This window comes from Physella acuta, unplaced genomic scaffold (assembly GCF_028476545.2).
Source record: "Physella acuta isolate Inbredline_101_S28 unplaced genomic scaffold, ASM2847654v3 ptg000738l, whole genome shotgun sequence".
NCBI lineage: Eukaryota > Metazoa > Mollusca > Gastropoda > Physidae > Physella > Physella acuta.
Window position 1 is genome coordinate 685,875 of NW_026732256.1, and position 144,179 is coordinate 830,053.

Sequence of the window (144,179 nt, forward strand, 5' to 3'; positions counted from 1 at the left end):
TCCAAAAATCAAGCTAGCTGCTGTCAATATCTTAAGTACATTTAAAGTGGTATTCGGTTTAATATGTGGTTGTGTGTAGATAACAACGACATGCCTCTACAGTTAAGTCGATACCCGCTAATTACGTTATTCAACCAAAACATATTTCCATTGACTTCATCCTGTAGTGTAAACTTGTGTTTTATTTTACAGGTCCTTGTAATATTAAAACAACGATATAGTTGAAGTTTTGTCCTGAATTTTGAAATTAATCTCTATTATTTATTTTGTATTCCGTTTTTTTTTCAATTGGGTAGGCATATTATCCTTCTATGTTTTAGATAATAATGCCGGTGAGTCGATCTATTTTTAGAAAGCTTGTTTTAATAAGAGGATGAGTAGGTGTAAACCATATGTACCTTAAATGGTTCGGCAGTGTAGCAGTGCTAAACATAAATCTGGATATGAAGATAGGGCATTACTAAAATGAGACTCTAGAGTATAGGTATGAAGATAGGGCATTACTAAAATGAGACTCTAGGTATGAAGATTGGGCATTACTAAATTGAGACATTATATGTATGAACTTAGGAAACTACTAAAATATGAAATTGTAGAATACATAAGAAGACTGGACATTAATAACATAGTTAACAATGATAATGACATAAAAAATGTAGATTAGCTTAAAGATACAAAATGTATACGTAAGATTGTGATTTATAAAAGTAGAGTACTGTTCTATTATTATTTATTCAAATCTGTTACAAAATTGCTCTAAACGTAATTAAAACAACATCGGCCTTACTGTATTATATTTGTTTCTATTTGGTTGCAAATATGGCTAAAACTTTAATAAAAAGTTGCTGGGATTTTTTTTAATTGACTTAAAATTGCAGTAAAAGACTGGTAGAAATGTTTTTATTTTATTTTAATAAATTGACTTTTTTTTTCTGATATTGCTACATTATGATACAGTTTCTGCTACAATCCTCAGGGGCTACAACAGTGCAGACTACCCCCACAACCCAGCGTGCTACAACCAGGGTGACACCCAAGCCACATAAACCACACAAGCCACAGCCGCACTTTAAATTCAACCTCTTTAAATATCGCTCCCGTGAACAGGGATGTTAAAAACATCATTTGGTCGCTCTGTATATAAAATAATAACTTCCTTTAAAGAAAGCTTATAGAAGTATAATAGTAATTATCACATATTTCACATTTTTAAACAAAATCTTACCTACATGTTAGTTGTTAAAGTATTGAGACTAGAATTAATATTTTGCGTGTTAACAAATAGCATAGTGTTATAACATAGTGCTATTTTAACGCAGAGGGTAGACACAGATAGCTTACATAATATACATCTAGTTAAGCAGCTAAAAATTGCTGTCTTTTCATCGACTGTATTCAGAGTTTCTTCCAGGCATCTCTCCGCTTCACCCCCGAAGAAAGTCTACCGCCCCCCCCCCCCCGAACGAGATGGAATTTATATAGTAAACATACTTTTACTAGTGTCCCCCCCCCCCCGAAAAATGTCTACTGCCCCCCCCCCCCCGAAAATTTCAAGTGCCCCCCCCCCCCCCCCCCCCCGCGGAGAAAAAAGTCTGGAAGAAACACTGACTGTATTATGTACCAGTGTCTTTAGACGTTGAAATATGTCGTCACTTCAATTGCTACTCCAATAATGATTGCTTCTAACCCGTCTAGCTTTGTGTTTAACAAAAAAAAAACATGTTACTATTTTGCTTCTGGGTGTTTTCTACATAAGTAAACAGTAGCAAGGATCGTCTCATGGGGGGACAAACTTTCGATTTGCACCCCCCCCCCTCCTCCTCAAACTTTTGATTTGCACCCCCCCCACCCTCAAACTTGTGATTTGCACCCCCCCTCAAACTTTTGATTTGCACCCCCCTCAAACCTTTGATTTGCACCCCCCCTCATACTTTATATATATACCGAGGGGTCTATGGGGGGGGGTGTTATGACCCCCCCTAACCCCCCCTGCCTACGCCACTGTAAGTAAAGCTTATTTAAAAAAGAAACAACTCCACCTGTTGGTTACTAACATATGCTCAGAATTTCAATGTTTTATTGTAAACGGTAATTATATTTTTTTTTTCTCTGAGACGATTGGGACTAGAATGACTAGACGTTGAGGTCATAACATTTGCATAACAAGATATGTCTAAATAAATGTTTGAGTCAATGAGGTTCGAGGCTTTAAAAATTCCTTCTCAATACTAAATGTAGATACCAACAACAATTTTAATTTGAAAATCCTATACCAAACCTCATGAAAAAAAAAACTGAGGCTAATAAACTAATAACTAAACCTGCTCTATTTATTCCGGTCACGTGACTCTGGCCAACCAACCCGGACAGGCCAATTCACTTCTGATCTGAACGGTCTGTAGCTGTCTGACTTTGACTTGACTTAGTCCTCTTTGCTCTGTATGAAACATAGGACCCCAACCATTTCCTTCCAATTCTTCCGATCCCCGGCTATTAATTTTGCAATTTTCCCCTAGACATCCCTATTGGCTTCAGTTCTTGGAGAAGAACCGAACTATTATTAAACCTGTTTTTAAAGCCTCAAGATCAGAAACAGATGGGTCCCTTTACTCTTCGCTAAAAATATTATTTCATTTATTTAAAAAAACTGCGTCTGGGTTTTTAAGACTTTAATTTATTGAATTGAAGATTGATTAAAAATCTCACTTTAGATTATGACCACCACAAAATATAGTTTTCAACTACAAAATGTACCGTGCACTATTTACTTGTATTATAACAAGTATATGCTACTAACACGCAGGAATTCTTTAGCATCTTAATTTACTTTTCTTTCAAATTGCAACCAATCTTATTATACATTTTCTAAAGTCGTTGGGAGTTCCTGGTTGTTTTATTAATAAGTTTGTATAAGAGGATTATAAAAAAATGTAAAGTTTCCCCTTCCAAACCTCATGGTTTCTGGGGCAAGTGAAGTAGAGTTCGCCTGTTTCTGTGACCTAGGCATATGAAGGGATAGTGTGGTCAGCACAAAGCGTAGACGCATGTACTTATCCTAACATTCTTTAGTCAGGTACACATCAGAGCCGGGTGAATGGGGGACGGTGTATTGCCTTGAACCCGGATTCGAACTCGCGGCTTACGGTTAGCAATCTATCTCTCTACTGCCAAACCACTCCGTCCCTTTATTTATTATATCAGACGAACTTCAAAGTGGTCTTTAACTTAGCAATCACACGGTCCACGTTTTCTCTGAGTGGCTTGGCTTTAGTGGTTCTTCCAGACTTTTTTCTCCGGGGGGAGAGGGCATTTGAAATTTTCCGGGGTGGCGGACACGGTTAAAGCTATATATTTTCTATATAAATTCCATTTATAGTTGGGGGGGGGGGGGCGATGAACTTTTTTTTTGGAGGGGGGGGGGCGGAGCGAAAAGATGTCTGGAAAAAAACTCTGCTTGGCTTGGGGATTAAAGTCTAGAACGCGTCTGGTGGTAAAACGTGCTCTTCTAAGACGTTCGGTATTTTTCAGCGTCAAGTCACACGAACCCGTTTTGGCCTGTTCCTTGTCTGAAGATTCACGCTATTTGTTACGTAGAGTCAGCCATGTCAATAATGTAATCATTTGGGAGTCAGAAGATTTGTACAGTCTCTTTCAGGCATCTGATCAAGGGAGGGCACTGCCACGAGTAATGCACATCCAGCCTCTCTACTTGAGGAAACAAATAAAATAGAACCTATATTATTTTTTTCTAGGTAATATACATATATATATATATATATATATATATATATATATATATATATATATATATATATATATATATATATATATATATATATATATATATATATATATATACATATATATATACATATATATATATACATATATATATACATATATACATATATACATATATACATATATACATATATATATATATATATATGTACATATATACATATATACATATATATATATATATATATATATATATATATATATATATATATATATATATATATATATATATATATATATATATATATACATATATATATATACATACATACATACATACATACATACATACATACATACATACATACATATATACATATATACATATATATATATATATATATATATATATATATATATATATATATATATATATATATATATATATATATATACATATATACATATATATATACATATATATATACATATATACATATATACATACATACATATATACATATATATATATATATATATATATATATATATATATATATATATATATAACGTTTGTGCGTACTTGCGTGCGTGCGTGCGTGATTGTGTATGTGTCTGTGTTTCAGTGTGCGAGCAAAAGGTTCAAACCCACACCCCACCCCATCGTCGTGTGACAAAGTCCTACTGTTTGTAGAAATAATATTTAAACACTTTTTTAATATCTGTTTTAATTAATTTGGTTGTTTATAATAAATATTCTTAATTAGATTGTATGTAAATCTATGATTTTATTTGCTAAAGAATGGAGAACACAAAGTAAAGCGAATTAACTTATTTAAATACATTAAGCTCTGCGAAAGATAATAAATATTCTCTTTACACACTCATGAAAATCCTTGTCCTGCGCAATAAAAAGTAGACCCTGTTATCTTGTTTGCCTAGACTGTATATTTGCATATACATTAAGCATACGCCTAATTAAATTAAAGTGACAAAGCATTTTACATTTTCTAATTAAGTAATCTTTTAAAAGCACACAGCTATCTAGTCTCGTATTAATGCTACTTCTGGTAATTTCGTTGACCTAGTTCCTTCCACAACATTGCTCTCTGATACACAACAGAAGCAACATTACACAACAAGGTAAGTATTATTTGCTCTGAGTTACATGTTTTTTTTAACTATTTGAAAAATATATATTCCATAGATCTAGATTGTATTTTAAAGAGCATTATTTTGCCATAGTAAATCAAACTATTTAGATCTAATATCGAAGAAATTCTTTCGCAATTTAGTTTTATCGAAGTTGCAAACGCAGCAAATGGATTGAATGTTTGTTCCGAGATTACGTCATGCTGAATGTTATTCATTTTTCACTTAGTACAAACAACAAAAATTTGTAATTACATGATATGATTGTCAATTCCTTGTTTTTCCTATTCTTCCTTATAGTTTTAAGAAAAGCCTTTATTAAACAGCAAAAAATAAAATAAACATTGAGTATCCAAGTCTCTGTCTACCTACATCAACCACGGCCATCTGATATATATTTAAGTCTACTAGATTTTGTTACTTTATATTTGATCAAATCTTTGTTGTAAACTTAAAATAAATTTTCCCTGTTGTGTAGGTACCAAAAGTGTTGATAATACAATAGTTTTAGATGGTTGAGTATTTTAAAACCGACAAATAAACCTTTTATAGTCGAAAATACGTAAGCCGAATTGGGAAAACAAGACGCTATAAATAGATGGGGATTTTTTTTACGCCTGAATTCCCGTTATTGATGTAACTAAGGGCGTAGTAATCTATCTGTGGCAATAGAACGTGTAGCGATCTATGTATCCTATATTAGTATATTCTATCCTTACACTGAACAAGGCAGTAAATCAAAATAAATATCTTTCTTTTCTTTTTTATGGTTTAAAATACTTGATTTTAGTTTTTATGTTGGAAAGAGTAGGCGTACTACTACCCTATATTAAAAACAAAGGAATGTAGGTCACGCTGACTCAAGAACTAATAATAGTAACAGTTGTTGGCACATTATTCATGTGTACCGAAATAAATGTTTCAAGACACTGTAACAAACTGGAAGCCCCCCCCCCACCCCGTCGCAGAGGCATAACGATGGGGGGTGGGGCAGGGGGGGGGGACATATGTCCCCGGGCGCCGACCATAGGCGGCGCCAAAATGGGTTATAAAAACAAATTAAAATGTCAGTTTAGCTGCATTTTTGCAGTTTGAGGGGGGGAGTGCAAATCGGAAGTTTGAGGGGGGGGGGGTGCAAATTGAAAATTTTCTCCCGAGGGGGCGCCAAATTGAAAGTTTGTCCCCGGGCGCCGGTTAGGGTCGCTACGCCTCTGCCCCGTCGCAACCAGTCTCACAGATCGTTTCGTTCAGGGGTAATGCTGCTCCCCCCCTCTACCCCATAACAGATAAACCAACTCACCCCCCCCCCCCCTCAACCGACGAAATACATTTTAAAAATATGTCATCATCATCATCATTCCTTTGTGGCCCCTGGGGAGCAAAGGGCTGCAACCACACATCTCCATCTTCATTGGCCGGCCCACCCGCCTTTTTCCCTGGGGATTCTAGTCTAAAGCATGCCTTGCGATGTTTTCTTTTTCTTTTCTTAACGTGTGTCCGTTCCATCCCCATTTACGGGCCTTAATATCTTTCTCTATTGGCTGTTGCATTAAAATTAGCCACAGGTCTTTGTTTGATATTTTGTCTGGCCATCTTATTTTAAGTATATGTCGTAAGCATTTGTTTACGAATGCCTGTGGCCTATCACTATTTAAAAAATATGTAATTTTATGTATTTATAGATATATTTATACAGAAAATAAATTATTGAACTAGTGACCGCCCCCCTCCCCCATTAAAAGTTTCAGTTGCCGTCACCGTCCTCCCCCCCCCCCCCCCCCCCTCACTAAAAAAAGTAAAAAGTCTGAAAGAAAACTGCACAAACACACACACAAACACACACTATCACCACCACCTACGTCCAATTCTTAAAATTTCAAATTTTAATGACACTGTTTTCCTGTTTCATCTGTAATGTGACTAAAACCTAATATAAAATACAAACAATATTTATGTTCAAGGCTAGTTTGAATTAATTGTAAACATTCCAATATGTTTATATCCTCAGCCAAGAAAGTCACGTGACAACCATATCGATACCATGCCTAATGCTAGAGCTGGGATGTTTTTCTCTGACGACCAAGCTGGCGCTCATTGTATGAATCCATTCGATAACCCATGTTCTGATGGTACCATAGATGAAATGGGACGCAACCGCGGAAATATTTCCGTAATAGGTTTTACGCAATTAGATCCCTTGTATGCTGGACATTCAACGCAAACTAGAGTAAAAGGAGATGATGTGGATGAAGATGAATTTAGAGATGAGGTGGAAGAGACAGCCAATGGTGGACTGACTAAACATCAGGCTGAATGTACAACACGTAACATGAAAGGTGAAGGTCGAAGATTGACCCCTCAAAACTTCGCGGAAGAGAATGTCCAGAATAAGCTTCCGATGACAAAATTCGATAGGATTGCCTTGTCAAGAGAAGCGAGGAAAAATCTAGGTAAGTGGTCAGGTGTTTGTTATACACTAATGCAACTGACATAAAGTAATACTAAACACAAACTTTTTAATTAAGATGCCTTAAGTATAAGTTATTTAAGTCTTCTTGTTATATTTGTGTATTGTTAGGTTTAGGAGCTAGCACTATTGAGGAGGTTTTCTTTTCATTAAAATAAATGTGAAGATAAGAATTTGAACTATAATTTCATTTTAAGGTTCAAATTCAGTGCATCATTTCCCCTTCCAGACTTAGTTTTATTTCAATAACTAACACAGCTTCGTTATTTTCTTTGTAGACTTATTTGTGTTAGAAAATAAATCTTTATAGTTTAATGAAGAGAACACAATATTTTTTTTTTTTACTTTCGATGTCTTAATGTACCTGTTTTACTGCGCTATCGTCAATGCTTTAGGTCTGTCGGTCTTTCTTATGTAAATGTTCGGTGCTAAAATCATCAAGTTAGTACCAGCTGGAGGAAATATTCTGCTGTAGATGTTACGCTCTTGTGTCGTTAAGTTGTCGAGGGTCTTAACACAGTGTTGGTTAAGTGCCACGGGTTCAGATCATTGTTTCGTCCACTTGGTGGTGTAAGTTGTAAACTACTTAATTTGGATTAGTTTAATGGTTAATTTTGTGTTTTTTTCTGTTGTTTATATCATATACTAATTTTTTATACTTTTTTTGTTTCAATATTTAAGGTTCAAACAGGAAACTAAAATTATAAGAAGAAAATACTTCAATTTCAATCAATTTTGCTTAAATCATCATCTTTTCCTGTGCCCAAGATACTTAGAGCAGATGAAGTAGTGTCATCTGTTTCAACTACCTTGGCATACTAGGGGACGGCGTGGCCTAAGCGGTAGAGCGCTAGGCTGCTAACCTAGTTCGCGTCGCGCTCTAGAACGTCCATTAGTCCACATTGATCTCATGGGTATCTGCTAGCCAAAGTAAAGGAGGCTGGGCAAAATGCTGACCACAACTACCCTTCATGTGACATGTTAACTCTACTTCATCTGCCCAATGGATCAATACTTCTAAAGAAGATGCTATCCATTTTTTTTTACTACGGTATGCTGTGGTCAGCAGTATGCCCAGCCACCTTTGTTTCTTCTCAGTGACTCAGGTACCCATCAGAGCTAGGTAAACTATAGTCACGAATCTCAACTGAGATCCGAACTTGATGCATCCGAGCCAGCAGACCCCATTATGTTTATGTATCAATCAATTATTCATTGCAACACTTGAGCAGTTTATGATTAGTGTGTAATGAACTTGTTTTTATTTTACCCCAGGGTGTTATGAAACTGAGATAAACTTTGGCCTTGAGTCGCATTTACAAGAATATTATGATAACTGCAGCAAACACCCCGACCACAAGAACTTTGTTCCAGTGAAGCAGTTTTCTAAGTGGCACCTGCCCACCGGCTACCAACATGACGAATTCTTCCAGCTCTTGAAATGCCTAAGTAACCTAACGTTACGTGTAGAGGTATCCCACGTGAGCGCTTCACGTCCGAGCGAGTTAGAAGGGGAGATATACCCGTCATACGCCGCAGAAACCGAAACGGGAAATCATTTCGTGAGGTACGGAACTGGACGGATTCTGAGAGTTACGAGGAACAATAAAAAAGATCCTCTCTGTTATTGCAGTGATTGTAAGAAATCGGGAGATCCCGAAAAAACATGGTGGAGCATCGAAGTCGCAACCGCCAGACACGTGGTCTTTGATGATATAGAGGCGGAAAATACAGTATGCAGATGGGGTTTTGATGAAGAATTTTGTAAATTTGTAGATTTTAATATTAATTCGGTTATCGTATCCCCCGATATTTCAGCGGATTGGGCTATATTACGTTTTGTTACCCATAACGGTCCCATTGTTCACGAAATTAAAGAAAACTTGAAAAATTACACGCGACTGTGTAGAGAATTAAATGAAGCGAGTTTAAAGTCTCCGAAGAAACGCAAGTTGGTAGCGATAGTTTCTCACCCACACGGCTGCTGTAAGCAAATCACGACGGGGGTGTGGACTAGCAAGGACCATCAGGGAGGGGTGGACGCTAGGCTGTTCTACACGACCAACACCTGCACGGGCAGCAGTGGGGCGCCGGTGTACGTCCTGGGGCAGGAGGGGCGTCTGGGGTGGTACAGCCACATCCACAGCGGCACCAAATTAAGGGACTCGAAAAGGTCTCGGCAGAAAAATACAAAAGAGTCCATCAATTTTAGCAGGATGGTGGGTCCTTTAAATTAATAAGGCTTTGGTATGATGGGTCATATCTAATTAATTAGTCTTCTAATGCCGCTGTGGTTATTTCGTTAATTTAGTACACGCCTAATTGCGCGCGGGGTTGGTATGTTTAAAATACTACCAACCCCAACAGTGTCACCTGCAAGGAATATTTCGTTTCGGTTTTATTTTTCTACATTTATTGCATAAATAAATACTGTTTGAATGATCCTTTTTTGTTCTAATATACAAACTGCATACATAATAATATAATACAATTAGAATGCATAAATTATGTAGTGTTTAAAAAAAAAATTAAAATGCTTAGAATGTTACAACCTTAGATACCCTTGGGCGCATTCGAAATTGTTTTGTTGTATTGCTGAGAAAGTCACTTTTGTTATTAACGTTTGATAAACAGTTGAGGAACAGTTTGTAAAAAATTGCTAGGATCAATTGACTTATATAATATTTTCCCCAGTGTGATCTTTCCGTGGTAGATAGGGGGAGGGGGGGGGGCGTTCAGGTCTATATTGATCTAGATAGAGTACGCCCATATCTTTAAGGCCCATATTGATCTAGATAGAGTGCGCCCATAAGTTTACCATTAAGCTTAAATCTGCTTGTGTACAATAAATAACAAAGGCACTTCTTTGTGTGCCTACTTTTTTATAGCTTTCAATATTGGGTCACTAGCTTCAATTTTGTATTAGTTTTGTATATTTTATTAGAACTTTTCTATGGTATGTGATGTTTACTTTGGTTGTTCTTTATTTCATACGAATTTTTTTGAAAATGTTCTATATTTACTTAGAAATGTTCTATGGTTGATGTGTATTTAATTAGAAATTTTCTACGGTTGAGGTATATTTAATTAGAAATTTTTTATGGTTGATGTGTATTTAATTAGAAATTTTATATGGTTGATGTATATTTAATTAGAAATTTTCTATGGTTGATATGTATTTAATCAGAATATTTTTACTTCCTTATATTACCTTATATAACTTATACATTTTATTTCCTTTTGACGATGTCTAATGTTGTTGTTTTTAACTTACACCATATTACTTAATTGTAATGCTTGTATATGGATTTATTACAAGACAAAAGATAAACATAAATAGAGAGTGGAATATAATTAAAAATTTTAATTAATAAATTTTAAAGTCATAAATAAACATTCAATGAATAACAAAGGCAATTATTTAACGTAACATGTTCAAGAGACTGAAAAACAATGTTTTGGTATTAGATTAATATTTATGTTTTTATATTTTTATTTTATACCAGTTTCAAACATTGTATTGTAAATTGGTAAAACAATTGTATAGAAATAAAGATTATCCACTCCCCTATAGTTTTAGTAACGTATTTCCATCGTTAAAGTAACACTGACATTATATTTCCTGGTATTTCATGGTATTGGGCATATCTTGACCTAGTAGGGCCTACTTGAGTATCTTACATTATATTTCTTTACACGTAACGTGCCCATCTTGACCTAGTACTTGAGCATCTTCAAGAACTTAGAGCTGTGTACTTCACCCAGCTACACTAGCAGTGGTTGTCTGCTCTGGTAAACAACACACTAACTCTTCTCCACCTACATCATACCTCTATTTAAACATTTTTTATCTATTTAATATTTTGTTCTTTAAAAAAAAAGCTTACTTTAAAAAAACTGATGTTTGCAAAGAAAACAAACGTTACTTTTAAAAAAAGAGAACCCTGTATTTGATCAATGCTTTTAAACAAATTCTGCTTCACCTTTTCTTTGGCTTTTTTTTCTTTAATGAAATTTACAGCAACTACCGAGTTTCTCATTCACATTTAAGTGCATAAAAATGATGTATAGTCAATTTCAAAGAATCGTGATTATTACTGACCGAAAAATCGATTAAAAATTGGTTTCAAAGAATTAAACATTTCTAATCCCATGACTAAGGAAGAACTGAAGATGTGACCTGGAAGAATCGATACACCTGGGTCAGTTAGAGAGACTTGCACAGGTCAGAGATGCCTGGCAAGCTCTTGTCAGCAGCCTATGTCCCAGCTAACCTAGCCTAACTCTCGACTCTTTTACCAGATAAACCTGCCTAATCCCATGTAGGTGTTTACAGATAAACCTGCCTAATCCCATGTAGGTGTTTACAGATAAACCTGCCTAATCCCATGTAGGTGTTTACAGATAAACCGGCCTAATCCCATGTAGGTGTGTACAGATAAACCTGCCTAATCCCATGTAGGTGTGTACAGATAAACCTGCCTAATCCCATGTAGGTGTTTACAGATAAACCTGCCTAATCCCATGTAGGTGTTTACAGATAAACCTCCTAAATCCCATACACATGTTGACATATTAACCTCTCTAATCCCCTACCGTGTGTTGACAGATACCCCACCCCTTATCCTATACACATGTTGACAGATTAACCTCACTAATCCTGGGCCGTGTTCAAAGATAAAACTCTAAAATCCCTTACCTGGTATTTACAGCCTATACATAGCTGCCAGTAGCTGCGTGAAATTTTAAAAAGTTGTCGCTTCCATTAAATTGTAATTTATTAATTATTTATTTTTAAATTACTCTAGGTTTATGTCAAATTAAGCAGTAAATCAAAGAATAATAATAATGTTATAATAATACTAATAATCACCACAGCTGTTGGTACTAAAAAGAACCAGATTTACTGTCCTAAAGTCAACATACTCAACAAAGTCCACTACCATGTCAACACATAGCGTCTAAAAAAGCTTTAAAAATAAAATATCTCTTCGATACCAGTGTTACATTTGAGTACATTGAGTAAAAAAATGGCAATACATTGAATAAGTGGAATAATCATTTTTAATTAGTAAAGTAATGATTTAAAATTGTATCAAATTCATCATTGAAGCTCACAAATACAAAAAAAAAGCAAAATATGTTTAATTGGAATTATAGTTTAGACATAAATTGTAAATTACGTGTGTCTAGTAATACTTGTATCATATACTGATAACATTTTTAGAAGAAGTTACACAGTTATATTGGCGCCTAAGGGATATCAAATCCCCACATAAATTGATAAACATGTATAAAAATAGTTGTTGTTTTTTGTATTATTATTTTTATAATGATATGACAAAATACCATACAGTCCGCGAATCACAGCGAATACAGAATTAGCAAGTATTACTTTGAGCAGGGAAAAGTTATATTTTGTTGTGACATGAATGAATGGCTCTGTTGAACATGAAATCGCGTCGCGAGAAATTTAAAACCCATCTATTTGAACATAGAACAAGTCATATCAAACCATCTTTCACCGGTATTATTACGCTATTGAAAACATGCCAATTCATTTCTTCATATTCCTGTTTACAAACCCAACCCCTAAATCATTTAATTCCCTCTCAATAATTTAACCTGTATTCACACACTAAGGACAGTTTCCACCTACTATTTAGTGTACCCAATCCATTGTGCTACGACAATACAATTTAACTTTACCTTCGTGTGGATCTAGTTCTTGTAGCTTTACATTTAAACACGGAGACATCATTTTATTGCATGGCTTGCTAAGGTTTCTTTTATATTTTTTTGTGGACGATAATTAAAACCTTTGGTGGGGGGAGAGGGTGGAAAGGGGAGTGACTATGGAAAAATATATTTTCTATACACATTTTAAAATTCACTGCATTTTAACTTTCAGTTTCGTCCGGCGGTACGAATACATGCTTGTAAGAAACACATACAGCCGACATTTTTGAAATGCAATAATAATGTGTCTAGCCTAAGGCTTCGTAAAAAAAACCACTCATTTGTAATGTATTAATAATGTAAGTGTATAGCCTAAGGCTTCCGAAAAAACATTCATTTAATCCTTAATCATTGTCATAGTCATCAGATGTATTAGATAGAGATTGTTGAGTCATGTGATAAGAATAAGCGCAAAAGCATTGGTTGAAACTGCTCTAACAAGGAAACCACGTGACAAGAGAAAAGGAGAAAGGCTAAAGCTAATGAGTTGAAGGAGAAAGGCCTTTCATTCTAACACACATACGCTCAAACATGCATACACACACTTTATCATATAATCACACAGACAAACTTTCACTAGTTGATTTCCCCGCGACAATGAGAGACGAATAAAGGTGATGAAAGCCTAATATAAAAAAAAATAGTTTTATACGACACTTCTACTAATTGTTGATAAGTGAAGCCCTCTAATTAAAAAAAAAAGTACATTTTATATTATAAACACCACTTTGATATTGAGAGTTGAATTATTTCAAACAATCTCAAAATTAACCCACCCACAAAGATAACATCGATGTACATTAGGTGCCCTCCTCATTATTTACACGTAAAAATACGCTGCATAGGTAACAGATGTAGATTGCACATGAATGACATGACGCGGGTGAGTCAAGTTAACAACTTGTATTTGTCTACCTCTTCTCTGAAGGTGTTCAGTTTGATTTGAAGCTGTTCTAGAGTTCTTTTCATTTCAAATATTTCGTTCTCTCCGCATCGTTCGAGCATTATCTAAAATACAACATTTGTAAAACGTGTTAGATTATTACATTTTATATATCTATAAATATCTAATGTATGTATGTGTATTTGTGTGTATGTGCTTGCTTGTATGTGTGTGCGTGTATGTGTTTGTATATGTACATGTGTGTGTGTGTTTGCGTGAGTGCGAGCGTGCGAGCGTGTACATGTGCGTGTATATGCATGTGCATATTTATGTGTTATATATATATATATATATATATATATATATATATATATATATATATATATATATATATATATATATATATATATATATATATATATATATGTGTGTGTGTGTGTGTCTGTGTGTTTGTGTGTGTGTGATGTGATGTGTCCTTGTGCTGCATGTGTGTCTCTGTGCTTGCTAATGCATGCGTGTGTGCGTGGTGAAGTACGTATACATAAGCTTACAGACACCGAGAAATACAGAGCAGATACACAGTTCTACATACAGACTGATACCCAACCAGCGAAGAAGAAGAAAAAAATCAATGCAAAAATCTACTCGCGCTTATTGATCAAACCTTAGCGGCCCTGGCCAGATCAAACACAGACAGTTAATCTATAAACATATTCGTTTTCCTGTTGGCTATTGATTTTTCCGCTCGTTTGTCTCAACATAGACGGAGGAAGCCTTGAATGTTCTATTATTGTAATGCTTTCCTTATGAATCATTCAGCTCATGTTGTTGTTTTTTTTTTTAAAAAGAAGTCAATATCGTAATACAGAAAGATAGGACAATCTTTCGAGTTTTTTTCTTAGATGAATGTTGTGGGAAAAGAAATATTGCATTGCGCATTACGTGATTGTAACTTTTATCTTTTAATTCTTGAGATAAGAATGGAATAATTCTAAAATGTAAATTAGTGTAATCTCTTCGGGGATATAGGCGGCGTTTTCAGTGGCGTATACAGGATTTTGTAATAGAAAGGCTAATATATATATATATATATATATATATATATATATATATATATATATATATATATATATATATATATATATATATATATATATATATATATATATATATATATATATATATATATATATATATATATATATATATATATATATATATATATATATATATATATATATACATATATATACATATATATATATATATATATATATATATATATATATATATATATATATATATATATATATATATATATAATAACTTCATGAACTAAAATTGTGATTTAAAACCGTTTAACAATTTTCGCAAATTTGTCATTAACTATTTATTAAAACCTGTAAATGTTTTTGGTTCATATTGGGTATACGACCCTCCCACCCCCACTCCCTCCAACCCACACACACCCTACGTGACTTCGCCACTGGGAGTTTGTTCTCTATTGTTTATCTGTGTCGTGAGGAATAGAACCGTAATCTTTGTCAGTGTTTTTTAAAGCCTCAGAGGATATAATTAGCTTTTAATTAAAATATACATCAAAGGTCTAGAATGCGGTGTTGTTGTAGGGTCCGCAATTTATGGTTTCGTATAAAAAGTAAATTAGTTTCAGTAAACTGTGTACTGTATATTGTGTACTTGTGTAGTTGTTACTCACTACACAGAACATGTGTTATGTGATACTAACCCACATTGTGTACATGTGTTATGTAATACTAACCCACATTGTGTACATGTGTTATGTAATACTAACCCACATTGTGTACATGTGTTGTGTAATACTAACCCACATTGTGTACATGTGTTATGTAATACTAACCCACATTGTGTACATGTGTTGTGTAATACTAACCCACATTGTGTACATGTGTTGTGTAATACTAACCCACATTGTGTACATGTGTTGTGTAATACTAACCCACATTGTGTACATGTGTTGTGTAATACTAACCCACATTGTGTACATGTGTTGTGTAATACTAACCCACATTGTTTACATGTGCTACTCACTACAAGTGTGTTGTGTTATATTAACCCACATTGTGCTACCGACTACACAAAAAGTGTGTTGTGAAATACTATCCACACATTGTGTACGTGTGTTATGTAATACCAATATTACTTATAACCCACAATAGGTGCATGTGTTACTCACTTCACATATCCTGTGTTGTGTTATACTAAACCCCATTATGTACGTGTGTTACTCACTACACATGTGTTGTGTTATACTAACCCACATCGTGTTCATGACGCTGGTGAGCTCGTGTGCCATCTTATCTAGCTGACCTACTGTGACGTCATCTACACACCGGCACTGTGCCGCTACACACTGGGATGAATGCTTGACGTGCGTGTTCAGATGTGTCGCCTCTGTCATTGAAACTCGTACCACGTACAGATCCGCATAGAATATTTTTTAATTGGGTCCCGGAACAATAAACCTACTTGATCAATACAGAAAACAATTTAAAAACAATTTAAAACAAGCTGACGAAATAGATTAGTAATTAAAGAAACTATTCAAAAATAAATAGCTTGTTTCTGAAACACAGATTTGAGTAGCTATTGTAGTTGATATCAGAGGCGTAGCGAGGGGGGAGTGCGGACCGCACCGGGTGACACCATTTAGGGGGTGACACCAAGGTAAAAAAAAATAGCAAAATATATAGAGAAAAGTGATAAATAAAGGTTTAAGAGGTGCTAATCGAAAAAGTTTAAGGGGGGGGGGGGTGTGAATCGAAAGTTTGAGGGGGTGGGGGGGGGCAAATCGAAAGTTTGAGGGGGGGGTGGTGCAAATCGAAAATTGAAAGTTTGTCCCCGGGAGGTGTCGCTACCCTCTGGGGGGGGGGGGGGGGTGACACCATTAAGTGCCGCACCGGGTGACACCCGACCTCGCTACGCCACTGGTTGATATCACTTAGAGTTTTCCGTGTGCGCCCCCCCCTCCCCCGTTTATAAAATATAGTAGCGTTTGATATATGATTACATAGCCAAGCAGAGTAGGATTTTTAAGTGCTGCTGTATCTGATTTGGATTAGGGCTCTTGAGATCTACGAACACAAAGTTCTGCATTATAACTATAACATGATATGCATGCCCTTTTGAAATGGTTTAAATTGGACCTGCGGATTCGCCCCCTCCCCCCTTCCCCTCCCATTCTATCAAGATTGAGAACTGTGATAGGGTTTAAGAAAACACTTTGGGAGTTTCTTAAATTGTCTCCCTTTACACCCAAAGACCGTCAATGCCTTAGTGTTAGGTTTATGTTATTGTTAAATATTTGGGCTAAGGCAAACGTTCAAGTTTTATGTTGATTTAGCGATTTGCGTGATAGAAACAAGATATTATTCCACTGTAGGGGACATAACCTCCCCAATCAGAGGACATAAACCTCCCCAATCAGGGGATATAACCTCCCCGGTCAGGGGACATAAAACTCCCAGATCAGGGGACATGACCTCCCCGGTCAGGGGACATAAACCACCCCGGTCGACTACTAATTGACTATGTTCATACTCAGTGTTTCTTTTAGACATTTTTCCCGGGGAGGGGGGGGGGCGGACTAAATTCTCCTATATATTTTCTATTTAAATTCCATTTTGTTCCGGTGGGGGACTCCGAGGAGATGTCTGGAAGAAACTGTGTTCATAGTAAGGAATAAGGTTAGGGCTAATGAGCTGTATATCAGTGAGAAAGTGATAGGTATGCTTATAACATTTATTCTCGGGGGGGGGGGGGGGTATAAAACCTAAGTAATATTGTAAACACATGCGTGGCTGGATATGCACATGCATAGGCACGACAAGCCAACAAATGCATATATATTTATTAGAGGAAGTAGTTCATATTACTATGTAAATATCTGCATGTCGTTGTTGTTGAAAATCACACACTACGATTGCTAGGCTAATAACGACCAAATAGCAACACAAATAATTACTCCTACTAATAACGTATGAATGCTTTAGACAAAAATAATAAATTATGTGCTGTATATATCATAATATGTACGCTAGTAGTGTAACTATTGGCGTGGTGATAATTACATTAAACTCACAATTAAACATAACTTTTTAGTCTGCTATAATTACTGCGATCTTTCAACATTTAAAACGTTACCTCTTTAGGCTGAAGAAATCACCTATAACTGCTATCAGTCAGTCAGTCAACTCTTCATCCTGAAGTATTCACGAATGTAGTTGGACACTGAACCCCGTAACTCCTTAATCCTGAAGTAAGCACGAATTTAGCTGAAAACAGCTACCTTTTAATCCAAAAGAATTCACGAATTTAGCGGACAATGAAAACGAGATCTCTTAATTCTGCCGCAGTTATTACCATTAGTCTAAAGGCAGGAGTAGCCACAAGATCCTGTGGTAGGGATTATTTCCTTCTGACAGTGAATAAATAACCTCTTAATCGAGGCATTCACGAGCACCAGCTGATAGCCAACAGTAGCCTCTTAATCCTGTAGTAATCACGATATCCTGCAGACAGAGAATAATCACCAATTAAATCACAATATCCTGCAGACAGTGAAGCAATCCCCAATTAATCACAATATCCTGCAGACAGCGAAGCAATCCCCAATTAATATGGACTTCCTGCACAGTGAAACAATCCCCAATTAATCACAATATCCTGCAGACAGTGAAACAAATTAATCCCCGACTTCCTTCAATCATCCCATCACAACTTAATCCTGCAAGTAATTGCGGCTACCCGCCGTCCATCAGACGTAGACCGCACGCACAGACAGCCGAGTGTTGAAGGCTGGGCCGGGCTCGCGGTCCGGACACAGCATTACAAACATAAGTATCGATTGTTACGTCACTGTCATGCGCTATACGTCTGGACCTACATCTCTATCCAGCGCGTGTAGTGTTCGGGACTTCCCTGATGTATAGTGTTTGTGTCGTGTAATCTAATGTAAATAAAACATTTTTGCCACGGTGTAATTAAATGTAAATAATGCACTATTTGGTTGTGTAATCATATGTAAGCAGCAATGAAGGGTCATGTTTGTAACACAAACATTTATAATGTTTTTCATAATTTGTCTAATTAGCACTTCAATCAGAATGATAGACCTGCTTAGATTTCAAACCACATTTTAAACGGAATGTATGAACCGCTTTTATCAACATGCCTACTCCAAAGTTTCTTTTCAGGCATCTCTTCGGTTGGGGTGGGGGGAGCCTCCATCCTATCCCGAAAGGCAGTTCCATCTCCCGTCCCCCCTTCTTTCCCCCGTACAAAATAGAAAAAAAAAATATATTGTATTCCCAACCCCCCCCTACCCCCGAGAAAAATATCTAGAAGAAACTCTTATTTTTTCAGACAACCCCATACACACGCATATATACATAGGCCTTATATATATATATATATATATATATATATATATATATATATATATATATATATATATATATATATATATATATATATATATATATATATATATATATAGCTTACTGAGTTTATCATACTTTTATGACAGACTTATCATCAACCATCATTCTTCTGTCAGCCCTAGCCCTGATATGCCTATCAACTTTCCCCCACAAGGTCGGCTTGCTGAAGACAAGAGTTAAGGTTTTCTTTGTTCGGGTACAGTTTGTTGTTTTTTATTCGCAGTGTGAGCCGTGATACTGGAGGTCAAAGGTTCAGGGCTTCACGTGTTTTCCAGTGTTGAGTAACATCGAGCAATATTCCGTGTTGTGAGTTTAAGTGCGGTATTTTTTTTTTTAATGTTTAGAGATTTTTCTTGAAGCAAGGGAGATAAGTGGCGTCTCTCGTGTGGTAGCCCGCGTAAATATTTACTAGGGGATATCACTCTGTCGCAGCATAATTAACTCCCTTTTGTTTATTTTTTTTTACAAATAATTATGGCAATCATTGACAAACACTTGAAGCATGTACAAACCTAGAAATTATCTAAATCCACGTATGTTAAAACCTTCGCAAAATTAGCTTCTATTTGATTTGGTAATACTTTTCTTAATACTAATTATGCACCGACCACACCCTCTCTCCTTATATACACCATCCGTGTTCGCGTGCTTAGGGTTCGAAAACGTGTGGCTCTAAGGTCGTAGCTGGGATCTTTGAACAAATAGCTTCTACTCTTTACGTCCCAAACATGAGCCTCAAGCTAATTAAAAGAGGTGGAGAAATATACACTTCTTATATTTTCTTTACTAGTTTATATCAAATTAATGACAACGAGCTGACCCGCTGCGTATCATACGCCGCTATTTAATTGTTTTTTTAATTTCTACTTTTCATAATTTGTGAATTCGACAGTACAAATGCTGCCACTGAAAATATTTGTTTTAAAACACTATCAGTAGGTCGTTAAGGACGATACTACCCCCACCCTCATTTGCCCCAACCCCAACCCTACCCTACACCCCCCCCCCGTGAAAGCAGCCTTTTCTTAGTTACCTCCCCTAAGTTTAAAATAGTTTCACACTAAATTATCTGCCCCTAATAGCTGACACTAACCCGCTCTACGATTGTAAACATATAGCGTGAACCACAGCTCACCAGATTTCCTAGAGAGGAAGAGAGGGGACTGCAAGGCGCGCTGACAGCTCACCAGACCATGTAGGGGTGGGGTGGTAAGGAGCGCGCTTACAGCTTGTTTCCCAGAAGAGAATTTATATATATAAGAGCCGACCCGCGGCATATCTTACGCCGCTATTTAGTTGTTGTTTTTGCTACTTTTCAGTAATTCATAATTTGTGAATTCGACAGTACCAAAGCTGCCACCGAAAATATGTGCTTTAAAACACTAACCCCCCTCCTCCCCCCTCCCCCCCCCCCCCCCCCCCCCGTGAAAGCAGCCTCCTATTAGTTACCTCCTCTAATTTTAAATCGTTTCAAACTAAATTATCTGCCCCTAGTAGCCGTCACCAAACCCGTCTCTATGATTGTAAAAATGTAAACATTTGGAGTGAACTACAACTCATCAGCCCATAAAGGGGTGGGGGGGGGGGGGGTAGCGATAGAGAGGAAGAGAGGGGACGAGAGGGGACTGCAAAGGCGCGCTTGCAGCTTGTTTTCTAACGGCTCCCAGAAGAGAATTTTATATATAGATAGATAGATAATACTTATTTTAATGTGTTGCATTATACATGATTTACTAAATACTATTTATAAGTTCTACATTCACTAACCATAATATTTATATTATATCATCTTACACTAGCTACTTACATTAATCGAGCAACCTAATGGACGAACACGCCTAGCATATAAACCACATATTCACGAACTGCCAAGCATGTTTTACTGCTGTATGTGTAAGGTTATGTATTCAAATACGTGGCTCCCGTTATGTAATAAAAACCTACCATAAACGCCCTGTGCTAACAGATCATAAAAAACGTGTTTGAATACCTGCACAAATGGTGATAAAAGGTCCATGCGTTCATCAAAAGACCATAAAACTAAACACGTTCCCCGCGTTCACAACTAGATAACAATCAGAACATGTAGGAGAGCCACGGGCTTGCTTGTAGAGGCGGGTTTATTGGATGGCTGGGTAAAGTTGTTTGCTTGCATGGAGGGAGGGGGGGGGGGGGGGGGGCAGAGTTGACACATGCACAGTAATCGTTGTAAGTGTACACAGACGCACATAAACACACAGATACACGTAAAATACAAGTGATCTACATATATTGTACGCATATATATATATATATATATATATATATATATATATATATATATATATATATATATATATATATACATATATACATATATATATATATATATATATATATATATATATATATATATATATATATATATATATATATATATATATATATATACACGTACACGTACACGTAAACGTACACGTACACGTACACGTACACGTACACGTACACGCACACGCACACGCACACGCACACGCACACGCACACGCACACGCACACGCACACGCACACGCACACGTACACGTACACGTACACGCACACGTACCTGTACGCACAAGCTTTCATAAACACATTGGTATGCACAGTATACACATGTGTAACACGAAAATCGATCTCGGCTAAATCGTTGCTTCATTTTAAAATATAAAATTCTGAAAGATACCCTGCTTCCCCTTGAAAATGGCTTGGGTAACTAAAAATCTAGGGGGCGCAACCAGCAATTTGTATCCATAATTATGCGTCATTTATTTCCCGCTTACCTCCCTTGCGTGACTACTACAATCTTCTTGCGGAAAATCTTCATTTAGAAAGTGAACAGTTGCTAAACTTAAACAATCAATAATCAGAAAAAGTAGAATGCTTTTCATTTTCTCTTTAATGTAGTTGTATTAAAAAAAAGTAATTTTTAATCGGAAAAAAATAGCAAACCGCATGTCAGTAACTCAAAAAGCCGTCCAGTGATCAACAGCATGCCAACCAGTAGTGCTCCTTTCAGACTTTTTTCTCCGGGGGGGGGGGGGGGACGACTAACATACGTCCGCCCCTTGAAAGTTTCAGATTCTTCCCCTTCCCCACTCGGAGAAAAAAAGTCTGAAAGAAACACTGACAATCAGTTAACACACAACATAGCACTCACCTAGTAACCCCACTTGACTTAATTAATACTTAATTTGTATTATGTATACGTTGTCTTATATTTAGCCTAAATTTTGTCCATAAATATAATCAAACTCAAACAGTAAATTTTTTTGTGTTGATTTTAACTTACATGACCCCCCTCCCCCTCCCCCCCCCCGTGGTACTTGAAATCAGAACACCTCCATGTAAAACAACATCACACTTCATTTCAGCCTACCCGTCCACCTGCCCAAATCGTTAGTCCAATGCTTTTAAAAAAAATGTTAAATATAAGTTATTCTTGTCCGAAACAACGCCAGTTAATCTTAATATTTATCACAATTATTTTATTAACGTTCTCTAAAATGCGAAACTACGCTGGTGTAGAGTGGCGAGTTTTATACGGGAGTTTTATCGGAAACCACCGAAGCTTCTAACCAATCAATGTTATCGATTTGCGTCGCCCAGTTATAAATATACGTGGTTTTCCCAAGCAATGTAGTCGTGTGAATCATAAGCATGTGATGTTTGTTTATAAATATGTTCGGCGATTTTTTACTTAAATACATTGGTTAAAATGACGATGCAAAGAAGAAAAGATAATATTATGATTTTTTTTAAAGATAAAAATCTGTATTAGGCGTCGTCACAATCACCTGTGAAAAGGGGGTGGAGAGGGGTCAAATTGTGTTATATGTAACAAACTGTGTTTTATCTCTTATTTTTTGTTTTACAAATAATGTTTGTGAAAAGTGTAATTAAAATATTAGGACCTATACCATACCAACTCTTTTTAAACCGTGTTCAGTAGGTTTAACTGTTATTTTAGGAAACAAACATCGATGTTTTAAAAAAAAAACTGCAACTTTTGGTTGGGATGGTAGTAGTTTGAGGTGTGACTTTAATAAGGGTAAACTGAAAAATAATTGTATATATATATATATATATATATATATATATATATATATATATATATTTATTTATTTATTTATATGAGTATGTTGTGTTTGTGTATGTGTATGTGTGTATCAGTAGAAAGTCTTACTAAATTTTAAGTTAAACTTTAATTTTTTTCATTGCAAAGTGTATCCATCATAAGGCACCAAACCGCACAAACTCACTTCTGGCCTGAAATTATCGAGTTTTATAATAACCCATTTATGCTCGCTGAAAATTATGAATGTGTACCTTCTATTCTTGAAGTCTGTCGCAAGAATATGAAACAAGAAAACTTGATATGTGTAATGGTTTTCCTAGTTAGCTTTATTCGTATGCTTTTTTGCATATGTATTATTAAATTCGAATTAATTAATTGTTATACCCTATTAATTTGCCAGGATCCTTTTTAAATACAAATTTAGAGAAAAAATATTCGTTTTTATTTGCTAAGTACCAAACTATTTAAATTAGCTTTATCGTTAACAATATTCGACTATTTAAAGAAGAGCAATAAGTTATATAAATGTTTTAAACCTTTGCCTATTTTTCATAAATTTTATGTGGATTTTTTTTTTTTGGCGATCGGATAAACAGTGTCGAGTCTCATTCGAATCTTATTTTTTATATACCATATATATAGAAAAATCGCACCCTTCCGGGGCGTCACCCTTACGAAATTAAAAAAAAAAGATTTTTTGCAGAAACCTCCCATGAGTGTTCATATCAACTACACAATGTTCGGCGGCGATCATTTTAATAGTGTCAAACCGCAACCGACTTTTATTTAGTATACCATATATAGAAAAGTAAAAAAAATTGCGAATTTGATTTTTTTGTGTGTTTATTTTTCAGAAACCTCGCCAGGAGTATTCTTAACAGTTTCACAAAGTTTCATGGTGACCGGATCAAAGGTGAAGTAATCCATAAAGGACAGACACACAGACACACACAGACACACACAGACACACAAACATTGCTTCATATATATATATATATATATATATATATATATATATATATATATATATATATATATATATATATATATAAGATAGAAGATAGAAAATCATACAGTGGCGTAGCTAGGATTTTCGAGCCCCTATGCAAAAATTGGTGTTAGTGGACCCCTCAGAGTCGTAGGGACCCTTCCCGGAGACCGGGGACAAACTTTCGATATGCACCCCCCCCCCCCCCCGTCATACTTTTGATTTGCACCCCCCCCCCCCTCAAACTTTAGAAAAAGGGCCTATATTTGCCTTGGGTCCCTATGCCTTTCTTACGCTAGCTTTACGGTAGCTACGCCACTGAAATCATAGTTATTAATTATAAGTTCATTTTTAATAATGGCGATTACACATTTTTGCGCCCCCCCCCCCCCACCTTTTTTTGGATAGCGCCCTAGGCGACCGCCTAGTTCGCCTTTTAGATAGCGCCGGCACTGCTTTTGTAATGCATCTGGCAATCTAGCCCCAGATTTCTTAAAACCTGAACCGCACCTAGAGTCTAGATCTAATTTCTTTTTAAAATGAAATTGAAATAGTACCTATTAGGCAACCCCTAATCATTTTGTTGACTATTATGGAAATAAATTTAGTTCATTTGCGCAGACTGTAACAACCTTCGACATTAGTGGACTAACCAGGATTTTAAAATCTAGGCCTAGATATCGAGTCTATATATCTTTCACATTTGTGATCCTATTTGTAATACCAATGTCCGATAACAGACTCTTCCAAAAAATAGACCTGCTGGGTTTTTCATATAGTGAAATGTGGGGCTAAAAACACAACTCACAATAAATTGTGTTTGTTATATTTGACCGTGACTGAACAAGATAAAACATATATGTATGAACAACTTATTGAACCAGTAATTATAAATGCATTTATTCTGTTTTTGTAATTGAGATCAATGAAAAATGTGTTATTTACCTCCCCTATCTACACCTTCACAAATCGCCACAGAAAGCCAGCCCCCACCCCTCCCCCACTGAAACTAACGTCACACCTCAGTCTACAACCTCCCTGAAAATTTTTATTTATTTTAAATATCAACTTTATTCTAAAATATTTACTGAGATATCAGGCCTATGCCTAAATTATTCAGTTTCTAATACAATTTGCAAAAACAGCTTTCTAAAACGAGAATTAACGGCTGAAATTCAGGTCCTTGTTTTTCTTCATACTTAGTGGATTGGAAGGGATCCCCTCTGACAGAATCAACTTGTTGTGAACCATTGAGGCCATTTACTCCGATTTCAGCCTGCTTTTCATTTTAGATTTGCTTCCATAGCCTTTGTCCAACCAAGAACAAACTACAAGGCAGCAGTTGTCTCTCCTAGAAGAGTGGCTCTCCCCAGCTAACGAGCTTCATCTGCCCGAAACCTTTTCGTTTACCAACCATGAGCTTAACCGACTCGACCACGCCGACCCCTAATTTAAAAATGCAACCGTGTGAGACAGAAAGTTACAACAGCGTAATCAAAACACAAAACTTTATTGACTGAAATCAATACACAATGAGTACTGATGCCTTTATTTATACCATCTTCACCTAATAACACATTTTTTAGCCGCAGTTTCACGAGGTTATGGTGTAAAGAGTATGGCAAAGGCGAGGGTTGCCTTCTGCATCTGGAAAAACTGGAGTGAAAAACAAATCCCATTTTATGGAGGAATTAAAAACCCTGTAGTAGCACCTTTCTGGTGTCCCTCAATCAATAACATGGATTGATAAAGGTTCATAGGAGAGGTTAAAAACCAACCCCTTCCCCACCAACCCCACTGTCACTAGTAACATAGTCATTTAAACCCTGGTCTACATTCTTTGTTGAAAGTATTTCGCAATGTTGTATGACGCAGTGGCGTCGCGAGGCGGAGGCGAGGGGTGCGGACAGCACCGGATGACACAATTTAGGGGTGACACCAAGACAAAACAATTGCAAAAAAAATAGATGAAAAATTGTTTTTGCAAGTTAATTAATGATTAATTAGAGTCTTGCAAATACAAATTGACAAACCCCAACAAGGATGGGGAGGTGACACCATGACGTAAACCTGCTAACTATAGAGAAAGCTATGCAAAATCCAACTGTGTTAATAAACTACTATAGATAAACATCGTTACTGCTAAAAGCTATCACCCAAGGGTGACACCAACTGCACAATTTTCAGAGGAAACGATATTTGTCAAATGTTTTCAGTTACTGGTAATTAAAGTAAATCAAAGACCAGTTTGGAGTGTAACCATATCTAATAATTTATTATGAAAACGTTGCTTAATAGGTGTATATATATATATATATATATATATATATATATATATATATATATATATATATAAATATATATATATATATATATATATATATATATATATATATATATATATATATGTATATATATATATACATATATATATATATATATATATATATGTATATATATATATATATATATATATATATATATATATATATATATATATATATATGTATAAATATATGTATATATATATATATATATATATATATATATATATATATATATATATATATATATATATATATATGTATAAATATATGTATATATATATATATATATATATATATATATATATATATATATATATATATATATATATATATATATATATAGCATATACTTTTTTAATTTGGTCGGGGGTGACACCATGAGGTTTTGCACCGGGTGACACCCGACCTAGCAACGCCACTGGTTTGACGCAAGAGCTTATCACTTGCTTTTAAAAGAAACAAGATAAATTCAGGGCCTACAAGTACAAAATAACTGTTGGTTTCAGGTTTCTTTCAGGAACATAGCTAAGAAATATAGATTTTTTAAAATATTTCTCACTGGCTTTTCAGCATTTCACTATATCAAGTAAGTAATATTTCTAGTGTGTGAGTTCTATCTTCTTTTCACTTTTATTTACTATTACTTTGACGGGCTTAGACATTGTCTACTGTTAGGTGTAACCTAGAGCTAATACTCTCATTAAATATTTTAATACATATTTTTAATACATTTTAAAATTGAGACTAATCTATATTCTTTATGTGTTTTAAAATTTCAAGATATACAAGTTCAACAATGCCAAGCCTATACACAATTACAATATTTCTGACATGTGTGTGCCTATTTCCTAACATGGCAGGTAAGTAACTAACTATAGATAATGACTAGCATCTTACAGAGAACTAGATCTACATCTGTCTAGAGTCTACTTACTTGTTCTTTACAAGACGACATTAATTGTTCCTTAATGATAAGCTTGCATAGATTTAATAATAATTAATTCATTTTTAGAATAATAACGATTAGTTTGATACTTCTATCTGCTAAATTAATGAAAACGTTGTTTTCTATAAAAACGGTCCACTGTAAATGGAATGGGTTGAAGTAAGAGTTATAATATGAGAGGGAATAGGTGGAGTCAGAAAATGTGACACACTTAATTAAGTACTTAAGACTATTATTTTATTACCCTTTACTGTTCAAATAAAAACAAAAACATTCTAACTTAAGTTTCAGCTGCACTAAAGGCCCTCAACTGTAAACAACCCACTGTATACAACAGAATAGCCTCTATAAAATGTTCATCAGAAACTGTAGACAAAATGAAGGATTGTAAATTTTACATTAACACTACTGTAAGTTTCAGTGTGGGTAAGTTTTTTTTAAATAATTTATTTATTGGTAATTTAGCTTTGTATTTCCATTGATTATGGTTTAGTCTAGAAAATGCACAAAGTTCACGATTATAACATTGAACCTAGCTTTTGTAGTAATTAATTTTTATTATCTTGTAGGACCTTGTTGTTATTGAGAATGCTACTGAAATCCACTCGACTCCTGTGAATGGATTTTTGCAGAACAACTGCAGCCTCCAAATTCCACTTTTGAATCTAGGCCCTGGTCAGCACCAGATTTCAGCCAGAATGACCCTTGATACAGCAGCGGGAGAAATGGTGGTCATCAGCCCGTCTGTTGAGATTAAGCTAAATTGTGAGTGGACACAAATCACAATTTATACCTATTTTTGTTAGTTTTTTTTAAGCAAAAAACGTTCATGCCTACGTGTATTTCACTGTTTATTTTTTCTAATTAGAAATTATTATGTTTTATAAATTGTAATTAGTCCTGTAGGGAATGCTTAACCAGTAGAACACAGTTGCCATGGCAACTGTTTTGAGGACTGTTTTTAGATTTAATGTCTGTTGTCTAGAGTAATCATTTGGGAATGTAATGGTGCATGATCCTTGAACAAGAAACACATTTTCTTTTTATCTTTAATTTAATACTATTTCTGTACAAATATTTAAAAGAACTGAATTTTAAAAATAAATTATCTGCTGAACAAGGGTCAAATTTTCTATTTGTTTTGATTTTTTATCATTATGTGGCTACTAATTAAAGAAATTTTAGTATCTAATAGAAAAAAAATATGTTTCATGATTTTTCGTTTTATTTCCAGCTTTACTAGAAAACGTTCGTGTCTCTTCGTTATCTGATCTTTACATTGGGACAGGCAGGGTTGAGATACTTACATGCAAGGCTGATATGGTATATTTAAATATCAGCTGTGATTTTAATATCACACTAGAGGTATGTCGATATATTTTAGGTAATGTTTGGTTACAGTATTAGTTGAATTTTCATACTTTATCTAACACTTAACACTGAAAGGGTCATTTGGGCATCAACTATGACATTTTTGTAATCCTGTGCAATAATTCCACATTGAAAATGCCATTTGTGGGGGTTGAACTTTAGCTCCGCTATCAAGCTCATATAAGTTTCGCTGTGAGAGTTCCACTACCACACTTACTCATTCCAATCCACATTGGGACAAACGATAATACATTGACAAATGCCTAGTGTTCTCAACTTTAGGGTTTTTTGTTCAACTACTGGGTCCACCAATTCATGATACAATTAGAATTAGTGTTGACATCACATGCAGTGCCTCTCTAATTCACCTCCTAGCCTGAACTCCATGACATCCATCCCACAGCAATCAGTTTCTACCACAAAACTTCATTATCTTTTATCTGCGTCATCATTCCATGCACTCATTATATCTTTTCCACCAACAATCAAAATACCCTTGATAAAACGTACATCATAACACCCATTCTCTGTTGATTTTTTAATTTCTCGTATACACGAAATATAGAGAAAGTCTTGTGATCGTGCAAGAAAAAAAATTGAGATTTTTGCAAATCCCGATGTTTTACAGATCCCTGAGTCGGAAAAACATCGTTGAGCAATCTTGTCCGTGTGTCTCTGTGTGTGTATGTGTGTCTTTGTGTGTGTGTGTGTGTGTGTGTGTGTGTGTGTGTGTGTGTGTGTGTGTGTGTGTGTGTAGATCCGTATCAACTTTTGAGCGATTTCCGATAACCGAAAGTGGAACTTTTTCTACTTTAATATTTTTCAAAAGCCTATAACTTGAGTACTATTTCAGATAGATAAATGACATTTTATTGCACACGTAAGTAAAAGATCTAATTTGCTGTCTTCTACCAAATTTGAAGTAATTTCGGTTGAACGCAAGTAGTAATTTTCGCTATTTCCGATTTCTCAAAAAACGCATGTAAATTAATAAATTACTAATAATATTCCACACTATTATGCATATTTTATTTGGCGTTCACTTGGTGTGTAGTTCTTTTTTTTAAGAGATGTTATTCTATTTTAAAAGGTTTAAGTATTTGAAATGGATTAAAAATCATGTCTACATCCAGAGTTGCCATCCCGCGTTGTTTCATATAAGAATATTCGAGAAAGATTAGGGGAGATCAATCCATTTTTTTTTTAATTTGAGAAATTCTCCTAAAGTGTCTATTTCATTCCTCCATCTTCTCGTCTCCATTCATTTTTTTTTTCTTTACCTCCCTTGCTTTTTTTTGTTTTTACTTTCTCGTATATACGAAGTAGGCCTATAGAGAAAGTTTTCTAATCATGCAGAAAAAAAAATCGAGATTTTTTTTTTTTACAAATCTCGACGTTTTACACCTCACTGATACGGAAAAATATAATTTTGCAATCTTTTCTGTATGTCTGTGTGTCTGTCTGTGTGTCTGTCTGTGTGTGTGTCTGTCTGTGTGTGTAAACACGATAACTTGAGTACCGTTACAGCTAGGTTGATGAAATTTCATATATAAGTATTTTATCAAAATCGTAGATCTTGATCAACTTTTGAGCGATTTCCAATAAACGGAAGTGGTACTTTTTCTACTTTGAATTTTTCGAAAGCCTATAACTTAAGTACTATTTCAGATAGATAAATAGTTTCACATGTAAGTAAAAGATCTAATTCTCTGCCTTCTGTCAAATTTTGAGCAATTTCCGTTGACCGGAAGTACTAATTTACGCTATTTCCGATTTCTCAAAAAACGCATGTAAATTTATAAAGTACTAATAAATTTGCGCACTATTATGCACATTTTGTTTTGGCGTTCGCTTGGTGCGCAATTTTTTTTTCTATGAGATTCTATTCTATTTTTAAATGTTTAAGTAATTAAAATATGATGGCATATGGTGGACAGCACAATGTCCATACGCCATCACTTTCTCTAGCATTAGTTAGGTACCCATCAGAGCTGTGCAGACTTTTGACAACCTACAAATTCAATTCTTAGTTCCAAATTTAAGACAATCATGTTAGCAGTCCAGTGCTCTTCCAGCCAACCTTGTCGTCCCAAAAAATCACCTTAGTTCTACCAAGGCCTTACTTCTGAAGTATCTGAGTAGAACTGCACAATTTCCTATAACATAATGCATATTCTATCTTAACTCAATAATCTCAACTTTAATGTTATTATATATTGCTCGTAAAGATTTTGTTAAAATTTCATGTCAAATAAAAATCTTCGTAGGGTGTTGAGATGCATGCTCCAGGTAGTGTGTCCTACTATAGTGAAGCAGAACAATACCACACAATCGTCTATCACGATATCTGCATTCTGACTATACCATACGAAAACTTAACTGCAGGACGGTATTCGTATTTTTTAACCATGAAACTCATGAACGGCTCAGATGTCATTCAGGTTAAAAACAGCTCATTTGGAGGTGTAACATATAGTAGGTATTTAGTTAATTTAAAAATAACTACCATGACATATGGACCATTAGCTTTTATGTTAGATATCAAAAGTACTCCGCGCTAATTTACTGTATTGGTGCAATTTTAATTTGCACATTGTAGTTATGTATCTTTGGGTAACAATTAGAAAAAGGTCAAGTTAAAAATTAGTATAGGAAGCCATTGGTCAGCAGGTAGGAACCAATAGAACGACATTTAGCCCGACCAATGTGAGAAGTGAAACGACCAGTCACTGGTCAGGAGAGAGACAGTTGAGAGACACTTGGATAATAGATCGTGTTCGTAGTAGATTTGTCCTCCGACGCCCCTGTAGGGTGCGATTTGCCCCGGTCTATTCGCGGACTTTCTTCTATCCCTGCGGCAACGCTAGTGTATATATATATATATATATATATATATATATATATATATATATATATATATATATATATATATATATATATATACATATATATATATATATATATATATATATATATATATATATATAAGTACCCTTTTTAGCTGTCTAAGGCCTGGGATCCTAACTCTGAATTAGCATTTAATGCTGCAACGTCTGACCATGAAGTACATTTTGTTACGGACATGTTTTAATGCATTTACTGTATCTATTATTCCCTTCTCTATGCCAAAGACAAACTTGAATACACCATAAAATTTACTCATTTAGTCTATCTCCTCCAGCCTTGCCATCTGTAGACTTGAGCCCTACTTGCAAATCCCAGGGCTCTAAACTCATGTATCCTGGAGAAACTAGGACCTGCACCTGCATCATGACCAAAGCAGGCACTGGAGGCTATGCTGGCTGGTACTACAAAGGGTTGGTGGAAGTCATCACAAATTTGACAAAACCTGCTACAGGAACTCAGGATACAATGCTGAATGTTTCATATGAAGATGTTGGTAAGTTAACTAAGGTAGTTTAAAATCTTATCACGCTATTTTATAGACTAGGTAAACGTATTGCAATCATATTGAATTCTAATTATTATTTACACAAAATCAATGAGTATTCAATTATGCCTATAATTTTAAAAAAATGTTTATTTATATTTTAACTGTTTATTGAACATTGTAATTTTCTCTCTACAGCGAAACAGCACACGTTTTTCTGTGCACCTGTGACTAGCTTGGGCGGACCAAGACCGTTTATATCATATTCCCCTAATTTGGCATGTATATTATGTTTTACATGTTGGGTTATGCTGCACAGAATGAAAAAGCTTTCAATAACTGCTGCTAATAAAAATCAATTTGTATGTCATTGTAACACAGATAAATGTTGGAGGTCACTCGTAAGACACTAATGATCGCTTCGTTCACAACTAGATAATTGTAATCTGTTGTAACGGAAATACTCTATGACTACCATTTAATGAATGGAATTTGATAGACAGTCATTAAATATTACTTATTTTTATGCTAATCATACTTACATAATCAGTTTTTAAGCAAAATTGGTTTATATTGTAAAAAAAAAACAATCAAAATTATTCTCACAAAGATATATTTATTATTGAGCATGATTTTACTAATATTGTGAAATAGCCTACATCTACAAATTGCTGTCAACAATATCAAGCCATTTAACAATATTCCACTGGCATCTATAGCTATAATATATATTTATTACCTTCAAATTGAAAACAATATCACCTTTCGATGAAAGTTATAAATATTTCCACTGCTATCAACAATTATATCATCTTCCAATGTCATTTATATTGCTATAAATATTTGTTACCTCCTCAGTGCCACCAAAACTAACATCCTTCACTGTCAATGGCACAAACACAGAAGCGGTAGTAAACGTGAACTCAACGCTTGTATTTAACTGCTCTGCTAAAGGAAATCCCAGTCCTAGAATATCTCTGACACAACATGGGGAACAGCGTGCTCACTCCTTGTATGGTCAACTGATCTCATTGTTAAGAATGACAGACTGCAGAAAAGCTGGACAATATTCATGTCAAGCTAGTACCCAAGGCTTCCCTGTGGCTGACACCAAATACATCAACGTTTACATGCGCTGTGAGTTTTGTTTTGATCTTACATGTTTATTTATTTTCCTGTAAGTTGCCATTATTTAACAATCTTAACCTGTCTGTTTGTATTGGAAGTATAGGGGTAACAACAAACAAATGTTCTGAAATAATTTTTCTGCTATTAAAACACAATGGAGTATGGAAGCAGTTTATCATTTTGTTATATTTATGTATAAACTAAATCAAAGATATAAATGTTAATGTGAGGTAGATTAAATAGTAGTAAAGCGGGAGCTACCTCCCCTAAACTTTCTCTAATATTATTCGAAAAACCTTTTTAATCAAGTTTTGCCTACTTTTTCATATTAAAATATATTAGAATCTCGTTGGAAAATAATTGCACACCAAGTGAACAGCAAGCAATTCATTTATAATAGTGCGGAACAATACTACTTTATAAATTTATATACGCTTTTTGAGAAAATGGAAATAGCAGAAAGTACTTCTTTCAGTAACAGAAATTACTCAATATTTGATCTATGTCAGAGAACTAGATCACTTACTAATATGTGAATTTCTTTTCTATCTGAAATAGTTCTCTAGTTATAGGAATTTTCAAAAACCAAAAGTAGAATAAGTTCCACTTCCAGTTAACATAAATCACTGAAAAGTTAAAACAAATCTATACATTTCATATAATATTTATATATGAAATTTAGCTATAACAGTACTCAAGCTATCGTGTTTACAGACATACACACACACACACACACTCACACAACAAACAGAAATACAGACAAAATTGCAAAACTATGTTTTTCTGACTCAGGGAGGTGTAAAATGTTGAGATTATTTGTGAAAATCTTGATTTCGATATGTTGAACTATTACAATACTTCCTCTATGATATACTATATTTCGTATTCGAGAGAGTAAAAATGTAAAGAATATTTTCAATAATTTACCTGAAAAATATAGATCATATTGCTGTAGGGGCAGTATAATGGACCCCAGTGGGAAAAGTTTCAAATGGTCCATTAAATATATTAATGTCGTGTGCAGTGTTATCACAATTAATGTGGATATAAAACTTAATCCTGTGGTTACTGTTAGACTTTATTAAATATAAAAGGTGTTTGATGTTTTTAGTACTTTTGGTACACCAACCAACAATTTTTTTAAAATCCAAAAACAATTTTCTATTTACATTTTTTGACTGAAAATGTAAATAAACGACTTAAATGTTCATGTGGTTTTTAAAAAGTGTGATTTAAGAAAAACAATTGTATCTGAAATTTTTGAATTACTACAGTACAAAAAGGGGTTTTCAGAAAACAGATCACTGAAATAAATCCTAGTTTGTCTAACTAATCTTGAAATAAACATTGATTCGTGAAATATTTGTTCGAGCTCAAATTCTTTTAAATTTATTATTTATGTTCAAACATTAATTTTGTTGAAGTATTGTCAATTTCTTTTTCTAAGCTATCTGTACAATCACTCGGTCTTCTTTTTATTTCTCAAGTACCTTAACGATATTATCTTCTTGATTAGCCAAACACATGATGTAATTTGCAGGTCCCCAAGAGATCTATGACAACAATACACCTGCCAAGTACAGTGTTCTAATGGGCACTAGGTCTGTGGTCAACATCCAACTGATTGGCTACCCAGCACCCACCAAGCTAAAGCTGGAAAAACAAAGTGATGTCAACATGAAAGACTTTACAGTGGCATACAGCAACACTACTGGCCCCATAGGGTATGTCAGTGTTGTGTTCAAAGCTGAAGAGAAACACTTAGGCTGGTACAAACTTGTTGTTGGAAATGGAGTTGGTGAAGACCTCAGCTATAAATTCAATATTGTCAGAGGTCAGTTTTTATATATATATTTATATTATTTTTAAATTTTATTTTAATCAAGTATGCATCAATAAGTATCGTGTGAGCAAGTCTCAATATATCAACAGATATAGATTTACTTACTGTAAACTAAATCTTATCAATTTTTTGCAGTTTACCAAACAATTATAATTAATTACTAGTGTAGAGTTTTAAAATGATTTATTGTGCATACATATTTTTTATACATATTGAAGTAGTAGTTGTTTCAAACTTTCATTTTCTGACGTTCCTCAAATTCTGAAAATAGTTGACTGGTACATTCTAAATGTAGGCAAATGTAGAATAATATGGCATGGCCTAGACGTATAGCACTAGTCTACCCAGCTCAAATGGGTTCTGACCACATTATTCCTTACTGTGCCGAGTTCAAAAAACAAGAAATATATCTTTTCTGCCCAATGGATCATTATAATTGGAATCTTTACTTTTCTTTAATTTATTATTAAAATCAATATTTTTCTTGTCACAATCTTATAATAACTAGTGCACTCTATTTGAACCTTAACCCATTTTATTAAAACAAAAAGTTCTTGAATTCCTCTTGTAGGTTCTGCCAACAATGTCTGCAAGCTGATGTATTCTTATTGTGTCTTGTACCTGGCAATGGTCATGTGGGCTCTGGTGTGGAAGTTGGATTGAAATTGACTTTCATCTATTTTGGTAAGATTTTTTTAAACTGCCTTTGGTTCTTGCTTATTTAATTAGTCTTAGTCTTTGTATAGAAAGTTTAATAAGTGTTTATATCAAAATATATCTACTTTATAAATGTCCGGTATATTTTTATCACATTTTTTTCAACAGCAGATTCTACTTCTGGATTAATGGATACTGGATTTGTTCTCCCTATATTAGATGTAGTTATCAAGTGACCTGTAACAAGTAACATTAGTTCTCCCCTTGTTAAGTAATTGTCTTATTTATGTCAGTGCAGCCCAAGACTTGTGTACTCTATGTAATTTATAGCTAGCTGTAGACAATTTTGTTACAAAGGAATTTTCTTATATAAGTTGTTACACTTTTCTTAAAGGCTAATGCTTCAATAAATGTCAATTTTAACAAATAGAAACATTTAAAGAAAATGGTTTTTGAAAAGCTTATCTGGAAAATGAATGGGAATAATACACTGTTTTTATTTTGGCTAACTTTGTTTATGATCAAGTGTTATTCCATTCACTTCACTTACTTACTTAGACCTTTAAAGCCATTGTGGGGCAAAGGGCTGCAGTTTACCTTTCTATCTGATTCTGTTTTGGGCAGCTCTCTTTAATAGAGTCCACTTAAGTACCGTATCCCATGTTTCTCCTTCCTGTGTTCTTTACCAGGATTGCTGTGGATAATCTAGTTTTCTTTTCCAGCCCTTCACTCGCCTCTCTATGTTGGCCTCACTATTTTGGCCTCAGTATGATGGCCTCTCCTAAAGGCATGCCCAGTCCATCCCTATTTGCAGGCTGTAATAGCCCAATGAATCAGACTTTGATTTGTGGTTTGTCACAGGTCCTCCCAAGCATCTTATAATTCCATTATTTTTGCAATGTACACTTTATATTTTTTTTACTCTAGAAACTGTAATAATAAAGCTAGTGCGTCCATATTTATTTTTAAAGAATTACCTTATTCCTTTATTTAAAAAAAAACAATAATTATTATTTTATTTTTGTGTTTTTATTCAATATACTAAAATTATTTAATAACTTTTATTTACCTTTCAAAAGCGATATAACCGTATTACTTATTATATTTGTTTAAATTGTATCAACTATTGTAAATCCTTGTTTAGTTATACATTTTTAGCATCGGACTCTACTTACAATCAAGAGTTAATGATACAAAACCATGCCATTAAAGTGGTTCTGTCAAAAATAATAACCAGTCTAAAAAAGTATTTAAATTGTTAATTAATGCATGTTAATAGAAATATAATTGACAGGCCGAAATATGTTTACAAGAAAATTACATTTATATATATATTTTGAAAATTGTATAGATTATAAAATGTTTTTACTTGTATCCTTACCTAGTCACATAGCATATATAACTGGCTTTTTTATCCGTTTATTTTTATTTTTACGCATTCAAACTTTCAAGCTTTAACCATGACATGCATATATTTCTGTTTAAATGATGTGATTATAAAAGGTTATTTAATTTGAAAAGATTTGGTTTTTTTTTATGAAAAAAGTACAATTGTTTGCCAAACCTATTGCGGCAAACACAATATTTACATTTTAATGTATTTATGTAATTTTATTGCAAAAACAATTACAGAATACAAAATACCAATATTCTATTTAAAAAAAAATTAAACAGTAAATAACTTTTTGAGACAAACTTGTTTATTGACATTCATATCAACAAGTTGCTTTTATGTGTACCTAACTAGTTGGATAGAGTAAATTAAAGTCATCAAACTGACACCCTATATGCCTACCTGACTAGTCGGGTAAAAAAAAAACTTGCCTAGGAGGTCAACCGTTCTCAGTCTTTTTTAGAGTCATCAAAGTGGATAAAGTCTAACCAACTTGCTCTAAAATAGTAATATTATTTATTAACAGGGTGACCGGGTTTTCTATCTCCATGCAGGAAGAAATATTTCCAGATCACTAGTGCAGTTTTTTAAACTTACAATGATTTCTGTCAACTTAATTTCTCTAAAATGTATACCCTCTTATTTTACTAAAACCAAAAATGTATGTTCCTTATTTGTTAAAATTTTATTGTGAACTTTCCGATTACATATTAGACCTAATTGTTTGCTTATATTTTATGTTTTTGTATATTATTTAAAAACCTATTATGATTTTTTTTAAATAAGCAATAAAATATATTTTAAAATATTAAGTGTTGTATTGTTTAGTTAAAACGTATATATTATATGGAGTAGGCCTATATAATAATAGAATTTAGCGGTACAATTGCTTTTGTACTGCACAATTTGTATAGTGTTGTATATCTGTATATGTGTTGGCTAGTATTCTACTGTTTATTCTAAATTGAAACAGTTACTTGGGTGCGTATTAAAGGGGTTAAGGTGAATAGGTGCTAGCTGCAAACACCTAATGGGTTAATTTAAGATATTTGGGATGGTCAGGCCAAGGGAAATCTAGAATTTTAATTAAATGTTATCGACACATGCCGGTCGTTAAGGGTTATGAGCTCTATGCAGGTTCGTAAGTGAAACGTAACGATGGGAAAACACCCGCGGTGAGTGATGTCTAAAGTTGAGTTTGGACATTACTCATGACGTGCATGTGGACGCCAGACACGATTACGATGACCATTGGGAGACTTTGTCGCCTCAGCCTGATTGTTAGAGGAGAGGCAGCTTGGGGACCTGTAGTGGTCAGTTGTCAGGTGTGCTACGCGGCGGGAGTACCGTGTAGCCGGACGTTAGCTCGGGTGACGCATGACACGATTGTTAAACTGGAGACAATGTGAAGATCTGTAGCGGTCAATTATCGGGTGTGAAACGTGTGAGTGCATAGTGACCGGCGTTATCTCCAACGTCAAGTGACGGTACTGAGCCCAACTCGCAATTCTCTGAGGAAATAATAAGGGGTGGGCAGACAAGCCTAAATAATGGCCCTCTAACTTACCAGGGACGGGGCTTACTCAGGTAAGAACAGTTGCGCAAGTTATCAACGTTAAAAATTAACTCAAGTTTGTGAAAATGGGATCTATTTAGCTTCAAGAATTTCGGATATTAGCATTGTGTACAAATAAGAACTTTGAGACATTTCTGTTTAGTATGAATGCAAAATTCCCGAAATGTAGGTGTGAGATATTTTTTTTATTATACTAATATCTTATACAAAGCAAAATAATTATCATTTAGCCTCATAGAAAACCATCTTTGTATTATACAAATTTAACATCATACTTGCATTGTACAGGCTATATGTAAAAAAAGTACTGAGGTTGACATGTTCTAAAGGTATTGTTTGTTACAGTTTTGATTGTAATCGGCTTATTTTGGCTGGGAGTTTTTGCGTAGTCATGTTTTTTTTTTTTATTTTAATTTTAGACTTTTTTTGTATATACTTTTTTTTGGTTTTTATCACACCTAACTTGGGGATTTATTTTTCCTTGAGTTGTGTCTATTACAAACTTTTACCTGGGGTTACCTTAGACTTAGACTAATGGTCAAATAAAGTATATCGTACTTTGTTATTTTGATTTTTTTTCAGATTTTTAAAAAAATCATGTTTTTATGAATAATATTCAGTTGGGATTTATAGGATTTCTTTTATGTTGTAGTCTATCAACATCACTTCACAGAAATCGTCCATATTATGATAGATCAAAAAATTAGCGTCATAATGAAATGCCCGGGAGATGCGGTCAAAACAATTTTTATCCTCGTAAAATATTAAAGTTTAGGTGGTAAAATTATTGAAGATTGTGGGTAACACAATTAGCAGTGTGTTTCTTTCAGACAGCTCTTTGCGAGGCAAAACCTCTCCCGTGAAGCGATTCTATCCCCCCCCCCCCCACCTGGACGAAATATATATATATATATATATATATATATATATATATATATATATATATATATATATATATATATATATATATATATATATATATATATACATATATATATATATATATAAAGTTTATAAAAATATTTTTCCTAGTGTCAGCCCCCACGCCCCCTTCACGACCAAGCCCCCCATAAAGTCTGTCCCCCTTCCCCTCACCCCTTGAAAGTTTCAGGCTCCCTCCACAAACCTCAATCCCTATTCCCCCCCCCCCCCCCCCTTGAGAAAAAAGTCTGAAATTGACACTCATCATAGCAACGCCAATGGATTTAATTAGGTGAAACATTTTAATTTAAAAATTTTCAGTCACTATATTATATAAGAGCTAGCCATTTCCTCATTTTAAATTTTTAACGTTGTCTCATATTTAGCCTAGATGTTGTCTATAAATATAATCAACCTCAACCATTACATTGTTTGTGTTGAATTTACATTTTTCTCCCCCCCCCCCCCCCAACTCCTCCTCACCCCGTCATCATAACTTGAAACCAGAACCCATCCTCTGTAAAAAAAAAAACAAAAAAAAAACGCCTTCACATTTCGTTTCAGCCTTTCAATTCCCCTCCCCAAATTGAATATTTTCAAACATACATGTGTTTCTAAAATTTAAATTATAAATTATGCTTTTCCAAAAATAAGCAAGATAATCTTAATACATATATTACAATTTTTTTAACGTTCTCTAAAATGCGAAAGTACGAGTTTTATACGGTAGCTTTATCGGAAGCTTCGAACCAATCAATGTTGTCAGTTGTCGATTTGCGTCACCCAGTTATAAATATACTTGGTTTTCATAAGCAATGTAGTCGTGTGAATCATAAGCATGTGATTTTTGTTTATAAATATTTTGGGCGATTTTTTACTTAAATACATTTGTTAAGAATGACGATACATTATTAAAGACATATTATGATTTTTTAAAGATAAAAAACTATAATAGGCGTCATCACAATCACCCGTGAAAAGGGATGGAGAGGGGTCAAATTGTGTTACATGTGTGTGAGAGGATGGGGCGTTAAGAAAGTGTGACGTCACGCTTAAGAATATCTTAAAATGTTTTGTTACAAACTGATTTTTATCTGTTATTTCATGATTTACAAATACTGTTTGTGAAAACTAACAAAATATTGAGAACTATAACATACCTACTCTTTGTTTACATAGTTCAGTAGGTCCATACCTAGTATTTTAGGAAAGCAAAATCGATGTTTAAAAAAAACAAAAACCCTTTGGTTGGGAAGATAGTAGTTTGAGATGTAACGTGTTTTTTTTTTATTTTTTTTTTTGTGATGAGTTGAGGGGTGGAGTTAAAAAACGTAAAAAAAAACGTGACAATTTCGAATTACTCATAACATGCATGATCTCTGATCACCTTGAAAGAGTTCTGCAAATATCATAGATCATAGATCTATTAAAAAATAATTGTCCACGAATAAGAAGAAAAAACTTAAGTTATTTTCTCAAAAAAGATATGGTTCTGTATTTTTTGTAATAATACTAAAGCTTTTGTAATACATCTAGCGGCCTAGCCCCAGGTTTCTTAAAATAAAAACTGTTCCTACAGTCTAGATTTATATTTACAGAATGAGATTTAAATAGGTCTATTAAGCAACAGCTTATCATTTTGATTCTAAATTTAGATCTTTTGCGCAAACTGTAAAAACCATTGACATCAGTGGACTAACAAGAATTTCTAAATCTAGGCCTAGATCTAGTGTAGATATCTTTCGACTGTGTTCCGCCTATTTGTAATACCAATGTTTGATAATAGACTCTTCCGAAAATATCCTGTTTGGTTTTTCATATAGTGAAATGTGGAGTTAAAAGCTAGTACAAGTCACACTAAATAGTATATTTTATATTTGACCCTGACTGAACAAGATAAAACATAAACATTTAAACAACAAATTGAACCAGTAGGCCTGATTATAAATGCATTTATTATGCTTGTGTAATTAAGATAAATGGAAAGCGTGTTCTGTTCAAGGGTCATCCATAAATGAAGTAACGCTTTTTAAAACAATGTTTACATCGCCACAGAAATCCAGACCTCAGACTAACGTCACACCTCAGTCTACACCATCCTTTTAAAAAGCTTCTATTTATTTTAAATATCATTTTTTTTTTAAATTTATTTATTTATTTAACGACGAATAAGCCTATGTTTATATTAATTAGTTTCCAATACAATTTACAAAAAAAAAAAAGCTTTCTAAAAAGAGAATAAACGAATTGTAGCTCTGAAAGTCAGCTCCTAGGGCTTTTTAGAATTTTTTTTTTAGTTTTTAGAAATGCAGCCGTGTGACGTCACACTTTCTGTCTGAAAACTCCCCTATCCCTTGTCACACATTATCACAAAATTCTGAATTTCTCCCCCCCCCCCTCCAAAGTGTGTTGCATCAAGTGTGTGATTTTTTAGCATGACACAAATTATTTGGCAAAAAGTTACAAAGCTACCACCGCGCATTCAGGGCACCAAACTTTATGGAGCTGAATAAATTCATAGTGATGCCTATTTGATAATATCTTTACCTAATAAAAGTTTTTCTTTTGCTTTTATTTCTATTGGGTTGTGATGCGAACACTATGGTTACGGGGCGGGGTGTGAACTGCACCTGGAAACATCCAGGGGATAAAAAAAATCAAATTTTATTGAGGAAATAAATCTCCCTGCGTTTGGACTAGTAACAATTAAGTTGTAGAAACAATTCTTAAAAGATGCACTAATTAATTTTGTAATAAAACCAAATATTAAAATGAAGTCTTCTCTTAAGCAATCATTTTTTGTGCCCTACAACAGGTTTACTCTTACTGTTGCTTAAGATTAACCTGTAATAAAATACCTTGTAGCTTTTCCTCATTCAATAACATGGATTGGATTTCTCTTGTAATGGTGAGTCCCTACCCCACCTACTCCTCTGCCACTGGTAACATAGTGATAAACTTTGGCCTAGATTCAATGTTTGAAACATTTTACAATGTTGTGTGACGCAAGAGCTTATCACTTGCTTTTAAAAGAAACAAGTTAAATTCTGGGCTTGCAAGTACAAAAGAACTTTTGCCTTTAGGTTTGTTTCACATAAATAATTTTTAAAAATCTAGATTTTATTGAAAATTCAACACAAGCTAGTACAAGTAGTACAACTAGTTTGTGAGTTGTATATTTCTTTATATTTAATTTACTTTAAGAGATTGCCTGCTGCTTTGTGTAACCTAGATCTAATACTTTCATTAAATGTTTTAATAAATGTTAAAACTTAGTCCTATCTATACCCTGTTTTTAAATTTCAAGATTTACAACTTCAACAATGCCAAGATTAAAGTTTAACGCAATTACAATATTTCTGACAAGTATAGGCTTATTCACTACCACAACAGGTGAGTAGGAAACTATAGATAATGAATAGCATCTCATAGAGATCTAAATCTACATCTGTCTAGATTCTACTTTCTTCTTATTTAAGGATGACATTAATTTTTCAGAATTAATATTATTAGGCTTGCATAAACTTAATATTATCAAATTATTTTTTAGAATAATAATGATTATTGTAATACTTCTATCTGATAAACAAATGTAAAATGAATTCTCTAAAAAAAACTGTCTTACTTCAAATCAGAGTTTCTTCCAGGCATCTCTTCTACCACCCTCCCCATCCCCCCCCCCCCCCCACCCCCCGAACGAAATGAAATTTATATAATTTACATAGAAAATATATACTTTTAACAGTGTCCGCCCCCCGAAGAAAGTTTACCACCCCCCCCCCCACCAAACGAAAATTTCAAGTGCCCCCCCCCCCCCCCCGGAGAAAAAAGTCTGGAAGAAACACTGCTTCAACTGTAGGGGTGGTTTTACAAAATGTGACACGCTTAAGTTCTTAAGAATATTATATTATTTAACTTTTGGTGTTCAATAAAAACAAAATATTCTTACTTAAATTTCAGCTGCACTGAAAGCCCTCAACTGCACCCAGCCAACCATATACAACAGAATAGCCTCTATAAAATGTTCATCAGAATCTGCAGACAAAATGAAGGATTGCAAATTTTACATTAACACTACTGTAAGTTGTCAGTGTCGGTAAGTTATTAAAATATGTTTTCAGAGTTAAAAATAATTTATTGGTAATCCAGCTTTGTATTTCCATTGCCTATAGTTTTCATGCAGTCTAGAAAATGCAAGAAACTTATTATCATAACATTGAACAAATCATTTAAATTAATTATTGTTTAATATCTTGTAGGACCTGGTTGTTATTGAGAATGCTACTGAAATCCACTCAACTCCTGTGAATGGAATTTTCCAGAACAACTGTAGCCTCCAAATTCCACTTTTGAATCTAGGCCCTGGTCAGCACCAGATTTTAGCCAGAATGACCCTTGATACAGCAGGTGGAGAGATAGTGGACATCAGCCCTGCTGTTAAGATTAAGCTAAACTGTGAGTGGACACATACCACCAACTATGCTTTTTTTTCTTTTTTAAATTGTCCACAGTATTTTTGTTTCCTTGTGTTTTTTTAAACATATAACTTCCCTTCATCCATGTAATTCCTCCGGTAGGCAAAGCTTATTAGTAGAACACAGCAACTGTTTTAGGAGGAATTCTGATTTAATGTCTGTAGTTTAGAGTTAACATTGAATTAAACATTTAATTAAATACAATTTCTGTTCAAATTATTTAAAACTGTCGTGCCCGTCCCTACGCCTTGCCGCGGGTTAAGAAGAGGGTTATACTGTTGTGATTCAGTTCATTGAACGACCATAATGCTCTATCCTATCCATATCTTTCTGGATATCCCGGCGTCTAATTGAACCTTACCGAAGAGCTAGGCAAAAATCCTTGTTAAAATTTGCAAATGACTATAACGTCCCAGCTTATCCATCGTCTATCCCAATGTTTAAAACAAACGTAGGCGCTATAGTGCTCACAAAGAGGCCGGGGCGCATCAGGTCATGCAACAGCTGGGGCGCCGGCGGCTGCATCTGTTGACGATTTAACGATGAATAAAGAAGTATCCCTTACCCGCTATTCAGGACGCCCTATCAAATGATAGCAAGTTCTAAGATAGCTGCTCTGGAACTCTGGGAGGAAGAGAGAGAGAGAGAGAGAGAGAGAGAGAGAAAGAAAGATACCACACCATGCGAATGGCTATCTCTGTTTCTGTCATTGATCTGATCACTGATTAACACATAGATATAACAGCACTTCCTGTGTATACCACCCGACTTGTTCAACGAACATTAGCCTATCTTTTCTTTGCTCCGACTCGAAGCATTTTGATAGATAAAGATAACTCTGAATTTTTACCATGAATTATTTGCTAAACATGGGTCAAATTTCCAATTTGCTCTGATTTTTTTTATCAAACTGTTGCTACTATTTAAGGAAAATTAGGAATTTAATGCTTCAACCTGGTTATTTGTGGATTGTTCTTACAAACCCAGTATTAGAATAAGAATAGAAAAAGAAAAAATTTCATGATTTTCTTTTTCTATTCAGCTTTACTAGAAAACGTTTATTGCTCTTCGTTATCGAACATGGACAAAGTCGGTATACTTGGGAGAGATAGAGTTGAGATACTTACGTGCGGCGCTGAAATGGTGTATCTAGATATCAACTGTGATTTTAATATCACACTGGAGGTATGTCGATATATTTCCGGTAATTTTTGGTTACTTATTAGTTGAAGTTTCCTCATTTATCTAATACTTAATCCTGGAAGAGTTATTGGGGCACCAATGTATAATGTATTGCTTCACTTCTTCATTGTAAAGGCTGTATTAGAGGCTTGACTTCGAGCTCCAGCATCAAGCTCGTATGAGTTTCTCACTACCAGACGCAGTCATTTCACTTTACATCAGTACAAATAATAATGACTTGACAATCACTTAGTATTCTCCACTTTAGAGGTTTTTATTCAACTACTGGTTTCATTAATTCAGGATACAAATATAACTATTGCTAACATTATTCAAATTTATTCAAATTTATTCAAATTTATTCAAATTTATTCAAACAACGGTTACAATTGTAGGCACAAAGGCCTTTTTTCACATTGGCCGTTTAAACAAATAAAGCAATTCAATAACACATAGCAGTAACACATAGCACTGAAAATGTGGAATAAAGAAACAATGGTACATAGCTATCATACATAATGAGATAAAAAAGAGAATATAATAGATGAATGAGAATTGTTACAATGAGTCAGTTAGGTCATTAAATAATTTTAGTTTTAATTTAGATTTGAATATATTTTCAGATCTAGATAGCTTTATTTTATTAGGAAGATTGTTCCACAAATTAGAACCAGAGTAGGCGAAGCTATGTTTTTGGAAAAAGGTTGAATAAGGGAATGGTAAATTGAGACGACGATTTAATTTTATGTTAAAAGAAAATAGATCTGATAAGTAAGAGGGGGCTGTTTCGTGGAATATTTTATATAAGAAAATTGATTTAGTATATATTATCTTTTTATTTAATGGAAGTATTTTAGTTGTAAGAAAAGAATCCATACTACTAGATAAGCCAGTAACCAGTTTTATAGCCCTTTTTTGTAAAGAAAGAAGAGGACGCTGCTTAGATATAAAGCTGCCGCTCCACACTACAGAAGCATAATCCAACCTGGATTGAATAAAAGCCTCATAAAAAACCAGCCTGCTCCTATAGTTGAGAAAGTTCTTTATCCTTGCTAACTGAAAGGTTGTCTTTAATAAGGACATTCTTAGAAAATGGATATGGTCAGACCAAGTGAGGTTGTGATCTATAAACAATCCTAGGCATTTGTAACTGTCTACCTGTTCAATGTTTGAATTGTCTATAGTAATGTTTAATGCGGTGGATGGAAGACGAAGGCGTTTCTGATGAGTTGTAATAAACATTGACTTGGTTTTATCGGGGTGAAGTTTCATTTTGTTAAATTTTGTCCAAGTTGCAAGCTGATTGGCACATGTTTGAAGTTTGTAACTGAGTGACTCAGCACTGTCTGCAAAGACATGCAAAGAAGTATCATCAGCGAACATCTCGCACTGACCAGCGTCAATATGTAATGGAAGATCATTAATGTATAAAGAAAAAAGTAAAGGACCTAAGATTGAGCCCTGTGGAACCCCTATATTAACATATTTCTGTGAAGAGATGGTATTAAGGTGAAACACGCGTTGAGATCGGTTAGATAAAAAGGAGTGAAGTAACCTAACTGTAAAGTCGTGGAATTTGTATGGAATTAGTTTTTTAAGAAGTATGGTGTGATCAATAGAATCAAAGGCTTTTCTGAAATCGACAAACAGCGAGCCACATAGTAGGTTTTTGTTAATATTTATAAGCTAGTTTTCATTCATCTTAATCAGAGCAGTGTGACAAGAATGAAACTTTCTAAACCCAGACTGATTACTATGGAAAAGCTTGAACTTTTCTAGGTAATATGAAATGCATTTGTTTATATGTATTTCTAGTGGCTTGGAGAGGGAAGAAAGTATAGAAATTGGCCTGTAGTTATTAGCATCTTGGATGTTACCTTTTTTGTGTAGTGGTATAACCTTAGCATGCTTAAAATGTGTCGGGTAATAATGCTTGGCAATACAGAGGTTATAGACATAGGTTAAAACTTCGGAAATTATTGGAGCTGAAATCTTCAATACATTATTAGAAATATCATCAAACGAAGTTGTTGAAGACGGTTTAAGAGATCTTAGGCTAACATAAACTTCATGAACAGTGAGAAGCGGAATGATCAGCTCTGTCCTACCACGGTGAGCAGAATTACAAAAATTTTTAAGCTCCTCACTGATTGTGTAATCAGCATCTGTGTTGAGCGCTACAGATGATATAAAATGATTGTTAAAGTCATCAGCAGATATCTGGCAATGTCCAGCTGTATTACATGTGCGTTTTTTTCTAATTATTTGATTTATAGCAGTCCAGATAGATTTGGAATTAGGTTTGCCTGACAGCAGCTTATTAAAATATTCCTTCTTCGACCTACGCACGAGCAGTTTGACATAATTTCGCTGCCTACAAAAGTCCTCAGAAGTTCCATAACGTTTAAGCCAGTCTCTTTTATTAATTGCAGATTCGATATTGTTGTTAAACCAAGAAGGTTTGTATGTAGTCTTAACTCTTTTAGAGATTTTAGGAATATGTTTGTCATATATAGTATAGAAAATACGCAGCCATTCAGAAATGGCAAGATCGGGACAGTTATAATTGTATACATTGCAGAAGGGGGCAGCCAATAAATCCGAAAGAAAAAGATTTTCATTAAATTTTCTAAAAGAGCGATAACTTATAGTTATGTGTTGCCGCGAAGGTACACATAATCTTTTTGTCGAAAAAGTACAACAAACAGGGAAGTGGTCACTAACACCACAAGAGGGGACACATACCTCTATTAGGTTGCAGTCAGGTGATGCGTATATGTGGTCAATTATTGTACTTGATTTATCATTTACCCTGGTAGCCGTGTGCACAAATTGCTTAAGATTCAAAGAATCAATAATATCTTGCCAATATCCTTGAGGTTTTAATAAATTTATATTAAAATCTCCCAATATGATATATTCATTGTTAGTAGATAAAACGGTATCCATCATGGAGCAAAAACGATCATACCAATCCATGTTTTCACAGGGATTTCTATAAAGGAAGCAAATTAAAATTGCCGGATGGTTTTTGCTTTTTTCGAGTTCAATCCAAATACATTCTATATTGTCCGTTGACAGATCCATCCTGTACTTGAAACGAATTGAGGAGTGGACATAGACACAAAGGCCAGTTTCTTTGTGTAAGGATGGGTCTCGGCGTATTAGGTTATAATCAGAGACGGATATCTCAACATCATTTATAAAAGATTGTAATCGAGTTTCAGAGAAACCAAAGATATGGAAAGGATTGTTGGAATTGTTTAAAATTTTTAGAACTTCATGGTGTTTATTAAATATGTGGAAAATATTTAAATGGCCCAATTTTAGCCCACTTTGTGAGGGCCAGGATGATGAAAATAGACAATGCATAAAAGATAATAAAATATCAATGAATAAGAGATGTTATAAACAAAAATCAATATAATGAACTAATTAAACAGAATCAATATAATTGTCTTACAATTACACGCTTTGTCATCCAATAAACAAACACTCGCTGCTCTTCACACTGCCTTCACTATAATTAAAATAGTACAGTGAGCTAAACTAGTAAATAGTAAGTGAAAAAAAGTTAGGTTCCAGGAAGGCGCTTAAGCGACAACATTAGAGCTTGATGAAGCAACAAAGGGCTAAAGCCCATTAAGTGATGTAAGCCTGGGCTAGAGTTCAATTGATCTGAAGATATTGTTGGAAGCAAATCAACAGTCGAAACCAAATCAGACGTTGTACCTTTTACGTTTGAAAGTTGCACATGGTCTTTATCTGTTAAGCTGACGGCTCTTTGGGGATACTTTATATTTTTAGCGAGAATGCTGCTTCCAATTTTAGTCAAATGAATACTGTCACTGTACAAGCGTTGTCTCGGGGCACCTGACTTCGCAGTGAAAAAAGGTGTATTGTTTATAAAACAGTATTTATAACTAATGCAGAAAGACTGTAAAAATCTATTATTTATATCTATCAACTGCCTACCCTTGCCCCGACATGGGGGTACGATGGATGAAAATCGGATTGTTGCGTTGGGAAATTTGTGAGTGATACTTCTCACAATTTCTAGCATATTAGCTTGTGACAGCCTGACGTTTGATAGACTGTCGTTGACACCACAATGTAAGGTTACAGTTGTGGTATTAGAGTCACGTGATCGGCTACTAATAACGTCCCTAATTTTTTCAAAATTTGCCCCAGGCAGCGCTATTACCGATACACGCTCGTAATGATCCGTGGCCATTATATCAGGATGGAGACCTTTAAGTGTAGAGTCACCAAGGATCAGATGGTGTTTCGTTGTTTGGTTGGTGTAGGGGGCGGCGACATGATGTGTGCTATCTCTATTAGTGGCATAGTGAGTAGAGCGTTGGACAACAGGGACATGAACAGCCTTGACCGTTGGGACGCTGTATTGTGTAGAATTGCTTTTAGTTCGTGGTCGTTGCAGGGTGCTGGGACTCGAATGTTCCGATGGTTTGATTCGCGCTCTGTCATCACGTTGTGTAATTTTAACAGGGATTGGGAACGGAGCTTCTTGCATGATGCCTGCCGATGTGATTTTTGTATCATTTATTAGTTGTTGTTGATTATCCTCACATGTTGAGGTGGATATTGTGCTGCAAGAGGGATTCTTGGTTGTGAGGAGTTTCTTTAGTGACGCAGAAATATTTTCTTGATCAATCAAACGCTTCTTAAGGTTAACGTGTATATCTTTGCAGCTATGCACTTCATTAGATAGTCTCTTGACTTCATCCCTTAAGACTGCGTTTTCGACTCGGAGTTGTTCTAGTTGGCTGTTAAACAGCAATTTCTCCGCTTTAAAAGCTTTTTTAACACAGGTGATCTCGTTAAGAATAAACGATCTTAAGTTATTATCCAGTTGTTTGGTTTGAAGAAATGATATTTTTGGACTAAGCAAATCAGTTGGTTGAGATAGGTTTGATGAAAATGTATAGTTATTTATAGGTGTTACACAATCTAACGGATTGGTATTGATCGTATCCTCTGCACATTGATTGTCACTGTTGGAAGCAGACATAATCATGGGCTGTGAAATGGGTAGCTCCAATACTCTGGGTGGGGACAGTGAAGGTGGTGGTGACAGTGATAGTGGCGGCGACATGGGTAGAGGCATGTCGACAGCTTTGTCTGTTGTAATTAGGTTATTTAGAATACAGCAAAATTCCGAATCCACCCAAACAGACACAACGTTAGATTTTCCCTGTACCATAATTTTGTTATTCGTGTGGTACAGATGGACAGACAGCCCTGGTAATTTATAAATATCTTCAACATTGGCGCCATCATCATCCCTTCTTTCCTCAACAACACCAGCATATTTAGTTTTGAATATTCTTTTTACTTTTTCATAGCTAATTGAGTTTCTAAATGCAATGATAACGCATTGTCCTCCATCTTTCTTTTGAAAATGAATATCATCCGCTGCACAAATGTTAGCAATCTTTTTTGATATCGCTTTTTCTTTATTTAAACGATACTTCTTAGCTCTGCTGCCTCTGGTGACAACGCCAGTCCCTAACATTTTCACTCACCAGTAAAAATTAAAATATCATGCTGACATCAGTAGAAATAGATGAAAAAGAAAACGAATCATCAGTAGATCTACAACAACTAAGAATATAGATATCCGGTTTACATTTTAACAATGGATGAGACAATAATATAAAAACTTAAAATATCACAATAAGAACCGGCTAGTAAATTAGTATTAAACTACATTCTCAACCCTAATGGATGAGTAGTACTTCCCTTAGATTTATTTGGATTAAATAGTGAATAAAAACACTAAAAACTATGAAAGAAAGTTGACATCAATTCCGGAAGTAAACACTCCCTTGCATTCCACAGCAACCATTTTCTACCACACTATCTTTCATTACATGCATTCATCATAACTATTGCACCAACATTCATTGACTCCAAATTACCCTATTAAAGTGCACATCATAAAACCCATCCTCTGCTGATTTTTTTTTAATTTTAGTATTTCTCCTACTAAAATTTCTCTAGTTCATTTCTTCACATTCTCCTTTTTTTTCTTTTTTTTTTTTTGCCTCATTTTATTTTTTATTTTTGTAGTTGATGTTTTTTTTTTTAGATATTGCTCCTTTGAAGTTTCCCCCAGAGGCGTAGCGAGGGGGGGGAGGGACATATGTCCCCGGGCGCCGATCTTAGGGGGGGGGGCGCCAAATGGAAAGTTTGAGGAGGGGGGTGCAAATGAAAAGTTCGAGGGGGGTGCAAATCGAAAGTTTGAGGGGGGGGGGGGTGGAAATGAAAAGTTCGAGGGGGGGGTGCAAATAAAAAGTTCGAGGGGGGTGGTGCCGGTAAGGGTCGCTACGCCTCTGGTTGCCCCTCCAAACCTAGTGATCAAAGTGAGCAAACAATGTGGAGTTCACCAGTTTCTGTTACCATGGTGTATGATGGGATATGGTGGTCAGCACAATGGCACAATGCCCCTCCACGATTTCTTTCTATAGCATGATATAGGTACCCATCAGAGCTGAGCGGACCTGGTGATATCCTATAGATTCGAGTCTGTATTCCCAATGTGAGAGTTTTAAGTTAGCAGTCTAGTCCCTACCACCCACCCTCGTCATCCCAAAATTCACCTATGTTTTAATCTACCTCTAAAGAATCTGAGTAGAATTACACAATTTTCAATAAAACAATACATCTACTATCTTAACTAAGGGTCTCGGCTTTATTATTTTTTAAATATTGCGCCCAAAGCTTTTGTTTAAAAATTTCATGCCAAAAAAAATCTCTGTAGGGTGTTGAGATGCATGCCGCAGGTAGTGTGTCCTACATCAGTGAAGCAGTACAATCCAGCACACCCATCTACATGGACAAGTGCATCCTGACTGTTTCATTTAAAAACTTAACTGCAGGATGGCATTCGTATTCTGTAAACATGGAACTCATAAATGGCTCAGATGTCATTCAGGTTAAAAACAGCTCATCATTTTTAAGTGTAAAATATAGTAAGTATTTAGTTAATTTCAAAATAAGTACCATGACATATAGAAATTTTGTTTTAGTTTCAGATATCAAAATACTCCACACTAATTTATTGTGTTGGTGTAGTTTCAATTTGTACATTTTGGTGACGCATAAGAGGGCAGCAATTAGAAACAGGTCAAGGATAAGAGTTAAAAATTATTATAGGAAGCCATTGGTCAGCAGGTAGGAATCAATAGAAAGACTTTTAGAACGACCAATGTAAGAAGTAAAATGACCAGTCACTGGTCAGGAGAAAAAAAGAAAGACGGACAGTAGATCGTGTTAGTAGTGGGGTTAAGTCAATAATCAGAGTAAGTCAAGGCTCGAGGTTTAAGTAGTGCAGTTTTTAAGTCTTGGATTATTGTTAGTGTTGAATAGATTTGATTCAAGTAGATTGGGATTATATTTGCGACAGAGATAGGTGAGTTGCAGCAGATAAAGACTACTACTGGCATGTTAAAGAAGAACAGCACTAGCTATTGATGAATATTTTTATGCACATAATAACCATGCATATAATCAGTATCTCTCACACAAATGAGCGGTTACTTGAGTAATATTTTATTAAATATTTTTTAATATAAAATTTAAATAACTATAGTATCTAAATAATATCTTGAATATCACACAGCAGTTGATTTAGATCAGGGGTTCCCAACCCCGTGCCCGCGGGCGCCATGGCAACCGCCGAACGATTCGTATGTGCCCGCCTCTCACTGTCTCGATAGAGACAGAATTTTTTTCATAAACATTATTGAAAGGTTGAAGGGGATGGAAATCGAAAGTTTGAGGGGGGTGCAAATCGTAATTTGAGAGGGGGGTGCAAATCGAAAATTTGAGGGGGGGGGTGCAAATCAAAAGTTTGAGGGGGGTGCAAATCGAAAGTTTTGTCCACCCTACCGATATTTTAGAATGTGATAAAGGGATTGAAAAAATGAAATAAAGGGATTGTGTAGTCAGCACAATGCACAGTCGATACACTCTACTGACTTAAACACGGATTCGAACTCTAGACTTTTGGATTAGCATACTAACACTCGACTCTTAGGCTATGCCAAAACTTATGCCAAGTTAAGTGGATAAAAAGTACCTTTTTCGACTTACTGACAAAGGGTTTGATGAAGTACAGTTCATCAGTTTCCATGCCATAAGCATGCGAAGGGATCTTATGATTAGTAATTGGCCCAGCTGCCTTTATTCTTACATAGTTGAGTGAAGAAACCACCAGTAATGGGTGGACGCAGTGATGTCACTGACAGAAGGCTGAGATTTGAACTCGGGACTTTTGAATTAGGATTGAATGCTATAATATTCGACAACGATGTTCATTTCGTTAAAAGTATGTTTTAATGTATTTACTGCAAAAGAAAAACCTGTATACAACATGAAATTTACTCATTTAGTCTATCTCCTCCAGCGTTGCCGTCTGTAGACTTGAGCCCTACATGCAAATCCCAGGATTCTAAGCCCATGTATCCTGGAGAAACTAGGACCTGCACATGCAACATGACCAACCCAGGCACTGAAGGCTATGCTGGCTGGTACTTTAATGGACTGGTGGAAGTCATCACAAATTTGACAAAACCTGTTACCGGAACTCAGAATACAATGCTGAACGTTTCATATGAAGATGTTGGTAAGGTGAACTTTGCAAATTTAAAAGCTTATAAATCTGATTTATATGCTGAATAGATGCATTGCTATCGTATATCATATTGTAGTTGTAAGAAGCCATGATCACATAGTAACTAATACAAACTATTCTTATAAGCAAACACTTTTACTGAATTCAATCTACACATCAATAATCAAACGTGTGTATTCTTTTGATGTTATTATTTATTGTTAAACCTACAGTGTTTAGAAAATAAGCAAAAACAAGATTTAAATTGCATCAATACACTTTTCTGCATTAATAAAAGTAAGTTGTAAGATGCAGATTTCAATCAATCATTCCAAGTTATGTGTTTTTAGAAAAATTGTATTCTAATTACAATTTATAGAAAACTCAATAAGGATTCATTTATGCCTTATATAGTTTTAAAAAAAGGATTATTTATATTTTGACAGATCATGGAACATTGAAATTTTCTCTCTACAGACAAATATAAAATATTTTTCTGTGCACCGGTGACTCTTTTGGGTGGAACAAGAACGTTTTTATCATATTCCCCTAATTTGGCGAGTATGTTTTGTTTTACTTGTTAAAATGTTTTACTTGTTGTTACTACACAGGATGAAAAACCGTTAAAAAATGATGTAGTATTTGCTACTAATGTATAATATTGATTATAATAAAATTAGTTTTATATTATTATAACACAATGATTTTTTTAGGTAATACGTTGCGTTTTTGAAAAATAATTATAATATAGAGCATGACATTACTAACAATTTAAAATATTATAAAAATCCTATATCTCCAACTTGTTGCCAACAATATCATCCATTAAAAAACATTACCACTATCATCTTTTAAATGACAAGTGTAAATATTTATTATCTTCATAGTGGAAAAAAATATCACCTGTAAATTCTAGTTTAAAATATTTACAGTATAGTGCTTTTAAAAATAAAATCATCTTTCAATGCCAGCTATATAACTATAAATATTTATTAACTCCTCAGCGGCACCAAAAATAACATCCTTCACTGTAAATGGCACAAACACAGATATTGTGGTAGACCTGAACTCAACGCTTGTATTTAACTGCTCTGCTAAAGGAGATCCCATATCCAAAGTAGCATTGGTACAAAATGGAAAACAGCATAATTACAACCTATATGACAGACTAATTACATTCGTAAAAATGACAGACTGTGAAAAAGCTGGACAATATTCATGTCAAGCTAGTAGCCAAGGCTTCCCAGTGGCTGACACCAAATACATCAACGTGTACATGCGCTGTGAGTTTTTGTTTTGTCCTTATAAGTTTATTTATTTTCCTGTAAGGTTTTGTCCTAATATAATAATCTAAAGCTATCCAGCTTACTTGATTGTATGGGAAGAACAGGGGTAACAAAAAAGTAAAAATGCTAAAGCAATTCTGCTAGTATTAAAACACATTGAGGTAAGGATGCAGTTTATCAATTTTATTATATTTTGTTGTATTAAATTTATACCTAAACTAAATCCAAGATAAAATATGTTTATAAATGTTTATGTGTTGTATATTAATATTAAAGTTATAAAAAAAATTTAAAATAATTAATCAATAAAAATATAGATTATATTGCTGTATTGCCGGACCCCAGTGGGAATAGTTTCAAATGTCCCATTAAATATATTATATATAGGGTGCAGTATTATTAAAACAAATGCAGTTTATCAATTTTATTATATTTTGTTATATTAAATTTATACCTAAACTAAATCCAAGATAAAATATGTTTATAAATGTTTATGTGTTGTATATTAATATTAAATTTAAAAAAAAAATTCAATGATTTATCTAAAAAAAAATATAGATTATATTGCTGTATCGCCAGTATAATGGACCACAGTGGGAATAGTTTCAAATATCCCGTTAAATATATTATATATAGAGTGCAGTATTATTAAAACAAATGAGTTTTATTTTAATACTTTTGGTACCTCAACCAAAATTTTAAAGAATAAAAAAAAATATTGTTGTTTATTACAATTTTTTAAATGTAAATATACATTGCTGTGCGGTTTAAAAAATTGTAAAACTATTTTATCTGCAAAGCATTGAATACAAATTACCACAAAGAGGGGTTTTCAGAAACTCTTAATTTCTGTTACAGCCAGTCATAGTTTGTCTGACTAGGCTTGAAGAAAATACTGGTAAAAAAAATTTGTTTGGGTCCATTCCAAGCAATATTTACGAATTAACAGTCTTTTGGCCATCTTTACATTTCAATCAACTATATTACCTGTTTATTTGGCTAAAATGTAATTTTATTTCCAGGTCCCCAAGAGATCTATGACCAAAATACACCTGCCAAGTACAGTGTGCTATTGGGCACTAGGGCTGTGGTCAACATCCAACTGATTGGCTACCCAGCACCCACCAAGCTAAAGCTGGAAAAACAAAGTGATGTCAACATGACAGACTTTACTGTGGTATACAGCAACACTACTGGCCCCATTGGGAATGTCAGTGTTGTGTTCAACAAAGCTGAAGACAAACACTTAGGCTGGTACAAACTTGTTGTTGGAAATGGAGTTGGTGAAGACCTCAGCTACAATTTCAATATTGTCAAAGGTTAGTTTTTATTTTATTTTGTTTTAATGAAAAACTAAAAGCAAAAATGCATCATTATGTACTGTGTGAGCAAGTCCCAACAGATGAAAAGATAAAGATGTAGGTACCATAAAATAAACCTAATCATTTTTGCACTTTTACAAATATCATAACTAGTTTCTAGTGTAGACTTTTAACATGATTGATTATGCATACCAATTTCCTACATATATAGGAAGTAGCAGTTTTTTCAAAATTTCTTTTTCTGATATTCCTCAAATTTTGAACATATTTGACTATTAATTTATAAATGTAGGCCTAGCTGTAGAGCACTAAACTGCTAATCTGAAAGTCTTGAGTTTGAATCCAGGTTCAAGTCAATGGTACATCCCTGAATCTGCCCATCTATAATGGGTATCTAACTCTCGTTAAGGAAAGTAAAGGCGGCTGGGCATTGTTCTTTCCCTTCACATGTAGAGGTCAAGAAACATAAGAAATCTATTTCATCTGTCCAAGCTATCGCTATCATAAGTCTAAACAGGAATCTTTACTTTTACTTTAATACAGAATAACATAAATAGTTTTTTCGTAATGACTTCTGCAGATAAAAACATGTAAAAATTACAAGAGGAAGAAATCATTATTGTTGAAAATCAATGTTTAACTTGATAAACCTATATTGTATAATAACATGCATTCAATTTGAACATTGACATATTGTACTCTCATGATATTTTTAATTTTTTTAATTTTTAATTCCTCTTGTAGGTTCCTCCAACAAGCTGATGTCTTCTTACGGTGTCTTGGCAATGTTCATGTGGGCTCTAATGTGGAAGTTTGCTTGAAATTTACTTTCATCATTTTTGGTAAGAGATATTTTTTAATGACCTTAGTTTTTTTCTAATTTAAAGTCTTAGTATTAGTATAGAAAGTTTAATTCATTTTTACATACAAGTCATTCTACTTTAAAAATGCTCTAGATATTTCGATCACAATATCTTTTTTTCAACAGAAAATTTACTTCTGGATTAATGGATACTGGATTTGTTCTCCCTGTATTAGATGTAGTTATCAAGTAACTTGTAACAAGTAACATTAGTTATCAACATAGTTGTGTCATTGCCGTATTTCTTTCAACGCAGCCCACGACTGGTGTACTTCATGTAATTCAAGTCACCTGTTTCAAGCTAGCTGTTAATAATTTTGTTACCAAAAAATCTTTTTAAATAATATTTTAACAATTTTTTTAATGGTTAAATCTTCAAATGATGTCATTTAAAATTAAAAGTTAATAATTATTGAAAGTTCTGTGTAGCGCTGATGTAATGTGGTTGAATTAATTTAAGTGAATCTGTGTTTTATCAAATGTCTTTTAATATGGATCAGTATTTTAAAATATTACACAGTTAAAATCAAGAGTCAGTTATGGGACAAGTTTTAAAGGCTTCATAGTAGACTTCAGATCAACTTGTGTCAATACTTTTCCTTTAATTACTTTTTTATACAGAAAGTAAAATTGTTATTAATTTTCAGTCTTAAGTAAAATATTAGACTTGATTTCCTCCAACATATATTAAGTAGACCTATTACATGTCGATGTGTTATGTGTCATATGGCCCATCGACTCTGATTTAAGCCTGCTTTTCTATCTGGATATGTTTCCATAGCCTTTTTCTTTCCACGAACAAACAACAAGGCAGCAGTTGTTTCACCAAGATGGGTTGCCTCAACAGCTCAGGCATTTGAACTAGATATACTATGAATATTAATAAATAGCATCCACTGCTTCTAGCTTCTTTTTAATGTATATATATATATATATATATATATATATATATATATATATATATATATATATATATATATATATATATATGACTTTTCAGTCCCAAAATCTATCTGTGAACAACAGCTCTAACCCTTTTCACCAACTGTCTTTGTTTTGTTTATTTGTATGTTTGGTGTTTTTTTAGAAGCTAAAAATAAATATTTAAATTACTTAGACCTTTAAAGCTGTTAGAGAGAAAAGGGAGCTAACCTCTCTACCCAATTCGTCTATGAGCAGCTCTCTTTTCTCGAGTCAACATAAGTTCTGCTACCCTAATTGTTTTCTTCACTCCAATTTCCTTTACCAGTATTGCTGTGGATAGCCAACTTTTCTTTTCCAGCCCTTGACTTGCCTCACTATGTTAGCCTAACTATGTTGGCCTCAGTATGTTAGCCTCACTATGTTGGCCTCACTATGTTGGCCTAACTATGATGGCCTCACTATGTAGGCCTCACTATTGTGGCCTCAGTATGATGGCCTCACTATGTTGGCCTCACTATTGTGGCCTCAGTATGATGGCCTCACTATGTTGGCCTCACTATTGTGGCCTCTCTATGTTGGCCTCTCTATGATGGCCTCACTATTGTGGCCTCTCTATGTTGGCCTCACTATGTTGGCCTCTCTATGTTGGCCTCACTATGTTGGCCACAATATGTTGGCCTCTCTATGTTGGCCTCACTATTGCGGCCTCTCTATGTTGGCCTCACTATGATGGCTTCACTATGTTGGCCTCTTCTCGAGGCATGCCCAGTCCATCCCGATTTGCAGGCTGTAATAGCCCAATGAATCAGACCTTGCTTTGTGGTTTGTAACATGTCTTCCCATTCATTTTATTATTCCATTTTTTAAGCTTAATACATTTTTTTTTTATTATTTTACTCTAGAAACTGTAATAATAAAGCTAGAATGTCTTTTTGCAAGCATTTTTTAGAATGTTTGGAGGTTTACTTTCTGTTAACTTTTAATTACAAATGTTTAAAATATATGATTATTTTATAAAAAAAGATTATGAATGACAAAACACATTTATTTTTTAGAAGGGCCTTAAGAAGGGCTTATTCCTTTAAAGAAAATGTACCTTTATTTTTGTGTTTTTATTCAATATACTAAAGTTACTTAATACTTTTTTAATTATAATTGCAAAATGGTTTACCTGTATTAATTTATATTGTTTGTAATTTTTAAACTGCTGTAAATCCTTGTTTGTTAGTAAAATTATAGAGCCAGACTATCCTTACTATTAAGTTTTATTTTTCAAAACTATTCATCAAAGTGGTTCTAGTCATCCTTATTTTGGTTCAACAGATACTGTCAAATATATATTTAATGTTTAAGTTGTTAATAGCTTGCTAATACAAAAATAATATCTATTCTAAAACTTATCTTTTAGTTTTTAATTAATGCAAGCTAACACAACAATAATAACCAGTCTAAAAATAATGTTAAAACTGTTAATTAATGTCAATATCAATAGAAATTGACAGGCCAAGAAAATATTATTTGTTTTCACTAAAATTACATTTAAACATCTTTAAATTTGTATTGATTTTAAATTGGTTTTACATTTATCTAGTCGCATAATAAAACTGGCTTTTTTCTATTAATTTATTTTATGTTGTCAGTAATATTCCGTTTATACTTTCTACTTTCAAGCTTTAACAATTAAACGCATACATTTCGATACAAATGATGTGATTATAAAAGGGTATCTGATTTGCAAATATTTGTCTTTAAACATGACGAAGGAAATTTGTCTGTCAAACAATTTTTTTTTTGACAAACATAATATTTACATTTTTATTTATTTATATAATTTGATTGCAAAAAACAAAGTGGCAGAACAAAAAATTCCAATATTATACAAAAATTAGCCAGTAAGAAATGTTCAAAGTATTGATTTTAAATATATTTTAACAAAATAAATATTTGAATTAAACTGGTTTATTGACCTTCATATCAACAATTTGAGTCATAAATTGCTTTTATTACTGTGTACCTAACTAGTTGGATATAGTAAAGCTGTCAAGTCAGAAAGCTGACACCATACAGGCCTACCTGACTAGTTGTGTAAAAAAACATGTCTAGAAAGTCAATCATTCTCAATTAAAATACTATTACGATATTTTATTTTTTTAATTACCATAAGCATTAAAATATTTTCTAAACTACAAAGTGTTGTGTTGTTTTAATTAAAACGTATATAATCTATAGTAGTGCAATACAATTGAAATTTTCTATGAAAGTTTTCCTTATGTCCACCAAATTAGAAACTTAACAACAATATTCGTACCACCCACCTCCTCTTTTTCATTGGAGTGTGTTGTATTGGTGGTGGGTTAAATGTTTCACATTTTGTGTTAAGTAGCATCACATTTGCAATATAGGCCTATATCACAATCACATTTAGTGTAAAATTGGCCACCAATAGTATGACAGCTTTTAAAATATTTTACAAAGTCATGAGCATCATTATGACCTCACATTATTGCTCTACTATTTTTACTTTAGCCTATACCGAACCCATCAACCCCCCCCCCCCCACCTCCCAAAGTTATACCTGGAAGAAACTCTGCGGTGAGTTATGTCTTAAGTTGAGTTTGGACATGCACTGGACTACTTCGTTCTTAATATTTAGTGATGGAATGGAGCGAGCCATATCTGCCAGAGGGTTTGATCACGAGACTTTTTCGAATGCATCAACCATGAGCTTCTTGCCGACTCGACCACCCCCCCCCCATCACAATTAAGGATACGTGTCAACTGGTTATGCGCCATTGAGGCCATTGACTCCCATTTCAGCCTGCTTTTCTTTTTGGATTTGCTTCCATAGCCTTTGTCCAACCAAGAACAAACTACAAGCAGCAGTTGTTTAATTTTAGAGTTGTCTCTCCTAGAAGAGTGGCTGTCCACAAATAACAAGCCTCATCTGCCCGAGGGTTCGAACTCGAGATCTTTCGGTTTAGCAACCATGAGCTTTACCGACTCGACCCACTATGCGCTGGAAGTCACGGTAGAATTATTACTCATGACGTGTAGGTGGACGGCAGACACGATTACGTTGACCTTTGGGAGACATTGTCGCCTAAGCCTGATTGTAAGACGAGAGTCAACGTGGGGACATGTGGTGGTCAATTGTCAGGTGTGATACGCAGAGGCAGTATCGATTGCCGGACGTTAGCTAAAGCGGCGCATGACATGATCGTTAGACTGGAGACAATGTGAAGATCTGTAGCGGTCAATTGACGGGTGTGAAACGCGTGAGTGCATATTGATCGGAGTTATCTCCAACGTCGAGTGACAAAACTTCTCCCAGGAAGCAAATCTACCCCCTCCCTGGACGAAATAGAAATATATATATATATATATATATATATATATATATATATATATATATATATATATATATATATATATATATATATATATATACATATATATATCAAGTATATAAAATATTTGTACTAGTGTCCCCCCACACCCTCAGCCCCTCTCATTTCCTCCCCCCCCCATACACACACACTGGGAATTAATTTAAGTCGGTTCTACCTCCCCATACCCGTTGAAAGTTTTAGGCTCTCTCCCCAGCCCTTACACCCTAAAAGAAACACTGACCAGCAATAACCAAATAACCAAAGAAGAAGCCAGACGACCTAGTAACGCCACTGAATTTAATTATGTAATATATTGAGCTTTATATTGAGGGGAACTCACTCTTCTTGTATTACTCTTATAATGTTTGAGTGATGTCCCTTGCATGTAATGTTCCGTTTCCGATTCAGAATAAAACAAGGTACAAAAAAAATGGCTTCCTCGTCTGTTGTATTATCTGTCTAAGATACCAAATTTTTAGACTCTAGAGCTAGCCATTTTCTCATTTTATATTTTTAACGTTGTCTCATATTTAGCCTATATGTTGTCCATAAACATAATCAACCTCAACCAGTACATTGTGTTGAATTTACATTTCTCTCTCCCCCCCCCCCCCCACCCACCATCTCATCCCGTCATCATCAATTGAAATCGGAACCCTTCCCCTCTTAAAAAAAACACATTTCATTTCAGCCTACCCATTCCCCTCCCCAAACTGTTTTTCAAACAGAAATGTATTTTAAAATATTAATTCTAAATTATGCTACTCTAAAACTACTCCGGTTAATCTTAATATTTATTACAATTAATCTAATATATTATATTACAATTATTTAACGTTCTCTAAAATGCGAAACTACGCCAGCAGAGCGAGTTTTACACGGGAGCTTTATCGTACACCACCGAAGCTATGAACCAATCAGTGTTGTCGCTTTACGTCACCAGTTATAAATATACATGGTTTTCCCAAGCAATGTAGTCGTGTGAATCATAAGCATGTGATGTTTGTTTATAAATATTTTGGGCGATTTTTTAATTAAAAGAATGACGATACAAAATTAAAGATATAATATTATGATTGTTTACAGATAAAAAACTGTATTAGGCGTCGTTAAATCACCTGTGAACACGGGGTAGAAAGGGAGGAAGGGTCAACTTATGTGAGAGAGGAAGAGGCGTTCAGAAAGATTAGAATGACGTCACGGTTTTAAAAATCTTAAAATGTAATGTTTTTTTTTTTTGACAGGAGGAGTGGAGTCAAAAATCTTTTTTAAAAAAGCGTGACAATTACAAATTACTCCTAACAAGCATGTTCTCTGTTCACGCTGGAAAAGTACTTTAAATATGATAGATCACAGATCTATAATAAAATAATTGTCCACTAATAAGAAGAAATAAGTTATTTTCTCGAAAAAAGATATGTTTCTGTGTTTTTTGTTATAACAGTACAGCTTTTGTAATACATCTAACGGTCTAGCCCCAGGTTTCTTAAAATAGATTTATATTTACAGAATGAGATTTAACTAGGTCTTTAGGCAACCGCTTATCATTTTGTTACTAAATTTAGATCTAATGCGCAAACTGTAAAACCCATTGACATCAGTGGACTAACTAGTATTTCTAAATCGAGGCCTAGGTCGAGTGTAGATATTTTTCATCTATATTCAGCCTATTCGTAATACCAATGTCCGATAATAGACTCTTCCGAAAATAACATGTTGGGTTTTTAATATAGTGAAAAGTGGGGTTTAAAGTTAGTACAAGTTAAAATATCAATAAATTGTGTCTGCTATATTTGACCCTGACTGAACAAGATAAAACATAAACAATTAAACAACAAATTGAACCCATAGGCTTAATTAAAAGGCCTTTATTATCTTTTTGTTATTGAGATAAATTGGAAACGTGTTCTGTTCAAGGGTCATCCATACATGACGTAACGCTTTTTAAAAAGATTTTTACATCTCAACAGAAAGCCAGACCCCCCCCCCTCCTAAAATAACGTCACACCTCAGTCAACAAACTCCTTCAGAAGTTTTTATTTATTTTAAATATCAATTTCTTTCTAAAATATTTACTGTTTTAACATAGAAAATGCCTATGTCTAAATTAATCAGTTTCTAATACAGTTTACAAAACCTGATTTTAAATCGATAATTAACGGCTGAAAATCTCCTAGCATTACATTTTTAAATGACAGCCGATCCTACACTATTCTCAAAGACAATGTCGTTAAGTTGCTCATCGACAATGTCGGAATAGAATAAGGCTATACATTTTTTCTCATTTGATTCTGTCGTTGAGACTCTAATTATAGTTATAAAATGTACAAACGAGCTAACGGAATAGAACTATTTCGATCAATTAATCGCTTAAAAATTTTAATATAAGAAAAATTAAACAACAATTCATTTTATAGAGCTAATAATCATTAATATTATAAAATGTATCTTCTGTTAAAATCGAAAATTAAATTATTTTATACAATATAAATGAATACAGTAGGTTGCTGAGTTTAATTGGGATCACAGTTATGGTTAATTTTAGAGATTGTATGATTAATTTATACACAATTTAGAATTACAGAATATTGATTATTCAATATAGAAAACATTAGGGCAGAGATTACTAAACGATATAGGATTGTGGAATTTATAGAATTTATAAGTATTTTATTATAGAATCTAGGCTATACAGCAAGAAATACATAATATGATTTCAAAATACAAAAAATACATAGTATAAAAGCCCATTTTTAATCGAATTTAAGACGCATTTCGTTTTCAATATGTTATTTCAAATATAACATTGCAGACTACTTAAAAACTACTTTTATCAAATGTATACATAGAATGGGCAATATAATCTTAAGAACATGATTATGTAGTGGCGTAGGTACAAGGTGTGCCTGGGGGCTATAACCCCCCCCCCCCGCCGCAATGGAACCACATTAAACAATTTTAATTTCACAACACCACGGTTACTTTAATTCCTTTCGCATATATATATATATATATATATATATATATATATATATATATATATATATATATATATATATATATATATATATATATATATATATATATATATATATATATATATATATATATATATAAAATCGTTACAATATGCATGTCTCTGATCTCTATTTAACTTATCCAAACTGTACTCAAGTAGTACCCATAACCAGAGGCGTCACTAGGTGGGGTCGGGGCAAAATTTCGGGGGTGACACCATGGCGAAAAATTACAAAATATACAGAATAAATGCGCATTTTGCCAGTTCAATAAATGACTAATTAAAATGAATTCCTTTGTCCTCTCTTAAGCATCATTGTATGTGTCCTCCAACATTACCCTGTAGTAGCTCCTTACAGCTCTCCCGCATTCAATAATAAGGATTGGATTTCTCTTGAAAAGGTGAGTCCATGGGAGAGGTTAAAAACCCACCCCTTCCTCACCTACTCCCCAGTCTCTAGTAACATAGGGATTTAAACCTTGGACTAGATTTCACAATGTTGTATGATGAAGGAGCTTATCTCTTACTTTATAAAGAAACAAGATAATTTTTGGGCCCACAAGTACAAATGAACTGTTGTCGGTTTCAGGTTTATTTCAGATAAATAGCTAAAAAAAATTGATTTGATCAAACATTTGTCACTGGCTTTTTAGCATTTCACTTCATCTATTGTGTGAGTTCTATCTTCTTTTCTTTTTTATTTATTATTAATTTGATAGGCTAAGGCATTGCCTACTGTTAGGTGTAACCTAGATCCAATACTTTGATTAAATGATTTTATAAATATTAAAATTGAGACCAATCTTTATTCTTTATGTTTTAAAATTTCAAGATTTACAAGTTCAACAATGACAAGTCTATACACAATTACAATATTTTTGACATGTGCGTGCCTATTTATTAACATGGCAGGTAAGTAACTAACTATAGATAATGACTAGCATCTTACAGAGAACTAGATCTACATCTATCTAGAGTCTACTAACTTGTTATTTACAGGATGACCCTAATTTTTCATTATTATTAGCCTTGCATAGATTTAATATATTTCAATGAATTATAAGAATACAGCTGCTAAACAAATGAAAAGGTGTTTTCTATAAAAACTGCCCCACAAAAAAGTGGAAGGGGGGGGGGGGGGGTGGGGGTGTAGGACTTATATTATGAAAGGAGAGGGGTTGGGTTAGAAAATGCGAAAACCTTAAGTAGGTAAGAGTACCGTTTTATTTAACTTTTGGTGTTCATTAAAAAACAAAACATTCTTACTTAAATTTCAGCTGCACTAAAGGCCCTCAACTGCACACGACCCACTGTATTCAACAGAATAGCCTCTATAAATTGTTCATCAGAAGCTGTAGACAAAATGAAGGATTGCAAATTTCACATTAACACTTCTGTAAGTTGTCAGTGTATATGTGTGTATGTATGTATATATATATATATATATATATATATATATATATATATATATATATATATATATATATATATATGTATGTATGTATATTCAGTTTGGTATTTCCTTTGCCTGTGCTTTTTATGCAGTCTAAAAAATGCACAAAACTCATGATGAACGAAACTTTTGAAGTAATTAATTTTTATTATCTTGTAGGACCGGGCAGTTATTGTGGATGCTACCGACATCCACTCAACTCCTGTGAATGGATTGTTCCAGAACAACTGTAGCCTCCAAATTCCACTTTTGAATCTAGGCCCTGGTCAGCACCAGATTTTAGCCAGAATGACCCTTGATACAGCAGCGGGAGAAAAGGTGGACATCAGCCCTTCTTTTGAGATTAATCTAAACTGTGAGTGGACACATCACAACTTATTCTTGTTTTTTTAAACTGTTCATGGAAAGTTTGTTTCCTTGTGTTTTTTTAAACAAAAATCTTTCATCGATCCATTTCTTTTTCTAATTAATAATCATTATGTTTTATCAACTGTAATTTGTCCTGTAGTGGATGCTTAGTCAGTAGAACACAGTTGTTATGGCAACTCTGCTGAGGAGGTAGATTCAATGTTTGTAGCTTAGAGTAAACATTTGGGATGTAATGGTGCACGGTCCTTGAACAAGCAACATATTTGTATTGTATCTTTTATCAGATACTATTTCTTTACCAAATATTTAACTTAACTTTGAACTTTTACCATGAATTATATGCTGAACATGGCTTGAATTTCTTATTTGTTTTATTGTTTGATGAAAATTGGGGAGCTAATGTCTGAACCTGGGGTTTTGTGGGTTTTCATACAAATTCATTATTTTAAAAAATATTTTCATGTGTATCTTTTGTATCCAGCTTCCCTAGAAAAAGTTTACTGCGATTCATTCTTTTATGATGACAAGCAGGAGATAATTACGTGCAGCGCTGATATGGTTTATTTAAATATCAGCTGTGATTTTAATATCACACTAGAGGTATGTCGATATATTTGAGTGAAAGGTTACTGTATTAGTTGAGATTTCCTCTTTTATCTATCACTTAACCCTCGAAGGGTCATTGAGACACCAACTGACTTTTTCCATTATTTTTGCTACACTTCCGAATATTCAGCTGATTTTTAAAAAATTTAGTAATTGTCCAATTTCATCTTCTCCATTCATTTTCTTCTTTGCCTCTCTTCCTTTTTTTAAAAATATTGTTTTTTAATGGCTACAGGACATTCCCCCCCCCCCCCCGATCCATTACTGTCCATTACCCCCGAGCCATAGCCCTAATCCTAACCATAACCCTAGCCGTAGCCCTACCCCTACCCTAACCCTAGCTGTACCTTGAGCTACTTCAGGGGGTAATGTCCTACTGGACGGGGGTAATAGACAGGGGCTAATCACTCCAGGGGGTAATTTCTGGAGGGGGGGGGGTAATACTCTGTTCCCTTTTTTAATATATTGCTCCTTTGAAGTTACCCTTCTATACCTAGTGATCACATTGAGCAAACAATAAAGAGTTCACCAGTTTCTGTGAGCTTGGTATATGATGGGATATGGTGGTCAGCACAATGTCCCTCCGCTGTTACTTTCTGTAGTCAGGTACTAATCAGGGTTGGTCAGACTTGGTGATATCCTACATGATCGAGTCTGCATTCCAATTACAGGACTTTAAGTTTAGCAGTCAAGTGCTCTACCACCCAGCCTCGTCATTCCACACATCACATTAGTTCAAAAGCATTTTAGTAGAACTATACAATTTCCTATAAAACAATACATTTGCTATCTTAACTCTTTGGTCAGCTTTTATTTATTTTTTTTAAATATTGATCTCGAAGCTATGATTAAAATTTAAAGTCAAACAAAAATTTCTGTAGGGTGTTGAGATGCATGCCCCGGGCACTGTGTCCTACATTAGTGAACCAATAGAATACAACAAACACGTCTACAAGGACAGGTGCATGCTGACTGTTCCGTTTGAAAACTTAACTGCAGGATGGCATTCGTATTCTGTAAACATGGAACTGGTTAATGGCTCAGATGTCATTCAAGTTGAAAACAGCTCATTTGCAGGCATAAAATATAGTAGGTATTAGTAGGTATTTTAAATGAAATTTTTATAATGAAATTAAATAAAATTTAACACTTTCAACTGATATAGATTGCTTTCATTAGAACAGAAACACTAAATTTATTTATTGATGTATGTCCATGTTTTAAAAAGTTTATTAATTTTTTTAAATTTGAAAAATGTGTTCGCTTTTTTAACAGTAAATTAGTTATTTATAAAATAACTACTATGATATATGGTCACTATTTTGTAGATATCAAAAGTGTTTCACACTAATTAATTATGTTGTTGCATCTGGAGATGTATAGTTTGGTGATGCACCTTTAGTAGTTAAGTTTAGAAATAGCATTGGAAGCCATTGTTCAGTAGGTAGGAACAAATAAAAAGATTTGTTATATATAGCATGATGAGTTGAAGAAATGAGTTGACCAGTGGAGGGCAGTTATACAGTAGATTGTGTTACCAGTAGGGGTTAGTCTACAATCAGGGTTAGTCAAGGATTGAGGTTATAGTATAGTCAGGTGATTAGTTATTAGATGAAGTCTAGGATTGTTGTAAAGTTGAACAGATTTCAGTAAAGTAAAATGTAGAATATCATAGATAGCGATAGCTGAGTCATAGAAGATAAACGGATAAAGTAGATAATGCTAGGTACAGATTTAAGATTTTCTGCACTTAATGATTAAACATACATAATATCTTGCACAACACATAGGAGTTGATTGAGTGTTAGTTGATATTTTACTAAATAGTTGTTTAAATAAAATTGATGGGCCTACATTTTAATTTGTGTCTAATTAGTATCTCTTGCACCCCACACACCAAGTGATGGAATGTGCATTAGTATTTTACTAAATAGTTTTAGTTATAAGATTAAGGGACCTATTTAATGGTCTAACTGTTACTTTTGTTACTTTGTTCATCAATCGAGTAGTACACATTTAAAAAGCAGCCCTAGTAAAGTGAAAAAAAAAGAAAAAAAAATGTCCTCTTTTAAACCTAATGGTTCTTGTAGCAAATAAAATACAGTTCACCAATAACTGTAAGTGTAACCTCAGTGTGTAAAGGAATAGTTTGGTCAGCACTTCACTCAGCTGCCTTTACCTTAGCCTTACATTAGTCTGGTACCCATTTGAGCTGACTTGGCTCAGGGACACCACAAGTCTGGGATCTAAACTCAGGACTTTCATGATAGCATTTGAATGCTCTAGCATCTAACCATGAAGTCCCTTCATTAAACACATATTTCAATGTATTTACTGCATCTATTTTTCCCTTCTCTATGCCAAAGACAAACTTGGATACAACATGAAATTTACTCATTTAGTCTGTCTCCTCCAGCGTTGCCATCAGCAGACTTGAGCCCTTCCTGTAAATCACAGGGCTCTAAACTCATGTATCCTGGAGAAACTAGGACCTGCACCTGCAACATGACCAAACAAGCCAATGAAGGCTATGCTGGCTGGTACTTCAATGGACAGGTCAATGTCATCACAAACTTGACAAAACCTGTTCCTGGAACTCGGAATACAATACTGAATGTTTCATACGACGATGTCGGTAAGACAGAAGCCAGGATCATATGATAACAGATTGTGGTGGGAAAGGGGGGGGGGGGAAATGTATGCATTATATTTGATGAACTACTTCTATTACTAACACTCAAGTATAGACATGTGATGAGGATGGGAACACTCTTATTTCCAACGACACTAATAATACCAACAAGGCCGATTATGAAAATATATCTTGAACTTTAACTGTCAACTACTGATACTAGATCAACTCTATAAAATACAAAACATGTCCTTTTTCCATAATGGCGAAAACCCAACTGTCTTCACTCCTGCGTCCTACGTCATCGTTTACATTGTTGCGTCACACTCACGCTACAAATATGTTATTAAACATGCACACATACTCTCAAAACCAAATCATCTACCAACAATTCCAAAACAAATTTGCAACGTCTTTAGTAATCGCTATCAGTCTAGTCTTATTTCTATCTATCTACATTATGACACAGATTTTCTTTATGAAATTGCTAAAGCAAATAATTTATCAAGACATTCTACACATCCCTATAATGAAAATCATCAAACCAATTTCATTCTTGTCATCATTCTGTTTATTTGTGGTACTGTGAAACCCACTGTGCTTATAAATAAAGCAAAACCAATATTTTAATTACATCAATACACTTTTCTGCTTTAAAAAAATGTAGAGTTGTAAGATGCAGTTTTCAATCACTCATTTTATGTTGTGTGATATTTGCAATTGTATTGTGTTCTCATTACTATTTATATAAACTCAATGAGGATTCAATTATGCTTAAAATATAATCAAAAAAGGTTATTCATATTTTATTCGTTCATTGAACATAGTAATTTTCTGTCAACAGACAAACATCAAATATTTTTCTGTGCACCTGTGACTCGCTTGGGCGGAACAAGAACGTTTATATCATATTTCCCTCATTTGGCAAGTATGTTATGTTTTACAAAACACAATTAAATGAATTCTCTGATAAAATATATTTATTATTGGGCATGACATTATTAACATTTGGAAATATATGTGAAATATTAAAAATAGCCTACATCTCCTAATTGCTGCCAATCATAACATCCATTAAATGCTCTACTACTAACAACTTTTATTGCCATCGTAGTGGTAATGATATCACCTGCCAATGCTAGTTAAAAATATTTACAGTAGTGCCATTAACAATAACGTATTTCAATGTTAACTATATAACTAGAAATATTTGTTACCTCCTCAGGGCCACCAAAAATAACGAACTTCACTGTCAATGGCACAAACACAGATCTTGTGGTAGACCTGAACTCAACGCTTGTATTTAACTGCTCTGCTAAAGGAGATCCAGAACCTGGATTAGCAATGTTGCAAAATGGTGAACAGCGTGATTACAACTTATATGACCGACTAATCACAATTATGCCAATGACAGACTGCAGAAAAGCTGGACAGTATTCATGTCAAGCTACTAGCCAAGGCTTTTCAGTGGCTGACACCAAATACATTAATGTGTACATTCGATGTAAGTTTTGTTTTGATTAGTTATTGCTTTTTCTGTAACGTATTGTCACAATTTAAAAAGCTTATTAAGCCAAACAGCTTAATTGATTGTATGGGAAGGATAGGGGTAACAAAAAATAACAATGCTGAGGCAATTCTGCTGGTATTAAAACTCAATATATATATATAGCTGTAAGGGAAGTATAATGGACCCTAGTGGGAACAGTTTCAAATGTTCCATTAATGTTCTATTAAATATAGTAATATCGCAGTGTTAAATGTGGTTATAAAACTTGATCATATGGTTATTGTTAGAATTTACCAAAGATTTAACGTTTTTTGATGATTTTAGTATGTTTGGTAAATACAACCAAAATTTTTTAATATCCAAAACATTTTTTTTTACAATTTCGGACTGTAAATGTAAATAAACATGGCTTAGCTGTCAATGTGGTTTTAAAAAAGTGTTTTTTATTAAAACAATTTTATCAGCAAAGTTTTCAATAATTCACTACAATTACAAAGAGAGGTTTTCATTGGATTACATTTGTATATAGCCAATCATAGTCTGTCTAAATAAATTGAAATTTCAGGCTAAGATTAAGGCTTGAAGAAGACTATTGGTAAACAGCTTTTAAAATATTGACTTTTAAAAAATTAAATTTTTCAAGTTTTACTTTTTAAATGTATTATTATTGCCAAAAACCAAAAGTTTCATTGAAGTATTTAAGGCATTTCTTTAAACTTGTTGGGGTCAATTCTAAGCCATATGTAAGATTTCTTAGTTTTCTGTAAATTTCAACACTATCTTAACAATCCTTGGCCATCTCAACTCAACTATATTACCTTCCTGTTTAGCTAAAAATGTAATTTTATTTACAGGTCCCCAAGAGATCTATGCCCACAATACACCTGCCAAGTATAGTGTGATAATGGGCACTAGGGCTGTGGTCAACATCCAACTGATTGGCTACCCAGCACCCACCAAGCTAAAGCTGGAAAAACAAAGTGATGTCAACATGACAGACTTTACAGTGGTATACAGCAACACTACTGGCCCCATAGGGAATGTCATTGTTGAGTTCACTAAAGCTGAAGAGAAACACTTAGGCTGGTACAAACTTGTTGTTGGAAATGGAGTTGGTGAAGACCTCGGCTACAATTTCAATATTGTCAAAGGTTAGTTTTTATTTTATTTTGTTTTAATGAAAAGCTAAAAGTAATTATGCATCAGAATGTATTGTGTGAGCAAATCCCAGCAGATGAAAAGATAAAAATTTAGGTGCCATAAAATAAACCTTATTATTTTTGCACTTTTACAAATATTGTAGCTAATTACTAGTGTAGACTTTTAACATGATTGATTGTGCTTACCAATTTCTTACATATCTAGAAAGTAGTATATTTTTATATTTACTTTAATATAGGATAACTTAAATAGTCTTTTCTCAATGACTTCTGCTGAAAAAAATATGTGAAAATTACAAGAGACAGGAATCATTATTATTAAAAATCAATGTTTGGCTTCTCAAACCTATATTGTATAATAACTTTTTAACTTGCATTCAATTTAAACATAGAAATATTGTACTCTCATGACATTTTTTTTTAATATTTTTAATTCCTCTTGTAGGTTCCTCCAACAAGCTGATGTCTTCTTACGGTGTCTTGGCAATGTTCATGTGGGCTCTAATGTGGAACTTTGCTTGAAATTGACTTTCATCAAATTTTGGTAAGAAATATTTTTTAACGACCTTAGGTTTTTGCTAATTTAATAAGTCTTAGTATTAGTATAGAAAGTTTAATTCATTTTTACATACAAGTCATTCTACTTTAAAAATGCTCTAGATATTTCGATCACAATATCTTTTTTTCAACAGAAAATTCAACTTCTGGATTAATGGATACTGGATTTGTTCTCCCTGTATTAGATGTAGTTATCAAGTGACCTGTAACAAGTAACATTAGTTATCAACATAGTTGTGTCATTGCCATATTTCTTTCAACGCAGCCCACGACTGGTGTACTTCATGTAATTCAAGTCACCTGTTTCAAGCTAGCTGTTAATAATTTTGTAACCAAAAAATCTTTTTAAATAATATTTTAACAAATTTTTTAATGGTTAAATCTTCAAATGATGTCATTTAAAATTAAAATTTAATAATTATTGAAAGTTCTGTGTAACGCTGATGTAATGTGGTTGAATTAATTTAAATGAATCTGTGTTTTATCAAATGCCTTTTAATATGGAGCAGTATTTTAAAAATATTACACAAGTTAAAATCAAGAGTCAGTTATGGGACAAGTTTTAAAGTCTTCACAGTAGACTTCAGATCAGCCTGTGTCAACACTTTTCCTTTATTTACTTTTTTATACAGAAAGTAAAATTGTGATTAATTTTCAGTCTTAAGTAAAATATTAGACTTGATTTCCTCCAGACATATTAAGTAGACCTATTACATGTCTATGTGTTATGTGTCCAATGGCCCATCGACTGATTTCAGCCTGCTTTTCCACCTGGATTTGCTGCCATAGGCTTTTTCTTTCCACGAACAAACTACAAGGCAGCAGTTGTTTCACCAAGATGGGTTGCCTCAACAGCCCAGGCATTTGAACTATATATTCTATGAATATTAATAAATAGCATCCACTGCTTCTAGCTTCTTTGTAATGTATATATATATATATATATATATATATATATATATATATATATATATATATATATATATATATATATGACTTTTCAGTCTCAAAATCTATCTGTGAACAACAGCTCTAACCCTTTTACCAATTATCTTTGTTTTGTTTATTTGTATGTTTGGTGTTTTTTTAGAAGCTAAAAATAAATATTTAAATTACTTAGACCTTTAAAGCTGTTAGGGGGAAAAGGGAGCTAACCTCTCTACCCAATTCGTCTTTGAGCAGCTCCCTTTTTTTTTTGTAGAGTCAACATAAGTCCTGCTACCCTAATTATTTTCTTCATTCCAGTACCCTTTACCAGTATAGCTGTGGATAGCCAACTTTTCTTTTCCAGCCCTTCACTTGCCTCACTATGTTAGCCTAACTATGTTGGCCTCACTATGTTGGCCTCAATATTGTGGCCTCACTATGTTGGCCTCACTATGATAGCCTCTCTATGTTGGCCTCACTATGTTGGCCTCACTATGATAGCATCTCTATGTTGGCCTCACTAAGTTGGCCTCTCTATGTTGGCCTCACTATGTTGGCCTCTGTATGTTGGCCTCTGTATGTTGGCCTCACTATGTTGGCCTCAATATTGTGGCCTCACTATGTTGGCCTCACTATGATGGCCTCACTATGTTGGCCTCAATATTGTGGCCTCACTATGTTGGCCTCAATATTGTGGTCTCACTATGTTGGCCTCACTATGATGGCCTCACTACGATAGCCTCTCTATGTTGGCCTCACTATGTTGGCCTCTCTATGTTGGCCTCACTATGTTGGCCTCACTATGATAGCCTCTCTATGTTGGCCTCACTATGTTGGCCTCTGTATGTTGGCCTCTGTATGTTGGCCTCACTATGTTGGCCTCAATATTGTGGCCTCATTATGTTGGCCTCACTATGATGGCCTCACTATGATAGCCTCTCTATGTTGGCCTCACTATGTTGGCCTCTCTATGTTGGCCTCACTATGTTGGCCTCACTATGATAGCCTCTCTATGTTGGCCTCACTATATTGGCCTCTGTATGTTGGCCTCTGTATGTTGGCCTCTGTATGTTGGCCTCACTATGTTGGCCTCAATATTGTGGCCTCACTATGTTGGCCTCACTATGTTGGCCTCACTATGTTCGCCCCACTATGTTGGCCTCTCTATGTTGGCCTCTCTATGTTGGCCTCTGTATGTTGGCCTCTGTATGTTGGCCTTTATATGTTGGCCTCACTATGTTGGCTTCTCTATGTTGTCCTCACTATGTTGGCCTCACTATGTTGGCCTAACTATGATGGCCTCACTATTGTGGCCTCAGTATGATGGCCTCACTATTTTGGCCTCACTATGTTGGCCTCACTATGTTGGCCTCACTCTGTTGGCCTCTCTATGTTGTCCTCATTATGTTGGCCTCACTATGTTGGCCTCACTATTGTGGCCTCAGTATGATGGCCTCACTATGTTGGCCTCACTATTGTGGCTTCAGTATGATGGCCTCACTATGTTGGCCTCACTATTGTGTCCTCACTCTGTTGGCCTCTCTATGTTGGCCTCACTATGTTGGCCCCACTATGATGGCCTCACTGGGTTGGCCTCCCTATGTTGGCCTTCCTATGTTGCCTCACTATGTTGGCCTCTCTATGTTGGCCTCACTATGTTGGCCTCACTATGTTGGCCTCTCTATGTTGGCCTCTCTATGTTGGCCTCACTATGTTGGCCTCTCTATGTTGGCCTCTCTATGTTGGCCTCTCTATGTTGGCCTCTCTATGTTGGCCCCACTATGTTGGCCTCACTATGTTGGCCTCTCTATGTTGGCCTCACTATGTTGGCCTCTCTATGTTGGCCTCTCTATGTTGGCCTCTCTATGTTGGCCCCACTATGTTGGCCTCACTATGTTGGCCTCTCTATGTTGGCCTCACTATGTTGGCCTCACTATGTTGGCCTCTCTATGTTGGCCTCACTATGTTGGCCTCTCTATGTTGGCCTCACTATGTTGGCCTCACTATTGTGGCTTCAGTATGATGGCCTCACTATGTTGGCCTCACTATTGTGTCCTCACTATGTTGGCCTCTCTATGTTGGCCTCAAAATCTTGGCCTCACTATGTTGGCCTCTCTATGTTGGCCTCAAAATCTTGGCCTCACTATGTTGGCCTCTCTATGTTGGCCTCACTATGTTGGCCTCACTATGTTGGCCTCTCTATGTTGGCCTCACTATGTTGGCCTCTCTATGTTGGCCCCACTATGTTGGCCTCACTATGTTGGCCTCTCTATGTTGGCCTCTCTATGTTGGCCCCACTCTGTTGGCCTCTGTATGTTGGCCTCACTATGTTGGCCCCACTATGATGGCCTCACTAAGTTGGCCTCCCTATGTTGGCCTCAAAATCTTGGCCTCACAATGTTGTCCTCACTATGTTGGCCTCTCTATGTTGGCCTCTATTAAAGGCATGCCCAGTCCATCCCCATTTGTAGGCTGTAATAGCCCAATGAATCAGACATTGCTGTGTAGTTTGTAACAGGTTCTCCCATTCTTTTTATTATTCCATTATTTTAGCATTTTATTATATTTATTTTATTTTTTTATTATGTTTACTCTAGAAACTGTAATAATAAAGCTAGAATGTCTTTTTGCATACATTTTTAGAATGTTTGGAGGTTTACTTTCTGTTAACTTGAACTTTTAATTACAAGTGTTTAAGATTTATGATTATTTTATCAAAAAAGTTTAAGAATAACAAAACAAATTTATTTTTAAGAAGGGCTTTAAGAAGGGTTATACCTTTAAAAAAAATTATCTTTATTTTTTGTGTTTTTATTCTTTATACTAAAGTTACTTAATACATTTTAATTACTATTGCAAAATGGTATACCTGTATTAATTATATATTGTTAGAAATTTTTAAACTGCTGTAAATCCTTGTTTGTTAGTAAAATTATAGAGCCAGACTGTCCTTACTATCAAGTGTTATTTCTAAAACCAGTCTATCAAAGTGGTTCTTCCTTATTTTGGTTCAACAGATACTGACAAATATATATTTAATATATATTTAATGTTTAAGTTGTTAATTGCATGCTGATACAAAAATAACAACTATTGTAAAACTTATATTTAAGTTGTTAATTAATGCAAGCTAACACAACGATAATAACCAATCTAAAAATAATGTTAAAATTGTTAATTAATGTCAATAGAAATTGACAGGCCAAGAAAATGTTATTTGTTTTCATTAAAATTACATTTATACATCTTTAAAATTGTATAGATTTTAACCCTTAAATGCATACCGATACAAATCTGCAACATACCAGTTACCTTCCCATAAAATATTAGCCTAAACATGTTTTATTCTGTGCATCACGTTGTTTGACTGCTACAATGTTAACCTACAGCTTGCGCATGTCTAAGTGACCTAGATTTGTTTTACCGCCAAGCCGATCTCAAATTTGTGCATGTTCACAAGGTTTTTTTTATCAGCATTTTTAGTTGGCGTTTCAAAGTTCATCAAAGTCAAATAAACTGGTTTTGGAATTTCAAAAAATATGTTTCTGACAACCTAAGGTATGTATTACATATTGTATGTGTTGTTTTAAAAATCAATTCATAATTTATTTTAAAATCTTCACAAAACTTAGGTTGCAGTGCTGCAACGTTATGCAAATTGACCTACTTCTGCACTATTTTTTTTACTTTATACATCAGCATTGGTGATTATATAGTACCTTGTTTTTCTTCTAGTTTCAGCATAATCATTAAGAAATCAATGTGAATCAAGGTGAAGAACAATATGAAGTAGATGCTCTTGGTAATCCAGAGTATCTTCCTGGATCTCCTTGACCAGTGTGGACCCTAGATATCCTGGACCAGTGTGGACCCTGGATCTCCTGGACCAGTGTGGACCCTAGATATCCTGGACCAGTGTGGACTCTAGATATCCTGGACCAGTGTGGACCGTATATATCCTGGACAAGTTTGGACCCTAGATCTCCTGGACCACTGTAGACCCTAGATATCCTGGACCAGTATGGACCCTAGATATCCTGGACCAGTGTGGACCCTAGATATTCTGGACCAGTGTGGACCCTGGATATCCTGGACCAGTGTGGACAATGGATCTCCTGAACCACTGTGGACCCTAGATATCCTGGACCAGTGTAGACCCTAGATATCCTGGACCAGTGTAAACCCTAGATATCCTGGACCAGTGTGGACCCTGGATATCCTGGAACAGTGTGGACCCTAGATATTCTGGACCAGTGTGGACCCTAGATACCCTGGACCAGTGTGAACCCTAGATATCCTGGACCAGTTTGGACCCTAGATATTCTGGACCAGTGTGGACCCTGGATATCCTGGACCAGTGTGGACAATGGATCTCCTGAACCACTGTGGACCCTAGATACCCTGGACCAGTGTGGACCCTGGATATCCTGGACCAGTGTGGACCCTAGATATCCTGGACCAGTGTGGACCCTAGATATTCTGGACCAGTGTGGACCCTGGGTATCCTGGACCAGTGTGGACCCTGGATCTCATGGACCAGTGTGGACCCTAGATACCCTGGACCAGTGTGGACCCTGTATATCCTTGACCAGTGTGGACCCTGGATCTCATGGACCAGTGTGGACCCTGGATAATTGTGGACCTTGGATCTCTAGGACCAGAATGGACCCTGGATCTCCTGGACCTGAGTGGACCCTGGATCTCCTGGACCTGAGTGGACACTAAGTCTCTTGGAATAGTGCAATGACAGGTGCAAATTCACATCAAGCTCAAACAGTTTGCCACAAGTGCAACATATATCTTTGTTGTAACAAGATCAACAACTGTCTTAAAAAGTATCACCTTACTACATGATGTTGCAGACATGCAACATTTCGGATTTTAATTAAAGAACATGTTTAAACTAAAAATATTTTTTTACTTGACTATACTCTTCATATACCCACCAAAACAATATAAAAATATTTTTTTCAATCATTATTAAAAAGTCATGCATTTAAGGGTTAAAATGGTTTTACATGTATCCTTGCCTAGTCACATAGCAAAAAAAAACTGTCTTTTTTTCTATTAATTTATTTTATGTTGTCAGTAATTTTCCTTTTTATGCTTTCTACTTTCAAGCTTTAATAATTACATGCATACTTTTCGATATAAATGATGTGATTATAAAAGGGTATCTGATTTGCAAAGATTCATCTTTAAACACGACTAAGGAAAATTGTCTATTGCAGAGAAAAAATTCCTATATTTTAAAAAAAATTAGCCAGTAAGAAATGTTCAAAGTATTGATTTGAAATATATTTTAACAAAATAAATATTTGAATTAAACTGGTTTATTAACCTTCATGTCAACAATTTGAGTCATTAATTGCTTTTATTACTGTGTACCTAACTAGTTGGATATAGTAAAGCTGTCAAGTCAGAAATCATTATGTTTTTATGAAGAATATTAAGTTGGGATTATAGGATTTCTTTTATGTTGTAGTCTATCAACATCACCTCACAGAAATCGTCCATGTTATGATAGATCCAAACATCAGCGTCATAATGAAACGCCCGGGAGATGCGGTCAAAAAATGTTTATCCTCGTAAAATATTAAAGTTTAAGTAGTAAAATTATTGAAGATTGTGGGTAACACAATTAGCAGTGTGTTTCTTTCAGTCGTCTCTTAGCGAGGCAAAACTTCTCCTAGGAAGCAAACCTACATCCTCCCTGGACGAAATTATATATATATATATATATATATATATATATATATATATATATATATATATATATATATATATATATATATATATATATATATATATATATATATTTATATATATCAAGTATATAAAAATATTTTTACTAGTGTCCGCACCTACGCCATCATCACCACCAGCGCCCCCCCCCCCCCACACACACACGCTATCTCCCAAACCCTTACCCCCAACCCTGGTGGAAAAAATCTTTTAAAAAAACACTGATCAGCAATTACGGCAGAACAAGCCAGCCGACCTAGTAACGCCACTGAATTTAATTAAGTGTAACATTTTAACTTTAAAAAATTTAGTCTCTAGAGCTAGCCATTTTCTCATTTTATATTTTAACTTTGACTAGTATTTAGCCTATATGTTGTCCATAAACATAATCAACCTCAACTAGTACATTGTTTTTGTTGAATTTACATACACCCCCCCCCCCCCCCCCACCCAGCCCGTCATCATCACTTAAAATCAGAACCCTTCCCCTGTTAAAAAACAAACGAAAAACACATTTCATTTCAGCCTACCCATTCCCCTCCCCAAAATGTTTTTAAACAGAAATGTATTTAAAAAATATTGATTCTAAATTATGCTACTCCAAAGCTACTCCGGTTGATCATAGTATTTATTACAATTAATCTTAACAATAATAATATATACTACAATTTTTTTAACGTTTTCTAAAATGCGAAACTACGCCAGGAGTGGCGAGTTTTATACGAGAGCTTTATCGGAAACCACCGAAGCTATGAACCAATCAGTGTTGTCGCTTTGCGTCGCACAGTTATAAATAGCGTGGTTTTCCCAAGCAATGTAGTCGTGTGAATCATAAGCATGTGATGTTTGTTTATAATATTAAGGGCGATTTTTTACTTAAATACATTGGTTAAGAATGACGATACAATATTAAAGAAATAATATTATGATTTTTTAAAGATAAAAAACTATTTTATGCGTCGTCACAGTCACCTGTGAATAGGGGTTAAAAAGGGGGGGGGGATGTCAACTTGTGTTACATGTGTGTGAGAGGATGAGGGAGGGGTTCAGAAGGATTAGAATGACGTCACGCTTTATAATATCTTAAAATGTAGTGTTACAAACTGAGTTTAATGTTTTTCTTTCCTTTTTTTATTTTTTTATTTTGTTGTTGACAGGAGGAGTGGAGTCAAAAATCGTCCAAAAAAGCGTGACAATTACGAATTACTCATAACATGCATGTTCTCTGAACCCCTTGAAAAAGAACTTTAAATATGATAGATCATAGATCTAAAATAATATAATTGTCCACTAATAAGAAGAAACAATTTAAGTTATTTTATCGAAAAAGATATGTTTCCGTATTTTTTGTAATAACAGTACAGCTTATGTACTAACTTTTGTAATACATCTAACCGACTAGCCCCAAGTTTCTTAAAATAGAAGCCGCACTTACAGTCTAGATCTAAATTTACAGAACGAGATTTAAATAGTCTAGGACTATTAGGTAATCCCTTATCATTTTGATTCTAAATTTAGATCTTTTGCGCAAACTGTAAAACCCTTTGACATCAGTGGACTAACTAGTATTTCTAAATCTAGGCCTAGGTCTAGTGTAGATATCTTTCGACTGTGTTCAGCCTAGTTGTAATACCAATGTCCGATAATATACTCTTCCGAAAATATACCTGTTGGATTTTTCATATAGTGAAATGTGGGGTTAAAAGCTAGTACAAGTCACACTAAATTGTGTATGTTATATTTGACCCTGACTGAACAAGATAAAACATAAACATTTAAACAACAAATTGAACCAGTAGGCCTGATTATAAATGCATTTATTATGTTTTTGTTATAGAGATAAATGGAAAATGTGTTCTGTTCAAGGGTCATCCATAAATGACGTAACGCTTTTTTTAAATATTTTTGCATCTCAACAGAAAGCCAGACCCCCCCCCTAAAATAACGTCACACCTCAGTCAACAAATTCCTTCAGAAGTTTTTATTTATTTTAAATATCAATTTCTTTCTAAAATATTTACTGTTTATTGTCTAAATTAATCAGTTTCTAATACAGTTTACAAAACCTGATTTTAAATCGATAATTAACGTGTCGTTAAGTTGCTCATCGACAGTGTCGGTATAGAATAAGGCTATACATTTTTTTCTCATTTCACTCTGTCGTTGAGACTCTAATTATAGTTATAAACTGTACAAACTAGCTAACGGAATAGAACTATTTCGATTAATTAATCGCTTAAAAAATTCAATATAAGAAAAATTAAACAACCATTCATTTTACAGAGCTAATAATCATTAATATTTTTAAAATGTATCTTCGGTTAAAATTGAAAATTAAATTATTTTATACAATATAAATGAATACAGTGGGTTGCTGATTTTTAATTGGGATCACAGTTATGGTTAATTTTAGAGATTGTATGATTAATTTATACACAATTTAGAATTACAGAATATTGATTATTCAATATAGAAAACATTAGGGCAGAGATTACTAAACGATATAGGATTATGGAATATAGAATATATAAGTATATTATAAAATCTAGACTATACAGCAAGAAATACATAATATGATTGCAAAATACAAAAATACAAATATAAAAGCCCATTTTAATAGAATTTAAGACGCATTTCGTTTACAATATGTTATTACAAATATAAAATTGCAGAATACCTAATAACTACTTTTATCGCATTTATACATAGAATGGGCAATATAATCTTAGGTACAAGGTGTGCCTGGGGCTATAACCCCCCGCCGCAATGGAACCACATTAAACAATTTTAATTTCACAACACCACGATTACTTTAATTTCTTTCGTATATATATATATATATATATATATATATATATATATATATATATATATATATATATATATATATATATATATATACATAATCGTTACAATAGGCATGTCTCTGATCTCTATTTAACTTATCCCAACTGTACTCAAGTAGTACCCATAACCAGAGGCGTCACAAGGTGGGGGCGGGGCTGCAGACTTCGCAAGGCGGCAACATTTCGGGGGTGACACCATTGCGAAAAATTACAAAATATATAGAATAAGTATGCATTTTGCCAGATCGATAAATGACTAATTAAAATGAATTCCTTCGTCCTCTCTTAAGCAATCATTGTATGTGTCCTCCAATAGGTTTACTATTGCCTACCATTACCCTGTAGTAGCTCCTTACAGCTCTCCCACATTCAATAACATGGATTGGATTTCTCTTGAAAAGGTGAGTCCATGGGAGAGGTTGAAAACCCACCCCTTCGCCACTTCTCCACAGTCTCTAGTAACATCGGGAGTTAAACCTTGGACTAGATTTCACAATGTTGTATGACGCAGGAGCTTATCTCTTACCCAGTCAGCACACATATATTGGCCCAATATTGGCTAAACATTGGTTACCAATATTGGCTACATCTTGGTGCAACATTGGCTTAACGTTGGCCAAACATTGGTAGTGAAACTCGGCATGATGTTGGCGCAATGTTGGCACAATATTGGCTATATCCCGGCTACATATTGGCCCAACATTGGCTAGATCTTGGCCAAATATTGGCTATATCCCGGCTACATATTGGCCCAACATTGGCTATATCCCGGCTACATATTGGCCCAATATTGGCTACATCTTGGCTCAATATTGGCTATATCTTGGCCCAATATTGTCTATATCATGGTTACATCTTGGCCCAATATTGGCTACATCTTGGCTCAATAATGGCTATATCTTGGCCCAATATTGGCTATACCTTGGCTCATCCTGTATTATATCCTGGCTACATCTTGGCCCAATAATGGCTATATCTCGGCTATACCTTGGCTCAGCCTGTATTATATCCTGGCTACATCTTGGCTCAAATTTTTATTTTTAGCATACAAAAAGATCCATTCTCATATCAGTCATAATATTTACAAAGGTAATTTCAAAATGTGAAAGAAATTTTAATCAAAATGTAGTAAAGCAGCAATACATACACAAGAACTGCTCATCTATTAAAATCTGTATTATACCATCCATTCAATTGTAAGAAAATTATAACTATACTATAAAGTATTGATTGAAAAAGAATATGTAAATAATAGTGTAGTAACTTTCATTTTGACTTTTATACAAACAAATTAAAACAAATATACAAAACATTTTCATATAATGTAACAGATGTTAAGCAGGCCTACAGTTTAAATTAAACTAATGTAAAAACTTAATTTACTGTACAAGAATACAGAAGCTGTCTTGTACTATGATACGTAAACATAACATTAAAAATAAAAAGTATAAAATATTTGTCTAACAACATTAAATTGCATAGCTCGTTTAAGTATTCTAATTAAGGTTTACATTTTAATGCTGGACCAGTCTGCCTTGTCCATAAATAACAGAACGAAAATATGTTCAGGATCTCTAGATTGTAATTGTGGTTAAATAGTGTTGAAATGAATGCCATTGTGTATACAAAATGTACAATCTTTCAAAAGACAGATGGTTCGAGGGTTTATACGCATTGTGTAGAACAGGAATATCACTGCGATATTCAATAAATGTTTTTTTGTCTCGAGTATGAGGTATTTAATTATAGTAAACTGAATATATATTAATTTACTTCATTAATTAGAAATAAATATCACCAGCAGAAGTATTGTCAATACAAATGTTGCAAGCTTTTTTCAGATTGTACAGTGAAACTAAATAATGAAAGAAATTTGCAACTAATTCTTTAAAGAAAAAAATGTCAATTGTATATTTCATTTAGGGCATTAAATCTACACTAAACATACATACAATGCCAACTTAAATTATTATATTATAACAAAAGGAAACAATTTATTAATTTAAAATCAGCATTGTTCTTAGACTATTTTGGTAAGAGCATCTTTTCTTTTCGTTAAGCACTTAAATGCAATATGTATTAAACTGTTAACCTGATCTATCTGATCAAATTTTTTTTTTAAAATCTGATCTAAAATTATTACGAAAATCACTGTTGTCCTCATTCTTGTGGACCCTTGTGGAGCTGAGAGACACAACCACACCTCTCTATTTTTATACTTGGTTTTAGGAGATTCCCCAAAGTTGTGTCCATAACACTCTGCCTGCTTGTGTTTTGTTGGTTTCTGATATTTTCCATGTTTGTTTTGGATAACAAACTTTCTCTTTCCTTTGGGATTCAAATCCAATAAAAGCCTGGTTGTTGATTTGTGCAAGGTATGTCATAATCCATCCACATTCTAAAAAAGAAAAGTTACACACTAAATGTCATTTATGAAATAATTACAACCATACACTGCTCATTTTGCACTAAATTTATTATGTTTATTTTATTTTGCACTGATCTGAACATACAACAAGAAGCCCCTAACATCATGTTTGCTACCTTGTAACGATATATTATATAGGTATAAAGACTGGTGGTCTGGGGTGTTCATGCTACCCAGGTAACACTTATACTGCATATATATATATATATATATATATATATATATATATATATATATATATATATATATATATATATATATATATATATATATATATATATATATTTATAAACAAAAGTGAAAAAAAAGACCTGGTAATAAAAAAAATAATAGTATGTATATAAATATTATAAACCCCCTACCCTATGTCTCTGAGTTAAGAAGGTGCCAGACAACTTTTGAGCAATTTCATCAACTTTATCAATTCAGTAATTGAATGATTAGAGTGACCCAGAAGTAATGCTTGTGGTCTGAAATTATTTTACTAATATCAGTAAAGGCATTAACTACACATGCTGATCATTACATGCAAGCAAAAATTACTAAATGAAAATTATTATTCACTTTGAAACAATGTAAACTTACAGTTGTTAAGTGTTAAGAACATTTAGTCATTTTCTGGTGTAGCCAGTATTTGGTGAAGTATCAAGCAGTGGGGACCTTATAATTTATTAAAGATTGATATATCTCCAGTGGGCTGATTGATATACACAACACCTGGAGGCCTGAAAATAAATGGCATTCTTAGTTATTAAATATAATAATAAAATGAGTGAGTGATACAATAAATGATAGCCAGATTAGATACTAATTTTTAAGTATCTCTGTTTATTTGATCTCTGTATATAAAGGATTGTGTAGTCAACACTATATCTAGCCACCTTTTTTATTTCATAGTCTTAAATTGGGTATATATCAGACTTAGGTGAACTGATGAATGTACTACTAACTTGGCTTTATGTTTAGCAATAGTGTCCTCAACCATTTGCCTACTCTGTCCTCTATATGATAATATGAGTAGTGTTGATCATTAAGTATGGCTTACTAATAGTACCATCTTATCGCTGTTGGTCATGAAATTAAGTGTTGCTCTGAGGTCTCCACACTACTATTTACACAACTTACATCTTATTCATCAAAACATGCATTAGACTGGAATCCCCAGGGAAAAAGGAGGGTGGGCCGGCCAAGGAAAACATGGAAGAGAACGGTTGAGGAGGAGGCGAAAACAGCTGGGCTCTCATGGGCACAGATTAGAGGAGCAGCCCAAAACCAAGTCCGCTGGAGATGTGTGGTTGCAGCCCTTTGCTCCCCAGGGGCCACAAAGGAGTGATGATGATGACATCTTATTCTCCCATAGGGAGCTGTAACAGTAATAGAAATTTGAATGACAATCTTGAATCAATTTAGAATTCTAGTTGACTAATTTTTTTCAAAATTAATACCTATCAAAATACACTGTTTAACATGTAGAAATTTGTTCTATAATTGTGTCTACTGTTCCTCTCTCTCTCTCTCTCTCTCTGAATTAATTATTAAAGACAGTTTCAAATCCTTACACAAATAGGCCTAGAACAATAAAATTAAGTTTTTTTAAAAAGTTAAAGTGAATAATTATTTATTAATTTATAAACATTTAAGCCCCCCCCCCCCCCCCTTTCCCTGTGCGTGATAATTATACCTAAAGTTGAAAACCAATAAATACATCGATCTATCAATAATCAATATAACCCCAAACGTACTTGCATACTTTTCAATACAAAAAAAAAGTGCTGTCAAAATTAACCGCCCTCTGATTACGATTTTTAGTTATTTAGTATTATTAGAATCTAGATCTATCTAGATCTATCATAAAGGAGATTATTGTAAAATGTAATTATAGCCTAATGCCAAAATAAACAGAATATAGACTCTAGTATTATTAATATATAGATCTAGACTAGATCTAGATCTAGGCTCATTTTATTACCTCAAATAAACTACCTTTTATAACTTTTATTTGATGACTTAGGCCCATAAAGTTAAAGTTTCCAACAAAAAAATACGAGTTTTCCAGATTCTGCATAAATACAGTTATACTACTTCTCACTGTTGAACTAAAATGGCTACAGTGGGCCTACCTGTTTCACTGTGACTGGATACAAAGTCTTTTGTTAAGAAAAATGGCGCAGGACCGGGATGCTGGCTTGCGAACAATAGGAAGGAATGTGAACAAAGGGACAATGGGCGACAGGGGGCCGGTGGCAGTAGCGCACACAATTTTAAAAAGATTAACAAAATGTTTAACACATGCAACGTAGTCTGTTATTGATGCTATGTTTACATTAGAGCATGATATTAAAAGATAAATTAATTTTAGTTAACATATATTAAGTTTAACAAGCATATTTAACTAAAATTTCTGCAGTGAATCCATAAATCAGTGTAATCTTGGCAGCCAAGGTAAAAACGGTTAAATATCAAGGTATCAAGGGATGCAAGCATGTACAAATCTTGGCTGTACCCTGGCGTAAGCTTGTCCAATGTTTGGCCATGATTACAACATTGGGCCAAGGTTGGGCCGACCCTGGTATTACATACTGTGTTAGCTGGGTACTTTATAAAGAAACAAGATAATTTTTGGGCCGACAAGTACAAATGAACTGTTGTTGGTTTAAGATTTGTTTCAGATAAATAGCTAAAAAAATAGATTTGATCAAACATTTGTCACTGGCTTTTTAGCATTTCACTTCATCTAGTAAGTAATACATCTAGTGTGTGAGTTCTATCTTCTTTTCTTTTTTATTTACTATTAATTTGATAGGTTGAGGCATTTCCTACTGTTAGGTGTAACCTAGATCTAATACTTTCATTAAGTGATTTTATAAATATTAAAATTGAGACTAAGCTTTATTCTTTATGTGTTTTAAATTTCAAGATTTACAAGTTCAACAATGCCAAGATTAAGCACAATTACAATATTTCTGACATGTGTGTGCCTATTTATTAACATGGCAGGTGAGTAGGCAACAACAGATAATGAATAGCATCTTATAGAGATCTAGATTTACATCTATCTAGAGTCTACTAACTTGTTATTTACAGGATGACCGTAATTTTTCATTATTATTAGCCTTGCATAGATTAAATATTTTTAAATTAATTATAAGAATACATCTGCTAAACACATGAAAAGGTGTTTTCTATAAAAACTGCCCCACTCCAAAAGTGGAAAAAGGACTTATATCATGAAAGGAGAGGGGTTGGGTTAGAAAATGTGAAAACCTTAAGTAGTTAAGAGTACCGTTTTATTTAACTTTTGGTGTTCATTAAAAAACAAAACAATCTGACTTAAATTTCAGCTGCACTAAAGGCCCTTAACTGCACACGACCCACTGTATACAACAGAATAGCCTCTATAAAATGTTCATCAGAAGCTGTAGACAAAATGAAGGATTGCAAATTTCACATTAACACTACTGTAAGTTGTCAGTGTATATGTGTGTATGTGTATATATATATATAAACACACGCAAAACACATGATGGTAACATTGAACAAAACTTTTGAAGTAATTAATTTTTATTATCTTGTAGGACGTGGCAGTTATTGTGGATGCTACCGACATCCAGTCGACTCGTGTGAATGGATTATTCCAGAACAACTGTAGCCTCCAAATTCCACTTTTGAATTTAGGCCCTGGTCAGCACCAGATTTCAGCCAGAATGACCCTTGATACAGCAGCGGGAGAAATGGTGTACATCAGCCCTTCTTTTGAGATTAATCTAAACTGTGAGTGGACACATATCACAAACTATACTTTTTTTTTAAACTGTCCGTAGTAAGTTTGTTTACTTCTTTTTTTTTTTGGCAAAAAACTTCAATCCATCCATGTAATGCATTGCTGTTTTCTTTTTCCAATTAATAATTATTATGTTTTATAAACTGTAATTTGTCCTGTAGTGGATGCTTAGTCAGTAGAACACAGTTGTTATGGCAACTCTGTTGAGGAGGTAGATTCAATGTCTGTAGCTTAGAGTAAACATCTGGGATGTAATGGTGCACGGCCCTTGAACAAGCAACATATTTTTATTGTATCTTTTATCCTTTTATCAGATACTATTTCTGTACCAAATATTTAACTTAACTTTGAACTTTTACCATGAACTATATGATGAACATTGATTGAATTTCTGATTTGTTTTTATATTTGATGAAAATTGGGGAGCTAATGTTTTAACCTGGGGTTTTCATACAAATTCATTATTAAAAAAAATTCTCATGTGTTTCTTTTGTGTCCAGCTTCCCTAGAAAAATTTTACTGCGATTCATTCTCTCATGATGACAAACAGGAGATAATTACGTGCAGCGCTGATATGGTTTATTTAAATATCAGCTGTGATTTTAATATCACACTAGAGGTATGTCGATATATTTCAGTGAAAGGTTACTGCATTAGTTGAGATTTCCTCTTTTATCTCTCACTTAACCCTCGAAAGGTCATTGGGACACCAACTGACTTTTTTCATTATTTTTGCTACACTTCCGAATATTCAGCTGATTTTTTAAAATTTTAGTAATTGTCCAATTTCATCTTCTCCATTCATTTTCTTCTATGCCTCTCTTCCTTTATTTAAAATATTGTTTTTTTAATGGCTACAGGACTCCCCCCCCCCCCCCCGATCCATTACCCCTGAGCCATAGCCCTAATCCTAACCATAACCCTAGCCATAGCCCTAACCCTATTCTAACCCTAGCTGTACCTTAAGCTACTTCAGGGGGTAATGTCCAACTGGGCGGGGGGTAATTGACAGGCTGGGGGGGGGGTAATCACTCCATGATGGAGTCATTCCAATAACACGACTTTCAGTTTAGCAGTCAAGTGCTCTACCACCCAGCCTCGTCATCCCACAAATCACCTTTGTTTGAAAGTATCTAAGTAGAACTACACAATTTCCCATAAAACAATACGTTTGCTATCTTAACTCTTTGGTCAGCTTTTATTTATTTTTTTTTAAATATTGATCTCGAAGCTATGATTAAAATTTAAAGTCAAACAAAAATTTCTGTAGGGTGTTGAGATGCGTGCCCCGGGAACTGTGTCCTACATTAGTGAACCAATAGAATACAACAAACTCGTATACAAGGACAGGTGCATGCTGACTGTTCCATTTGAAAACTTAACTTCAGGATGGCATTCGTATTCTGTAAACATGGAACTGATTAATGGCTCAGATGTCATTCAAGTTAAAAACGGCTCATTTGGAGGTGTAAAATATAGTAGGTATTAGTAGGTAATCTAAATGAAATTTTTATAATGAAATGAAATAAAATTTAACACTTCCACCTGATAGAGATTGCTTTCATCAGAACAGGAACACCAAATTTTTTTAAAAAGATCATTTTTTTTTTAAATTCGAAAAAGCTTTCGCTTTTTAACAGTAAATTAGTTAAATATAAAATAACTACTATGATATATGGCCATTTTTTTTTGTAGAATTCAAAAGTGTTTCACACTAATTAATTATGTTGTTGCATTTGGAGATGCATAGTTTGGTGATGCACCTTTAGTAGTTAAGTTTAGAAATAGCATTGGAAGCCATTGTTCAGTAGGTAGGAACCAATAGAAAGATATAAAGTATTATAAAGCAAGATCAGTTGAAGAAGGGAGTTCACCAGTGGAGTGCAGTTATACAATAGATTGTGTTACCAGTAGGGGTTAGTCTACAATCAGCGTTTGTCAAAGATTGAGGTTATAGTCAGGTGATTAGTTAGTAGATGAAGTCTAGGTTTTGTTGTAAAGTTGAACAGATTTCAGTAAAGTAGTGTTGTAGAATATCATAAATAGAGATAGCTGAGTTCTAGAAGATAAACGGATAAAGTAGATAATGCTAGGTACAGATTTAAGCTTTTCTGCACTTAATGATTAAACATACATATAATATCTTGCACAACACGTAGGAGTTGATTGAGTGTTAGTTGATATTTTACTAAATAGTTGTTTATATAAAATAGATGGACCCACATTTTAATTTGTGTCTAATTAGTATCTCTTGCACCCCACACACCAATTGATGAAATGTGCATTAGTATTTTACTAAATAGTTTTATGTATAAGATTAAGCGACTTACCTAATGGTTTAACTGTTACTTTTGTTACTTTGTTCATCAATCAAGTAGTACACATTTAAAAAGTAGCCCTATATAATGAAAAAAAAAAGAAAAACTTATGTCCTCTTTCAAACCTAATGGTTCTTGTAGCAAATAAAGTACAGTTCACCAATATCTGTAACCTCAGTGTGTAAAGGAATATTTTGGTCAGCACTTCACCCAGAAGCCTTTACTTTAGCCTTACATTAGCCTGGTACCCATTTGAGCTGACTTGGCTCAGGGACACCACAAGCCTGGGATCTGAACTCAGGACTTTCATGATAGCATTTGAATGCTCTAGCATCTGACCATGACATTCCCTTTATTAAACACATATTTCAATTCATTTACTGTATCTATTTTTTTTCCTTCTCTATGCCAAAGACAAACTTGCATACAACATGAAATTTACTCATTTAGTCTATCTCCTCCAGCATTGCCATCTGTAGACTTGAGCCCTTCCTGTAAATCCCAGGGCTCTAAACTCATGTATCCTGGAGAAACTAGAACCTGTACCTGCAACATGACCAAACAATCCAATGAAGGCTATGCTGGCTGGTACTTTAATGGAGTTGTGGTAGTAATAAAAAACTTGACAAAACCTGTTCCAGGAACTCGGAATACAATATTGAATGTTTCATACGAAGATGTTGGTAAGTTGACCCTGACTAATTTACAATCTTATATATCTGATTTGAATGCATTGCTATCATATATCATCCTGCATTTTTAAGAAGCCTGGACCACATGATAACAGATGTCCTTTGTGAAATTGATAAAGCAAATGTCTTCTATTATAAAATAAATTTGCTAAAGCCAAAACATTCAATACATCCCTAAAAAGAAAATTATCAAACCACTTTATTCTTCTCATCGATCTATTTATTTTTAGTATTTTGAAACCTACTGTGCCTATAAATAAAGCAAAAACAATATTTTAATTGCTTCAATACACTTTTCATTTTATGTTGTGTGCTTTTTGCAATTGTATTGTATTATCATTACTATTTATAAATACTCAATGAGAATTCAATCGTGCCTTATATAATAAAAAAAAGGTTATTTATATCTTATCAGTACATTGATCATAGTAATTTTCTCTCAACAGACAAACATAAAACATTTTTCTGTGCACCTGTGACTCTCTTGGGTGGAACAAGAACATTTATATCATATTCCCCTCATTTGGCAAGTATGTTATGTTTTACGTGTTGGGTTATGCTGAACAGAATAAAAAAGCTTTTGAAGAAGGTAGTTTTTGCTGCTGGTGTATAAAACTGCTGCTCTTAAAATCCATTGTATATCATTATAACATAAAATGTTTTGATGGAAACACATTGTGTTGGACTAGTAGATGCTAAACTAATTGCTGAGTACACAACTTGACAGCTGTAGTATGTTGTAGCAGAAATACTCTACAGCTAAAAGGCTCTCCAATATAATAAATGGAGTTTGTTGGGCATTCATTAAATATCACTTATTTTTTATGTTAATCAGCCTTATATACTAAGTTTTCACACAAAATGAGTTTATATCACAAAACACAATCAAATGTTTTCTCTAAAAAGATATATATTTTTTTATTTAGCATGACATTCCTAACATTGTCAAATATTTAAAATAGATTACATTTTCAAATTGTTGCCAACAATATCATCCATTAAATGCTTTACCACTGTCAACTTTTATTACCTTCATAGCGGTAACAATATTACCTGTCAATGTTTAAAATGTTTACATAAGGTGCCATTAACAATAACATCTTTCAATGTTAACTATATAACTATAAACATTTATTACCTCCTCAGGGGCACCAAAAATAACGAACTTCACTGTCAATGGCACAAACACAGATCTGGTGGTAGACCTGAACTCAACGCTTGTAATGAAATGCTCTGCTGATGGAACTCCCAGTCCTAGACTATCTCTGACACAACATGGTGAACTGCGTGATTACTCCTTGTATGGTCTACTGGACACATATCTAACAATGACAGACTGCAGAAAAGCTGGACAATATTCATGTCAAGCTAGTACCCAAGGCTTCCCTGTGGCTGACACCAAATACATCAACGTTTACATGCGCTGTGAGTTTTGTTATATCCTTATAAGTTTATTTATTTTCCTGTAAGGTGTTGTCCTAATATAATAATCTAAAAGCTATCCAGCTTACTTGATTGTATGGGAAGAATAGGTGTAACAAAAAAGTAAAACTACTAAAGCAATTCTGCTAGTATTTAAACGCAATGGAGTAAGGATGCAGTTTATCATTTTGTTATATTTACGTATAAACTAAATCCAAGATAAAACATGTTTATAAAAGTTTATGTGTTGTACATTAATATTAAAAATTGTAAAAAAAAAATATTTGTAATAATTTATCTGAAAAAAATAGCAATTGTAAAGCTGTATGGCCAGTATAATGAACCCTAGTGGAAATAGTTTAAAATGTTCCATTAACTATAGTGATATTGTAGTGTTATTAAAATAAATGTGGTTATAAACTTGATCCTATGGTTATTGTTAGACTTTAGCAATAATTAAATGTTTTTTATGTTTTTAGTATATTTGGATATATAAATACAACCAAAACATTTTTTTACAATTTTGGACTGTAAATATAAATAAACATGGCTTAGCAGTTAAAGTTAATGTGGTTTTAAAAAGTGTGATTTTAGTAAAACAATTATTATCAGCAAAGTTTTGAAGATAAAGCATTACAAACAGGGGGTTTTCAGAAATTGGATCACACTTCTATACAGCTGATAATAGTTTGTCTAAATAAAGTGAAATTCTAGGCTAAAATTAGGACTTGAAGAAACATTGGTTTTTAAAATATTAATTTTTTCAAGCTTTTCAAGTTTACCTTTTTAAATTTATTATTATTGCCAAAAAACCACAATTTTTATTGAAGTATTGAAGGCATTTCTTAACACTTGTTGGGGTCCATTCTAAGCCATATGTGTGATTTCTTGATTTCTTAGTTTTCTGTAAATTTTGGCACTATCTTAACAATCTTTGGCTACCTCTACATTTCACGCAACTATGTTTAGCTAAACATGTGATTTTATTTGCAGGTCCCCAAGAGATCTATGACAACAAAAAACCTGCCAAGTACAGTGTGATAATGGGCACTAGGGCTGTGGTCAACATCCAACTGATTGGCTACCCAGCACCCACCAAGCTAAAGCTGGAAAAACAAAGTGATGTCAACATGACAGACTTTACAGTGGCATACAGCAACACTACTGGCCCCATAGGGTATGTCAGTGTTGTGTTCAAAGCTGAAGAGAAACACTTAGGCTGGTACAAACTTGTTGTTGGAAATGGAGTTGGTGAAGACCTCAGCTACAGTTTCAATATTGTCAAAGGTCAGTTTTTATTTTATTTTATTTTACAGAAGAGCTAAAATCTTCTTCTTCTTCGTTCTTAATTTTTAGTGTTGGAAGTGGGTTTGAACTCGAGACTTTTTTTCAAATTTATCAACCATGAGCTTTTTGCCGACTCGACCACAATTATGCTTTTTTTTAATTATATATACAAGTCTCAACATATTAATAGATATCCGTATCATTGCTAGCAGTTTAACAAACAATGATAAATAATTACAAGTATAGTTTTAAAAATTAGTGATTGTGCATACTTATATTGATACATATTGAAAGTAGTAGTTGTTTTATAATTTTTTTTCTGATTATACTCAAATTTTAAACAATGTTGTCCATAAATTCATTAATATAGTATAATAGTCTTATTTTTAATGACTTCCTCACACAAAACTTGTGAAAATTATCAGACAGAAAGCATTATTGTTGAAAATACATGCTGATTTTTTGGTTTAGTGTGAGGGGGTGAATCTCCCCACTTATGTAATAACTAGTGCACTCTAATTGCATATTAACCCATTGTTGTCTCTTGATATTGATTAAAACAAAAATTTCTTGAATTTCTCTTGTAGGTTCTGCCAACAATGTCTGCAAGCTGATATCTTCTTATGGTGTCTTGTACCTGGCAATGGTCATGTGGGCTCTGGTGTGGAAGTCGGCTTGAAATTGACTTGATCAATTTTGGTAAAAAAAATATTTTTTTAACTGCCTAGGGTTCTTGCTAATTTAATAAGTCTTAGTATAGAAAAATTAATATTTTTACATCAAAATATATCTGCTTTACAAATGTCCTAGATATTTTGTATCAAAACATTTTTTTTTTCAACAGCAAATTCAACTTCTGGATTAATGGATACTGGATTTGTTCTCCTTGTATTTGATGTAGTTATCAAGTGACATGTAACAAGTAACATTAGTTATTAACCATGTTGTTATTTCTGTCAGCCCACAATTTGTGTACTCTATGTAATTCATGTCTCCTGTTTAAAGCTAGCTAAAGATATTTTTTGCTACAAAAAAAAATCCTTATGTATAATTTTGTTACAATTTTTTAAAGAAGAAATCCTAAAATAAAGTCAATTTAAGCAAATAGAAAAATTTAAAGAAAACAGTTTTTCAAAGCTTTGCATAATACTGTATACAATGTGTTAGGGGTTCGTCGAGATATAGATATCTTATATCTTACTTCTGACACCAAATGTTAGGGCGGGGATTAAACCGAAGAGGTGATCTTATTCACTCATCCGTGCACCTTTGCGTGGTGACAAAGGGGTCTAATAAGACCTGAGCAAAACTAATTAAAATCTATACAACACCAATATTAAACTAAACATAAAACATAGTAAACACACATAATATGCATTTATTTATCTTCAATTGACGTCACAAAGGCTTATATGTTAAAAGCAAAAGACACAATACGGATAAGACCTGGCCAGTCTTTCATATTCAAGAAAACATCACTTGAATTTCTAATACAAGTCAAAAAGACAAAAATAATCAAACTTACATTTCGATGTGGAATTATTCACCGTAGTTACTGACATTAATTCATAGAAAACACATATATAAGTGTGGATAGCAAACCTACATTTACACAACTCAGAATTTATACATATGAATGTCATTTCCTCTAGTCCTAACTTAACTACTTGCACTGCTTATGTAATCTCAGAATCACACTTGTCAAAATTATTCTTCCTAGTCCTAATTTCACTTGTACTGCTATGTAATCTCAAAATCAAAAACGTAAATGTCATCGTCTCTAGTTCTAACTTTACTACTTGCACTGTTATGTAATCCCAGAATCACACGGTAAATGTTATCATCACTAATTCTGATTCCACTAAGCAAACACGGTTTGAATCCTTCTATGAATACTCATCAGTACTCACAACAATCTAGCTTGACACTCAAGCGGCAGGGAGATTTCCAGCCACCGGAATACAACATTGGGCCACTGGGACAAACATTGGGCCACAAAGATAATGGCCACTGGAACGAAGAACATATCTACACGGCAGGAAGATTTCCAGCCACTGGAATAAAGCATTTGGCCACTGGTACAAACATCGGGCCACAAAGATAATGGCCACTGGAACGAAGAACATATCTACACGGCAGGAAGATTTCCAGCCACTGGAATACAACATTGGGCCACTGGTACAAACATCAGGCCACAAAGAAAATGGCCACTGGAACGACATCGGCCACATGTATAAACACCCAGGTCACACATGTAAATATCTGGAACGAAACACATATGTACAGCAACAAAACATCGGCTGGGCCAATAATCCAGCCTTAGTGGCCAGCCATAAGGCTGCCACCATCCGAGGCCTAGACCATCGTGTCTAGCCTATGTGTCTGTGAGAGAAAAGAGACTTCAACATAGTCGCCTTTCCTCATATATAGGTTAGTCTCACCCCCTTATCATCTCCCTAGAGCTATAGAACCCGAGTTGGGCTCCGTCCCATCTCTCGACGTTCGAGATAACACCGGTCACTATGCACCCATGCGTTGCACACCCGATAACTGACCGCTATAGATCTTCACGTTGTCTCAGGGCTAACGATCGTGTCATATACCGCTCGAGCTAACGCACGACCACGCGGTACTCCCGCCGCGTTTCACACCTGACAACTGGCCACAACAGAGATCCTGAGTAATGATTCTACCGGGACGTCCAGCGGCATGCCCGAACTCAACTTTAGACATAAATCGCCGCGGGTGTCTTCCCAGCATTACGTGCCACTCATGCACCTGCATAGAACTCGCAGCCCTTAACGACCAGAGTGAGCCGATAACCTTTAATTAAATTTTAGATTTCCCCGGCCTGCTCATCCCCAATATCTTAGATTAACCCCTTGGGTTTCTGTAACTAGTCCTAGTCACCTTAGCCCCTTTAATAAGCACCCAAGTTACCATTTCACTTAAAAATAAACAATATAGTACAAGCCAACATGCTTACTTAAGAATCAACAATTTGGTACCAGCCAACAAATGTAATGTGGTAGAAGTATCTAAATGAATTTGTGTTTCATTAAAATATCTTTTAAAACAATGTAGTATTTGTAAAAAATTATACATTTTAAAATCAATTATCAGTTCTTGGGACAAATTTTAAAAGTTCTACATAATCGATCAATTGTCTTGCATCAACACTTTCCTTAAGCCCTTTTTTATACGGATAGTATAGTTGTTATTAATTTTCATTCTAAATTGTAATGTTGGACTGAATTTCCTTCAACTCGTATTTATTAGGCCAGTTACATGTCAATGTGTTATGTGTTGTATGGACCATCGACTCCAATTTCAGCCTGCTTTTCTGTCTGGATTTCCTTCCACCCTTTGTCCATCCAAGTACAAACAAAAAGGCAGCAGTTGTTTCTTCTAGATGGGTTGCAGTCCCCAACTATCCGGCCTCAACAGCATAGGGGTGTGAACTGTGGATTTTTCAGTTTAGAAACCATAATCGTTCACTTTACTTTTTTAGACCTATAAAGCCTTTGGGAAGCAAGGACTTCAATAGTGCACATAAGTCCCACAGTCCTAATTGTTTCTCCTTCCAGTTTCCTTTACCAGGATTACTTTGGCTGCTCAATCCATCCCCATTCGCGTGCTGTACTAACCCAGTGTGGTTTTTCACAAGTCCTTCCATTCACTTTATTATTCCATTATTTTTACATACTACATTTTATATTATTTTATCATGCTTACTCTAGAAAAAGATAATAGTAGTTATGCTATATGGTCATTTTAGCAAGGATTTTTAGTGTGTTCGGAGGTTTAATTTTTGTTTATGTGAACATTCCATTACAAGCGTATAAAATATAAATAATGTTTTTTTATAAAATGTTCTCTAAGAAAATTGAAAATAACAAAGCAAATTTATTTTTAAGAAGTGCTGTATTCCTTTAAAGGAAAATTATGCATGTTAATACAAATATAAAGGAAAAGCCAAAAAAAATACAATCTTATATACAATTGTATAGATTTTGAAATGTTTTTTTACATGTTTCCTTACCTAGTCACATAGCATATATAGCTGGCTTTTTGTATTAATTAATTTTATTTAATGTAGTCAGTAATTTTCCATTTTATTTTATTTTACTTTAAAGCTTTAACAATGACATGCCTACATGTCTAGATCTATAAAAATGATGTTATTATAAAAGGGTATTCGGTTTGAATATGACAAAGGACACTTGTTTGTCACAACATTTTTTGACAAACACAATATTTACATTTTTATTTATTTATATAATTGGATTGCTAAAAAATTCAGAATACGAAATACCAATATTATAATAAAATTAAACAGTAAAAATGTTTATATATATATTTTGAAACATACTTCAACAAAATAAACATTTGAATCAATCTTTTTTACTGACCTTCCTATCAACAATTGAATTTGTAATGTATACCTAGATTCTAACTCAGTAACTGATTGGATAAATTAAGGTGTCACGGCATAATACTGACACCATAATATACCTGACTAGTGGGGTAAAAAAACATACCTTTGAAGCCAAAGAGTCTCATCCTTTTTTCAGTGTCATTAAAATGTGTAATGTCAAATTAACTTGCCCTAAAAGAGTAATATTTATTATAAACAGGATGATCAGGTGTTCTATCTCCGTTCACTAAGAAATATTGCCTGATCACTATTACAGTAATTAAAATTTTCGACCCCCACACCTTTACATTTTAGAAACTACGAGCCGGCCCGCGGCATAACATACGCCGCTATTTAGTTGTTGTTTTTTCTACTTTTCAGTAATTCATAATTTGTGAATTCGACAGTACCAACGCTGACACTGAAAATATTTCTTTAAAACACTATAAGTAGCTCGTTAAGGACCATAACCCCCCCCCCCCTCCCCCCCCCCCCCCTCCCCCAACGTTTAAAATCGTTTCAAACTAAATTATCTGCCCCTAATAGCCGTCACTAAACCCGACGCCACGAAGGTAAACATAGCGTGAACCACAGCTCACTAAGACCATGTAGGGGTGGGGATGGTAGGGAGCACGTTTATAGCTTGTTTTCTAGCGTCTCTCAGAAGAGAATTATATATATAGATGTTAGAAACATTTTTTTTACAGTTGTTTCATGTTAAATGATGTTTTAATAAATTGAAGCTTAAGATTGAAATCCATGTTGACGGCAAGCTGTATAAATAGTTTAAAAAGAAAACACAAAATCTGCACTTAAAAGCCCATAAAAGGCAAATATAGCTACTATTTTGGATAATCAGATAATTACAGCACCAACCACCCATCCTCAGGCATATCTTCTTGGAGACTGCATCCCCAAAATGAAAACAAATATATATTTAATATAGAAAATACTTAACCCCCCCCCCCCCCCCAGGAAATATATAATGTCCAGATGGGCCCTGAAACTAATGCAAAAAGTGCATGTGCGTAAATTTAAGCTTTGCACTTGTGACCTATTTCTGAAGTCTAGATTTTAAAATATTTAAACGTACGCCATAAAAACAACTTCTAATCCGACTCTAGATCTAGATCTTTCCCCTTTTCAAGTAAATAATTAATGATATGTCAGGATTTCACCCTATGCAATAAAATCTAAAATTACATTTACAAGTTTCATATCTTCTTTTTTATAATTTTTTTTGGGGGGGGGGGGGTGGCGGGGCTAATTTTTCTAAACAAGATCTCGAAAATGTCTTAAAGAAACATTGAAAATGTTATAAGTGCGCTTCCCCCCCCCCCCCCCCCCCCCCCTCACATACACACCCCGGAGGAAAGTATCTAAAATCTAAAAGAACCATGTGAAGTGTAGTTGATATGAATCGGGCCAGCCCTAGTCAAGTAGTTCCTGAAAACGCAGCTGAGTGTGATGAAAGTATCCGGTTGACTCAGTAACAATGCGGATTTACGAATTAGCCTAACCTATTTTTAGTCTAGTACTTCATGGTAGGCCTACAACATCCTTAAACTTATGACTTACACCAGGGGTCTCCAAACTTTTCAGACCGGGGGCCGCATTGACTATCAAATATCAGTTCGGGGGCCAGAGTTACTTCAAGGCATATCTTCGGTTTTATGGAGCTCCCCCCCCCCTCCCCCCAAAAAAATACGTCCACCGCCCCCCCACTAAAATTTATAGTTTATATAGAAATATATACAAATTTCGAGTGCCGGCCACCACCCCCCCCCCCCCGAGAAAAAAATCTGAAAGAAACACTGTCGAGGGCCGACAACACACTCGAGGTCCAAGTTTGCTCTCAAATTATTCTTCACGTATTCTACATCTAATCTATGGTTGAGCCCATGTGACCTTATTAAATTCGCCATCTTCACCACAGGATTCAGTCCATATATTTAGCACTCAAACCCTGCTGATGAATAAATGATTGCAGGAGCATTAGTTGTAGAATATTTTTCTCATTCACTTGTCCAACTGTCCAACCAAGCCTTTCTTTATGCCACTAATGTACTTTTCCCCATCATCAGTCAACTGAGGTTAGTCCAGTCCAAGTTATAATCAGCAAATGTTTTCTTTAACTCATTGAATATATCCTCTCCGGTAACAGTGTCATACATATTATGTAGGGAAGCCAGCTCTTGTGTTATGTTCATATCTTCATCCAAACCCCTAATGAACACAAGCAGTCGTTGAGAGGTGAAACAGCTGTCCAGCGACTTATCCATTGCAATTAAAAAATAGTGAAACTTGCTTGCATTTTTCGCTATTTGAGTCAAGATGTTTTCACCCATGTCTGCAACACGGTATGCAAGGGTATTTGCACCCAAAGCTACATTTTCAAATTGTTTTGAATTTTCTGGGCAAAGTTCCTCAGCCACCTCTGACAGACATTTTTTTCCGTGGACAAAAATATCTCCGCGGGCCGGATGAGAGGACAAAAACGGGTGTGGGGAAATTGCGAGACGCGAAAAGCGAAATGGCGAGGCGGGAAAATACGAGAAGGGTGCTAAAACGGTCGGTCACGTGACTTTTTTGTCTCGCATTTTACCACAACCCGATACTTACGCTGGGTGGTGTTGAAATGCGAAGATTTCCGCGAAAAATTTACCGCACCCGATTTTCAGTGGTATGTGGTCCAGACTTCAAAGACGTTTCGTTTACATTGTTAAAACTTCCGATTTTTCCGTCGCTAGACATACTGATGATTTGTCAACTCCCCCCATCTTTTGTGTCGACTTAGAATACCACCTTGTTCGAAACCGACGGAAATACCGCCGACGATAGATCAACCTCTGTCTTTTGTGTGGAACGCCGAGGCCGCCTGATTTACCGTCTTTGAAGATCGCCGTACCCGGATCCGCTGCCGCCGCAAACATATTTTCTATTGTTGCATATAAATTTTGTATTATAGCTGCCGCCTACGATTTTTTTCTAGCTTTTTTTACCATATAAATCTAAGCACAAGGAAATGCCTACATCATTTGGATACAACAAATAAAGTGACGTCACCGATATTATCAGTTGCTCGTGCTATATCGTAAGTTATGGGCCTACTTCAAATATTTATCTGAATTTTTTGGTTTTGGTGGTGGTGTTATTTGCGGTCTTCCATAAATGACGTCACACTCGTAGGGGGGGGGGGGTCTGTAATTTTATGACGATGTGTGATGAGGGGGAGGAGGGGGGGTAGATGTGAAGTCACACTATAAAAAAGCAATGTTAAAAAAAGAATTTCAGAAGTTTTTTCGCGTTTTAAAAAATTGTTTTAATACATTGTAATAGGAATTGATTAAAATACTCTATTTTGACCGAAATTAGACAAGATTTTGGGAAAATATAAATGTTTTAAAAAAAAAAAACTCAACTGCTGGTGACAACAATGAGCAAGACATTGCCAAAATTACAGAAATGATAAAAAATACAAATTATAAAAACGGAAAACAGATGTTGAGCGTGCGGATGATGATGATTAGAACATGGGTGCCAGTGTTGTTTGTGGGATGAACGAGGAGGTCAACTGTGATGAGAATGTGAAATGTTGTGAATGTGGATTGGAAGAAGTAGCAAAAGAAAAATGTATAAATGGGAGTCTAATGAACTGGGTTGGGTGTACTATGTGTGAAAGATGGTGTCACGAGGTGTGTTTGAGGACTGTTTCAGAAGATTTTGTTTGTAAATTTTGTTTGTAATAAAATTACTTAATAAAAAAATAAATTGCACTTTTTAGAATTGTTTATACTTTTACACTTTTTGCAAGTACAAAAATCCATAAATAGATGTTGCAAAATATCTCTCCTGCTGACAAGATTATACCAATTCACAATGACACAGCTCACGTTTGTATAAACATGAGCGGGCTAGATTTTTAAATTAATGCCGACTGAGACGGGATTTTCCTCTCGCTAACAAGAGCGGGCGATGACAGTAGCACAGCAACGATGTTAGGATTTTTAAATAAATAGATCTAGATATAGATCTATCTTCTTAGTATCTAGATAAAAAATAACAACATACAACACTCGTGTTAAACGGTATGGCTAAATGCTTGTTTATTTTAAAACAAAAAAAAAATAATTTAAATAAATAAAGATGGAAAAAAAAGGAAAAAACTTTTTTTTCGCAAAAAGTGTCTCGCTATTTACCCTTAATTCCGCAGGTATGTCTCGCATTACCTTCTCGCATTTTCTCGCCACGCCATTTCGCTTTTCGCGTCTCGCAATTTCCCCACACTCGACAAAAACTCCACGGTCCGTAGCCGTAGTTTGGAGACCCCTGACTTATACTAGATCTAGATCTATAGCCTACTTATTATTACTACTTAACTAATAACTAGATCTAGAAATCCAGATTATCTAGAACTATACCTCCAGTAGATAAATATAGAATCTAGATTTAGATCTAGACTAGTAGGTTTAGATACAGATGTAGATCTAGCTCCAACTTAAAACTTAAAGAACTTAAAACGAAAGAAATATCAGATCTATTGACATAGATGATTTATTTATAGAATCTAGATCTAGATCTAGTTGATAGAGATTTAATAAACTTTAAACCTTGGACTAGATTCTAGGATAGAAATGTAACTTGACTATTTATATAGTATTTAAGTAATAACTATGCAAATATAAGAAACATTTCACAATGTTGAATGTTTGACGTATGATATGACGTAGATCTAGATCTAGATCTAGATTTATGTGCTTTTCACCTCGATTTAATTTAAAAGAGAACAATACAATATATTCTCAGTGAGTTTTCTGAATCGATTCTAAAAGCCTACTTTTTTAAAGTACTATCTAGATCTATACTGTAGATTCAATAGGGAGAGTGTTGAGTGTTGAAGACCAGTAGAAGAGTGACTCAAGAGATAAGTGTAAGTAATAATTTATTAATAGGCCTAGCCTAATATTTAATATTTAGTAGGTAAGTACTAAGTAAGTAAGTAGGCCTATTTATTTACTATCTGGTATCTATTTACACTATTTAGGCATAATAAATAAATAATATATTTTTTATAAATATTAGGCCCAAATGTGCCAAATGATTTTAATAACATAATATTATAAATATAAGACCTAATTAATAATAATAATGCTAGAAATAACTTATGACCACTAATAGTAACTATAGTGTTACTTTAGGTAGGCCTAGATATCTGTACTTTCTATAGTATTCTATCTATAGGTATAGGCCTTATAAGTGTATTAGGTCTTGGTCTATTTATAGAATTTAAGGTTAACTTTGTAGGATTAGAACGATTGACAGCCCTTATTATTAGGTTTTATTAATTATTTGATACAGTCCGCCCTAGATCAGAGGCATAGCGAGGGGGTGGGCAGGGGGTGTGGACGGCACCGGTGAACACCATTTAGAGAGGTGACACCAAGGCAAAAAAATAGCAAGATATATAGAGAAAAACTTGATAAGCAAAATATAGTGCCCTATACAGAATAAAATGATTGTTCCAGATTATAAATGATTAATTAGAATAGAGTGGGGTATGTAAACCTGCTACATCCAGCTGTATTAATACTGAATATAGATAAACATTGCTAGTATTTATCTGTGCAAAGTTAAAGCTATCAACCGGGGGGGGGGGGGGGGGGGGGGGGGGGGAGGAGGAAGATGTTACTCCAGCTAAATGTTGCAAAATTTGCCTGAGGAAAAAGTTTTTGTTTAGAATTGTAATAACTGATACGTCAATCCACATGTGGGGTGGGGGGGTGACACCAAATTTTATAATTTACTCCACAAACAATGATTTTTCTATATGAATTAATAACTATAAGAGTTATTTAGGCCCTCTCTGCTTTTCTAGGAGGATTAATATAAAATTTGCATGAAATTAAGGCCATTTGACAAAAAGTTAAAAGTTAGGGGGGATGACACCAAATACATTGTCCACTGAAGTGGATTGGGATGAAACCACATTGAAAATTTATAAATCTTCATATCATTTGATCAAACAAATTGTTATACAACACCCCATGAGTGTGTAAGTGTGTGTATTTGTATGTGTGTTTGTGTAAACATGTGACACCAACAGAACAATAGTTGTACATTTTATATATATATATATATATATATATATATATATATATATATATAAAATATAAATTTATAATTATTTTTTTTTTACGGGGGAGGGGGCTGATGCTAGGTGACACCCAAACTTGCTACGTCACTGCCCTAGTTGATGCTTGTCTATTTTAATGAAAGGTGTGATACATATTAAAATTATGACTAATCTAGACCTAACCTCATTTAAAATTTCAAGATTGAGAAGTTTATCCACAATGCCAAGACTAAACTCAATTACAATAATCGTGTCTTGTCTGAACCTGTTCATTATCACGGCAGGTGAGTAGGACTAATTTACTATGTAATGACTAGCAGAGTTTCTTTCAGGCATGTCTATGTGGGATACGGGAGGTGTAGCAATGCTTGTCCCTCCACCCCTGACAAAGTAGTTTAAATAGAAAAAAATATTTAAATCTATTGGCCTGTATCTACTAAAACTTTATTGTTTACATGTTTGTGTATTAATTTGCTTTTTTATTTGTCGGTCCTGCATCTGCACAATGTGTGGAATTTTAAAATACATATTTATATTGAGAAAAAAATTCTGTTTTCAAAATTTGTTATACACAAATTTATTTTCAAATTTATATTAAATTAATGATTTATTCAAATTATAAAAAAATGTACTTTAAATATTCTAATTATACAAGTTGCGAACTAATATCTTATTTTCACAATATTAATTAGACTTTCTGAATATGAAGGAAAAGGGTGCTCAGCACCATGCTCAGTCGAATTTTGTTAACTGAAGTATGGGGGTCTGGATTTTTGTGATGATGTGGTCAGGAGGAAGCTAAAAAAAAATGTCAAAGAAGCATGACATCATATATGAATGACCCTTAAACCCATAGTTAACCAAAGGATAATGGGTAGTCTAGTATATCTTAAAAACTCCCACCCCTCCACTGACATTTAAGTAAGTGATGAATCAAATGGTATCTGGTAAGGTGAAGAAAAATCTCTGAAAGAAACACTGATAATAAGCAATTATACATTTACCATTTTCTAGATTCTACTCTCGTTTTCAAAGATGATAATTAGCCAAACTATTCAAAATTGTTATGAGGCTTCATATATTTAATTGAATAAATTAATTATTACAATAATAATTATTATTTTTAAAGCCTATCTGTTAGAAATGGAAATAAGTCTTCCATAGAAATTGTCACACTCCTAGAGGGGGAGGAGTTTTTGTGAAGGATAGGGATGGGGTGGTTGGGTTAGAAAGTGGGATGACCAACTTAAGCATTCTATTTAACCTTTACTGTTTAAATAAAAACTAAAAAATTCTGACTTAAATTTTAGCTGCACTAAAGGCCCTCAACTGCACCCAGCCCACCATATACAACAGAACAGCCTCTATAAAATGTTCATCAGAGGTTGCAGACAGAATGAAGGATTGCAAATTTTATATTAACACAACAGTAAGTTGTAGATCTATATGTGTATAGTTTTTATTAGATTTGTGAACATTTAAAAGTATTTTATTTATTAGCTTGGTTATTGCCTAGTAGCCATGTATACAGAAGCAAGACGTTTTCACTGAACATTACCTCTAGAGCAATTACCCCCTGTCAACTGTCCCCTGCCCAGTTAGGGATAAGTTAGGGTTAGGGATTGTGTTATGGTCAGGGTTTGATGAAGATTTAGAGTTGGGGTTTGGATTGATGTTGGGGTTACGGTTAGCTATAGGTTTAAGGTTAGGGTTAGTGTTCTTCAGTATGGGGGGGGGGGGTGTAATTACCCAGGGGGTAACTAATGTGGAGGGGGAGGATAATGTTATAGACCCATAGTAAACACAGCCAAGAAATATACAGTACTTATAATTATGACAATGAAATAACTATCATATATATATATAAATAAATAAATAAATAAATATATATATATATATATATATATATATATATATATATATATATATATATATATATATATATATATATATATATATTAAATCTTGTAGAACATGGCAGTAATTGACAGCTTCTTTGAAAATGCTACTGAAATCAACACTACACTACTGGATGGATTATTCCAGAACAACTGTAGCCTCCAAATTCCACTTTTGAATCTAGGCCCTGGTCAGCACCAGATTTCAGCCAGAATGACCCTTGATACAGCAGCGGGAGAAATGGTGGACATCAGCCCTTCTTTTGAGATTAAGCTAAACTGTAAGTGGACACATACCATAAAATACTCTTGGTTTTTTTTTTTTTTTTTTTTTTTAAATGTGCACTTAAAATTTATTTCCTTGCGTTTTTTCCTTCACAAAAACTAAAACACATTAACCATATTTCTGTACAAAATGTTGGACTCATTTCTAAATTATTATCTTTAACATAATCAGCAAAAAGATTCTACATCCTCTGAACATGTCTATCATTCATCCGAATTTTAAAATTAATTGTGCATGATTTAATTACTATAAATGATCTGCTGAATATCGGTCAAATATCCAATTTGTTTTATTATTGAAACAAACTGTGGCTTCTAATTTGTTAACATTCGACTGTAATATATTAATTTAGGAGTTTTTTGGTTTGTATAGCAAAGTCAATCTTTAAAAAACTTAAAACCTAATTTATGTGCTTTTGATTTGTTTCCAGCTGACCTGAAGAATGTTTCTTGCAACAGCCTCTCGTTCAATGACAGAGTAGAGACACTTTCATGCAGTGCAGATATGGTGTATTTAAATATCAACTGTGATTTTAATATCACACTGCAGGTATTTCAATACCCTATCTTGAGATACACAATCTTGTTTAGTTATTGTTTAAGTTAAATCTTCTTTTATCATTCTATTAACCTTGTGAGCGTCATTAGGGCACCAATGTTGACTTTTCATAAATTTTTGTCACCCTTCCCCATTTTATGCTAATTTTAGGAATTGGTCTAGAGATAGTCCTGTCCATTCTCTTATGATCTCCATCCATTTTAGTTTTATTTATATATTTTAGATATATATATATATATATATATATATATATATATATATATATATATATATATATATATATATATATATATATATATATGTATATATGTATATATATATGTATTTGATTATCATGCAAGTATTTTCCCTTATACATACAAAAAGAATAAAGAAGCTTTTTTCCCCTTATTTTTCTGTAGTCTACCACCTTATATATCTAAATAGCTAAGTATATATAAAACTGTATATTTGTACTTTTAGTATTTATAAAATGTAGTGCTATATTAGATAATTCTTCAACTCTATCACTTAGTTTAATACCCATTAAATTTAAAAGAGTTCCCTAGTCTTGCATCTAAATATATTAGTAAATTATCTACACAATTTCCCCAAAAAAAAACCAATATATCTTATCCTCTGCTGTCTTAAATCAATTATTTTAAGTATAATTGTTTTCCAATATTGCTCCTGTACATATTTTTAATCTAACCTGTAAATAGGATCAGCGTATAGAGAGGCAAGCTCCTGGCAGTGTGTCCTACGCTAGTGACATTACAACACAAAACAACAAACTGGTGTACAAAGACAGGTGTATGCTGACTGTTCCATTTGAAAACTTAACTGCTGGATGGCATTCATATTCTTTAAACATGGCACTCATGAATGGCTCAGACATCATTGATGTTAAAAACAGCTCATTTGGAGGTGTAAAATATAGTAAGTATTTGTTTTATCTAGAAATAATATTTATGGTAAGCGTTGAGCAGTTGAGTGCCTTCTTGCATCTTAAAGTTAAGTTAAAAAAATGTTTTAGTTTTGATTAGAACGATAGAGACATAATATATATATATATATATATATATATATATATATATATATATATATATATATATATATATATATATTCCATTTGTCTGTGGATTAATTTGGATAAACACAGCAGTTTATTGAATTCATGTATTTATTTAACCACCTTGCTTAAGATGTAATGTTTTTAGAACTACATTTCTTACTGTTAATGACGAGAGACTGGAAGTGTCTATCAGACTGGAGTCTGGCATTATAAAAGAGTGCCGTTGTTAAGTGAATGTTTTAGAGTGCTACTCTGTCCATCTCAATTACACACACATAGACAATATATGTAAATCTACATCACTTTTTCTTCATGCCAAACACAGGCTTGGATAATATGTGCTAATCTAAGACAATTTCTTTTGTCTTTCTCCTCCAGCGCTGCCATCCACAGACTTAGACCCAACATGTAAATCACAGGGTTCCAGGCCCATGTATCCTGGAGAAACTAGGACTTGTAACTGTAACATCACCAAACCAGGCTCTGAAGGCTATGCTGGCTGGTACTTCAATGGACTGGTGGAAGTCATCAAAAACTTGACAAAACCTGTTCCAGGAACTCAGTTTACAATGCTGAATGTTTCATATGAAGATGTTGGTAAGCTGAACTAGGCAGAGACATAGCTTTTTTTATTTTGCAGAAACCTTCCTTTTCTATTTAAAATGAACAACAGGGAATGGGAACTCCATTTTAAATACTTAAAGTTTTTAAAATAGAGTAAAATCTCGTAGAAAAAAGAATTGTTTACACACACACACAGACACACACACAGACATATTGACAAGATTGCAAAATCATGTTTTTCCGTATCAGTGAGGTGTAAAAATTCGAGATTTGTAAAAATCTGGATTTTTAAAATTTATTTTTTAACGATTACAAGACTTTCTCTATATTTCGTATATACGAGAAAGTAAAAAAAACAAAAGTCTATATTTTTCTGAAGACCAACTTTAAAATAAAAATCTGAAAGACTGATTTCATAAAATGAAAATAAAATGTTAATTTTAGAAATAAACCATTTCCATAATGTCCATGTTTTCCTTTTAACAAAAAGTCCTTAGAGTATTAATTCCAATTTTTTTTTCATTTCAATAATTGTGTGCTTTTTACAATTGTTATATTTTCCATTACACTTGCCATAAACTCCAGAATATAATTCTTTACAAAAATAAAGAAAGACCAGGTTATCTATAATGAAGAGGTCAAAGAAATTCTCAATATTCTTTTTACAGAAAAACATCAAATATTTTTCTGTGCACCTGTGACTCGTATTGGTGGAACAAGAACATTTATATCATATTCCCCAGATCTGGCATGTACGTAATCAGTTAAATTGTATAAAATTTATACTAGATAAATTAAAAAATTATAATAAATTTATAATAATATTATATTATAAATATATATATATATATATAAATATAATATATATATACATATATAAAATAAATAATAATATAATAAATTATTAAAAAAATTGTATGTGTATTCTAGTGTTTAATTTTCCAAACAAATAAATGAACAAAAATTTTAAGTGTGCAAAATTTTAGTATTTTTAAAGTACAATTTTCAGCACACAACTAAGGGCTAAAGGAAGATAAACTAATTGATGGATACCCATTAAAATCACATCATAATTTTTTATATATATAAATAATCTGTTTTTAGACAACCAACTTTTAATAATATATATTATAAAGTGTAATATATCTTTATAAATACACCTTTAAAAAACTGCCAACAGTTTTACCGCTTTATGCCGACAAGAAATATTTACAATGCCATTAATAGTAACATCATCTTTCATTGCAATCTATAAATATTTTCTACTTCCTCAGTGGCACCAAAAATAACGAACTTCACAGTCAATGGCTCAAGCACAGATCTTGTGGTAGACCTAAACTCAATGCTTGTATTTGAATGCTCTGCTAAAGGAACTCCCAGCCCTAGGCTAGCTCTGGCAAAACATGGGGAACAGCGTGATTACTCCTTCTATGGTCTACTGATCACATATGTAAGAATGACAGACTGCAGAAAAGCTGGACAATATTCATGTCAAGCTAGTAGCCAAGGCTTCTCTGTGGCTGACACCAAATACATCAACGTGTACATGCGCTGTGAGTTTTGTTATATTCTTATAAGTTTATTGCTTTTCCTGTAAGGTGTTGTCATAATCTAATAATCTTAAGCTATTTTTATATCTTGTAATACAACGTTTACACTTGCGACATGTATACTATACATTTCTAGAAAAAAAACTTCGCAATAAGCGAGTAGGCTTCCCTATTTTCTTAGGCCCTATAGCGAAGTTAGGCCCTATAGTATACATGTCGCAAGTGTAAACGCGGTATAAGACAGTAATAGGGTTAACCAAAAAAAATAAATATGCTGAAGAGATTTAGCTCATACTTGAACACTCAGTGAGGTGAGGAGGTAGTTGACCATTTTGTTATAACTATGTATACAATTATTCCAAGATTTAAGATTCTAAAAAATGTTTATCTGTGGTACATTAATATTTAAAATGTAAAGAATATTTTTAATGATTTACTACAGAAAATATATTTTACAACGATGCAGGCCAGTTTTACAATTAGTTTGTCATCAGTTCATTGCTGGACTAAACTATGTTAGAAACTCTAGGTCATCTTTACATTCACTCATTAATGCTTGCTCAGTTAATAATGTGATTTTATTTCCAGGCCCCCAAGAAATCTATAACCGCTATACTCCCACTGAGTACTATGTGCTATTGGGAACTAGGGCTGTGGTGAACATCCAACTGATTGGCTACCCAGCACCCACCAAGCTAAAGCTGGAAAAACAAAGTGATGTCAACATGACAGACTTTACAGTAATATACACTACTGGCCCCATAGGGAATGTCATTGTTGAGTTCACTAAAGCTGAAGAGAAACACTTAGGCTGGTACAAACTTGTTGTTGGAAATGGAGTTGGTGAAGACCTCAGCTATAATTTCAATATTGTCAAAGGTCAGATTTTATTTTATGTATTTTATTTTTTATTTTTTTTTATATTTTATTTTACAAAAGTGCTAAAATAAATTATGCGTTAAACAGACATGCCTACCGACCCACCAAACGTGAAACTTTCCACCATTTTATAAAAAATCGTGTCCTTTTCTGCCATCCTGTTTTTGTCTAAGTTTTTCCCGCTTTTTCATAAAAAAATAATTAATAAAGAAGGCAAATGAAAAAAAAAAGGTAAGGGAAAAGAGATTATCTCTTGTTGAAACAGGTTTCTGTTTCCTTGTTTACTTTCAATATTTACAGGTAAAATCTACTAATAGACAATATAGACAAGCTAGCTTCTGATCATTCTTTTTTGACACCTACTATTGAAATTTAGATTTAAATTAGCCCTTAAATAATATGTAGAAATAAATATACAATAAAATCATGATTAAAATGCTAATTTCTAGATCTAGATATTAAATCTAGGTTCTAGATCTATATTGATTCTTGTAACTACTAACTTTAAACTTAGAAAAAAAGTAACCAGATCTAGATCTAGGACTTTTACTAGGTAGGTCTGAACTTATATTTTATCGGCCTAACACTCGAAGCCTTCGGCATTTGTTGTTCATTGAAAGGCAGGTCGGCGTGGTCGAGTCGGTAAAGCTCATGGTTGCTAAACCGAAAAGTCTCGAGTTCGAACCCTCGGGCAGATGAGGCTCGTTAGCTGGGGACAGCCACTCTTCTAGGAGAGACAACTCCAAAATTAAATAACTGCTGCCTTGTAGTTTGTTCTTGGTTGGACAAAGGCTATGGAAGCAAATCCAAAAAGAAAAGCAGGCTGAAATCGGAGTCAATGGCCTCAATGGCGCATAACCAGTTGACACGTAACGCTTAATTGTGTTAGAGGCGTGGTCCAGTCGGCAAAAAGCTCATGGTTGATAAATTCGAACAAAAAGTCTCGAGTTCAAACCCACTGGCAGATAAATCTCGATCCCCTTCAACACTAATAATTAAGAACGAAGAAGAAGAAGAAGAAGAAAGGCAGAAATAATCAAATTGATAATGTTATGTTAAAGCTATGGTTTTTTTGAAAGGGGTGGGGATGGGGGGTGTTCTTTTTTTAAATATAAGCTGACATTAAGCAGTATTCAAATGTAGCCTAGAGATTAGCTATATATAACAAGAGTTTTTATAAACACTATACCTATGCTTGTATGTTTGATAATCTGCATAATGTCATTAGACTTATTTTTAATTATTTATTTTTATTTTCTACTTTGTAAAGTAGCATCTGCACCTATGTTCCTTTTTTTTAGGTTCAAATTCCTCTTTTTAGATATGGCTTCCTACTTTTGGTTGTCAGAGGTTGGCATGTCTGAACAACATATTATATGTTATAGAGTTCATTGTAACCACTTTACCAAACAATATTATGGTAGGATAAAAAATTCCGGGAACAGAAATTAAAATAAAATCACATATACAAAACTTATTTAATGATTGCTGTTACTCAATCACAAAATGAGAGATTAATAAGAATTTTTTTGTGAAAGCTTTACATTAACTTTTGTTATTGGTTTTTTATTTGGCTGGTAGAGTAGCCTAAAAAATTTCTTGAATTCCTCTTGCAGGTCCCATCAACAATGTCTGCAAGCTGATGTCTTCTTATTGTGTCTTGTACCTGGCAATGGTCATGTGGGCTCTGGTGTGGAAGTTGGATTAAAATTGATTTTTAACAATTTTGGTAAAAAAAAATATTCTTAAATTTAATAGCTGCCTTAAAATTCTTGAAAATTTAATTATCATCATCTTTTCTCATTTGTGTTCAAGAGATATAGGGGAGATGAATTATATTCATTTTAGACATTTAATTTTATAAAAGCCTTAAATTCTTGCTTATTTAATCAGTCTTTACTTAGTACAGAAAATATAAGGTGTTTTTACACCCAACTCACTCAAGTTGACTAATGTCCTGGATATCTTGATCTCAACAAAAGTGTTTTTTTCACAGCATATTCAACTTCTTGATTAATGGATGCTGGATTTTTTTTCTCTGTATTAGATGTAGTTATTAAGTAGGATCTGTAACAACATTAGTTATCACCCATGTAGCCTACAATTATGTACTTCATCTAGTTAATGTCATTTGTTTTAAGCTAGCAGATAATTTTCTTACAAAAAAATATTCACATTTCATTTTCTTACAACACATTTTAAAAGGCTAAATCTAAAAACAGTTTCAATTTAAACAAAATTACTTGAAAGCTCTTTCTTAATGATACTATTTAATGTAACAAAAAGGCTTGTTTTATTAAAATATTTTTATATACATTAGTATTTTTAATCTATAATTTTTTTTAAAAATTATTACATAATTTAAAATCAATAATTACTTCTTGAAACAATCTTTAATAGGTTTTACAGTACAATATTGATTGCCCTGCAGTCAACACTTTTCATTTACAGTTGCTTTTCTACATGAAGTAAATATAAATACTACCAATATTTTTTAACAGCATGCTTTGTTTCTAGCATTTTTAATAACTGCCGAAGTTTGACCAAAAGCTGTGTCTGAACAATAACCCTAACCCTGTGGTTTTATGGTGCTAAAATATATAAAAATAATTTATTGATTTAGGAAATTTTTTTCATGATTTGGTGTTCTATTCACTGTAGTATTATTGGCGCATAATACACTTTACATTATTTTGTTAAATTTACTTAAGTAAGTTCCCTTTTCAAACCTGATGGTCTATAGGGCAAGTGAAGTAGAGTTCACTTGTTTCTGTGACCTCGGTATATGATGAGATAGTGCGGTCAACACTATGCCCAGCCGCCTTTACTTTCCCTAACGCGAGTTAGGTACCAATCAGAGTTGGGTGGACTCAGGGACGGTGTAATTTATTGAACCCGGATTCGAACTCGATACTTACGGGTTAGCAGTCCAGCTCTCTACCGCTAGACCACTCTGTCCCATATTTACTTAAGTAATACAGTAATAATACAGCAAAGAAAGTAATTTTTGCAAGTATTTTTTTCGTGTGCTGTGAAGTGTCCTTTTTGTTAACTTGAACATCCCATTGTAAGTGCATAAAATATACTGCATTTTTTTTATAATGCCAAAGAATTTTTTTTTAAGTGCCTGTTTCTTTTACAGAAAAATTACCTTTATTTTCATGTTTTGCATTCAATATTATTTAAAATTATTTTATGCTATGATTTTATTCTCAAAACGCAATAAACCACTACACTAGTGTGGCTGGCAGCACTTAAGCTGATGTAATAAAAATTGCTTAATTTTATTTAATTAATACAAAACTTAAATGTTATACAATTTTAATTATATTTTCAGTGCTATAATTAAAAGAAAAATGATTTTATTCTTCAATTAATATTTTTTTCAATTTAAAACTGCATTGTTTTTAGTGAATTAATCAACTTCTAATGAGATTATTTTTTCAGTGCTATAATTAAAAGAAAAATGATTTTAATCTTCAATTAATATTTTTTCAATTTAAAACTCCATTGTTTTTAGTGAATTATTCAACTTCTAATGAGATTTGTTTTAACCAATCTGAGACCTGCTTTTATTTTTACAATTTGTCAAAATCACTTTTTTTTTTTTACACTTCATGCACTGTCTTTCAAACATTTATAGCACTATGTGGCTGAAATGTGGTATATGTGTTCATAATACACCAATCTTTAAATCAGTTCATTTTTATTCAGATATTTAACAGATTTTTGTAGATAATGATGTTAGTACCCACAAATGCTTATATTCACTCACTTTAAAGTTAAAAACTATTCTTCATCAGATTTAAATAGGAGTGGAACAAAATACGCATAATTTTTTACCAATATATTTGCAAATTTTCAGTTCCTAAATGTAAATAATGTTTTCATTATTTTACACATAAATATGTTACTAAATATAAATATGATAACAGTAGCCATTTTCAACATCTTTTCAAGGTAACAAAACAGAAACTAACATATTTATGGTAATGTGTAAAATATTATTCTCCTGTTTTTATAACTAAAGAATATTCACTTTTAAGGTGATACTTATCCTTACTCATGTGTTATAGAGTGGGACTCACTTTAAAATAAAGTGTTCATTATTCAAAAGAATGCAATAAAAGTAGTTTTAGCCAGCCTTGATTTGGTTTAATAATGTTTAGGAAGTTTTTAATTCATGTTAACATAAGCTCAAATACCATTACTTGGCTAAAATATGTTTACAGTGCATTTTAATCTTAAATATAATTCTATAAAAAAGGTATAGATTTTTTTTTTAAATTGGTACCTGTATCCTTACCTAGTCACTTAGTATTAGTAAGTTACTTTTTTCTATTCCTTAATTTCAATTTATGTGGTCAGCAATCTTCCCATGTATATATTTTACTTTCAAGCTTTAATTGTGACACAACTGCATGTCTATAATAATGAGATTATAACAGAGTATTGGCTTAAAAAAGACTTGTGTAAACTATGACAAAGACAAGTCTTTATTACTTTTTTTTTACATTCATAATTTGAAATAAAAACTTTTTATAAAGTTTTATTGCTATAAAGTTTTATTGCTAAAATATTTCTAAATAACAATATAAACTAATGATAAACTGAAGATTTTCAAAGAGATGATTAAGAAATATATTTTAACAAACAGTGTGTGCCTTCCTTTGATAAAGCTATCAGAATATGTCAATTCTACTTAACTTGCCCTAAAAGAGTTGCAGTATTTATTTCAATAGGGTCAGAGAGAGTTCCATATCTTTTCACCTAGAAATGATTCCTGATTACTATTGCAGCAATACAAATTTAGCTTTTGTAAATTGTAATTCTGCCTATGGAATTGTTATTTTTTCTAAGAATTTATTGCATCTTTAAAGCATGCAGTCTACTATGTTATAATACTAAAATAAATCAGAAAGATGTGTTGGTCATAACATTCAAACATTCCATCATGAACATTGTCGTTATTTACATTATCACATTTATTATAGATCTTATAAAACCTATTGAGATTTTTTATTTATGTACCCTAAGCAATAAAATATACTTAAAAATATAAAGTGTGGTGTTATTTGAATTAAAACCTATACCGTGTCACACTCTAAAAGTCTTTCTCTGTACTTTTGTACTGGTGTCCATCAAAACAGACACAACTTGATAACGATATGCTGACTAGCATGCCACATTAACCTGCAGGAAAACACCAAGAAGATTTGATACACCAGAGCACAGTTAGAGAGAACACAATTTTGGGACTAGCCCAGAATTTAGATGACTTGGAATCTCTTATCAATGACCTGTTATAGGGAGGATGTCAACTTAACCTAACCCAAACATACCACGTTAGAAGATGATACTAATGATTTTAAATGGTGAATTAATAATGTAAAAGGTGATTTTACATAAGGCAGAATTTTAAGGTTAGAGGTAAAGCACATATTATAGGTAAAATAAAACATACAATAAAGTATTAATATGTGTTTTATCTCTTCAAAATATGTTTATATGGCGCATCAATGGTTGGATGATTGAGAACATGATTACCAAACAGAAAGTTTTGAAATCGGACGCCGACATTTTTGCAGTTGAATTCTTTTTTTTCCAACTAAACTTAGAAATGGATAGTGATGTTATTATTATTAAATTGTTAATTTTATTATTGAAGCTAATATTTTATTAATCAAAATCAATTGTGTTTAAATGAAAGTAATTGCAAATATTTGTAAATAATGTTAAATATATTACGACTATTTCCCTTTTAAAATAAACACTGTAACACTATCCACTCTTTCAGTAAATCGGTAGATCTGTAGATTCTACTGACGTTCTAAGACAGACTAGTTGATAACTCCGGGTTTCCAAATATTTTGGAGCGTACCAAGAGTCCAGATCTTAATTCAGATAATGAAATATACTAGGCTATCATTTTTTTTATTGATCATCTGTTACTAAATTTAGATCTTCTACGCAAACTGATAAAAGTTATGACATCAGTAGACTATGTTGTAATAGACTCTATTTCCTCATAACGTAACAGACAACACTAGAAGCTCTAGATCTGGGCCTACATCTAAATCTTTATTGGACCTATTTTTGTTTTACTGATGAAAGATAATACTCCCGAAAATAGACGCGTTATGTTGTTAGTATTAGTGGAATGTGGGGTTTGAGTTACAATTTTGTCTATTTGCTATATTTGATCATCTTCGAGCTACTTTAAATATGACTGAAAACTATACAACACATATCCTACATTAAACAACAAATTGCACAAGTTAAAAAAATTGCATAAAAAACCTTGTAATAACAAGTATTCTATATAATAGTTTCGCTGTCTGTGTATCTGTGTATCTATCTATCTATCTATCTGACAAGAACGCTCTAGAGAAAACACAAGCAAATTAAAAACCTTCACAGTGAAACGAAAACGAAATCTGACGTCCTATTTAGCATAGAGTAAAAAATAATCTCAAGCCGGAGAGTGCACACAGTAATATGACGTCATTGATTCTCGAGTAAACATTGAATAAAAAGGCAATTTTGTCTAATCTTAAAAGTGGTTTGCGTGAAGAGTTTCATTCATACAATTCTTCGGGTAGGGGCGAAGCCCCACCCTTGAGAATGAACGTCTAAGCCGCCCACCCCCCCCCCCCCCCTAAAACTAAAAAGAAATGTCGTCATTGATACTCTATAATAAAATTACCGCCTAATTAATGTGTCTAATCTAAAAAGTGTTTTTTTTGCAATTTCTTTAATGCAATTCTTCGGGTAGTGGCTAAGCGTGACACCAGTGTTTCTTTCAGACTTTTTCCTCTCCGGAGGGGGGAACTTTTTCTAATCTAAAAAGTGTTTAGCGTGCAGTTTTTTTTTCCAAGCATCTCTTTCGGTAGGGGCGAAGCCCCGCCCAGATTTTTCCTTTAGCTTGTATGATCTACAAACGCGACCAGTGTTTCTTTCAGACTTTTTCCTCCCCGGAGAGGGGTGGGGGTACTTGAAATTTTCGGGGGCGGGGGTAGAATTTTCTGGGAGGGGGCGGACACTGGAAAAAGTATATAATTATCTTTCGTTGAATGGGACGGTAGACATGTTTTGGAGTGTGTGTGTGGGGGGGGGGGGGGGTGGAGGGGGAGGGGGGGCGAAGCCACCTCCTCCCAAGTAGAGTTGCCTGAAAGAAACTCTAAATGCGACTTTTGTCATGAATGAGATTAGGTGCATGGTTTAGGGATATGCCTATGACTATATTTTGTATAAATTAAAGTACCGAGAAAATAGACAGCACTATCAACCTAGCGCCCGTTGTATCCTTCGTCAACGGGCCATTTTTCTCGTCTATAATAATAGTTTTGCTGTCTGTCTATCTATCTATCTATCTATCTATCTATCTATCTATCTATCTATCTATCTATCTATCTATCTATCTATCTATCTATCTATCTATCTATCTATCTATCTATCTATCTATCTATCTATCTGACAAGAACGCTCTAGAGAAAACACAAGCAATTTAAAAACTTTCACAGTGAAACGAAAACGAAATATGACGTCTTATTCAGCATAGAGTAAAAAATAATCTCAAGTCGGAGAGTGCACACAGTAATATGACGTCATTGATTCTCGAGTAAACATTGAATAAAAAAGCAATTTTGTCTAATCTTAAAAGTGGTTTGAGTGAAGAGTTTCATTCATACAATTCTTCGGGTAGGGGCGAAGCCCCACCCCCGCGTAAGAACGTCTGAGCCCCCCCCCCCTCCCCAACTCAAAAGAAATTTCTTCATTGATACTCTATAATAAAATTACCGCCTAATTAATGTGTCTAATCTAAAAAGTGGTTTTCTTGCAATTTCTTTAATGCAATTCTTCGGGTAGTGCTAAGCGCGACACCAGTGTTTCTTTCAGACTTATTCCTCCCCGGGGAGGGGAGGGGGTGCTTGAAATTTTCTGGGGCGGGGGTAGAATTTTCTGGGAGGGTGCGGGCACTGGAAAAAGTATATAATTATATTTCGTTGAATGGGACGGTAGACATGTTTTGGAGTGTGTGTGTGAGAGTTGCCTGAAAGAAACTCTACATGCGACTTTTGTCATGAATGAGATTAGGTGCATGGTTTAGGGATATGCATATGACTACATTTTGTATAAATTAAAGTACCGAGAAAATAGACAGCACTATCAACCTAGCGCCCGTTGTATCCTTCCTCAACGGGCCATTTTTCTCGTTTATGTAATAATGCACTAAAAAGGAGAAAATAAATGATTTTTTAAGAATAAATATAATAATACACTACTATTTAAATAAGTATAACGAAAAGCGTCCAAATTATTTATATTTTTTACATGATACATAGGCCCTCATTTATATGCTATTATAAAAAAAAATTATTCTACCAAATATGGTATATGATGGAATATGGTGCTTAGTACAATGACTTGACTTAGTCTTCTTTGCTCCTTATGGAACAGAGGGCCTCCATCATTTCCTTCCGTTTTATCCGATCCCCGGCTATTAATGTTGCCGTCTCCCAAGACATCCCTGTTGGCTTCAGTTCTTTGAAAAGACTCCGCTTTCAGGTCTCTCTTGGGCTCCCTCTCTTCCGCTTTCCCTGGGGGTTCCGCTCAAGCGCTAAGCATGTCACATTAGGGTGAGCTTTTCGCAGTGTGTGACCCACCCAGCGCCTCTTCCATCTTCTTATTTGCACTGTCAGTGGCTCCTGCCACCTCAATTTTAAAATGTGCATAAGGCATCTGGTCATGTAGGTCTTGATCTTCGCTGTGTTTGCTTTGGAGACTCTCTGTGTCTCTGTTCCATATAGCAAGACTGCCTTGACATTTGAGTTAAGTATCCTAATCTTTGTCGTGTTGGAGATGGCAGAATCGTTTCATATGGGTCGCAGATTACTGTGTTAGCGCAGCGGGCTCTATTCATTCTAGCACGTATGTTCTCCTCTGAATAAAACAGACATTATTTTTAAGTGCCCTAATTAAATGTAAACAACCTACCTCTAGCACGGAACTAAATTCAATATATAAAAAGGCAACAACGCAACAATCAATTCTTACTGCTAACTTCTAACAAATGCAGCCAATATACTTAAACTAAAGAAATAGATACTTAACTGACTATTGAATTTGAGCATACGACTTAGAGAAAAGTAACAACGCTTATTATTAGAATATTACTATTAGAACATATTGGAGCTTAACGTTTCTTAATCTAAATTAGTCGGCTTGGACATCTGGAACTGCGGTTGAATGACATCGACACATGAACATTTCATTTTAACATCATGGGTGTAAGGGTGCTTCACATGAACATTAGGGGTACAAGACTAAAAACCATTGCGCGCCTACTGAACGTGATGGCACAGCCTTTGAACGTGATGGCGCAGCTATCAAACGTGATGACGAGTGTGGTGTGGTTGGATAGACATGCCTACTAATTCGGTCCAAATTTTAATTAATTCATAAAAAATTAATTAGGCATCCAATTAAGTCAAATTTAATTTCAGATTGCATTGTCTTCATGTCTTGACCCACGTGCCAACTGTGAATCGTATCGGTCAAGTAGAAGTGTCCGAATTTTCACTCCGGCGTTTCGATCTAGACAGACTGCCGACTGATGACAGAGGAAGCAAGTTAAATAAAAGCTTGTAATAAAAGCTGGACAGTATGCATGTAAAGCTACTAGCCAATGCTTTCCTGTGGCTGACACCAAATACATTAATGTGTACATGCGATGTCAGTTTTTGTTTATTAATATGGTTATTGCTTTTCCTGTAACGCACGGGTCTCCAAAATATCAGCCCGAGGGCCGGATTAACTATCAAATATCAGTTCGGCGCCCAGAGTTTCTTTCGGGCATCTCTTCGGGGTGGCGTAGCCCCTCCCCCCCTCCCCAAGAAAGTCTAACGCCCCCCTCCCCCTCCCCAAAACGAAATATAATTTATATCGAAATATATACAAGTGTCCCCCAATAGCTCCCCGGAAAAAAAAGTCTGAAAAAAACACTGTTGGTTGCCGAAAACACACTCGAGGTCCAAGTTTGTTCTCAAATAATTTATTGTTCTTGAAAATGTTTGTTCAAACAGATAAGTTGTTCCAAAATTTGAAAGGTACTTTAATGCAAAAGATTTAATATTAGGAAAGTCTTCCTGTGGCAAAAACGTATTTAAAAACTTATAAAACACCCACCCGCCCTTTTTTGAAATTGTCTCTAAGGAGGTCATTTTGTTTTTGCTTGCAATTCAGTGAAATCCAGCTGAAGTTAATCTGGGCAAATGGTCACATTTGCTTCAAATGGGTTTTGAAATAGTCTCACTTCTTCTGCCCTTGAATCCTAATCAGAAAAACGGCACTGAACCTGCAGCTTGAGGTCCTTGATGAATATTTATTTCCGTAGATAAAAAGATCTCCGCGGGTCGTAGTTTGGAGACCCCTTCTGTTACGTATTGTAACCATTTAATAAGCTTATTAAGCCAAACAGCGTAATTGATTGTATGGGAAGAATAGGGGTAACAAAAAAGTAAATATGCTAAAGCAATTCTGCTGGTATTAAAACTCAATGGGTTAAGGATGCAGTTTATCATTTTGTTTTATTTATGAATAACCTAAATCCAAGATGAAACAAGTTAATAAATGTTTATGCGTTGGACATTAATATTTTAAAATGTAAAAAAAAAACACTTGTAATAATTTAACTGAAAAAAAAAAAGAATGTATGGCCAGCATAATAGACCCTAGAAGGAACTGTGTTTTTCCTGGCATTCTTTTACATTTTTGGATTGAAAATGTAAATAAACAATGGTTTGCTGTTAATGTTGATTTTAAGAAGTATGATTTTAGTAAAATAATTTTATAAGTAAATTTTTTAATATAAATCACTAAAAAAAGAGGTTTTAAGATATTGTATCACATTTTCTATAGGCCAATCATAGTTTGACAAAATAAAGTGAAATTTCAGGCTAAGGTATAGCCTTGAAGAGAAATACTGGTAAACCGCTTTTAAAACATCGATTCTTAAATTATTAATTTTTTAAAGTTTTTCAAGTTTAACTTTTTAAAATTATTATCATTGAAAAAAATAAACGATTTTAATTAAAGTATTGAAAGCATTTTGTCACACGTGTTGGTGTTCATTCTAAGCCATTTGTGCGATTTCTTAATTTTCTGTTAATTTTGGTACTATCTAAACAATCCTTGGCCATCTCTACATCTCTACATTTCACTCAACCATATTACCTTCCTGTTTAGTTAAACATGTGATTTTATTTGCAGGTCCCCAAAAGATCTATGACCACAATACACCTGCCAAGTATAGTGTGATAATGGGCACTAGGGCTGTGGTCAACATCCAACTGATTGGCTACCCAGCACCCACCAAGCTAAAGCTGGAAAACAAAGTGATGTCAACATGACAGACTTTACAGTGGTATACAGCAACACTACTGGCCCCATCCTGTAAATCCTTGTTTAATTATCAGAATTGTCTTTAAACATGACAAAGGACAATTGTTAGTCAAAACACTTTTTGACAAACACAATATTTACATTTGTATTTATTTATACGATTGGATTGCCAAACAAATTTCAATTTCAGAGTACAAAATACCAATATTATAATAAAATTAAATGGCAAAAGTTTTCATTTATATATTTTTATCATTTTTGAGTTATTAAAATTATTGTCTGTATTAACTTGCCATAATCGTGTAATATTAACAGGGTGAGCAGTTGTTTAATCTCTGTTCACTAAGAAATATTTCCTGATCACTATTGCAGTAATTAAAATTTATAATTGTGTCTACTAACTTAATGCATCTAAGTATATCCGCTACTAATTTTATTTTACTTAAACAAATCAGAAAATTGTTTTACTTAAATGCAAAGATTCGGACAAAATTTGTCCAAATCACATTTTAACTAATATTTGCATCTAATAGTATGACAGCTGTTAAAATAATTTACAGGGATCATCATTATGACCCTGCGCTATTTCTGGACCTTTTTTTTTTACTTCAACCTGTACTCTACCCACTGTCAAAAAACGTCACACCCCTCTCTTATAAAATAAAGTCATATTTCAACATTCAGATACTCAGTTTCTTTTGAGCATTTCCCCTATGTTTTAAGTTATTTTCCTTCAATTGGAAAGTACGATAACACACTTTTACAATTTAGTAAAAAGTAATTTTAAAGAAAAAAAAAACGTTTGCCAACATTCAAGGCCTATACCGTAGTAACTGGTCCCAGCTATTTGTGTCTTTCCCATCGCCACCTTTCCTTAAATATAGGCTAGTTTTGCCCACCCATTGTCACACCTGACAAATGACACCTACATGTCCCCATGCTGATTTGCGTCTAACGATCCGGTCCAGGCGATGTCTCCATACGGTCATCGGAGTCGTGTCTGGTGTCCACATGAGGTAATGAGTAATGATTCTACCTTGACGTCCAAAAATTTGTTGTGTACGTATTGTTTTCTACGTAATGTATTGTACGTAACGTATTGTACGTAGTGGTTTTACGTAGTGTTTTGTTTGGTGTGGACTTTTGGATGTCGAGAATGGATGAAGGGAGGTTTCTGTGTGTCAGGGCCTGGACCATCCTAGACATCATAAGTCGGCGCAGCACCATCAAATAGTCGAACGTAATGTTTTGTTTCGTTGAGTTATGTTTGTTTTGTATGCCTTGAGTGTTTTGTTTTGTCTAAGATCTAGATTCTAGTTTTTTTATAATAACTTTTGGTTCCATATTTTTAAATAAATTTTATTAATTGTTAAAGATTTTTTTTTGTTTTTGTTATTTAGACTAAGGTTAGGTTATTAATGTCATCTTTTATTAAATTCATAGTAGTAATAATATCACCTGTTAATGTTAGTTAAAAATATGTACAATACAGAGCCATTAATAATATGTGTTGTGTGTCAACTATATAACTATAAACATTTATTACCTCCTCAGGGGCACCAAAATAACGAACCTGTAACGTATTGTCACAATTTAATAAGCTTATTAAGCCAAACAGCTTAATTGATTGTATGGGAAGCTAAAGCTAGAAAAACAAAGTTATGTCAACATGACAGACTTTACAGTGGTATACAGCAACACTACAGGCTCCATCAGAATTGCCTTTAAACATAACAAATACCATTATTTGTTAGTCAAAACACCCGATAATTGACCGCTATAGATCTTCACGTTGTCTCAGGTCTAACGATCGTGTCATGCGTCACCTGAGCTAACCTATGGCCACGCGGTACTCCCACCGCGCGTCACACTTGACAACTGACCACGACATGTCCCCACGCTGATTTGCGTCTAACGATCCGGCCCAGGCAATGTCATGGTCATCGGAGTCGTGTCTGATGTCCACTTACAGGTAATGAATAATGATTCAACAGTGACGTCTAGCGGCATGGCCGATCTCACCTTTAGACATATTAAATCACCGCTGGTGTCTTCCAATCATTATGTGTCACTCATGCACCTTCGCAGCTCTCATAGCCCATAAAGACCAGCGTGTGCCGATAACATTTTAATTAAATTTTAGATTTCACTGGTCTGAACATCCCCAATATCTTAGATTAACCCCTTGAGCCTCTTTAATGAGCAACCAAGATACTATTTAACTTAAAAGCCAACACATGTAACGATCAGGTGGGCAGTGAATTAGATAAAAATCATTTTAAAAAGGGAGACATTTATTTAAAGCCCACAAAAGGCAAATATAGTGATTATTATTTTGGAAGATCAGACAATGCTAGCATCAACCATCCTTCCTTGTGTTATCTTCTGGGAGACAGCACCCCCTCAATTGAAAAAAAAACAACTGGAAAATACTTTAAATTCCCCCCCCCTCCACCGCCAGTAAATATAAGTCTGATACCCCAAAAGATTCAAATGTCCCCCTCCCCTGGAGAAAATTTGGATCTTGTACAGATAGGCCCTTCAACAAAAAGTGCACGGGCGTAAATTTAAGCTTTACCACCTGTAACCTATTTCTGATGTCTAGGCATTTAAATATTTAAACGTACGCCATAAAAACAACTTCTAATCTGCCACTAGATCTAGACCTTTCCCCTTTTCAAGTAAATAATTAATGACATGTCAGGATTTCACCCTATGCAATTAAATCTAAAATTACATTTACAAGTTTCATATCTTCTTTTTAATAATTTTTTTTTTTGGTGGCGGGGTTAATTTTTCTGAACAAGATCTGGAAAACTTGCCCCCCCCCCCCTACACCCACACCCCGGAAAGTGTCTAAACTCTAAAATATCCATGTAAAGTGTAGATGATATGAATCGGACCAGCCCTAGTCAAGTGTAAAGTAGGACCTAGAAACGCAGCTGGGTTTGATGTAAGTATCCAGTCGACCAACAGTAACAATGCGGATTTACGAATTAACCTAGATCTAGTAGTTTATGGCCCCGTGTTTCCTAAAATGGAGAACTAGACCTTACCAATAAGAGTTCGGATCTAGATCTAAATTCTAACCAAATTTATTTGACCATCCCCCTTTTTTGTTGACATATCTGTTACTAAATTTTGATCTAGATCTAGATGTTCTACGAAGATTGTACTCTCTCCTTTGTTGATCCTTATACTATACTTAAATACATCTAGAAATCTAGATTATCTAAATCTATACTTCCAGGTCCTGTAAACAAATATATATTTATTATTTCTAGTAGTAGGTTTAGATATAGATTCTTGATCTAGATCTAGCTCCAACTTATAACGAAAGAAAGTATATGGTCTATTGACATAGATTATTTATAGAGATTTAAACCTTGGACTAGATTCGAGAAGATGTAAGAAATAGGCCTAACTATGCAAATATAAGAAATATTTCATAATGTTGAATGTGTGACGTATTATATGAGGTCGATCGAGAATCGATTCTAGGAGACCACTATAGACAGACTGACGTGTGTAGAAGACTAGCAGAAGAGTGACTCAAAGTCAAGTGCAGTGTAATTGTAAGTAATTAATGTAGTAATTAAAAATGAATACTGCAGAACTACTATAATTAACTATAATAGTACTATCATCGTCTCACCGACAGAATCGTTGAGCCTCTCTCCAATTTTGTGGATAAGAATAAAAACCCTTTGGTGGTTTCTAAGTTGACAGTGTCGTTGAGAATAGTGTAGGATCGGCTGTAATACTCTACTACTAGTCTATTCTATAGTAAAATAATCTGACTATCGCCTACTAACTAAAATAGAACTCATAGTTTAGTCTTAATAAGTTAATATATAAAACAATAACTACACTAAAGACTAGATCAAAATCTATATCTATCTATAGGCTACCTACTATGGTCATATTTACTAATTAGGCCTAATCAATAAATACATATTAGGCCTAAATAATATAATTTTATAAATATTAGGTCTAAGGTCCAATAATGCTAAAAATAACTTATGACCTATAGTCTATACTACAGTTAAGACTAGACATATATTGGCCTTATATGAATAAATCATAAATATTTTTGTCACTGACATTCTTATTAGGTCTTGGTCTATTTATAGAATTTAAGGCTACCGTTAGCATAATAATTATTCGGTGTAGCCCACTCTAGATCAGAGGCGGAGTGAGGGCAAAAAATAAGAAAATATATACAGAATAAAATGATTAAACCAGATAATAAATGATTAATTAGAGTAAAAAAACGGCTTTTAAGAGCAAAGTTGACAAATCCCGACAAGGTTGGGGGACGGGCGGGGGACGGGGGGGAGGCGGGGAGTGACACATTATGTAAATCTGCTACATCCAGTTGTATGAATAACTGACTATGGTTCAACATTGTTAGCGTTATCTTTGCACAGTTATAGCTATCAATATGGGGGGGGGGGTGTTACACCAACTAAACATCGCAAAAGTTGCCTGAGTAAAACCACTTTGTTTAGAATTGTAATAACTTATACGTCAATCCAATTGTAGGGTGGGAAAGGGGGAAATCTATGATTTATGATAGGCTTAATAGGTTAGTTTTCTATTCTATTAAAAGTTATCTGATATATGGCTAAAATCAATGTATATATTTTTAAAGGCTTCGTGTCATTGTCATAAATATTTTTCAATATGTAATAAGTTAAATGATTTTTTTTTGTTAATTGCTATTTAAAAGTGTGTAATACACAACAATAAAACTTTTGAAATGTATTGATCCATTGTAAATAAAAAAAACCTTAAGAGACCAACATTTAAAATGGACACTAAAAAGCTAGCAACGGATAAATAGAACTAGTTGGCTCGCCACATTGACACATTTGAACACTTTACGCCAGATATGAAGAAAGCTTCCAAATGTTATGAAACACATAATTTACGCCTGAACTCAGTTTGTTTTTTAAATTTGGTATATTTTGCAATGGAATATGTTAAATTATAATAATTTGATTAGAAATTTAGAATACCCATAATAGGTAAAGAGCTTCATACGGATTTAAACATTGTGAAAAAGTATTTGGTCGCTATGTTACTCGTGATCCTATACACGAAGTTCTGACCAGAAAAAGCTTAGCTTACAAAAAAATCATTCTGAAAAAAAGGGGGGGGGGGGGGGGTGACACCATCAGGTGCAGCAATAGTTGACACCGACCTAGCTACACCACTGCCCTAGATGATAAATGTCTACTTTAATTCAATGTGTGATGCATATTAAAATTATGACTAATCTAGACTCCTAATTTCTTTTAAAATTTCAAGATTGAGAAGTTCAACCACAATGCCAAGACTAAACTCAATTACAATAATCGTGTCATGTCTGAACTTGTTCATTAACACGGCAGGTGAGTAGGACTAATTTACTATGTAATGACTCAAATGACACGGAACACCGGCTCAGGAGTTACGCTCCCATTAGCCAGGCCGGCCTCGACACAGTATACTCCGACCAACTGGCTTTGGCGTGGGCTGTTGGCAGCCTCACGAATATATCGGTTTGAACTCAGTGTATTAGTCGCTTCGCTTCCGTGGGCTCTCACCGGGCTTGCCTTTCCCATCACCTGACGCAGGACGTCGTCCCACCGCCTTGGTACCCAGTTTGATCGAGGGTTGACTTCGGATTGCTCTAGCAGTTAGGTTTCATCGTCCCGAGGGCACAACCCCCCAGTCGAGCTCCCGGGGCGACTTCCTCTAGCCGCCGTGGCAGGAGGTAACGTTGCACTATGGTGTCGCGCAGTGCGCCCAGTTACTCCTAGGAGTACCCCTTCGTCTGCTGGGCGGATTCGGGCTTATCTGCCGCTCCAGTACGTCGTACTACCCGTCCTGGGAGCTGTGCCTTGTCTGGCCCCCTGCTCCGGTGCTCGGGCGATGCACTTTCGTAGGGGGTCCTGGTGTCCCAGTCGCAAGCCAGGAACACCTAAAAGCCGCAGGGAGGTGCAACGCGGGGGCATCTAGCCAAAAGTGGACGTCGGCGTTCTCGGACAAATTTCTCTACGTTCTTCCGTGGGTAAGTCGTAGCTATGGAGGCCCTTCCGTACCCCGCCGAATAGGGACATTCGGGCAATCAGGCTAGCGCACATTTAGCACGAGGCACGAGGGGGGGGGGGGGAGGCATTCCTCTCGAGCTGCCAGTTATACGGTAATAACTTTGAGGCATTTCTATGTTAGGTGGGGGAGTGGAAGCAATGCTTTTTCATCTACCCCTGACAAAATAGTTTAAATAGTGATAACAATTCGATTTAAATATATAGGCTTATATCTACTAAAACTTTATTGTTTACATGTTTGTATATTTATTTGCTTTTTTGTTTTTCGGTCCTGAATCTGCACTATGTGTGGAATTTTAAGATACATATTTATTTAAAGAAAAATTTTCTGGTTTCAAAATTTGTTATACACAAACTATGTTCAAATTCTTATTAAATTAATAATATATTCATATTTTTTAGAAATACACTTTTAAATATTCTAGATATACAAGTTAAGAAAAAATACCTCATTTTTACAACAATATTTAGACTTTCTGAATATGGAGGAAAAGGGTGCTCAGCACCATGCTCAGTTGAAATATGTTTTTAATTTATTTTAAAACAGAAAAACATGTTAGCTGAGGTGTGGGGGTCTGGCTTTTTGTGAAGATGTGGTCAGGGGGGGGGGGGGAAGCTAAATAGGGTCAAACAAGCATGACGTCATTTATGAGTGACCCTTAAGCCCATAGTTAACCAAATCATAATGGGCAGTCTAGTAAATCTTAAAATTCCCAACCCTCCGCTGACATGTAAGTGATGAATCTAATGGCATCCGGTTGCCTCTCTCCCTCCCCCACCCCCGCTTGAGAAAAATGTTTGAAAGAAACAATGATTATGATTATAAGCAATTATATATTTACTATTTTATAGATTTTAAGTTTTCTCTCTAAGATGATAATTAGCCAATCTATTCAAAATTATTTTTAGGCTTCAAAATATTTAATTGATTAAATTAATTATTACAATAATAATCATTATGAGCTGACCCGCGACGTAGTATACGTCGCCATCTAGTTGTTTTATTTTCTGCTTATCAGCATTTCATAGTTTGTGAAATCAAGGACGATAACCCCCCCCCACTCCTCCCCCCTCCGTTAAAGTAAATTCCACTTAGTTACCCCCCCCCCCCTAAGTTAAAAATAGTTTCAAACTAAATTATCTGCCCTTAATAGTCGTCACTAAACCCGGCTCTGTAAACATTTAGAGTGAACACAGCTCACCAGACCATGTAGGGGTGGGGGTGGTAGGGAGCGCGTTTACAGCTTGTTTTCTAGGGTCTCCCAGAAGAGAATTATATATATATATATATATATATATATATATATATATATATATATATATATATATATATATATATATATACAGATTCTAAAGCCTATCTGTTAGTAATGAAAATAAATCTTCCATAAAAATTGTCACAATCATGGACGGGATGCCGTTTTGTAATTATGAGGGATGGGGTGATTGGGTTAGAAAGTTTGATGACCCACTTAAGCACTCTATTTAACTTTTACTGTTAAAATAAAAACTAAAACATTCTGACTTAAATTTCAGCTGCAGTGAAGGCCCTCAACTGCACGCAGCCAACCATATACAACAGAACAGCCTCTATAAAATGTTCATCAGAGGCTGCATACAGAATGAAGGATTGCAAATTTTATATTAACACAATAGTAAATTATATATGTATAGAGTTTTTTACTTTCTCTATTCAGAGTATAAAGAAAGTATTGTAACCGTGCAAAAAAAAAATCGACATTTTTGCAAATCTCGACTTTTTACACATTCTTGAGTCGGAAAAACATAATTTTTCAATCTTGTCCGTATGTCTGTGTGTATTTGTGTATGTGTGTCTGTAAACATGATAACTTGAGTACCGTTACAGCTAGGTTAAGGAAATTTCACATATAAGTATTATATCAAATTTGTAGATCCGTATCAACTTTTTATTGGAACTTTTTCTACTTTCAGTTTTTCAAAAACCTATAACTTGAGTACAATTTCAGATAGATACATGAAGTTTCACATATAAATAAATAATCTACTTCGCTACCTTAAGAAAAATTTTGAGTAACTTCCGTTGACCGGAAGTAATAACTTAGGCTATTTCCGATTTATCAAAAAACGCATGTGAATTTTTAAAGTACTAATAATATTCTGCACTATTATATACATTGTATTTGGCGCTCACTTGGTGTGGAATTCTTTCTTCTACGAGATTCTATTCTAAGTTTAAAAGTTTAAGTAATTAAAATGGATTAAAAATAATGTCTATATCCCGAGTTGCCATTCCCCTAAGCATTACATAAGAATACACGAGAAAGTTGAGTGGAGATCACTCTCGATTTATTTTAGATTTGTGAAAATTTAACTTATTTTATTTATTAGTTTGGTATTGCCTAGTAAACAAAAGCAGGGCGTTTTCGCTGAATATCCCCCCCCCCCCCCCACGAATTTATTCCCTAAATCAATTACCCCTTTTCAATTGTCCGCCGCCCAGTTAGGGATACGCTATGGGGCCAGAATTCGATGAAGAGTTTGGGTTGGGATCGATGTTGGGCTTAGGGTTAGCTATAGGTTTGGGTTTAGGGTTAGGGTCAGTGTTCTTCAGCATGGGGGGGGGGGGGGTGTGTAATTACCCAGGGGGTAACTAATGTGTAGGGGAGGATAATGTTATAGACCCATAGTAAACACAGCCAAGAAATATACAGAACTTATGGCATTGAAATATACTATCATATAAACGGTATGAATTTTTAATATCTTGTAGAACTTAGCAGTAATTGACAGCTTCACTGAAAATGCTACTGAAATCAACACTACATTACTGGATGGCTTATTCCAGAACAACTGTAGCCTCCAAATTCCACTTTTGAATCTAGGCCCTGGTCAGCACCAGATTTCAGCCAGAATGACTCTTGAAACAGCTGCGGAAGAAAAAGTGGAAATCAGCTCTTCTGTTAGCATTAATCTAAACTGTTAGTAGACACATACCATAAAATAGTCTTAGTTGCTTTATTTTTCAATTGCACATTAAGTCTATTTCCTTGTGTTTGTTTTAGCAAATACTCAAACACAATAACCAGGATAAATAAAAACACTGCTTACAAAAATAAGACTTTTTTTTTTAAACCTACGCCAAACATCCTTACATTTTCTTGCTTTTGTTTAAAGTTACAGCTTTTCTAATTTTTTACCCTCTTTACTTTTATAGTTCTGTTATTATCTCTTACATGTATTCAGAATTTCTAAAATATGAAATGTTTTTCTTCAGTCCCTCCGTGTAGTGCATTGTTTTCTTCTTAAATTAATAATTACCACTTTTTTGTAAAATGAAATTCTCCCTGTTGGTAAAACATCATCAGTAAAACACAGTTCTTAAGGCAATTGTTTAGGTGTAATTACATGTATTGTCTGTAGTTAAGAGTTACATTTTGGAACATATAGGTGTATAGATGCATATTTCTTTTTTTCTTATACATTACTATTTCTGTAAAAACAATGTTTAATTTATTTCTGAATTATTATCTTTAACATTATCAGATTAGACCAGGGGTTCCCAACCTTTTTTTTTTTACTCTAGAGCACATTCTAAAATATCGGTAGGGTGGCGGGCACCACCTATTTTAAATCGACAAACTCCTTCCATAACTTGTCATTTTCCCATATATGTACATGTATCCGTATATGTAAATGTACATATACATGTACTAAAATAAATAATTAAAAAAAAACAATAATTGAACTACAATATAATGTCAATGTTATAGTCTATTCTGCATTATATGCATAAATATATTATAACAAGAACTATATCTATCTCCTCAATAATAATAGTTTATTAATAGATCATCGCTTATGAATACAATAAATTACGCACCCCGCTTTTAGCCTGGTAATTTTTTTTTTATAGAAAACTCCTAATTCGTGTTTCGTCTGACGAACATGTCTCTTATCTAACTGTCGCGACCCGAACAGGGCAGCAATCACAATGACAAAAACGCGGTTACAGGCGGGGATGCTTTTTGCACATGTACGCGGAAAACCCGAAGTGAGCCGATGATCGCCGAAGCAATCGAGTTATTTGCCTTGTGATTTGGCGCCTTCGGCGTTTATCGGATCAGTTCGTGGCGTTCGTTCCATTCGTTCACTTCGGGTTTTCTGCGTGTACAGGGTGTGATGTGCAAATGGCACTAGCGTAAATAGTGCAGTCTGGCTCGCCGCTAGACAAGTTGGGACAAGTATCAAACATATTTAATAACCCTAGGCAGTGAAAAAAAATTAAAACTGTAACAAATGAATAAAAATAAATAATATTTTAAAATAATGTTTATGAAAAAAAATTCTGTCTCTGTCGAATAGTAAGAGGCGGGTACATACGAATCGTTCAGCTGGCGCCATGTCGCCCGCGGGCACATGGTTGGGAACCCCTGGATTAGACAATGCTAAACCAAATATTATCAACAAAAAATTCTAAATTATCTCTAAACATGTCTACGACTGAACACAATTGAAAAATTAATAGTGCCTGATTTTATTACCGTAAATAATCTTCTGAATATGGATCAAATATCCAATTAGTTTTATTATTGAAACAAACTGTGACTTCCTGTTTTTCAACATTAGGCTGTCAAATATTAATTAAGTTTTTTTGTTTGTAGGGCCAATAGCAAAGTAAATCTTTAAATAACTTGAAACCAATTTTATGTGCTTTTGATTTGTATTCAGCGGACCTAAAGAATTTTGCTTGCAACAGCCTTACGTTCAACGACAGAGTAGAAACAGTTACATGCAGCGCAGATATGGTGTATTTAAATATCAACTGTGATTTTAATATCACACAGCAGGTATTTCAATACACTACCTTGAAATAATGTTAAGTTAATATGTAAGTTAACACTGTTGTGCTACATATTTAAATTTGTTAGCCATATATATTTTTTATTTGCTAACTTCTACATACACAAAGACTTAAAAAACAAAAATTAAAAAAAGGCTAATTAATTAAGCATTTCTATTCCCGTTTTTTTTTCCGGAGCCTTCCCCATTAAACAGCTAATAGGTAGTAGTATAAGTTAAACTTTATTTTTCAACTCATTATATAGATGTACTATTATTATTTATAAAGTGTAGTTCTATATTAGATACTTCTCCAACCCTATTGCATAGTTGAATACCCAGTAAATTTAAAAGAGATCTCTAGTCTTGTATCTAAATATATTAGTACATTATCTATTCAATTTCCCCAAAAAAAGCAATACATCTTATCTTATGCTACCTTAAATCAAATATTTTCGTTATATTTTTTTCCATATTGTTCCTTTACATATTTTTATTCTAACCCATAAACTTAATCAGGGTATAGAGAGGCATTCGCCTGGCAATATGTCATACTATAGTGACATAACAGCACAAGACAACACACTGGTGTACAAAGACATCTGTATGGTGACTGTTCCATTTGAAAACTTAACTGCAGGATCGCATTCATATTCTTTATACATGGCACTTGTGAATGGCTCAGACATCATTGATGTTAAAAACAGCTCAATTAAAAATATTACATATAGTAAGTATTAATTAAGTCTGAAATTATTATGTATTCTAGGGTGTCTCTTTTTTCATCTGATAGTGAAGTTAAAAAAATGTTTTAGTTTTGATTTAAACAATAGACACTTCATATATATATATATATATATATATATATATATATATATATATATATATATATATATAGAGAGAGAGAGAGAGAGAGAGAGAGAGAGAGAGAGAAAGAGGAGTATAGAGGACAAACGCAGTATTTATGAAAATCATAATCTCGAGAAAAATGCATTTCTAAATCTCATTCTATTATTCAAATAATGCAAAATGTTATGTTTAAACATTCATAAAATATTTGCATTCTACTTTTCTGAGATTGTACATGAGTGTTTTTGTATTGGACATGTTTTTATTTTACCATCTAACATAAGCTGCAACATTTTTAGAACTAGATTCCTTACGGTGATTGACTTGATTTATTTATCAGGCTGCAATCTGGCATCATAAAAGAATGCATTTGTTAAGTGCTTGATTTAAAGTGTTACGCTGTGTTTTTTTTTCGTCCATCTCCATTCCACAGACAGTATATGCAAACCCACAACACCTTTTCTTCTGTCTCCATGCCAAAGACAGGCTTGGATAATATGTGCTAATCTAAGACGATTTCTTTTGTCTGTCTCCTCCAGCGCTGCCATCCACAGACTTGGACCCATCATGTAAATCCCAGGGTTCCAAGCCCATGTATCCTGGAGAAACTAGGACTTGCAACTGTAACATCACCAAACCAGGCTCTGAAGGCTATGCTGGCTGGTACTTCAATGGTCTGGTGGATGTCATCACAAATTTGACAAAACCTGTTACAGGAACTCAATTTACAATGCTGAATGTTTCATACGAAGATGTTGGTAAGCTGAATTAGGCAGAGGTGTAGCCATCTCCTTTTTTTTGCGGAAATCTGCTTTTTCTGTTAAAACAAAATTTATATTTTTCTGATGACCAACTTAAAAAGAAATCGGAAATATTTACCACTTCACCGATTCATATTTTTCAATTTGCAAAAATAAAAACAAGTCCAATTTTATAAAACGAAAATAAAAGCATAATTTTAAAATTGAAAACTTTTCCATGATGTCCATGGTTTTCTTCTAACAAAAAGTCTTCTGTGGATTTATTTAATTTATTCAATTTTGTTTCCACCTGAGCAGTTTTCATTTACTCATTTCAATAGTTGTGTGCTTTTTACAACTAAGATATTCTAAATAAAACTTTCGATGAACTCTAGGATATAGGCCTACATCCTTATATAAATAAGAGGAAGACCAGGGTGTCTATATTTAAAGAGATTAAAAAACTTCACAATTTTCTTTCTTCAGAAAAACATCAAATATTTTTTTGTGCACCTGTGACTCGTCTTGGTGGATCAAGAACATTTATATCATATTCCCCCGATCTGGCATGTACGTAATCAGTTAACCTGTAAACAATTTGTTCTAGATAAATTAATCAATATAAAAAATGCTATGTGTATTCTAGTGTTTAATCTTCCAAACTTTAAAAACTCGTATTTGTAGATGAGACAACACGTTACTATTGTGAGTTCTTTCATCAGAGACGATCAACAGTTCTTTAATTTTTCAACTTTATTTACAGTAATAAAATAGACCCATAAGGAATAATAACCATAAATCTATAGTAGGATAGCAATAATCAAAACACTATCCAGAATGACGTGGTGACGGACAGTGTTTCTTCCAGACTAGTTTCTCCGGGGGGGGGGGGGGGACACTTGAAATTTTCGGGGGGGGGGGGTGGGGTCGGTAGACTTTCTATATAAATTATATGAATTTAATTTCGTTCGGGGGGGGGGGGGGGGCGGTAAAAAACGTGATTAGTCACTCACTTAGATATTACGTTGGCCAGGTACTCTACTTTCATACAAGTTCATGCTAAATAAAACATAAATAAACAATACACAAAAATATACTCTGTTACACAAACAAATAACTGATTACAATTTTTAAAAGAGCAAAATTTTAAAGTAATTTTTAACTACCATATGGAGCACACAACTTAGGCCTACGATAAACTATTTGTTAGATACACTTTAAAATCACATCGTATTTGTTTTATACTTTCTTATATATATACATATATATATATATATATATATATATATATATATATATATATATATATATATATATATATATATATATATATATATATATATATATATATATACTCTGTCTTTAGCCACAACTTTTTGAAATTCATTTTATGAACTGCAATCCTATTTATTCTCTAATAAAATATTTTTTTATTTATATATTTCAACGTGACATTACTTATGACATTAAGAGATATATCTTTACAAATACACCCTTACAAAGATGCCAATAATTTTACCTTTCAATGCTGACTAGAAAAAATTACAGTGCAATCAACAAGAACATCATTATTCAATGATATATATATATATATATATATATATATATATATATATATATATATATATATATATATATATATATATATATATATATATATATATATATATATATATATATATTTATTACCTTTCTCAGTGCCACCAAAAATAACGAACTTCACAGTCAATGGCACAAGCACAGATCTTGTGGTAGACCTTAACTCAACGCTTGTATTTGAATGCTCTGCTAAAGGAACTCCCAGTCCTAGGCTAGCTCTGGCACAACATGGGGAACAGCGTGACTACTCCTTCTATGGTCTAATGATTACATATGTAACAATGACAGACTGCAGAAAAGCTGGACAATATTCATGTCAAGCTAGTAGCCAAGGCTTCCCTGTGGCTGACACCAAATACATCAACGTGTACATGCGCTGTGAGTTTTGTTTTGTCCTTTAATACTTATTGCTTTTCAAGTAATTTAATAACCTAAAGCAATTCTTATGTCTTGTAAGACAGTGATAGGTTTAACCAAAAAAGAAAAGCTGAAGAAATTTTGCTCATATATGAATACTCAATGAGGTGAGAAGGTAGCTTATCATTTTATTATAGTTATATTTAAAATAAATCCAATATTTAACATTTTAATAAATATTTGTGTGTGACAAAAATATTTAAAATGTATAGAATATTTTTAATGATTTACAAGAAAATATATATTTACCATGATGCATGGCCAGTATAATTCTCGGCCATCTTTACATTTCACTCACTCATTAATGCTTGCTCAGCTAAAAATGTAATTTTCTTACCAGGCCCCCAAGATATTTATAACCGCTACACCAGCACTGAGTACAGTGTGTTAATAGGCACTAGGTCTGTGGTCAACATCCAACTGATTGGCTACCCAGCACCCACCAAGCTAAAGCTGGAAAAACAAAGTGATGTCAACATGACAGACTTTACAGTTGCATACAGCAACACTACTGGCCCCATAGGGTATGTCAGTGTTGTGTTCAAAGCTGAAGAGAAACACTTAGGCTGGTACAAACTTGTTGTTGGAAATGGAGTTGGTGAAGACCTCAGCTATAATTTTAATATTGTTAGAGGTCAGTTTTTTTTATAAATTATATTTTACAAAAAGCTAAAATCAACTATGAATCAACATTTATTGTGTGAGCAAGTCTCAACATTTTACATAGTATAGTTAGAAGTTTACCAAACCATATTATGGTTGGATATAAAATAACAGGCAGAAAAAAATAAAATATAATTTAGGATAAAAAAGTTATTTAATGATTACTGTGATTCAATAACAAAATGAGAGATAAATAAGATCACTCAATCTGATATCAGTGGCATGTGTTGGTAAATGGCACATAGTATTTGCCTATTATGTACTTTATAAGGGTCTATCAGTGACATAACATTTCACAAATATGCTGATCAGGAAACATTTTTAGTGAGCAGAGTTGTCAACTTAATTATTGGCTTGAAAATATCAACTAAAGTAGGCCTACTAGTTGTTCAAACTTAAAAGTTAACTGACATTTATATTTTTATAAATACTAAAAATAAAAAATACATTATTAAAATAGCTCTATAATAAATAGCTTATAGTGGTGATCTTAAATTAAACCAGAGCGTATTTGTAAATATATTTGTTGCTTGTAAAGATTACTAGATATTAAGCTCTACATTTTTCTGATAGCTTTACATTAATCTAAAATTGTAGCTCAAGGGGGGTGGGGGGAGGGGGAGGTTGTTAGTTGCGTCTGTGGGTTGAACGTTTACCGGCCTGGGAACGGGAAGTGTTACTAAGTGAAAGGCTAATTACAAATGGACTATTCTGCATAATAATATAATTATGCAATCGTAGTTATTTATTTTTGTAAGTAAAATAAAAACATGTTCAGTTGCTTTAACCCTTTCTTTATCTATTAATGGTACTTATAATTACCACTTTAATTAAGCACCTGTATTATTTATAATCTAATTTGAATTTTAAAATTATTTATATAATTAATAGTATTGTCTCCCCCGAGTCACTGGTAATGTTTCGTATTGACCGTTTTAGAAAATTACCGGTGCGGCGATATTTATAGTCACTTCCTGTATTGGTAGTTTACAATCGAGCTGTACAGACCACTTAAGTGTTCTTAATTTTTCTGCGTTTTACTTTAATAGTCAAGTTTTCAAGCGCAGATATTTTTTATTGGCATCTTCAATAGTCAGGTAAGTATGTTCTATTTATTCAATTTTAATCAATTTATAATTGTATTAGATCAAATATTTACACGAGTAAAGATTTATTGCGATCTCATATTTTTAGGATTTTTTTGGAAATGGCAGATTTTTTATGTGGAGTGACATTAACATTATTTTAATATTAAGGGGGTAGCGCCGGTAAAAAAAACACATTTTAATACTCGTTAGAAAACAATTATTTCTTTACAGCTTTTTAAAGGTACATCTGCATATGCTTCACCACAAAAAATGGTGGATAAATCTTGGTAACTATGACAACGGTGGCCATCTTGAAAAATTAACCCCTGCGTAGGTTTTCCACCGTTCAGAAAATATTATATGTTAAGACAATAAACTTCATTGTTATCTACCATTTTTTGGGTACTCAGCTAAAAATTTAAGTGCATATCTTCAAACATTTTTTAAAAATGAAGTTTCAAATTGTGGGTCCGTTATAAACAGTAGTTTGAATGCCCGATAATTCCCCAAAATTAAGTGTTTTGAATGGACACAATATTTGAATATTCATTAAAAAAAAAAATTATTATCATAGACATGTTTTGAAAATATATTTTAATAAACACTGTGTTCCTTCCTTTGTGAAAGCCATTAGAATATGTCAATTCTACTTAACTTGCCCTTAAAGAGTTGCATTATTTATTAATAGGGTGAGAGTGCGTTCTATATCTTTTCACCTAGAAATAATCCCTGATTACTATTGCAGCAAGACAAATTTAGTTTTTTGTAAAGTGTAATTTTTTATATAGAATTGCTGTTTTTTTCTAAGAATTTATCGCATCTTTAAAGTATGTAGTCTACTATGTTATAATACTAAAATAAATCAGAAAGACGTGATGGTCATTACATTCAAACATTCCAACATGAACATTGTCGTCATTTACATTATCACATTTTATTTTGGTAGTACTTATAAAAACCTGTGTAATTTTTTATATACACTAAGCAATAAAATATATTTAAAAATATAAAGTAAAGTGTTTTTTAAATTAAAACACATTGTGTCAGGCTATAAAATTCTTTCTCTACTCAGTTGTACTGGTGTTCGTCAAAGAAGACACAAACTTCATAATAATATCCAGACTAGCATACCACATTGACAGGAAAATACCACGATTTGACACACCAGAGCTCGGCCGGAGAGCCCACAATTCGGGACTTGCCCAGAAATTAGATGTCCCGAAAACTCTTGTTGATGGCCTTGTTACTGGGAGGATGACAAGCTAACCTAATCAACACAGACTACATTAAAAGGTGATACTAATAATGCAAAAGGAATAATTAATAATAAAAAAGGTGATATTATATAAGGAAAGGGTCGGCGTGGTCGAGTCGGTAAAGCTCATGGTTGCTAAACCGAAAAATCTCGTGTTCGAACCCTCGGGCAGATGAGGCTCGTTAGCTGGGGACAGCCACTCTTCTAGGAGAGACAACTCCAAAATTAAACAACTGCTGCCTTGTAGTTTGTTCTTGGTTGGACAAAGGCTATGGGAGCAAATCCAAAAAGAAAAGCAGGCTGAAATCGGAGTCAATGGCCTCAATGGCGCATAACCAGTTGACACGTAACGCTTAATTGTGTTGGAGGCGTGGTCGAGTCGGCAAAAAGCTCATGGTTGATAAATTCGAACAAAGTCTCGAGTTCAAACCCACTGGCAGATAAATCTCGATCCCCTTCAACACTAATAATTAAGAACGAAGAAGAAGAAGAAGAAATAAGGAAAAAAAAATATAAATATGTTCACATAGGTTAAATGAAACATGCCATAAAGTATTTAATTGTATTTAATATATCGCGGAAATATGTGTGTTTGTAATTATACGGCGCAAAGTTGGATAGTTGAGTACATGACTGCAAAAATAAAAGTCTTGAAATCGGACGCCAAAATGTATGCAGTTGAATTTTTCTACATAAACTTAGAAATAATAAACAACCGAATACTAAAAATAGACAGGGGTCGGCAACCTTTCGAGACGGAAGAGGCAAAAATTATAATTTTTAAAACTTCCCAGTTTTTAATGAGCCACTTACATTTTAATTCAATATTATGATATATGATGAGGATTAGGTATATATATATATATATATATATATATATATATATATATATATATATATATATATATATATATATATAAGCAGTGTGTGAGTGTGTCTTTTATTCATGATTGCACCTTTCATCCGAACGCCATTAAACTTTAGGAAGTTATTGAAAATACTCCTTGGGAGTTATCTGCGAAAGAAAGGGCGAATTTGCAGGGGTGGCGCCCTGCTAGGGCGCGATTCGATTTTTCTCTATTTACGGTATCCTAATATATGAAAGACCATGTGCGCACTTCTCTCTCTCTCTCTCTCTCTCTCTCTCTCTCTCTCTCTCTCTATCTGTCCGCAAAATATATTCGCCGGATATCACGTCAGAATCTTCAACAATCCTAATATATAAAAGCCCATGTGCGCACTTCTCTCTCTCTCTCTCTGTCCGCAACATATTTTCGCCGGATATGACGTCAGAATCTTCAGCGCTATATGGAGAACTTGCTACGGACTTTTGTTGAAAATAATATGGTACATGTTTTAATGTATAACCACAATTTTATTTAAAGAAGAAAAATAAAAAATAAAGGCTTATTCGAATGTAGAAAAACAGTTTTAATTATGCAACAGGAAAAGCGTTTATAGTTGTGAAAATGAATGTATAAAACAGTGACGTCACTAATGTTTATACATTAACTAATGACGTCATCTGCCTTGTTTAGAATAATATGAAATGGACTATTTCATTCAAATATTATTTAGGTCTACGTACGCTATAAAATTTATACAATACAATTTTGCTCGGGCTAAACTTAAAAAAAAATTCCATTAGGATTCTAGATCTAGATATTCTAGATCTAGGTATTCTAGATCATCTAGATCTACAGATTCTAGATCTAAATCTAGATGATCTAGAACTATGGAAAAACTAGACTTACACAGATGTAGACACTACCTAGATCTAGAATCTATTAAAATAATACATTTCTATACTAAAGTATTTCAGGCCTTAATTACTTTATTGAAATCTTTGTTTATCTATGCAATTTGCTAATCTGTATAATATATAAAGCAATGTAGTCGGGTGCCCGATAGGGCACTTCCCGGCGCCGCAGGCGCTTCAAATTTGGCAGGATCTTGCCTTGGGGCGACAGAACACGCTGAGGGGGTCAAAACTGACCTCGATTGACCGGCGCCTTATATGAGCTATAAATCGAAAAAAAATGTCCACGTAAAAACCTCTTCATAACTCATGAGGTCGTAGACCGACCCTGGGGAAAATTAATTAAGCATTAAAATTCTCAATGTTTTCGAAAGCCTAAGCGAAGCTGGGCAGCATGCCTAGTATAAAAATAAAAGTCGTTTGCGGATTGACACCGTTCATCTGATCACCATCAAATTTAGAGTGTTGATAAGAACACGCTAGGAAAGGGGTCTGCAAAAAAATCAATTTTAACTTCGCCAGGGCGGCGCCACGTGAGGATGCAAATTTTCTTGAAAATTTCCTTGAAACTTGGGAGAAGTTTTATGCGAAAAAAAATCTTATGGGTGGCGTCGAGAGAGTGCGATTTTCATAACTTCACGGTTTGGCGCCTAGAGTTCCACAGTGACTGTTAGCAATTGGCCTGCGAGCACTATGACGCCTACGTTCATTTTATAAGGGCCATACAGCATTTTAAATAAAAATGTTTATAAATTAATAAATGTAGCATTTCTGGAAATTTTGCAAAAGTTTTTAACAGGGGTGGATTTAACAACAAGTTCACTCTAATTAAATATTAACACATTGCGTTATCTTGATATTACTCAAACAAAAATTTCTTGAATTCCTCATGTAGATTCCACCAACAATGTCTGCAAGCTGATGTCTTCTTATGGTGTCTTGTACCTGGCAATGGTTATGTGGACTCTGGTATGGAAGTTGGATTGAAATTGACTTTAAATAATTTTGGTAAAAAATGATTTTAAAATTTTATAAAAGCCATAATTTCTTGCTAATTTAATCAGTTGTAACAGTATAGAAAATATAATAAGTGTTACACCAAACTCACTCTAATTGACTAATGCCCTGAACATTTTGATCACAACTAATATATTTTTCCTATTACATTCAACTGGATTAAAGAGAACTTTTTTTTTCTCTCTGTATTTTACGTAGTTATCAATC

General features: G+C 34.0%; 6 protein-coding genes and 1 long non-coding RNA gene across 8 annotated transcripts; 5 read left to right on the plus strand and 2 right to left on the minus strand.

The window, feature by feature from the left end:
* The first annotated feature begins 4,811 nt into the window (after positions 1-4,811).
* LOC131950129 (uncharacterized) lies at positions 4,812-10,335 on the plus strand. The gene is made up of 3 exons (XM_059312168.1): positions 4,812-4,884; positions 6,902-7,343; positions 8,636-10,335. The coding sequence occupies exons 2-3, from the start codon at positions 6,935-6,937 to the stop codon at positions 9,595-9,597; spliced, it is 1,371 nt and encodes a 456-aa protein (XP_059168151.1). The 5' UTR covers positions 4,812-4,884; positions 6,902-6,934; the 3' UTR covers positions 9,598-10,335.
* Positions 10,336-27,431: 17,096 nt separating this feature from the next.
* LOC131950116 (uncharacterized) lies at positions 27,432-117,314 on the plus strand. The gene is made up of 11 exons (XM_059312156.1): positions 27,432-27,453; positions 88,342-88,421; positions 88,766-88,884; positions 89,000-89,195; positions 108,089-108,207; positions 108,918-109,134; positions 109,649-109,867; positions 110,503-110,586; positions 111,109-111,387; positions 111,973-112,263; positions 113,880-117,314. The coding sequence occupies exons 2-11, from the start codon at positions 88,358-88,360 to the stop codon at positions 113,969-113,971; spliced, it is 1,680 nt and encodes a 559-aa protein (XP_059168139.1). The 5' UTR covers positions 27,432-27,453; positions 88,342-88,357; the 3' UTR covers positions 113,972-117,314.
* LOC131950117 (uncharacterized) lies at positions 27,648-73,449 on the plus strand. 2 transcript variants are annotated; one of them, XM_059312157.1, is made up of 10 exons: positions 27,648-27,727; positions 66,468-66,586; positions 66,803-66,998; positions 67,494-67,612; positions 68,500-68,707; positions 70,035-70,253; positions 71,095-71,178; positions 71,476-71,754; positions 72,615-72,911; positions 73,366-73,449. In XM_059312157.1, the coding sequence occupies exons 1-10, from the start codon at positions 27,664-27,666 to the stop codon at positions 73,440-73,442; spliced, it is 1,662 nt and encodes a 553-aa protein (XP_059168140.1). In that variant the 5' UTR covers positions 27,648-27,663; the 3' UTR covers positions 73,443-73,449. The 2 variants fall into 2 exon arrangements, with proteins under 2 accessions (XP_059168140.1, XP_059168141.1); XM_059312158.1 differs by lacking the exon at positions 27,648-27,727 and adding an exon at positions 66,029-66,102.
* Positions 29,062-36,947, plus strand: LOC131950120 (uncharacterized). The gene is made up of 8 exons (XM_059312160.1): positions 29,062-29,178; positions 31,452-31,659; positions 32,366-32,584; positions 32,774-32,857; positions 33,434-33,712; positions 35,244-35,537; positions 36,118-36,230; positions 36,372-36,947. Exons 1-7 carry the CDS (start codon positions 29,134-29,136, stop codon positions 36,207-36,209), a joined length of 1,221 nt encoding a protein of 406 aa, XP_059168143.1. The 5' UTR covers positions 29,062-29,133; the 3' UTR covers positions 36,210-36,230; positions 36,372-36,947.
* Positions 45,617-59,147, plus strand: LOC131950119 (uncharacterized). The gene is made up of 8 exons (XM_059312159.1): positions 45,617-45,753; positions 52,535-52,745; positions 54,182-54,400; positions 54,866-54,949; positions 55,393-55,671; positions 56,697-56,993; positions 57,741-57,838; positions 57,985-59,147. The coding sequence occupies exons 1-7, from the start codon at positions 45,649-45,651 to the stop codon at positions 57,815-57,817; spliced, it is 1,272 nt and encodes a 423-aa protein (XP_059168142.1). The 5' UTR covers positions 45,617-45,648; the 3' UTR covers positions 57,818-57,838; positions 57,985-59,147.
* Positions 49,161-50,023, minus strand: LOC131950121 (uncharacterized). Its single transcript, XM_059312162.1, has 2 exons — positions 49,726-50,023; positions 49,161-49,623 (listed from the first exon to the last, which is right to left on the minus strand). The coding sequence occupies exons 1-2, from the start codon at positions 49,982-49,984 to the stop codon at positions 49,325-49,327; spliced, it is 558 nt and encodes a 185-aa protein (XP_059168145.1). The 5' UTR covers positions 49,985-50,023; the 3' UTR covers positions 49,161-49,324.
* Positions 85,868-87,038, minus strand: LOC131950122 (uncharacterized). Its single transcript, XR_009388288.1, has 3 exons — positions 86,550-87,038; positions 86,010-86,149; positions 85,868-85,894 (listed from the first exon to the last, which is right to left on the minus strand). It is a non-coding gene; the product is annotated as an uncharacterized LOC131950122 (long non-coding RNA).
* Positions 117,315-144,179: the final 26,865 nt, after the last annotated feature.

What these genes read in the sequence shown, in the direction of transcription:
- LOC131950117 (XM_059312157.1), top strand. Translation starts at nt 27,664, where the DNA reads ATGCCAAGCCTATACACAATTACAATATTTCTGACATGTGTGTGCCTA. An exon ending in ATTTTAATATCACACTAGAG is followed by an intron (nt 67,613 to 68,499) that starts GTATGTCGATAT and finishes AAATTTCTGTAG; the next exon opens with GGTGTTGAGATGCATGCCCC. An exon ending in ATTTGCAGGCATAAAATATA is followed by an intron (nt 68,708 to 70,034) that starts GTAGGTATTAGT and finishes TGTCTCCTCCAG; the next exon opens with CGTTGCCATCAGCAGACTTG.
- LOC131950119 (XM_059312159.1), top strand. Translation starts at nt 45,649, where the DNA reads ATGGACAAAGTCGGTATACTTGGGAGAGATAGAGTTGAGATACTTACG. An exon ending in ATTTTAATATCACACTGGAG is followed by an intron (nt 45,754 to 52,534) that starts GTATGTCGATAT and finishes AAATCTCTGTAG; the next exon opens with GGTGTTGAGATGCATGCCGC. An exon ending in CATCAACGTGTACATGCGCT is followed by an intron (nt 55,672 to 56,696) that starts GTGAGTTTTTGT and finishes TTTTATTTCCAG; the next exon opens with GTCCCCAAGAGATCTATGAC.
- LOC131950120 (XM_059312160.1), top strand. Translation starts at nt 29,134, where the DNA reads ATGGTATATTTAAATATCAGCTGTGATTTTAATATCACACTAGAG. An exon ending in ATTTTAATATCACACTAGAG is followed by an intron (nt 29,179 to 31,451) that starts GTATGTCGATAT and finishes AAATCTTCGTAG; the next exon opens with GGTGTTGAGATGCATGCTCC. An exon ending in ATATTCCCCTAATTTGGCAT is followed by an intron (nt 32,858 to 33,433) that starts GTATATTATGTT and finishes TTACCTCCTCAG; the next exon opens with TGCCACCAAAACTAACATCC.
- LOC131950121 (XM_059312162.1), bottom strand. Translation starts at nt 49,984, where the DNA reads ATGGCCACGGATCATTACGAGCGTGTATCGGTAATAGCGCTGCCTGGG. An exon ending in ACCCCCATGTCGGGGCAAGG is followed by an intron (nt 49,624 to 49,725) that starts GTAGGCAGTTGA and finishes CTGCGAAGTCAG; the next exon opens with GTGCCCCGAGACAACGCTTG.
- LOC131950129 (XM_059312168.1), top strand. Translation starts at nt 6,935, where the DNA reads ATGCCTAATGCTAGAGCTGGGATGTTTTTCTCTGACGACCAAGCTGGC. An exon ending in AGAAGCGAGGAAAAATCTAG is followed by an intron (nt 7,344 to 8,635) that starts GTAAGTGGTCAG and finishes ATTTTACCCCAG; the next exon opens with GGTGTTATGAAACTGAGATA.
- LOC131950116 (XM_059312156.1), top strand. Translation starts at nt 88,358, where the DNA reads ATGCCAAGATTAAGCACAATTACAATATTTCTGACATGTGTGTGCCTA. An exon ending in AATTTCACATTAACACTACT is followed by an intron (nt 88,885 to 88,999) that starts GTAAGTTGTCAG and finishes ATTATCTTGTAG; the next exon opens with GACGTGGCAGTTATTGTGGA. An exon ending in TTTTGAGATTAATCTAAACT is followed by an intron (nt 89,196 to 108,088) that starts GTGAGTGGACAC and finishes ATTTGTTTCCAG; the next exon opens with CTGACCTGAAGAATGTTTCT.